The following is a 144,179-nucleotide window of genomic DNA, read 5'->3' as shown; positions in this document are numbered from 1 at the left end:
CAGTCCCGGAAGGCCAAGAACCAGAAGCCACCCTTCAGATGGGAGAAGTTAGAAGAAGAGTCCTTCCGCCAGCTGAAGATGGCCCTCACGGGGGATGAAATCCTGGCGTACCCTGATTACAGCCAGCCCTTTATCCTCTACACCGACGCAAGTAACATCGGGCTAGGAGCAGTGCTGTCCCAGATCCAGCAGGGGAAAGAACGAGTAATCGCTTACGCCAGCCGAAAACTGCGACCCACCGAGAGAAACCCTGAGAATTACAGCTCATTTAAGCTAGAGTTCCTGGCAGTGGTGTGGGCAGTCACCGAACGCTTTAAGCACTACCTCGCTTCCTCCCGGTTCACCGTGTACACGGATAACAACCCGTTGACACACCTGGACACGGCAAGACTCGGTGCCCTAGAGCAGAGATGGATGGCCCGTCTGTCCAACTATGAGTTCACAATCAAATACCGGGCAGGACGCTCCAATACCAACGCGGACGCCCTGCTCAGGATGCCAAACCTACCGGACGTAGGAGAAGATCCAGAGGGACTGGAAGAAGTCGAACTCCCCGCGTTCCACCGTCATGGGACTATCCAGTATTCCCATCGGGTAAGGAGTAAGCAAGCCGCTACGTTTAACCCCTTGCCTCACTACAACTGGGAGGAAACGCAAGACAGTGACCCTGCCGTCCGGCTGGTGAAGGAGATGCTGACTCGGCCAGAGGCTCGCCTTGACCCAGACGCTCCGGAGGAAGCCAAGCAACTGTGGGCTGAGAAGAGTCGACTGTTCCTTTACAAGGGGAAGTTGTGCCGCAGAATGGTTAACTCCCGGACGCATGAACTAATCTGGCAAGTAGTGGTGCCACGGAGAGACGCAGCCATGGTGATGGAAGCATACCACGACGGGGGTGGACAATTCGGATGGAAGAAGCTGGAGTTCCTGCTGCGTGGGCGGTTCCACTGGGTAGGCATGAGGGGAACCATCGAGAGGTGGTGCAGAGACTGTGGCCCGTGCAACCTAAGAAGGAAGGACCGTGCCAGCCAGAAGACTCCCCTGCAGTCCATCGTCACCCGGCAGCCGTTGGAACTGGTAGCCTTGGATCATGTAAAACTGACCCCAAGCAGAAGTGGCTACGTCTACGCGTTAACCATTGTGGATCATTACTCCCGGTTCTTGGTTGTCGTCCCCGTCAAGGACTTAACAGCTCGAACAGCAGCTAGAGCCTTCCAGCAGCATTTCTGCCGTCCACACGGGTACCCGGACCAAGTGTTGACGGATCAGGGACCTGCCTTTGAAGCGGAGGTCTTCCAAGAATTCTGCACTCTGTATGGCTGCCGGAAGATAAGGACGATACCCTATCATCCGCAAACTAATGGACTTTGTGAGAAAATGAACCAGGTGGTAATGGATCTCCTGAAAACGTTGTCCCTGGAAGAACGTAGTCTGTGGCCTGAGAAGCTGCCCGATCTAGTGGACCTATACAACCACATCCCGGTAGGTTCCACCAACTGTACCCTGGCTTACCTAATGAGGGCGAGACCTGGTAAGTTACCTGTTGACCTGGAAATGGGAGTCCTGACACCCGAGGACACTTCACCAGAAGCAGACTGGGACACAGAGAGGCAGCAGCAGTACCGGAAAGTACAGGAGAGCGTGGAGCGAAGTCTCTGTCAGGCTAGGGAAAGACAAGAGAAAACTTACAACCAGTATGCTCCCGCTGTTCCCCTGGTACCCGGAGAGCAGGTCTTGAAGAGGAAAAGACGGCTCCACAAGTTGGACGACCAGTGGGAGAAGGACCCGTACACCGTACTGCCCTCAAGCCACGAGAACCCGAAAGTCTGTACCATCAGTAAAAACGGAGGGGAGACCATAGCCATTGTATCCCGGGATCACCTGAAGAAGTGTCCTGAACAGCTACGGAACCCTGAAGAGGAACAGGAAGACCATCGACCCATAGAGGAAAGGGAAGATATGGTTAGTACTGTGCTCGGAGACTTCCCTCGGTCCTGGACTCAAGTCAATGGTGCAGTTGTGGTACCCGTCCTCACGTTCCTCCAACCAGCATCCCAAGTGCCTACGGAGCAACAGGTAGAGCTGGAAGAGCAGCCGGTCCAGGAGGCAGAAGACTCCACACAAGCAGAACAGGAGGATCAACCCTCTGCTTATAGTGAGCCTGCCGTACCCCTAGTGAGCCAAAGAGCCGGTAGACAGCTGCCCAGTTTACCCTTGACAGCTCCTACACCCTGTAGTTCAGGGCTAGACAGTCAGCTCCGTAGGTCCACTAGGGCCACTAGAGGCCAGTTACCCGCACGTTGGAGGATTTGAAGTGTATAAATTGTTTTATTTGTGGTTACCTGTTTTTCTTGTTGCTTGTGTATAATTATGTGTTTCTAGTTATTTATAGGAGTCCTTGGTGGATTTACCGGGAATCCTTGTACATGGTTGGAGCGTAACCTAGGAATGGACTAAAGACTGTTAAGGACTCGGGGCAGGACAGACCCCTACCTGGTTACGTCTCCCTGTTTTGGTGAAATGGACACCTTGCTTTTCTTCAAAGACTGCACCCGGTTGCGGACACGCCGTAACCATCTTTATGTGTTTTTCTTATTGTATTATTATTGTTTATACCTTGTTATGTTTTTCTAAAAATATGTTTAGTCCCGGAGTACTAAATTTCACTAGGGGGGAATGTGGCACCCCAGGGGTCTGGTTTCCACAGTAACGGCAATGTTATGTCTGAGAGCAGGTGGGAGGTCTCTTGGTCAGGGATCCTGTGCATGCCACACCTCCTGCCCAGTCCTGGGAGGGGAAGAACTTCCCCTATATAAACCTAGGGCTGAGGCAGGGTTAGTGAGTAGAGAAGAAGTAGAGACAGAGAAGAGAAGCAGATCTAGGAAAGAACATCAGGAGCTCTGTGGGAGCAGTACTACAAGGAGTCAGGGGCTGGCAGCTGCAGAGCTCGCCCTGACTGAGAAGTTATCTCCGGACCCGGAGTCCGAGGCTGTGGGGACTAACTCCTATCCAGCAGCAGAAACCGACCGGCAGGGGATTGCAGGTCCTCTGGCCCAGAAACCCGAAGGCACGGTCACACGTGTGGGACCAGCACCGCCATCGTAGAGCGGAAGCTACTAGAAGGCCCCGAGTCACCGGCCATACGGGTGAGCACCACACGGTACACTCAGGGACGTGGGCTACTTATACCCGCTTCTAGCAAGGTAGCCAGAAGAGTATCGTTAGTTTGGGAGGCCTACAACTCCGCCTGGCCAGGGGAAATCCCATCTGCTCAAGGACTGACCAGGCCCCAATCGCTAGCCAGTACTCCGGGAGGGTCTATCGTTGTCACCAGTAAAGACCCTGAACTACACCGTACCGTCTCTGAGTGGTTCCTGCTACCCCCATCATCCACGTCGGCTGCCCTGAGGCCATACCCCTCCCGTTGGGGGTTATACTATCACGCTGCACAATCCTACCACCGGCCTCAGCGGTCTGCCCTGCAGCAGCAGCTCCTTAGCTGTACTCAACGGGTGGCGTAGTCGTCCAACATCTACCGTTAATACAGCGCCACTTAGTCTGACTCCCTGGGCACGGACCGGATCACCGCCACGAGACTACAACCCTCAAGAGATCCGGCTCCGGGTAAGCTCCCGCGTGCGCAACGCAGCGCGACACAGGCCCAGGGGCGCGTCAAATAGATCCCCTAGTTATTTTATTAAGCAATTAAAAAAACATGTTAAATAAATTAAAGTACATTTAATATATGGACAAAAGTATTGGGCCACATGTCTCAATCATTGATTTCAAGTTTTCAGTCAGCCCAGTTGCCACAGGTGTATAAAATCCAGCACCTAGCTTGGTTTTGGATTGCAAATACTGATGTAAAATACTGACCAAATACTGAACGTGTGAACGTGGCCTCACTGTGCTGTTGCGATAAGATGCCACAGCCAACTGTGACTGGTATTATTAAAAAGTGGAAGTGTTATTGAACTACAGCAACTCATCCACAAAGTCGCAGACCATGTAAAATGATAGTGTACAATTGCCCGGTGCTGAGGCACATAATGCATAAAAGTCATCAATGCTCTGCCGACTCAATAACTGCAGAGCTCCAAACCTCACTTGACATTAACATCAGCAGGAAAACTGTGCACCAGGAGCTTCATGACCTTTATTTCTATGGCCGGACAGCTGCATTCAAGCCTTACATCACTAAGTCCATTGCCTTTAATGTAGAGGTATTGTGTTGGTGTTCCAATATTTTTGTCCTTGTAGTGTATAAAGTATTTCAGAAATACTGAACATGAAATAACTATGTGTGAAACATTAGTATGAGCATAAGCAAAACTACTACACTTGTAAATAGTTCTTGAGCTGCATTTGTGTGTCTAGTGCTAAACATCATTTGTATGCTGCAGTCAACTGGAGGTTTGTTAGACTTGTACAGACAAATGCTCAGCTGCGCGTCACATAAATTATATTATTATTATATTATTTTATATATTATAAGTCAGATCTTAGACAAGTATCTAGCGTGCACCTCTGTCCCTACTGGAGTAGGATTTGTTGCCTAGCTTCATGAATTTGACAAGTAACGGTCACCACGCTCACGTCACACCCCAACTCTGCCCACTTTGTCGGAGCTGGGCAAAAATGGAATGAGAATGTCAAAAGTCATAAAGTTTTAGCACCGCTTCGAGTTGCACCAAAATTATGCGACTTTTCAAACTTTTTACACCAGAATACTGGCATAAAAGCTTTGATGATGATGAATCGGTCCGTAGTATATATTCTATTTCTGACAACTTCTTAGTAGAGGACACACAAAAAAAGGAACATGTGCTGCGTGTAAACAAGAAAGCTGACTCACACTTAGGGCTTTGCCTATGTTAGCTAAATACACAAACAGGACTATAATGCAAATAGAAGCCTGGATATGAAAAGGCTAATGAAAATTGGAGGATTGTATGTGTCATTTTCTTTTTTTAAAAAAAGAAGAAAAATGTCTTCAATGAAATACAAAATTGAAAAAAAATTTGCAGAATACAACTGTAATATCAGGGTTGGTTCACTCTACTGCAGTAAAATACATAGTTATTTAAAAGAAGTTCAACATAAAATTTATATAAGACATAACATGTAACCCTACACAGACAAGAGGAAGATTGGATACAAATGCACATGTGCATATCACATGTGTATAGTACGTTTACAATATACTTATACCAAGTGAACCGTAGTAGTAACAGTGTATGACATGCAAACTTGTTCTTTCCCTCCTCATGCTCTAAAGTACACTATATTAGCTATACTGTGTGTGTGTGTAAAGTATAGACCAAAAGTTTGGACACACCTTCTCATTTAAAGATTTTTCTGTATTTTCATGACTATGAAAATTGTACATTCACACTGAAGGCATCAAAACTATGAATTAACACATGTGGAATTATATACTTAACAAAAAAGTATGAAACAACTGAAAATATGTCTTATATTCTAGGTTCTTCAAAGTAGCCACCTTTTGCTTTGATGACTGCTTTGCACACTCTTGGCATTCTCTTGATGAGCTTCAAGAGGTAGTTACTAGAGATGAGCGGTGTTCGACTAGAACTGTTCGCCAATCTCAAATTCGAGCTGTTTTGGGCGGTGTTCGAGTTGTTCGACGAACCCGAACGATTTGCAAAAAATTCGGCTGTTCGAGGTTATGTTCGATAACTGTTCGTGCACCAAAAGCGTGTCCTGCATGTCTGGTGCTATTTAGAGCACCAATCATGCAGGGATTGTCTGCCACTCACTGTAATGCCACAGCCATGGTGGTTGTGGCATTACAGTGATTGCCCAAATCGATGGGAACAGTGCCAACAGTGAAACATGAAAAGCCGGCAATTCAGCAGCGGCATACACCGGTACCCGACAATTTAGAACCGAAAGAATAGAGCTTCACACATAGATTAGATAGATATAAACATGTCAGCCACATATATACGAAGTACAGTGACAGTGTTGCTTACTGTACTTGTCATTTAGCGTAAAGGATTTATCAAAAAAAATAATAGTGTTTTCATGCACCGTCTCTTTAAAAAAGCCGGCCGGCAATTCAGCAGCGGTACCCGACAATTTAGAATAGAAGGAATAGAGAATCACACATAGATTAGATAGATAGAAACATGTCAGTCACATATATATGAAGTACAGTGACAGTGTTGCTTACTGTACTTGTCATTTAGTGTAAAGGATTTATTAAAAAAAATAATAGTGTTTTCATGCACCGTCTCTTTAAGAAAGCCGGCCGGCAATTCAGCATCTGTACCCGACAATTTATAACAGACAGAATAGAGCTTCACACATAGATTAGATAGATAGAAACATGTCAGTCACATATATATGAAGTACAGTGACAGTGCTGCTTACTGTACTTGTCATTTAGTGTAAAGGATTTATTAAAAAAAATAATAGTGTTTTCATGCACCGTCTCTTTAAGAAAGCCGGCCGGCAATTCAGCATCTGTACCCAACAATTTATAACAGACAGAATAGAGCTTCACACATAGATTAGATAGATAGAAACATGTCAGTCACATATATATGAAGTACAATGATAGTGTTGGTTACTGTACTTGTCATTTAGTATTAAAATAAAGGATTTATTATTAAAAAAATTGGCGTGGGGTTCCCCTTAATTTTAGGCTCTAGCGGAGGTTAAGCAGACAGCTGGGGCAGATGTTTGAAGCCTGGGAAGGGGGTAATACCCACGGAGCTTCCCAGGCTACTAATATCAGCCCCCAGCTGAATACATAGCCTTTACTAGCTATTAAAATGGGGGACCCCCCCAAAAAAATGACGTGGGGTCCCCCCTAATTTAATAGCTAGCAAAGGCTAGGCAGACAGCTGGGGGCTGATATTAATAGCCCAGGAAGGGAGCCATGAATATTGGCCCCCTCCCAGGCTAGAAACACCAGCCGTCAGCCGCCCCAGCAATGGCGCATTCATAGGATGCGCCAATTCTGGCACTTAGCCTCGCTCTTCCACGCTGCCCTGGTGCGGTGGCAGGGGGTAATAGGGCTGGGGTTGATGTCAGCTTATAATGCCAGCTGACATCAAGCCCAGGTTAGTAATGGAGAGGCGTCTATAAGACACCCCCATTACTAACCCCATAGTCAAAGTTAAAAAAAACACAAACACCCAGAATAAAGTCCTTTAATTGAAATAAAGACACAATTCTTTATTGTTCTAAATTAAACCATACTTACCATCACGCCCATTCCAGCTGAAGCCAACGATCTCCTGTAATAAAAATAAAATAATAAAGCAACATCATCCTTACCTTTCCATGGTTCCCACGACAGCTTCAGCTCTGCTACATCGAGATGACAGGCTGGACCGCAGCAGAACGCCGCCATCCAGCCTGTCATCCTGCAGACACTGAGAAGAGCAGGCATGCTTGCGCTCCACATTGTCTCTCTGTGACGGCATAAAGATGAGCCGAGGTCATGTCCAATGAACTCGGCTCACCTCATGCACGTCACTTACAGCGTGGGAGAATTCTCACGCTGAAGCGCTGAGTGCAGGAGAATTTTCCCACGCTGTCAGTGAGGTGCATGAGGTGAGCTGAGTTCATTGGACATGAGCTCACCTCATGCACGTCACTGACAGCATGGGAGAATTCTCCTGCACTCAGCACTTCAGCGTGAGAATTTTCCCACGCTGTCAGTGACGTGCATGAGGTGAGCCGAGTTCATTGGACATGACCTCGGCTCATCTGGATGCCGTCACAGCGAGACACTGAGGAGCGCAAGCATGCCTGCTCTTCTCAGTGTCTGCGGCATGACAGGCTGGATGGCAGCGTTCTGCTGCGGTCCAGCCTGTCATCTCGATGTAGCAGAGCTGAAGCTGTCGTGGGAACCATGGAAAGGTAAGGATGAGGTTGGTTTATTATTTTTCTTTTATTGCAGGAGATCGTTGGCTTCAGCTGGAATGGGCGTGATGGTAAGTATAGTTTAATTTAGAACAATAAAGAATTGTGTGTTTATTTCAATTAAAGGACTTTATTCTGGGTGTTGTGTTTTTTTTAAATACTTTACTAGAAATTCATGGCGGTCATGTCTAATACTGGCGTGACCCCATGAATTTTGGGCTTGGGGCCAGCTGATAATACCAAGCTGGCCCTAACCCCTTTATTACCCAGTGAGCCACCGCACCAGGGCCCTGGATGAGTTGGGTACAGCGCCAGAAGATGGCGCTTCTATGAACGCGCCATTTTCCGGGGTGGCTGCGGACTGCAATTTGCAGCGGGGGGGGCCCAGAAAGCTTGGGCCTCCCTGCGCTGCAGATTCCAGCCCCCAGCTGCCTAGTTGTACCTGGCTGGACACAAAAATAGGGCGAAGCCCCACATTTTTTTTTTTAATTATTTCATGAAATTCATGAAATAATTAAGAAAAAAAGGCCTTCCCTATATTGTTGTGTCCGGCCAGGTACAAATAGTCAGCTGGTGGTTGGGGGCAGCCCGTTCCTGCCTGCTGTACCTGGCTGGACACAAATATAGTGCGAAGCCCCACTTCAATTTTTTTTAATTATTTCATGAAATTCATGAAATAATTAAGAAAAAAAGGCCTTCCCTATATTGTTGTGTCCGGCCAGGTACAAATAGGCAGCTGGTGGTTGGGGGCAGCCCATTCCTGCCTGCTGTACCTGGCTGGACACAAATATAGTGCGAAGCCCCACTTCAATTTTTTTAAATTATTTCAGGAAATTCATGAAATAATTAAAAAAAAATTGACGTGGGGCTTCGCACTATATTTGTGTCCAGTCAGGTGCAGCAGGCAGGAACAGGCTGCCCCCAACCACCAGCTGCCTATTTGTACCTGGCCGGACACAACAATATAGGGAAGCCCTTTTTTTCTTAATTATTTCATGAAATAATTTAAAGAAAATTGACGTGGGGCTTCGCCCTGTTTTTGTGTCCAGCCAGGTACAACTAGGCAGCTGGGGGCTGGAATCCGCAGCGCAGGGAGGCCCAAGCTTTCTGGGCCACCCCCGCTGCAAATTGCAGTCCGCAGCCACCCCGGAAAATGGCGCGTTCATAGAAGCGCCATCTTCTGGCGCTGTACCCAACTCATCCAGGGCCCTGATGCGGCGGCTCACTGGGTAATAAAGGGGTTAGGGCCAGCTTGGCAATTATCAGCTGGCCCTAAGCCCAAAATTCATGGGGTCACGCCAATATTAGACATGACCACCATGAATTTCTAGTAAAGTATTTAAAAAAAACACAACACCCAGAAAAAAGTCCTTTAATTGAAATAAACACACAATTCTTTATTGTTCTAAATTAAACCATACTTACCATCACGCCCATTCCAGCTGAAGCCAACGATCTCCTGAAATAAAAGAAAAATAATAAAGCAACATCATCCTTACCTTTCCATGGTTCCCATGACAGCTTCAGCTCTGCTACATCGAGATGACAGGCTGGACCGCAGCAGAACGCTGCCATCCAGCCTGTCATCCCGCAGACACTGAGAAGCGCAGGCTTGCTTGCGCTCCACAGTGTCTCTCTGTGAGGGCATCCAGATGAGCCGAGTTAATGTCCAATGAACTCGGCTCACCTCATGCACGTCACTGACAGCGTGGGAAAATTCTCCTGCACTCAGCGCTTCAGCGTGGGAGAATTCTCACACTGAAGCGCTGAGTGCAGGAGAATTCTCCCACGCTGTCAGTGACGTGCAGGAGGTGAGCTGAGTTCATTGGACATGAGCTCACCTTATGCACGTCACTGACAGCGTGGGAAAATTCTCCTGCACTCAGCGCTTCAGCGTGGGAGAATTCTCACGCTGAAGCGCTGAGTGCAGGAGAATTCTCCCACGCTGTCAGTGACGTGCAGGAGGTGAGCTGAGTTCATTGGACATGAACTCGTCTCATCTTTATGCCGTCACAGCCAGACACTGCAGAGCGCAAGCATGCCTGCGCTTCTCAGTGTCTGCGGGATGACAGGCTGGATGGCGGCGTTCTGCTGCGGTCCAGCCTGTCATCTCGATGTAGCAGAGCTGAAGCTGTCGTGGGAACCATGGAAAGGTAAGGATGATGTTGCTTTATTATTTTTCTTTTATTGCAGGAGATCGTTGGCTTCAGCTGGAATGGGCGTGATGGTAAGTATGGTTTAATTTAGAACAATAAAGGATTGTGTCTTTATTTCAATTAAAGGACTTTATTCTGGGTGTTTGTGTTTTCTTTTAACTTTGACTATGGGGTTAGTAATGGGGGTGTCTTATAGACGCCTCTCCATTACTAACCTGGGCTTGATGTCAGCTGGCATTATAAGCTGACATCAACCCCAGCCCTATTACCCCCTGCCACCGCTACAGGGCAGCGTGGAAGAGCGAGGCTAAGTGCCAGAATTGGCGCATCCTATGAATGCGCCATTTCTGGGGCGGCTGACGGCTGGTGTTTCTAGCCTGGGAGGGGGCCAATATTCATGGCTCCCTTCCTGGGCTATTAATATCAGCCCCCAGCTGTCTGCCTAGCCTTTGCTAGCTATTAAATTAGGGGGGACCCCACGTCATTTTTTTTTTTGGGTCCCCCATTTTAATAGCTAGTAAAGGCTATGTATTCAGCTGGGGGCTGATATTAGTAGCCTGGGAAGCTCCGTGGGTATTACCCCCTTCCCAGGCTTCAAACATCTGCCCCAGCTGTCTGCTTAACCTCCGCTAGAGACTAAAATTAAGGGGAACCCCACGCCAATTTTTTTTAATAATAAATCCTTTATTTTAATACTAAATGACAAGTACAGTAACCAACACTGTCACTGTACTTCATATATATGTGACTGACCTGTTTCTATCTATCTAATCTATGTGTGAAGCTCTATTCTGTCTGTTATAAATTGTCGGGTACAGATGCTGAATTGCCGGCCGGCTTTTTTAAAGAGACAGTGCATGAAAACACTATTATATTTTTTAATAAATCCTTTACACTAAATGACAAGTACAGTAAGCAACACTGTCACTGTACTTCATATATATGTGACTGACATGTTTCTATCTATCTAATCTATGTGTGAGGCTCTATTCCTTCTTGTCTAAATTGTCGGGTACCGGTGTATGCCGCTGCTGAATTGCCGGCCGGCTTTTTTAAAGAAAGCGTCTTCTGAGCAGTTTGTCAGCTTTTGGACACCTTTGAAGGTGTTTTCTATGTGTTTCTATGTGTTTTTGTTTGCCTGCCATTGGTTTTAACGGTGTTCGACGGTGTTCTAAGGTGTTCGACGAACAGTTCGACGAACAGTTCCTCGAACATCCCGGTGTTCGACGAACCGAACCGAACCCGAACACTACGGGGGTGGCTCAACACTAGTAGTTACCGGAAATAGTCTTCCAACAATCTTGAAGGAGTTCCCAGAGATGCTTAGCACTTGTGGGCCCTTTTGCCTTCACTCTGCGGTCCAGCTCACCCCAAACCATCTCGATTGGGTTCAGGTCTGGTGAATGTGGAGGCCAGGTCATCTGGCGTAGCACCCCATCACTCTCCCTCTTGGTCAAATAGCCCTTACACAGCCTGGAGGTGTGTTTGGGGTCATTGTCCTGTTGAAAAATAAATGATGGTCCAATTAAACGCAAACCGGATGGAATAGCATGCCGCTGCAAGATGCTGTGGCAGCCATGCTGGTTCAGTATGCCTTCAATTTTGAATAAATCCCCAACAGTGTCACCAGCAAAGCACCCCCACACCATCACACCTCCTCCTCCATGCTTCACGGTGGGAACTAGGCATGTAAAGTCCATCCGTTCACCTTTTCTGCGTCGCACAAAGACACGGTGGTTGGAACCAAAGATCTCAAATTTGGACTCATCAGACCAAAGTACAGATTTCCACTGGTCTAAAGTCCATTCCTTGTGTTCTTTAGCCCAAACAAGTCTCTTCTGCTTGTTGCCTGTCCTTAGCAGTGGTTTCCTAGCAGCTATTTTACCATGAAGGCCTGCTGCACAAAGTCTCCTCTTAACAGTTGTTGTAGAGAAGTGTCTGCTGCTAGAACTCTGTGTGCCATTGACCTGGTCTCTAATCAGAGCTGCTGTTAACCTGCGATTTCTGAGGCTGGTGACTCGGATAAACTTATCCTCAGAAGCAGAGGTGACTCTTGGTCTTCCTTTCCTGGGGCGGTCCTCATGTGAGCCAGTTTCTTTGTAGCGCTTGATGGTTTTTGCAACTGGGGTGCTACGCCAGATGACCTGGCCTCCACAGTCACCAGACCTGAACCCAATTGAGATGGTTTGGGGTGAGCTGGACTGCAGAGTGACGTCAAAAGGGCCAACAAGTGCTAAGCATCTGTGGGAACTCCTTCAAGATTGTTGGAAGACCATTTCCGGTGATTACCTCTTGAAGCTCATCAAGAGAATGCCAAGAGTGTGCAAAGCAGTCATCAAAGCAAAAGGTGGCTACTTTGAAGATCCTAGAATATAAGACATATTTTCAGTTGTTTCACACTTTTTTGTTAAGTATATAATTCCACATGTGTTAATTCATAGTTTTGATGCCTTCAGTGTGAATGTACAATTTTCATAGTCATGAAAACACAGAAAAATCTTTAAATGAGGAAGGTGTGTCCAAACTTTTGGTCTGTACTGTGTATGTATATATATATATATATATATATATAGATATATAGATATATAGATATAGTATATACATACATTGCTCAAAAAATATAGGGAACACTTAAACAACAGAATATAACTCCCAGTAAATCAAACTTCTGTGAAAAAATAAAACTGTCCACTTAGGAAGCAACACTGATTGACAATCAATTTCACATGCTGTTGTGCAAATGGAATAGACAATAGATGGAAATTATTCGCAATTATTTGGCAACTATCAAGACACCCTCAATAAAGGAGTGCTTCTGCAGGTGGGGACCACAGACCACATCTCAGTACCAATGCTTTCAGGCTGATGTTTTGGTCACTTTTGAATGCTGTTTGTGCTTTCACACTCATGGTAGCATGAGATGGACTCTACAACCCACAGAAGTTGCTCAAGTACTGCAGCTCATCCAGGATGGCACATCAATGAGAGCTGTGGCAAGAAGGTTTGCTGTGTCTGTCAGCGTAGTGTCCAGAGGCTGGAGGCTCTACCAGGAGACAGGCCAGTACACCAGGAGACGTGGATGGAGCAGTAGGAGTGCAACAACCCAGCAGCAGGACCTCTACCTCCGCCTTTGTGAAAGGAGGAACAGGAGGAGCACTGCCAGAGCCCTGCAAAATGACCTCCAGCAGGCCACAAATGTGCATGTGTCTGCACAAACGGTTAGAAACCGACTCTATGAGGGTGGTATGAGGGCCCAACGTCCACAGATGGGGGTTGTGCTCACAGCCCAACACCATGCAGGACACTTGGCATTTGTCACAGAACACCAGGATTGGCAAAGTCGCCACTGGCGCCCTGTGCTCTTCACAGATGACAGCAGGTTCACACTGAGCACATGTGACAGGTGTGACAGAGTCTGGAGACGCCGGGGAGAGCGATCTGCAGCCTGCAACATCCTTCAGCATGACCGGTTGGACAGTGGGTCAGTAATGATGTGGGGTTGCATTTCTTTGCAGAGCCGCACAGCCCTCCATGTGTTCGCCAGAGGTAGCCTGACTGCCATTAGGTACCGAGATGAGATCCTCAGACCCCTTGTGAGACCATATGCTGGTGCGGTTGGCCCTGGGTTCCTCCTAATGCAGGACAATGCCAGACCTCATGTGGCTGGAGTGTGTCAGCAGTTCCTGCAAGATGGAGGGCATTGAAGCTATGGACTGGCCCGCCCGTTCTCCTGACCTGAATCCCACTGAGCACATCTGGGACATCATGTTTCACTCCATCCACCAACATCACTTTGCACCACAGACTGTCCAGGAGTTGGCGGATGCTTTAGTCCAGGTCTGGGAGGAGATCCCACAGGAGACCATCCGCAACCTCATCAGGAGCATGCCCAGGCATTGTAGGGAGGTCATACAGGCATGTGGAGGCCACACGCAATACTGACCCTCATTTTGACTTGTTTTAAGGACATTACATCAAAGTTGGATCAGTCTGTAGTGTGTTTTTCCACTTTAATTTTGGGGGTGACTCCAAATCCAGGCCTCCATTGATTAATAAATTTGATTTCCATTGATGATTTTTGTGTGATTTTGTTGTCAGCACATTCAACTTTGTACAGAACAAAGTATTCATTGAGAATATTTCATTCAATTTCATTCATTCAGATCTAGGATGTGTTATTTAAGTGTTCCCTTTATTTTTTTGAGCAGTGTATGTATATGTATAATATATATATTAGTTAAATGTCTCATCTGGATTTCAAAATGTAAAGTGTCCGGCACAGATGTAGTTAATGACACTCCCTTATCAATTCAGCTGATTAATAGAGATCCCTAGCCAAGTCTATTTCTAGTGGGTGTTTACTTGAATTGTAACGTTTGTTGGCTTGACTTTCTATAGCATTTAATATGGTAGGCGGAATTAGAATCCACCTATATTAGTTCACACATTTCGGTGACAATTATCTTATGTAACAAAACCTCATTTACACCAGCTACACAAGTATCCCAAGTAGCAAACGGCAAACTTTGATATCAGGCCAGCTCTAAAGGGAGTGTACACCTACAGTATATGACTTCTACTAATTAAAACCAGCTAACGAAACAAATTCTGAATAGTCAATTTTCATTTTCTGATTAATATCAGCATGCTTTACAATACAGCAGCCACAATGATCGTTGAATACAATAGTCTGGAGTATAAATACATGTATTCAATGCTGGCAATGGCAATGCTTATTAATTGCAAGGACCTTACAAAGAACCAGGGAGCATTCATTGGAGGAAAGGCGATTCCGGCAGCTAAATAGGAAGAAAAGGATTCTTTACAGTTAGAGCAGTCAGACTGTGGAATGCCTACCACAAGGGGTAGTAATGGCAGATAAAAAGGCTGGATGCTTTCCTCACAACAAATGCCATTATGGGGTTTAAGTAATCTAGCAGTAGAGAATGTATAACTGGTCGAAAAAGGGTAAACTTGATGGACCTTTTTTCAACCTATATAACTATGTAACTAAAACATTGACTTCTATAAGATTCAGTGTGTTTTTAGGCATAGTTTGTAGCTTATGTATAGGTCACTGAAAAATTGAGGGGAAACAGGTGAGCTGTATCCATAGCCTATAGTGAATGCAGTCATACTCTGTTATCTTTATATAGGTATGCAAATTACCTCTTCAGAGAGGAAGAGAACTAGAACTCTAGTGCCACCTATTGGAAGTAGCAATTCTAAAAGTCAATATAGACTCTACAATTTGCATATTTAATTTACAAGAGGAGCATGCATGGCATATAAGTCTCCTCACTCTGACATACCAGGCTTGGATTGTCACTCTCCACAAGGAGAAACATTACCTCTTAGATCCTTTATATAGGTGAAACATTTCGCTGTAATCCTCCATGGGATGACTGCTAAAAAATTATCCCTGCAGAACCGGAAGTGTCAGCCTACCATTAGGTTTATTGACCAAGGTAAAAACTGCAAGATTTCAAGATTGAATGATTTGAAATTTTTAACAGCACCTGGCCAAAAATTATTTAAACATATCTTTTAATTTTATATGATGTTTAGATTGCACATTCCAATTAATAAATTGAAAAGCAATCCTGTGGCTTGTAAGTAGGTGGTGTCTGGAGGCAGCAATGCTAAAATAATTGGTAAATGATACTTCTCAATACAATCAAGGTAGCTTCAGGTTGGAAAAGAACATAGGGCAGATTCATCAAGCAATTTTAGATAACCTTTTGGCAACTTAAAATTGCACAAAAATGTTGCTACTTTTAGTGGTTTTATGCCAGTCCCAGCAAGCTAGAGGGATGAGGCATGGCCAGTCATGCCAGACAAATTCATAATAAATTACACCACAAAAGTGGTGTAAATTAATACATAAAAATGTGTTAGTGCTCAGCTGATGTACATTTCTCGTGATTGTGCAAGGCAGTTGAAAGATGCACCAAATCCATTAACGAGGCCTCTTAATGGTAGTCTTTCAGCAGGTTTTTGCTATATTATCTGAGAGAAGCATAAAATAAGGCAAAGAAGCCTGATTCCAGAGATACAATGATGACCAAAAGTATTGGCACCCCTGCAATTCTGTCAGATAATATTCAGTTTCTTCCTGAAAATGATTGCAATCACAAATTCTTTGGTATTATTATCTTCATTTAATTTGCTTGCAAGGAAAAACACAAAAGAGAATGAAGCAAAAATCAAATCATTGATCATTTCACACAAAACTCCAAAAATGGGCACCCTCAGCCTAATACTTGGTTGCACAACCTTTAGCCAAAATAACTGCGAACAACCGCTTCCGGTAACCATCAATGAGTTTCTTACAATGCTCTGCTGGAATTGTAGACCATTCTTCTTTGGCAAACTGCTCCAGGTCCCTGATATTTGAAGGGTGCCTTCTCCAAACTGCCATTTTGAGATCTCTCCACAGGTGCTCTATGGGATTCAGGTCTGGACTCATTGCTGGCCACCTTAGAAGTCTCCAGTGCTTTCTCTCAAACCATTTTATAGTGCTTTTGGAAGTGTGTTTTGGGTCATTGTCCTGCTGGAAGACCCATGACCTCTGAGGGAGACCCAGCTTTCTCATACTGGGCCCTACATTATGTTGCAAAATTTGTTGGTAGTCTTCAGACTTCATAATGCCATGCACACGGTCAAGCAGTCCAGTGCCAGAGGCAGCAAAGCAACCCCAAAACATCAGGGAACCTCCGCCATGTTTGACTGTAGGGACCGTGTTCTTTTCTTTGAATGCCTCTTTTTTTTTCCTGTACACTCTATGTTGATGCTTTTTCCCAAAAAGCTCTACTTTTGTCTCATCTGACCAGAGAACATTCTTCCAAAACGTTTTAGGCTTTTTCAGGTGAGTTTTGGCAAACTCCAGCCTGGCTTTTTTATGTCTCGGGGCAAGAAGTGGGGTCTTCCTGGGTATCCTACCATACAGTCCCTTTTCATTCAGACGCCGACGGATAGTACGGGTTGACACTGTTGTACCCTCGGACTGCAGGGCAGCTTGAACTTGTTTGGATGTTAGTCGAGGTTCTTTATCCACCATCCGCACAATCTTGCGTTGAAATCTCTCATAAATTTTTCTTTTCCGTCCACATCTAGGGAGGTTAGCCACAGTGCCATGGGCTTTAACCCCTTTCCAACCCTTGCCGTATTAGTACGCACATTTGCGTACCCCCGGTTCAGTGAGGGCTGCTGCGCTTAGCCCTCACTGAACCGAGCACATGTCAGCTGATTCTTACAGCTGACATGTGCCCGCAACAGCCGCGGGTGGAATTGCGATCCACCCGCGGCTGTTAACATGTTAAATGCCGCTGTCAATCTCCGACAGCGGCATTTAACGCGCGCTTCCGGGTTGCGCGTCATAAGCCCCGCCCATCGGCGACCCCGTCACGTGTTCGCGGGTCACCGATGGGTGGGCATGACAACCCAGGGTCTGCAGCAGATGCCTGTGGTTGTCATGATCTGGTCGCTATGAGCGCCACCTAGTGGTCGGCGCTCATAGCACAGGACCATTTCTGCTGCATGCAGGGGATCTGCTCGTCCCCTGTATGTAGCAGAGATGATCAGACAACTGCTGCTTCTAGTCTCCTATGGAGACTATTGAAGCATGCAGTAAGTGAACAAAAAATGTTTTTAAAAATATAAAAAAATAAAAAAAATATAAAAGTTTAAATCACCCCCTTTTGCCCCATTCAAAATAAAATATAAAAAAAAAACCCCACATACACATATTTGGTATCTCCGCGTTCAGAATCGCCCCATCTATCAATATAAAAAAGAATTAATCCAATCGGTAAACGGTGTAACGAGAAAAAAATTCTAAACGCCAGAATTACGTTTTTTGGTCGCCGCAAAATTGCAAAAAAATGCAATAACGGGCGATCAAAACATCGGATCTACCCCAAAATGTTATCAATAGAAATGTCAGCCCGGTGCGCAAAAAATAAGCCCTCATCCAGCCCCGTATCACGAAAAATGGAGACGCTACAGGTCTCGGAAAATGGCGCTATTTTTTTAAAAAAATTTTTACCAAATTTTGGAATTATTTTTCACCACTTAAATATAAAATAACCTATACATGTTTGGTGTCTACGAACTCGTAATCACCTGGAGAATAAGAATGGCAGGTCAGTTTTAGCATTCAGTGAACGTGGTAAAAAAAATAAATAAAAAACAACTGTGGTATTGCACTTTTTTTGCAATTTTACCCCACTTGGAATTTTTTTCCAATTTTCCCGTACACGATATGGTAAAACTAGTAATGGCGTTGAAAAGTACAACTTGTCCCGCAAAAAATAAGCCCTCACATGGCCATATTGTCCAAAAAATAAAAACGCTATGGCTCTGGGAACAAGGGGAGCAAAAAACGAAAAAGCAAAAACGACAAAACCCAAGGTTGCGAAGGGGTTAAACTTCTTGATGACACTGCACACGGAAGACACAGGAACATTCAGGTCTTTGGAGATGGACTTGTAGCCTTGAGATTGCTCATGCTTCCTCACAATTTGGTTTCTCAAGTTCTCAGACAGTTCTTTGGTCTTCTTTCTTTTCTCCATGCTCAATGTGGTACACACAAGGACACAGGACAGAGTTTGAGTCAACTTTAATCCATGTTAACTGGCTGCAAGTGTGATTTAGTTATTGCCAACACCTGTTAGGTGCCACAGGTAAGTTACAGGTGCTGTTAATTACACGAATTAGAGAAGCATCACATGATTTTTCAAACAGTGCCAATACTTTTGTCCACCCCCTTTTTTAGGTTTGGTGTGGAATTGTATCCAATTTGGCTTTAGGACAATTTTTTTTGTGTTTTTTCATTGAAGACAAATTAAATGAAGAGAATAATACCAAATAATTTGTGATTGCAATCATTTTCAGGAAGAAACTGAGTATTATCTGACAGAATTGCAGGGGTGCCAATACTTTTGGCCACCACTGTATATCACTTACTGGACTGTTTGGTGCAGTTTTCATAGAATACCTGTTTTGTCTCATGGAGATTGGCAGAGCTGTCTTTTGCTCTGTGTACAACCCCACGCACACCCCTGACTGGCAGCTTCCTGTGTACACTGTGATTTGTGAGCAAGCTGCTAATCAGTGGTGAGGGTGGGGTTACACAGATTAGCCAGACTTCTGGTCACGTGAGCTGTAGTCCAGCAGTGTTAATCTCTTGCCAATAAACCACTATTTGTATTGAAACTACAACACACAGCCTAATAAGTGAGACATCCCTGGAATTAGGATCTTGTGCTCTATATTATGCTACTTTCAGGTAAAATAGCAAAAACCTGCAAACAGATTCCCTTTAAAGAATTTAGTGTATCTTACTGCAGAGCTCCTTTCATTAATAATGAGGTATAAACGCCAATCGTAAAGAATCAAGGCCATAATGGTTTGCCTAGATGTTAAGAGTAGAGATAGACTATGAATGAAATGTGACATTATTTTACAATAAACTGCAAAAAAAATGTAAGCCGCTTGAAATTTCAGGTGAGCAGATGTTAAAGGTGAGGTGGAATGCAATGTGATTTACGTAAATGGAGCTGTAGAACTTTGGAAAAGTAAAGTAACATAAAACATGTGACCTCAGCTGGAAAAACTTCTGAAGGAGACGAGAAGCGGGTCTCTCTGCAGAGATGAGTACCGCCATTCATTCTTTAAGATTTTGCTGTAAGTAAAACTAAGATCACAGTCTGTATCAAGATCATAGAAGGTTAATGCTCCACTACATCGTTTAACACGTAGATGTAGACTTAAGTCAAATTGTTTTTAGCGTTAGTTGTGACTAAGGTGAACTTGGGACTAGCACATTAATGGCTGACAAAATAGGAGATGTTGTTCTCTCTGTATAACAGCCCTTGACTAGCAGAGATTAAAAGCATCTTCATAAAAGCAACGTTTCATCTGAACTTCTACTGTGCAGCGCAGATAACTGTATATAGCAGACAGCCATCTGCTATTGTAATCAAATTATCCGACTTCCAGACCACTTGTAATTGTTTCTGGATAAGTCTGCAAGAACAATATGATCCTCACCAATACTGCAAAGATGTATTCACTTTTCTTTTAAGATGACATTGATGTATGACATTACTAGTAATCCACTTACACTGATAGAGAGGAAACCTTCCATTAAATAATAGCAATTTCCATCCTTCAAGATGGAAAATATTTCAATTCAAGAAAGCGATGGTTCATTATGCTTCAGCAGAAAAAAAAAGAAAATGATTTTGTGCTATGGTGCAAGTAAATTTACATACACCAAATACAATGTTATGAAAATGATGTTTTTTTTGTATTGTCTTTTAGTATTTTGATAAAATAATTATTCTATAACTTATGTTCTTCTGATATTAAAATGGTCATATTGTTTGATCAGTCTTCAGACAGCAGATTGCAGCTCCCCAGAGACATCATTTGAAACTCCAGGGCTCATGTTAATGCTATCAAGTGTATCTTACAGTACTAGCCCCCTAATATGAGTCGTGGGGCTTTTTGGGCCTTGTTAAGCTACAGGGACCAGATTTGACACCCTAAAATCATACTCATGAATCTCCCCCTTCCATGCTTGACCTTCTGTGATGACTGTGCATAACAAAGCTGCCTTTTGTAACTCATAGATGGCCATGTCCATTCATAATATTGTTAGGCAGGTACCAATTTTAGCTAATAGTAGGTAGGATTTTGAGAGGAAACCCTATTAACCCCTTTAAGGAACCTGGGATTTTCCGTTTTTTGCATTTTCGTTTTTGCTCACCGTGTTCCCAGAGCCATAGCGTTTTTATTTTTTGGTCAATATGGCCGTGTGAGGGCTTATTTTTTGCGGGATGAGTTGTACTTTTGAAGGACATTACTGGCTTTACCATATCGTGTACGGGAAAACAGGAAAAAAATTCCAAGTGCGGTGAAATTGTAAAAAAAAAATGCTATACCACAGATGTTTTTTTAATTTTTTTTTACCACGTTCACTGAATGCTAAAACTGACCTGCCATTCTTATTCGCCAGGTCATTACGAGTTTGTAGATACCAAACATGTATAGGTTCTTTTTTATTTAAGTGGTGAAAAAAAATGCCAAAGTTTGCTAAAAAAAATGGCGCATTTTCCAAGACCCATAGCGTCTCCATTTTTTGGGATCTGGGGCCGGTTGAGGGCTTATTATTTGCGTGCCGAGCTGAAGTTTTTATTTATACCATTTTCGGGTAGATCCGATGTTTTGATCGCCCGTTATTGCATTTCATTGCAATGTTGCGGCGACCAAAAAACGTAATTCTGGGGTTTAGAATTTTTTTCTCGTTACGCCGTTAGCCGATCGGATTAATTCTTTTTTTTAATATTGATAGATCGGGTGATTCTGAACGTGGCGATACCAAATATGTGTATGTGGGTTTTTTTTTTTTTATTTTGAATGGGGCGAAAGGGGGGTGATTTAAACTTTTATATTTTTTTAGTTTTTAAAAATTTTTTAAAAACATTTTTTGTTCACTTTTTGCATGCTTCTATAGTCTCCATAGGAGACTAGAAGCAGCACTTGTCTGATCGCCTCTGCTACATAGAGGTGAAGAGCAGATCACTTCTATGTAGCAGAAATGCTCCTGTGCTATGAGCGCCGACCACTAGGTGGTGCTCATAGCGATCAGCACGTGACAACCACTGGGGTCTGCTGCAGACCCTGGGTTGTCATGCCCACCCATCAGTGACCCGCGATCACGTGACGGGGTCACAGATGGGCGGGGTTTTATGACGCGCTTCCGGTGCGGCACTGTTAAATGCAGCTGTCAGAGATTGACAGCGCCATTTAACTAGTTAACAGAATCAGCTGACATGTGCCCGATTCATTGTGGGCTCACCACTGGAGCCTGCGCTGAACAGGGGGTGATAGCCTGGTGCGTACTAATACGTCCCAGGCTGGAAAGTGGTTGAATAGCCGAGCCCAAATGCAACAAAAGGACACAGCCACTAAGTCAATGGTCAAACAAATGCTTTTATCTGTGATTAAACGCACTATTTTATTTTTTTAGCGAAGACAGACAGGTTATTAGCTTGTTTTCAATGGTAATAATTAGCCAGTGTGAATGAAGAAGAAGACCAATGATAAATGATAAAGCTATAATTTATTATCTCCAAAAGTGCCATAAATGTTATCTCAATCAGTTAATGTAACTGGTATAGAGAAGTATTGCTGCCTAACACATGGGTCTAGACAAATACAATTATAAATAGAGTGCTGTTATTTTAAGCAGAGGCGTGTCTAGGTTCTCCTGCAACTATTCAGTTTGGCACCCTCCTATTCACAGCTTAATGGGGTATTCTCAAGTTGTCTCTTGAGCAGCTCAGAGCAATGTAATCTCCTTACAGTCTCCTTACTTCCTGGTCTCCAGCAGGACGGCTCTCCTCCTTGAGTGACAGCTCTGGTTAATAGAACTGTACACTGAGTAGAACTGTAAAGCCCAGTACAAGTTCTGCTATTACACATTCAGCTATCAGGGGTTTGCTCTGGGGTCTACACTGCTATCACTGTATTTACTCATAGAGATAAGGCATTTGAAAAGGCACACATCTCCAGACAGTGGAAAAGGAGAGCAGAGAGAGTCATGATTATAGCATGCCTGCTGAAAAAGCTGCCAGGCTGCTAATTTTATAACTGTATCTCTCCAGAAGATTAGAGGGAGAGAAGGGAGAGGAAGGAGGTAAACAGATAACTGGTGTGCAGAAATCACTTGGCTGGAGAGAGGTGGCTAGTATGTTAGAAGCAGGGGTGGGACTCAGCCAGTTCGACAAACCAGCTGTAATTTTAACAACCGGTTCAATCGGAGAAACCGGTTGTTAAAATTACAGCTGGTTCGTCAAACTGGCATGAAGCAGTGCTCCGATCTGGTAGTGATGACTGGAGACCTGTTGGATTCAAGTGAATGTGCATCTTCAGATGCACATTCAGTTTAAATGTATTGTGGTGCACAAAGCCACTGTCTTCCTGCACCGCAATAGTTAAAATAGTCACTGGCCTCTGACGACGTATGACGTCACTGTCATGCACCAACCAATCTGCGCCACAAATGGAGCAACAAGAGGATGCCGCATGCCTTGGGAGCTTGGGCAGGTAAGAATAATTTTTAGGTGTGTTATAGACTAGCGGGAATATGTGGGACATAAGGGCCCTGGATGGAAGACATAGGGACCTAGGATGGAGGACATAGGAGCCCAGGATAGAGAATATAGTGGCCCAGGATGAAGGACTAAGCACTCAGGATGAGGGATATAGCATCCCAAGATAAAGGACACAGGGGCCCAGTATGGGGGACATTATTACATAAAGGGCCAGGATGGGGAACATTATTACAGAAAGGGGCTTATAATGGGGACATTGTTAAAGGAAGGAGACCAGAATGGGGACATTCTTACAGAAAGGGACCAGGATGGGGCACATTATTACAGAAAGAGACCAGGACAGAGGGAATTATTACAAGATAAAGGACAATATTAGAGAAAGTGGCCAGGATGGTGACATTATTACAAAAAGGGGCCCACGATGGAGGACATTATTACAGGAAGGGCCCAGGATGGGGCACTTTAATACAGAATGGGGCAGGACAGGGAACATTGTTACAGGATGAGGGACATTATTACAGGAAGAGACCAGGATAGGTGACATAATTACTGTATGGGGGACAAAACGAGGAACATAGATTATTAGTTTATGGTGGCAAGTGGGGGACATAATTACCATAGGCATCAATTAAGTGACATCATAACTGCTATAATATGTTTTAATATATATATGTGGAGATCATCGGACTGCACTCAGATTTCCGTGCACTGACACAATGGAGAAGATGGAGAAATTTTGTTCTCCATTTTCTCCTCACAGTGTGCTCTGATTCTCTCTTCCGAGATAATCGGATTACACTATGCTGACACTCTGATCAATCTCTGATCAGTGATTGATCAGAGTGTTAGTTTCATAATCAGCCCAATTCTTTCGAATGAGAGAATCTATAGCCGTCTGACCCTAGCCTTAAAGGGGTTGGCCGGTCAAAAGTGATAAGTCTGCAGTCACTGTGTGACTGCAGACTTAAGAATCCCCTTTAACACCAGCCATATGCAGCGCATGAATCAGAATTTGTCAGTCATTATATTAGACCATTCTAAAAAGAAACACGCAATGCAAATTTTCTTCATTGCATATAAAATATTTTGGTATATTAAATATCTGATTGCACTAGAGATGAGTGAATACATTTGAGTGGAATTGAATTCTACTCACAAAAATCTGCATTCGCCAAAATATTTTGTAATTGACTTCTTTGTGGATTCAGCAAAATGACGACCGATGGCTGCCATTTTTCTGAACTATATAAGACAATCAAAATATTAAAAAATTAACCCCCCCCCCTTATTTTCACCTCTACGGCCCATCTGCTCCTCACTGCCACCTGCCTGTCTGATCCTTGTTGCATCTTCGAATCGGTGTCAGGAGCGGCTAAATCCACAGGCCCCAGTTGCTAGGTCGAGGGAGGGTTCTACGCATGCGTCCACAAGTGAGGCAGCCCACACTGAAACTCATGTTGTCACCGCATGTACGGCAACCTTTGCAGAAGTATGCGCAGAACCCTCCCTAGTGACCAAGGAGTTTTCAGCTCTGGTGACACCAAATATACGACGAGGACCGAACAGGTGGCAGTCAGAAGGGGTCGGAGAGGTTAATATAAGGATTTTTACAATTTTTTACATATTACGTTCATTATGCTCCGGGGTCTGTAGAGTCCTCAGAACATAATAAGGAACATTACATAAAAATCAAATTTCCCAGAAAAAATTTAGAGATAAGGCGAATTTGAATTCTGCATAATCCGCTCATATCTAGATTGCACATATCAAAGTGTAAACAGCTTCTAGAAGAACACTTTTCACCATATTCACCCAAAGTATAGGCTGAATTTCCATAAGGCAGATTTTTACATTTTGACTGAGCTGTATGAGCTGTCAAAACTATTCGGTGATAATTAGGGGTGATCTATGTGACTACAGACTGCTGAATACGATTCTTTCGTATTAGTGATGTGAGTAGGCGGTCAAGTGACTGCTTGTATGCGATTTGCATAATAGTAGTCACCTGCCAACTAGACTCAACGAACTAAACTCAATTCACTTCTATAGAGAGAAATCAAATTTTTCTAGTTGGCATGTGACCGCAAGTATGCAAGTCGCATACATTCGGTCATGTGACAGCCCGCTTGCACTGGCCATACTGTGTAATCGTGGCACTGTGTGCACCTCACGATTCAGCAGCCTGCGGACTTTTGTCCCAAGCCTGGTAAAACCTTATAATAGAAAAATAAAATGTATTTCTAATAAATAAAAAAAAATGTTTGAAGGTGGGGGGCGCTTTATTTTTTTATTTCACAATTTATATATAAGTCAGTATATATAAAAATATATCCATTTATCCCTCAGATATAGTCTGGTCCTCCTCACGGCTCACACCCTCTAGCATGGTAGGCAGTAGGTTTAACGGTGACCCATAGGACAGGTTAGGAGAATTTTCTGTGGCTACCTCCTCACATGCACTTTGTACTGACACATAGAGATACAAATTGAGATGTGCTGTGTCCCCGTACTGCCTGGTCTTCCGGCAATGATGTGGGCACAGTTATTAGGCAAGTGAGTATGTTGACAATATCATCATTTTTATGCCGATTTTCATGCTGTATAAGCTTTGACTGATCGGTGTGAAGAATATCTGGTGATGTGCATTTGGGTATTGAGTGCAAGTGTGGCCTAAAGATTTCAACACACGTTATCAAAGTGTGCAGAATTATTAGGCCGCTTGTTTTCTTATGTCTGTTATTAAAAACGAGGGGGACATATTGGTCACTGATATTTTCTATGAAATGTCAGAAATGTATTTTTGTACATTTTGAGTTATTTCGTTATTATTCTCACTTTATCATATGAAAATAAACAACTGATGGTAAAATTTACGTTTTTCGTTTAGTCGCGTAATAATTCTGTACAATAATAGTTCCACAATAATTCTGCACATATAGCTATTCTAAGAAAGACAAAACCCCACTTTCACTCTCTTAAATATTCAGGTTTATTAACCTTGTAGATTGACTGACAGCACTGTTGTTCAATAAGAAAATGAATCATCAAAATTATAAATTGCTTAATAATTCTGCACCCAGTGTATGTGGAATGAGCTGTCTTTGACTTCCTATCCTTATGCTGTAAAGTCCTAAAGTGGCACTGTTTGGCTAGCTGTCATCTTTTATACCAGCTGTAGTAGTTCTCCCTGTGTGTTCAGCGCCTATTGCAGCAATCACTTTTTTTGGACTGTCCTTGGGTCCCCGCTGCCACCGACCTAAGCCACATGCCCCACATGCCCTTTCCTTCACCCCCCCCAGTTATGCCTCTGATTTTAAGAACAGGAAATTATTAGAACTCGGTGGTATACATTCATATAATTTTGATTAACTATATGAAGGCCACTGCAAGATTAATGACTGCACCCGATATTTGAATCATCACAAATGACATAAAGAATGACGTTTTCATTGTTGGGGTGGATTCACATGCAACAAATTGTTTTGGCTGAAGATTAGCTCCATTCATTTGAATGAGGTTGTTTTATGCAGTGAGCACATGGTTTTCTGCAAGCCCCATTCAGACAGTGACAGAAATGTCTGCAGCACATCAGCCACATGTGAATTTACCCCTTAGTAATTTGATCGATGCATTGACTGATAGCTTTGTAAAGAGTCTGCATTGTATTTGTATTATGTTGTGATATTATATTAGTTACAGCATTTTCTTTCAGTAAATTTTTGGTTTATGAGCCTAATTTTAAGCACTCGTCTTATTCAGTAACAGTGCAGGGACTATGCCATTATCCAGAAACAACTGCCAATGCTTTGAGCTGCCCTGCAGCAAAACGCTTCTAAAGCTAAAACTATTCCAGAGGTTAATCTTGGCTCTCTGGGACTTTCATTTTCCAAGTCTTACCAGCCCAAGGCGAGGAGTTATCAATACATTTTGTCTTGGCACACCCATGCAGCTTTTGCTAATTGCTACAGCTGACGAAATATTGAAATCTAATTGCCAGATAATTCCAAATATTGATCCCAGGACAATGAAGTCAAAAGAAAAATATAGTTGTACAGCTCTGTACTTATATAGCGTTTGTGGACAGATGGGTGGGTAGAATATCATTAAGCACTTTTTTCTAAAGAATAACATATGTTGAAAATGATGGCCCCCATTCGTCATTTGCCTTTTTGCATTTTTAAGTCACTTTCCTTTTTTGACTTGTGGTATTAGTTGCCGTTTTTAGCCAAATTAATCTAAATGGAATGTGCAATTCATGAATTTTTCAAAAATGGGCTTTCTTTCTGGCTTGTAATGTTTTTGCGACTTTTGTCAGCAAAAGTTGCAAAAATTGCATCAACATTTTGGCATACTCAAAAATACACCAAAGGAGTATTGGGGTAAAGTTGCACCAAATTGTATGAATTTTCAAAAAGTTGCAAGTAATGAATCAGGCTTAAACATCTGGATTTTATATACTCAGCCCACAAAGTGGGAAAAAAATCCAAATTGGCGAGTGGAACTTTTAGGGCAGATTCTAGCTTTTCTGCTTCCTTGGGCAAAAATTATAATGGCATTTGATCCTGCGATCGTTTGCTTAAGCTACTGTATATACTGCAATATCATAGTATTGCAGCATGTAGAACAAATCACTGTCTCCTAGGAAGGAATCCAATATAAGAATCGTAATTTCATGAATTCAGCACCAGCAACAACATCGGTACATGAATACAGCACCAGAACCACCATCAGTATATGAATAGATCACCAGATCATCCATCCATCCATCCATGTATGCATCACTAACATCAGCACATGAATACAGCACTAAGCTTTGTACAGCAATCAATTTCAATATAAGGAAAGCTCCCACAGTATACAGGGTGGGCCATTTATATGGATACACCTAAATAAAATGGGAATGGTTGGTGATATCAACTTCCTGGCACATTAGTATATGGGAGGGGGAAAACTTTTACAGATGGGTGGTGACCATGGCGGCCATTTTGAAGTTGGCCATTTTGGATCCATCTTTATTTTTTTCAATGGGAAGAGGGTCATGTGACACATCAAATTTATTGAGAATTTCAGAAGAAAAACAATGGTATCCTTGGTTTTAATGCAACTTTATTCTTTCATGAGTCATTTATAAGTTTCTCTTTGTTTACAGCCATTGACATGTTGCAGAGGTTAACATGTGAGGAGCGGATAGAAATTGTGTTGATGTTTGGTGAACGCAGTACCCGGGTCATTGCAGCAGATTTCAATGTAAGACACCCTACGAGACCAACCATCTCCCATGCTACAGTTAGCCATTTTATTTAGGTGTATCCATATAAATGGCCCACCCTGGTATCTCATGACATATACCCCTGTTATGATACATAACCTATATATTGTCCCCCTAGTGATGTGTGAATGCCGCGGCTGCATGTCTCATGGCTGTTATACAGCCGCAACTCATGTGGTGCGGCTGTCTAATAGCCTCGAGACATGCAGCCACGGCAACGCGAACATATTTTTCGAGCACACCAAAAATACTTTGCTAGCACCCGAGCGTGCTTGGATAACGCCTTATCCGAGTACGTTCGCGCATCACTAGTCCCCTCCTATAAAATATTCCTACCACACCCTATAAACAGTATATCTCATAGCCCCTATACACAATATAATACCTTATAGCCTCATATACACAGTATGATACTACCACAGCTGAATAAAAAATAATGTATGTATGAATAAAGAATAATAAATCAGTCACAGTCCATTAAAATACTGGTAATGTGTTATATCTAGCTAAATAGTGTAAGGGGGTTGGTACTCACACAGCCGCTTTTGAGGTATTCACAGGAGTCAGTTTCTTTAAAAATGTCCAAGGTGGGTTTATTCGGACTTCATAAACCGCACTCTCCAGGTAAATAAAACATAGCCTTGTCCGGCACAAAGTAACAAAACACAACCTTGCCTGGCACGAAGTAACAAGACAAGAAAAACAGTCCATACAGCGCTGCTGGTCCGTGACCTGTAGCCCAGACACGCTGGAGGTCTCCACACCTCCTGCCACAGACACTGAATGAGACACTCGGTCTCCATTTTTATACACAGGCCTTGGGATGGGGATATGTGAGCAGCCAATCCCGCCCAACTCTTATTACTGCTCATGAAAAACGGCGCTGACACGCACTATTAACTCTCTCAGCACTAAACATGCTGGAGCATGTTTTCCTGGTTTTACATCACCGAAGCTATCAACGTGGGTGATACATATCTCTCGTGAAGGACCTGTCCGGCAGCCATCTTACAATAGGCAATTGGTGAAAAGTGTTTCTGGCCATATTTGTGAGTGTATCTATATTAGGCCCCCTTCACACACCCATTTTTCATGTCCATTTTTTAAGGATCGCACATACGGACACATGCACACCCATTGTATTCAATGGTGGTGCAAACATGTCAGGTTTTTCACCTGAACAGTGTGTCCGTGTGAAAAACCTGCAGGCATGTCTGGGTTTTACCGGCACCATGGACGAAATGTGTGTCGCACACGTGCACACTGAGGACACACGGATGACATCCATGTGTCATCAGTGTGACACATACCGGTGCCTGGAAAAAACGCACAGTTTGTGCTGTTCCCAGGCGCCGGGAAGGCAGCTCTCATCATTGTCGCCTGCTCTCCCTGTGATCAGTAAGACCAAGAGACTCTGATGATAGTTGTAGTCAGCTGCCAGCGTGTGTGTATATCGCTAACTACAACTGTTATCATTGTTGCCTGCGATTATCGAAAGCAGGCAACGTTGATGATAGTTGTAATCAGCGCCTGACGTGTGTGTCTAACGTGTATTAAATAAATAAAAAAAAAAACTAAGTTGGCTCCCACGTAATTTTGATAACCAGCAGAGGGAAAGCCAACCACTGGAGGTTGATGTTAATAATCTGGGAAAGGAGCCATTAGCCCTAAAGGTTAACAGGCTATTAATAATAGCTCACAGCTGTCTGCGTAGCCTTTACTGGTTAGTTTACAGAGAAAAAAAATGATGTCCCCCTATAAATTCTAACCAGCAAAGGCTAAACAGACAGCTGTGGGCTGACATTAATAGCCAGGGAAGGGGCCAGGGATACTGGCCCCCCTCCCAGGCTAATAACATCAGTCCTCATCAATATGTGCCAAATCTGATGCTTAGCCTTGCTCTTCCCACTTGCCCTGATGCAGTGGTATGTGGGTTAATAGGGTTGGGGTTGATGTCAGCTGTTTTATGGCCGCTAACATCAAGCCTAAGCTATTAATATCAGTCCATAGCTGTCTGTTTAGCCTTTGCTGGTTTGGAATTATGGGATGATCCTATGTCATTTCTTTTTTAGGGTCCCCCATAAAATAACCATTAAGGGCTAAGCAAACAGCTGTGAGCTGTTATCAATTGCCTGGGAACCTTTACGGATATTGGCCCCTTTCACAGATTATTAACATCAGCCCCCAGTGGTGGGCTTTCCCTCCGCTGATTATGAAAATTATGCAGAAGCCCATGCCGTTTTTTTTTTTCATTTATTAATTTAAAAAAGCAACAAAAAAAGCACTGATTATATAGCACTGACATCTATCTATCTATCTATCTATCTGTCTATCTACCTACCACATTCCTCATCACCATCTATATCTGTCTTTGAACATCTTTAATACTTAACACTCTTTAATTTCTATTCTGCATTTCATTCCATGGCACATAGACACACAGATACGGACAGCACATGGACATACGGATGTCACACGGACATCACACGGATGGCACACTGAAACAGACCAGGGATCACATCGATATTGGTTTTTCCTGTTCAGGAATCACCAGGAATTGTGAAGGAGGCCTCAATCTGTAATGATTGTAATTAGTATACAGTTCTAGGTGTGAAATGGGACAAACACTACATTTACTAATGCTAGAGCTTAGTGAATACTTGTAAGCAGCTGCACTGAATTCATGGTCATTGTGTAGGGTCGGCGTCTCTGCCTCCGGTCCCAGAGTGGCACCTGGCTCACCTTCCCGGTCTCTCCTTGGTTCATGGAGTCGACTAAGCTGCTGTGTGGCCAGGGTTGGTCCGGATAGGCACTTAGTTATGCACCTCTGGTCCCTCCTTGCATCACAGCACAGAGGTTCCACCATCCGTAACAGTTTGTACAGGCCATGGAATCCGATGGCTCCCAGGCTCCTTCACTCTCAGACCTGTACCAAGAGGTCTTTCACCAGAGATCCCAACAGGATACTATCCGGTCCTATCTGTGGACAGTCAACTATCGCTTGGACGCGCTGTCCACCCCGAGTGTGTCCGCCTCTAACCAAGCGGCACCCGATCCGCCGGCACCTCAACCCTGGGGCGCTGTGGCATCCAGCTTAGGACCCCGGCTTTCTGCTCCTCCACGTTTCGGTGGTGACCCTGCCCTATGTCGGGGCTTCATTAATCAGTGCATGCTGCACTTTGAGCTCCTGGCACACCAGTTCGCCTCTGACCAGGCCAAGGTGGCATTCATCATGTCTCATCTCACCGGAGAGGCGTTGGCGTGGCTTAACCCTCTGTGGGAGAGAGGGGATATTCTGGTGTCCAACCTCCAGGCCTCTCTCGCGGCTTTCCGGAAGGTGTTCGATGAGCCCGGACGAAAATCTTTGATTGCCTCCTCTCTTCTCTGACTCCGCCAAGGGAGTCTCTCTGTGGGACAGTATGCTGTGCATTTTCGCACCCTCGCATCGGAACTTGCCTGAAACAATGAGGCTCTGGTGTCCACCTTTTGGGGGGGCCTTTCCGGACGGATTAAGGATGAGCTAGCCGGTCGTGACATACCTCCCTCTCTGGACGACTTGGTGTCATTAGCTACACAGATCGACATCCGTTTCCAGGAGCGTTCTAAGGAGGCGACCCGTGAGAAAAGGCCAGTCTCGCAACCAGCATCCCTTCCAGTGTCTTCTCCAGAGTCTATGCAAATAGACCAAGTTAACATGGTCAAGTCTCATCAGGAGATCCGCCGTGCCGAGGGGAGTTGCTTCTACTGTGGCAGTATAGAGCATCAAATTCGCTCCTGTCCGTGAGACTGGGAAACTCCAGTGTCTAGGACCACTCGGAGAGGTCGTCCTAGGCAAGAGATCTTCCTCTTCGCCCTTGACTCTGTCCGTTTCAGTTACCAGTGATGAGACCCACTTCTTCGAGACTGCTTATCTGGATTCCGGAGCAGCTGGGAATCTCATTCAACAGGCCGTTGTGGAGCGTAATCTGATTCCTACCATACGTCTGACTGATCCTTTAGCGGTTTCCTCTGTGGATAGAAAGCTTCTCTCTGAGACCATCTTGTTTGTCACTGAGCCTGTAACTCTTCACGTGGGAAAGCTATATTCGGAGAAGATCTCCTTTTACGTGCTGTCCGGTCTCTCTCATCCCCTCTTGCTTGGCCTGCCCTGGTTACAGAGACATGAGCCCGTCCTGAATTGGAGATCGGGTGAGGTGCTCCGTTGGGGGCAGGAATGTTATAAGTCCTGTCTGGTTCCGGTTCGTCCTGCTCGACCTCCGTCTACTCCAGCTAACCTACCCGGCCTGCCAGCACCCTACTGGTCATATGTGGACGTCTTTGATAAAAAAGAGGCAGAGACACTACCACCTCATAGACCGTATGATTGCCCCATCGACCAAATACCTGGTGCTTCACCTCCTCGAGGGCGAATCTACCCCTTGTCGCTGGCTGAGACCCGTGCTCTGTCTGAATACATAGAAGAGAATCTTGCTAGGGGATTTATCCAGAAATCCACCTCTCCGGCTGGAGCAGGATCCTTCTTCGTCAAAAAGAAAAACGGCTCTCTTCGTCCATGTATCGACTAGAGGGGTCTAAACCAGATTACCTTCAAAAATAAGTACCCCCTGCCTCTCATCTCGGAGCTGTTTGACCGCCTAAAAGGCACGAAGATCTTCACTAAGCTCGATCTTCGTGGGTCACTACGAGTACCGCGTGATGCCCTTCGGTCTCTGTAATGCTCCAGAAGTCTTCCAGGAGTTAGTAAACAACATCTTCCCAGATCTCCTGTATTCCTGCGTCGTGGTGTACCTGGACAATATCTTGGTGTTCTCCCCTGATCTGCCCTCTCGCCGGAGGGATGTTCGTCAGGTACTACTGTGGCTCCAGAAGAATCGCCTGTATGCTAAGTACCCTGGGGAAGATCGCGTGGACGACACGTCTAATGTCATGAGCCTGCTCTCTGTCTAATGCAATCTTCTGCAACATGTGAAATGATAGCAGGCATTTTTTTCTGTGATTCTTGAGAATTGAATTGCAAATTATTCAAATTTAATGGGATCAGCCAATTTCAGGAAATTCAACTTGAAGTTGATTTGCAGAGGATTGATCCGCTCAACTCCTGTGTTACTATGTGTGGAGAAAAAAGGGCACAGAATTTCAGGAAAAGAACATCTCGCCAACCATTAAGTGTGGAGGTGTATCAATCATTCTTTGGAGATGTGTTGCAGCCAATGGCACTGGGAACATTTCACAGGTAGAGAGAAGAATAGATTTAATGAAATTTCAACAAAATCTTGATGCAAACATAACACCATTTGTAAAAAAGCTGAAGTTGAAAAGAGGATGGCTTCTACAAATATATAATGATCCTAACCACATGTAAAAATCCACAATAGGCTACCTCAAAAGGCTCAGGCTGAAGGTTTTACAATGGCCCTCACAGTCCCCTGATCTGAACATCCTTGAAAATCTGTAGCTAGACCTCAAAATAGCAGTGCATGCAAGACAACCCAGGAATCTCACAGAACTGGAAGAATTTTTGAAGGAAGAATGGATGAAAATCCCCCAAAATAGACTTGAAACACTCTTGTGAAGGAGGCCTCAATCTGTGATGACTGTAATTAGTAAACAGTTCTAGGTGTGAAATGGGACAAACGCTACATTTACTAATGCTAGAGCTTAGTGAATACTTGTAAGCAGCTGCAGTGAATTCATGGTCATTGCATTACCTTGTTTGGAAAATGATAAGCTAAAATACTTTCAAGGTGGGCTCTTAACTAATAATTAATCACATATTTACTAGATAAAATACCTAAGGTATTGTATGACATTTTGTGATGTGATAACTGCAAATCACCCTGGGGAAGATCGCGTGGCCGACACGTCTAATGTTATGAGCCTGCTCTCTGTCTAATGCAATATTCTGCAACATGTGAAATGATAGCAGGCATTTTTTCTGTGATTCTTGAGAATTGAATTGCAAATTATTCAAATTTAATGGGACCTGCGAATTTCAGGAAATTCAACTTGAAGTTAATTTGCAGAGGATTGATCCGCTCATCTCCAGTGTTACTATATTAAAAATAGAGAACAAACATCTCAATTACATTTTACTTCTAATGAAAAAAAATAAAGCAAGATATAAATAGAAGTGCACCAAGCTGAAATAATATTTGTTATTCATTTTGGTTGACATATCCTTTGCCACTGAGGGATTATTTAGAAGGTTTGATGATAAACCTGTATTATAGCAGGAAAAACATTTTGGCACCCTAAATATTTGTCTAATATCATATCCCTCCACAACTACATGACAAATAATGTTACGTTATCCATTGATTGAACGATTGTCGTTACACGTTTATTTAAGAAGCTGGCTGTTTCTCATGTATACATCGTTGTACAGTATAGATTGGTTTTTATTTTTTCATTAAATGTGAAGTTTTATTGAAAAAATATTTACTTTATTGAATATACTGTATGTTAATACTAATATGTAAAATGAACAGGGAAACATTTGTGTAGAAGTAGCACAAGGTCTTTTGGTTGATCAATTTTTCCTGCAAAGGAGCAAATCAGGCCTGGTTGTACACAGTTCTGAAGCATACAGTGGTATGTAAAAGTTTGGGCACCCTTGGAAATTTGTGCTTAGATAACTTCGACCAAGGTTTCAGACCTTAATTCGCCAATTCGGGTTATGGCTTGTTTACTATCATCATTAAAAAGGCCAGGTGATTCAAATTTCCCAGCTTTATAAAAACCCTGCCTCCTCTAACCTTGTGCCAAAAACAGCAGCTATGGGTTCTTCTAAGCAGCAGCCTAGCACTCTGAAAATGAAAATGATTGTGGCTTACAAAGCAGGAGAAGGCTATAAGAAGATAGCAAAATGTTTTCAAGTAGCCCTTTCTTAAATGTAATTTAGAAATTGCAGTTAACAGGAACAGTGGAGGTTAAGATAAGGTCTAGAAGACCAAGCAAAATTTCAGTGAGAGCTGCTCGTAAGATTGCTACAGAGGCAAAAGGCCTAAGAAAGATTAGCTGACTCTGGAGTTGTGGTACTTTGTTCTACTGTTCAGAGATACCTGCACAAATATGGCCTTTATGGAAGAGTCACCAGAAGAAAACCTCTCCTTCGTCCTCACCATTAAATTCAGCGTCAGAAGTATGCAAAAGAACATCTAAACAAGCCTGATGCATTTTGGAAACAAGTCCTTTGGACCGATGTGGTTAAAATAGAACTTTTTGATCACAATAATCAAAGGTATGTGTGCAGAAAAAAGGGCACAGAATTTCAGGAAAAGAACATCTCGCCAACCATTAAGTGTGGGGGTGTATCAATCATTCTTTGGAGATGTGTTATAGCCAATGGCACGGGGAACATTTCACAGTTAGAGGGAAGAATAGATTCAATGAAATTTCAACAAAATCTTGATGCAAACATAACACCATTTGTAAAAAAGCTGAAGTTGAATAGAGGATGTCTTCTACAAATAGATAATGATCCTAACCACACGTAAAAATCCACAATAGGCTATCTCAACAGGCTCAGGCTGAAGGTTTTACAATGGCCCTCACAGTCCCCTGATCTGAACATCCTTGAAAATCTGTAGCTAGACCTCAAAATAGCAGCGCATGCAAGGCAACCCAGGAATCTCACAGAGCTGGAATAATTTTCGAAGGAAGAATGGATAAAAATCTCCCAAACTAGACTTAAAACACTCTTGGCTGTCTACAATAAGCATTTACAAGCTGTGATACTTTCAAAAGAGAGTGCTACTAGATACTAACCATGTAGGGTGCCCAAACTTTTGCATCTGCCCATTTTACTTTTTTTAATTTTTAAAATGTAAGAGATGTAAGGGTATGTGCACACGATGCAGAAATGAAGCAGAAAATTTCTGCATCATTTCTGCATCTCCCTGGCAGAAAAAACGCATGCGGATTGTACATGCGTTTTTCCTGCGTAATACATGCGTTTCCACATGCGTTTCCGCATGCGGATTGACAAGCGCTTTCCAGGCGATTTTAGCATCACCTGGAAAGTGCTTGACAACTAGGTCACACTATATAAATCCATGCAACCGGCATGGATTTATATAGTTTGACCGTATAAGAATGTTTAAAAATAAAAAAATAAAGCTATACTTTACCTTCTGATGGCCCGGCGTGTGCTGCCGCGTTCGTTCCTGGCTTGTTCCTGGCTGCCGGGATATCGCGAGACACTGCGCTGAAGGGCCTGCGGTCACATGACTGTGACGTTACCATAGGTCCTTCAGTCTTGCACACCAGCAGAGGGAAGGAGACCGGGGGCTGTCGGAAGGTGAATATATCTTTATTTTTTATTTTATTCTTGTTTTACAGCTTTTTAATGGTACCTGGGTGTGGAGGAGAGTCTCATCTTTTCCACACCCGGGTACCATCCGCATATTAGAACGCGCCAATAACGCAAGTACAAATGCAGTCTAGCGGAATTGGCGCGTTCTAATGCAAGTCCATGGCGGCGATTACGCTGCGTGTTCGCAAAATTAATGGACATGCTGCGGATTTTTAAGCTCAGCGTTTACGCTGTGGAAAAATCCGCATCATGGGCACAGCACATGCGGATTTCAATTGGGGAACATTGTTGCCCTTCTACCATGCGTTTTTAATGAGTTTCTGCAGCGTTTCCGCAGCTGCAGAAACGCTGCGGAAACGCATAAAAGACGCATCGTGTGCACTCAGCGTAAATATATATATTTTTTTACCTAAAATACAAAGGAAATGTGTCATATTTAACTTCAGGCCTTTTAGAGATAATTTCATCTTCAACTTGCTTAACTGTTCACAATAACAGTAATTGTGACCAGGGGTGCCCAAACTTTTACATGCCTCGGTAGTGCTGTTCAATTGATTAAAGGTTGTTCTTCTATTTCCTGCACAGATTGTGGAATGAGTACCTTTGGGAAGTAAAAACTCTAAATGGGACATAGCGCTAAAACAGTTCTGCAGCCTTGCCATTCTCAGTATTATTGGTGTTCCAAAATGTCAGACCCCTATTAAAACATATGCCATCGTTTTCTAAGAGTGAAATAACCATTTAAAATATGGTGCTCTAATGGGATCTTTAGTTTGAATACATTTTTTAAAAAATCCCTGCTAAATTCCTACTAATGTATAAGATATGGTGGCAGAACTATGAACCTTTTGCCTCCACTACCACATAGTTCCATAAGGTCTGCAATGTAGGATAGGTCCTACAACCCTTTACACTGTAGCCACAATTATTCTCCCTGGAGAACAATGATCTAGTAACAAGTTCATGTTATTCACCTGCCTAATATGTTGAAATTCTGTAACAAATTACAATTACACGTGCATAATAACAATAAAAGTTTGTAATTTTCCTTTTGTATGGTCCACCAAATAATGGCTTTTATACTCCCTTAGGTTAGCATAATATGAAAGCAAGGTGAATTGGTTGGTAAAACCCTGTTCACACTGTCTTTATGCAGTTAATCTATGACTCTGGTGGGCGTTCCGTCTGAATCCCTGCAAAAGGAGATTTAGAAAGAACTCTCCAGTGGGACCATACAGTGTAATGACAGAAACAATGTTCAAATGTTCTCCATTTGTGCTTTTTTCCAGTAGATTCCTTCTTTTCGCATGGGCACAAAAAAGCATTAGACCAAAAAACTCAGGTGTAGCCCCTTTTCAGAGTCATAGATGCCCTGCATAAACTGCATGAGCAAAGCCTAAGACTGTTGCCTAGTGGCCTTTAAGACAACCACTTTCCACAAAGGACAATCCCTGGCAAGGTGTCCATTGACTATGTATAAATAGGAAGTTCACATGACATTTTGAAATGTAGAGAAGTTCACTACAACAGGCGCACAAGGAAGCTCAGGCCACAGCTCAAGGTTTTTCGGCTAAGCTGACCTGAACCAATTTTATTCACCAATTCTTCATACAATAAAGGGGACAAAAAATAAACCCAAAAACCAGCTATCTAGGTACTAACTACACAACATAATTTCCCTGCATATCAAGGGGAACTCTCACTGTTTCCCTTCTTTTCTCCACTGAGTGTTCATGTTTAGCTGTTTGCCAAATGGACATTTGGCTTAATTGGAAAGGCCAATATAAGAAAGGGGTAGCGTAAATATAGCAATTGAAAATTAAATGTATCTGCTTCGAAAATTAAGGTAATATCTCCAAAGTTTAATACCATACTTATTAGTTTTAGTTTAAAAAAATGTCAGACTTAGAAACTATTCATCGAAGATAAGTGTTGAAGTGATCATCCTAATATTTAAACCATCCATATTCTTCTTAAATAAGTAGATATTGAAGACAATGAATGGCCTATTTAGCTTCTGGGACTAAAATTTCAAGTTGTAGTTTATAACCTGTTTTCAATGTTGCACAAAAGTAATATAAAAGAAAACAAATATAATGGAATAAAGTAAAAGTCTTGCTTTTGATCTGCCTTGAAGAACATCAGAGTATGCAGCTTCAATGTGGTATCAGGGTTACCCTGAACTGCTAGGACGTTTTGAATTATGCATTTAAAGTGCTGCTATTTACATTTTATTTCTATGTCTATATATACAAGGCTATTACTTTCTCATTGAAAGACTTTTATCTTTTTTCTCTTTGATATTGTGTTGATTATTCTTCTTAATCATAGTTATACAAAATTATTTTGGCAGAAGAAACATTTTCCATCAGTGGCTCTAAGCATGAGACTTTTCCCATCTGGAGTTGTTAGGTCCTTAAAGATAATCCCCATTATTTAATTTTCCGTTAGCATGTTGCTGGTTGTTAATTTTAACCTGGTTGCCTTATTATAGAAGTTATACCTATCGATAACAAGCAAGGTAAAAAGTCACAGAAAAAAAAACAAAAAACATTTTTTTTATTTTGATAATAATATGTTTTAGCTATTTTCACCTATACATGTAACATATTTTGTTCTCATAGACAACATGATACAGGTAGAAAAAAATCTTTATTGTTTAAATTATCCATGAAACAGTTAATTTATGATTGCATTTTGTCACAGATGTATAAAATATCATTTTTAACTTGACTTTTAGTTCAACAAAGGGGAACTGATTGATATGATATACAGGTGCATCTCACAAAATTAAAATATCATCAAAAAGTTAATTTATTTCAGTTCTTCAGTACAAAAAGTGAAACTCTTATTATATAGAGTCATTACAAACAGAGTGATCTATTTCAAGTGTTTATTTCTGTTAATGTTGATGATTATGGCTTACAGCCAATGAAAACACAAGTCATTATCTCAGTAAATTAGAATACTTTATAACGCAAGCTTGAAAAATGATTTTAAAATCTGAAATGTTGGCCTACTGAAATGTATGTTCAGTAAATGCACTCAGTACTTGGTCGGGGCTCCTTTTGCATATATTACTGCATCAATGCGACGTGGCATGGAGGCGATCAGCCTGTGGCACTGCTGAGGTGTTATGGAAGCCCAGGTTGCTTTGATAGCAGCCTTCAGCTGTTCTGTAATGTTGGGTCTGGTGTCTCTCATCTTCCTCTTGACAATACTCCATAGATTCTCTATGGGGTTAAGGTCAGGTGAGTTTGCTGGCCAATCAAGCACAGTGATACTGTTGTTTTTAAACCAGGTATTGGTACTTTTGGCAGTGTGGACAGGTGCCAAGTCCTGCTGGAGAATGAAATTTCCTTCTCCAAAAAGCTTGTTGGCAGAGGGAAGCATGAACTGCTCTAAAATTTCCTGGTAGACGGCTGCACTGACTTTGTCTTGATAAAACACAGTAGACCTACACCAGCAGATGACATGGCTCCCCGAACCATCACTGATTGTGGAAACTTCACACTAGACCTCAAGCAGCTTGGATTGTGTGCCTCTCCACTCTTCAGACTCTGGGACCTTGATTTCCAAATGAAAATTGGAACTCTGGGACCTTGTGGAGTGTGTCATTGACTGCCTTCTGGACATCAGTCAAGTCAGCAGTCTTCCCCATGATTGTGGAGCCTACTGAAACAGACTAAGGGACCTTTTTAAACGATTCTGAAGCCTTTGCAGGTGTTTTTTGTTAATTATTCTGATTTACTGAGATAATGACTTTTGTGTTTTCATTGGCTGTAAGCCATAATCATCAACATTAACAGAAATAAACACTTGAAATAGATCACTCTGTTTGTAATGACTCTATATAATATATGAGTTTCACTTTTTGTATTGAAGAACTGAAATAAATTAACTTTTTAATGATATGAATGAATTTTGTGAGATGGACCTGTATAAGAAGCAACAATCATAGTAATACTTTTTAGTACTGCCTAAAACACTTCCATGAAAGAAAATACATTTTTAATTTCTTATCAAATATTTAGTTATTTTCCTCTTTTGTAGAAAGAAAATAGAGAAGAGGTAAATATTTATAAAACAAAAAAGTATCAATGCAACTTATTCTTTAGAAATAGTGCATTATCTATTTCCAAAGTGTGCCGCTCCTGCACAGGCTGGAGGCACAGTGGTGTACAGGCTATTAACTAATGAGCCCCTAAACCACATTGTCTGTGCAACTCATGCAGGAATTTTGCACTTCAGAGCGATGTTTTGACCAGTCGGTAGGAGATTCATTATCCAGACTCCCACCGATTGGGAAAACATAGCCGCCCCTATGATAATTATTTTTATATCAAGTACATTAAAGTCATATTCCAACCATGAAATAGGAGGTGGAGTTCATTTGTTGGAGGTCTGATAATTAGGACACTTAATGATCAGCATCACCATAGTGAAAAGTTGAATGCAGTGGCTAAACAGTAATGCTGTTTGTCCATACACTTCTATATTAGACCAGGATACAGTGGAGCTCTTTCACTGGGAATTCCAGCAGTCATCAGTAGAGATGAGCGAATTTATTCCAGTGGAACTGAAGTCTACGCGCATTTGACAAAAATCTGTATTCCTCACACCGCCGATTTTCTAAATGATAGACAGCTAGGAAAAAGTTTAAAAACAAAAAAAAAGATGCTCACCTCACCACTCACCTGTGCAGCTGCCCCTGTTGATCACTACCCCCATCCAGTTCTCTGCGCCTGTCCTTTCCACCATCGCGCGCTGCATCTCCACTATCTTCACACTAGGCTGGGACTTCTGGCCACGACCTGGTCTTAGATGTCACTGCGTGTCGCGTCCTGGTGAGCAGCAGAGATGGCCAGACAGATGAGCGATTAGGTAATTATTAGTTTTTCCTTTTTATCGCCCTACATTTATTATACTCTGGGGTCTATAAAATCCTCCAGCACATTATACGGAACACTGAATGAGTAGTTATTCGCTGCAAATCGATTTTTCGGTGAAAATCCGCACGATTCGGCAAATTCAAATTTTGTCAGATCCGCTCATCCTTAAGTCACCATTTATCTCCTGTGCCGTGGGATAGCTGGTAGAAGTTAGTGGCTGGAATTTCCCCTTTATATAATAAAAAGGACAAGCATAACATTTATGTGATATGTATTAAAAAGAGTTGAAGAAAATTTTGATTGATCAAAGAAAGCTTCTCAAGTATTTTCTACCCACACACAAACTTGACATTTTTATTTTAATTCATGACATTAGATGAAAGATACAATGTTAAAAGAAAATACAAAGCCTTTCATACTATATTTTAGTTGGATTGGGAGTAGGGTAACATGCTTAAAACAAAAATCATCTGTAATGAAAAGCAAAAAAGAAAACAAAAAAACAAGAAACTTCAAAGGAAGTAAACGTAGAAAATCTATGCATATAACCTCAAAGTGCATGTTATTATTTACTCCATGAAGCATCTAAGCAGAGGGGATGTCAAATTAGAGTCAGCCTCTTCCCTTGTTCTATGATTTCTACTGCTTTTATTTCTGACATCTGTCTGCTGGGAACAGCTTTACATTAATTGTGATTCATTCATATATCAACAAAGTCATTTTTTAAGACATATGTTTTCATTTGACACCCACCCTGCTTCTTCCAAAAGCCTTGGATGTATACGTGGAGTCAGACTGCTCCAGATCTAGCACAAAGCTCTCACTAAGAAAAGTTCTGATAAGAGTAATAAATGCACGAGTCCTATACTCATCGCCGGCAATGAGTGGAATCTAGAAAATCTGTAGAAACAGTTAAATGTCTAGACATTGTTCTTAAGAAATAATCTTTTCTGCATTTTACACATAAAGTATATTTTGTACTTTTTTCTGTTCATATCCTATTTTTATTTATTTTAATGCTCCTGGTAAATGCTTGCCAATAACTGCCTTGATTTATCTTCATTGTTTCTATGTGGATTTTAGTGTTTCAGGCTAAAACAGTAACCGAGTATGTAAGTCCATTGTGATTGCTGTTGATGTTAAAGGGGTTGCCCAATCAAGACAATTCTCGTCCATATACACTATTGGAGAATATGGACATCACAGAGAATTATTTTCTTGTTTGGGATTGGGTGTTAGATTCATTAAAAATACCTGTACTTTTACCCAAATCCTGTAGTAAACCATTATCTTACAGTTCAAAAAACAGTTATAGCAGAATTAAGTGTCCCTTCCAGTCTGTTCAGGAACTGTCCTGGGTCTCATGCTCTATTAGTTGCCATTTATTCCTTTTCAGTAGTTGATTCCTGTAAAATTCATATCCTACCAGCACTATATGAGCTAGAAGCTTCTTTTCTTCTCTTCCCTGCATGTATTACATCTGCCAATCGTTCAAAGACTTGTCTGTTCTGAACTGAAATGCTGCCTTTTTGTTATGCTTGTATGCTGTTTGACAGGAGAGGACCTTAAGAGTGACAAAGATTCACCTTCAGTTTTAGTAATTTCTTTAAGCGCTTGTCAATAGGCAGTGAACAGAAAGTACGTCAGAAGGGAATCAACTAGTGGCTGGCATTTTGGAGTAATACTTCAGGGGTCAGACAACATAACATATGAAGTGATTTGCAGACTGCCTATTTAGCAAATTATCTATTAAATAAGATCACGTTGTCTGAACATACTGTGATCATTTAAGGAAAGGCAGCTCTTACTTTTGGTGTACTATGTTGTGCTAATTGATGACTGCCAGAGGCCAATAGCTTTGCATAACCCCAGTCCATGGTCCAGGTCAGTAGTCTGTGGCCATGGGCAGGAGCTACACAAATTCTCTTACCTTTGAGGATCCCATGCTCGGCTTATGACTAACTAGGCTTGTGAGACATCACCTGTACACCGCAGACTTCACAGATGATGTCTGCCAACCTGGCTAATAATAAGCCGTACCTGAGATCCCAGGGAGTAAGGAAAGTCATGCAGCTCCTGCCCAAGGCCAGAGACCTACTGACCTGAACCATGGACCAGGGTCATGCAAAGTGATCCTCTCATTTCTAGCTAGGGTTCCTGGGGCTGGACTTCGGCAATCAGTTGTCTTCAGAATGGCTGATTTTGAAAGTTTGCAAAACAATTGGATGTACTGGGGAAGTAATTGTGATAGACAAGAAAGATCTCCATGTTTGACATTCTTATCTTCCCTGAGTACACAACCAGAGACATTCAGCGGCCAATATATGTTCAGCAGCATATAATGCAAATATGAGCAATATAGACAATTATATGGTAGGAAAAGAGCAGAGGAAGGCATATGCCATCAACCACCTTAACAATAATCTTTCTGATTTACCACAAGTCCTTAGTTTAGGACTTTCATTTTCACCACCATCTAAGTGTAATTTTTTTTTACAGTAAAAGACCTTCATTCTTTTGCTTGCAAAATTGGTGTAAGAAAAATCTAGGCCTCAGCATACAGTGACCAGGAAACCAGTTCACAAAAACAGAAAATGTGTCTATGCCTATTATTATTGTGGAATTATTGGGAGAATAAGTGGAACCAATAAGTGGCAAGTACCCTAAGCACCTGAAGCCCAAGTTCCAGAAATTTCTACATTTCCTACTGTTCTCTGAAAATAGCTTTATTTGTGAAGACCTTAAAGGGAACCTGTCACCAGTTTTTTCCCCGTATAAAGTAGGGCCAGCACCTGTACGTCCTCATATACAGCATTCTGGAATACTGTATATAAATCCCCAATGCACCCTGCATAACACAAAAAAGAGCTATTATTATAGTTACCTAAGGCACAGCGCTGTGCTGTTCTTGATCCGGGGCCGAATCTTTTCTTGCGATCGCCGTCCTCCTTCCCTGCTTCATGTGGATGATGCGTCCTACCTCATCCTCACAGTGTCCTCCATCACGCTTTTGTGCTGGCGTACTTCTCTCTGCCCTGCTGATGGCAGAGCAAAGTATTCTAATGTGCATGCACCAGCACTTTTTGCCCTTTTTTTCAAGCATGTGCACTATAGTACTTTGCTATGCTCTATGCAGGGCACAGAAAAGTGCACCTGCACAGAAGAGTGATGGAGAACACTGTGTGGATGACATAGGATGCGTCATCCCCATGAAGCAAGAAGGAGGACAGCGGTGATCACAAGAAGTGAGAACGCACCGAATTAAGACTGGCGATGCCATCGGACCAGAACGCCCCATAAGTGAGTATCATAAAATCTATTTTTTGTGTTATTCAGAGCGCATTTGGGACATGTGTACCTCATTCTAGAATGCTATAACAGAGGGCGTACAGGTGCTGGCCTTACTTTATATGAGAAAAACCTGGAGACAGGTTCCCTTTAAGGAAATCTTGGAACCCATGTTCATGAGAAATTGCACAACAAAGTTTGTGGTCCATTATTTCCCGTTACCCTTCTAAAAATAAAAAAATTTGGGTCTAAAGTAAAATATTTGTGAAAAAAATTTAAATGTTCATTGTTTTCTTCCACATTCCAAAAATTTCTGTGAAGCACCTGAAGGGTTAATAAACTTCTTGAATGTGGTTTTGAGCACCTTGAGGGGTGCAGTTTTTAGAATGGTGTCACTTTTCGGTATTTTCTGTCATAAAGGCCCCTCAAAGTCACTTCAGATGCGATGTGGTCCCTAAAAAAATGGTTTTGTAAATTTTGTTGGAAAAATGAGAAATCGCTGGTCAACTTTTAACCCTTATAGCTCCCTAACAAAAAAAATTTGGGTTCCAAAATTGTGCTGATGTAAAGTAGACATGTGGGAAATATGTTATTTATTAACTATTTTGTGTGACATACTGTATCTCTCTGATTTAAGGGCATGAAAATTCAAAGTTTGAAAATTGCAAAATTTTCAAAATTTTTCCCAAATTTGCAATTTTCTCACAAGTAAATGGCAGTCATATCAAATAAATTTTACCACTATCATGAAGCACAGTATGTCACGAAAAAACATTCTCAGAATCAGTGGAATCCGTTGAAGCGTTCCAGAGTTATTACCTCATAAAGTGACAGTGGTCAGAATTGTAAAAATTGTCCTGGTCATTAACGTGCAAACCGTACTTTAAGAAAGTATTACACGTCTGATTGTAACTTTTTTTGGAATTTTTTTTAATAAAAAAAATTAGCAACCTGATTGAAAAAAGTAACACAAGAACATTTCCAAGCACTTGTAAGTGAAGTGTGGGATTTGAACTGTGTGCGTCTTATTTATAATATTAGTAAACAACTAAATTGTGTTTCTTCGCTGTCATGGTTTACATTACTGAAGCAGCTGTATTTCTCAGTTTACTTCAGGGTAAAAGTGCAGATATTAAACATATAGTAATCAAAGAAGAACAAACATTTACAACATAATCCTTTCTACATGGAAACACCCAAAGGATAACTGGATTAGTTCTGGTCGTTTCATAAATAAATGTAACCTTTAAAGGACAAATATTCATTAATTCAATGTGATAAATAAACACTTGGTCTAAAAAAAACAATATAACTTAATCAGCAGCTTTTATAAATCACTAGTGATATGCCAGTAGGTCTTGACATGCAAAACAAAGGGGTGGCGCACATTTAGAATGTTTAATAAAGGCAATAAAGTTAATATATATTTTTAAGTCTGCAGTATTCTTTACTTCTGCCACATGCATGTTCTAACCAGAGGCATAACTTAAAAGTTTGGACATCACAAGTTCCTTTATAAACTAACTACCATAAGTACTTGATTAGTGAGGAGGAGTAAGGGAGTAAGGCATAATCTTTAATTCAAGGGATGCTGTTCTGGTGCTTTGTGTTAGTTCTACACACTGTATCAGTGACTTGCCTGTAGCTGTGTCCTGGACAGGAGATTGTTCTGAGGCTGTGTGAAGCTGGGGAAGGTGTGGGAGGAGTTTTGGCGAATATATGGGAGAAGAGGGGGGTGCTCACAACTGGCTTGCTCCCCAGCACAACGAATGGCAGAAATTGTAGTCAGAAGGGGGCAGAGGATGCTGAGAACAGAGCTGGTGTCACATGACAGGAAGTGAAACAGATAGGCATAAAACTACATGAAATTGACAGAAAAGGTAATCGGACTTATTTATTATCCTTAAGCATTTATGGCGAAAACAGTGTCTGAGTCAGGGTAGCGAACAACCTTTTTAAAGAAGTTCTCCCTTAAAAGAACAAAATAACTAAAGTGAATGTGACTATAAATACATTTCTAAATACATTTTTCTCAAACTTTGATTAAATTCCTGAATACTTTTAATTAGCAAATCACAGTATTTTTTCTAGGAAGATAATCAACTTAGTAAAATGGCCACTTTGTTTCACTGATAGAAACATGTGTCTGTGCCTGAAGTGGAACATGTGAGAATGTGCAGCAGGAACATCAGCTGTTGTGACCTGGAAATAGCTATACCATGTATTCTAATCCAGGAAGACATGTTGGACTACAGTGTGAACAGCTTCTTCTTCCTAAGCACCGCATGGTATCTTCAATATTAGGTCAGAAAGTCAGAGTGTACAGCAGTCTGATTTTAGTGTTCTTAACTTCACATCCATGGCATTATCAGCATTAGACCAGAGAGACATAGTGGACAGCAGTTTTTGCAGCTTCTTCTTACCTCAGCAACACTGGAATTTAAAATATTAGATCAGAAATACTGTACATGGTGGACAACAAAGTGAGCAGCTTCTTCTTACCTCAGCATCCCTGGTATTCTCTAGTATTAGACCAGAAAGACAGAAAGGATAGCAGTGTGAGCAGCCTCTTCTTTCCTCAGCACCCCTGGTATCTCCATTATTAGACCTGAAAGACAGGGTGGACAGCTGTGTGAACAGCTTCTTCTTACCTTTTATACCTCTGGTATCTTTAGTATTAGACCAGAAAGACAGGGTGGAAAGCAGTGTGAGCAGCCACTTCTTACCTCAGCACTCTAGTATCTCCAGTATTCGATCTTAAAGAAATGGTTGACAGCAGTGTGAGCAGCTTCTTCTTACCTCAGCACCCCTGGTATTTTACAGTGTTAGACCAGAAATACAGGGAGGATAGCAGTGTGAGCAGTCTCTTATTACTTTACCAGCCCTGGTATCTATAGTATTAGATCAGAAAGATAGGGTGGGCAGCAGTGTGTTTGGACTATTGCTACCTCACCAACCCTGGTATTTTTAGCATTAGATCAGAAAGACAGGGTAGACAGCAGTGTGATCAACTTCACATGCTCACAGGCACCTTTTCTAATAATAGTCTTAAACAGGTTTCTGTCAGTGTAACAAGATAACAGCCATATTAACTCCATAGTGATTACCTCCTTAAACAAAACGATTGTGATTTGGTAATTAAAAGCATCTCTATTAATGACATTTCTTTTACTAATTTATTGCTTTCTATTGCTAGAAAAATCTTTTTTAAGATCTTGAGCACAGGTACAAACGCTATACAAGGATCCCACTACTTTATACATGACAACTTTCTCTCACATTCTGATGACATTACTGTATAGTTTGCATATACAATTGAAAAGTCCAGTAGTCTTTCTTACACTGGAATAGCTCAGTACAGCATGATTGCAGCATTAAAACTTCACATCATCAATATGCACACTTTCTCATATCTGGTATTAGTGTTAATGCATTTTCTGTCCATAAAGGGTTGCTCCATTAACTTTTATATTGATGACCTACCAACAGGATAGTTCATCAATATCAAATCAGAGAGAGTCTGACACCCAGCACCCCCACCACTCAACTGTACTCAGTGCTGACAGCAGCAGGATGTTAGCAATTGTTATCAGTTGTTGACCTGTACAGCACAGCTATTTCAACAGTTTAGTGGTCATTGGTGGTACTGCACATCGCCCTATATATATTATTATTATTATTTATTATTATAGTGCCATTTATTCCATGGCGCTTTGCATGTGAAAAAGGGGTATACATAGCAAAAACAATTACAATAATCTTGAACAATAATGAGTCACAACTGGTACACGAGGAGAGAGGACCCTTCTGGCCATCTGTTCGTGACCTCAAGCTGAAGCGCACTTGGGTTATGCAGCAGGACAATGGTCCAAAACACACCAGCAAGTCCACCTCTGAATGGCTTAAGAAAAACAAAATTAAGACTTTGGAGTGGCCTAGTCAAAGTCCTGACCTTAATCCGATTGAGATGCTGTGGCATGACCTTAAAAAGGTGGTTCATGCTAGGAAATCTTCCAATGTGGTAGAATTACAACAATTTTGCAAAGATGAGTGGGCCAAAATTCCTAGAGAGAGTTGAAGAAGACTCATTGGCAGTTATCGCAAACGCCTGATAGCAGTTGTTGCTGCTAAGGGTGGCCCAACCAGTTATTAGGTTTAGGGGGCAACAGTTTTTCACACAGGGCCCTGTAGGTTTTGATTCATTTTTCCCTTATTATTAAAGACCTTCATTTAAAAACTGCATTTTGTGTTTACTTGTGTTATCTTTGTCTAATATTTAAATTTGTTTTGTGATCTGAAATATTTAAGTGTGATGAACATGCAAAAGAATAAGAAATCAGGAAGGAGGCAAACACTTTTTCGCACCACTGTATATGCAAAGTGCAATTAAGTAAATACAATAGTGAATACAATAATATAATATATAATTTATAGTCCTGATATTGTGGACGGATACCATTGTTAGAAAAGCATTATGAAAAAATGTTCATGCAGAAACTAAATAAGTTAAGATAGGGGATCATAGAGTGATCCAAGAAATAGAATCCATAAATGGGAAAGGTAAACAAGCCCAGTGGCACGAACTATCTGAACTTTTCAAAAGCATTCGATACAGAGAGCATAAAATGTTGGTACATAAAATGAGAACAATGGGACTAGGGAATGTATGTGTAATTTGGTTAACAAGTGGCTAAGTGATAGAAAACAGAGGGTGTTTATTAATGGGAAACACTGTGGTTGGGTCACAGTTAAAGGGAATCTGTCAGCAGGTTTTTGCTACCTCATCTGAGAGCAGCATAATGTAGGAAAAGAGACCCTGATTCCAATAATGTATCACTTAGTTTACTGGGTGCAGTAATTGTGACACTTTCAGAATTCTTAGATGCAACATGTAGCAGAGCTGAGAAAGCTTACCCTGCCCACACCAGGGTCTCTATATACATTGTCTATAGACAGTGAGCTGCTTATCACAGGAGGGGGTGTGGTTAGACTAGGTCTCAGATGCTGCTGTGGCCTCAGATGCTATCCAGCAATGATAATCATCAGGTGATGAAACCTTCATTGTAAGTAAACAACAACACACAGCCTGATATGTGACACATCATTAAAATCTGTATTTTAAACCCCTACCTCATGCTGTCTTCAGATCACATAGCAAAAACCTGCTGACAGATTCCCTTTAGTAGTGGTGTACCACAGGGGTAAGTAATGGGCCCTCTTCTTTATAATTATTCATTAATGAACTTGGACATAAACCGTAAAATTTCAACATGTGCAGATGATAAAAAACTTTGCAAGGTAATCAACACAGAGTGGGATTATTTAATATTCTAGATGGATTTAGGTAAATTGGAAGCTTGGACTGAGAAATAGCAATTGAAGTTAATGTAGATAAATGTAAGTTTGTTCACTTGAGCTGTGGAAATAAAATGTACATTTACCCTATCTCTGGATTGATTCTACTTTGTGGCAATGCGAGATATTGCAGTTTTGCTCCATTTGAACCGGCAAGAACCAGCTTGCTAGAAGAGCAAACATTAAAGAGGCTGCAGTGCACACATGAGCATCGTTCCCTTTAAGCAGCTGATCAATGGGAGTGCCGAGAGTAAGAGAGTTGTTCTCTGTAACAAGACACACCACTTCTCTTCTGCCTTTAAAATGCAATATGAATTGATGGTTTGTATGCCATAATATTACTCATTAGTGTGTGACTTTAATAGTCTAGGAATAAAACAGGCGTCAGCATTCATAGTTGGCAGAAAGCCATATACCTACTAGTGAAGTTTCCTACCTTCTCCTAGCTAAGTCATTTAATAAAAAATAAAGTATTCCACATTTTCTTCATATTATTCTCCTGTTTGTTCTTAAAATAGATCACATTCTGTACAAAAACAGCTTCTCCGCATGAAAGAATGTGTGCAAGACAACACAACCATCCTTCCTCATTATCCAAACGATTTTCCTGATGAATAGCAGGCACATCTTATTATCTGTGCAACTGAATAATCATTGTTATTGATTCTACATAATATTCTTAAGGGCAAGGTGAACCCAGTCTGGTTGTGCGCTTCCTTTATGTTTAATACTACCAAAGGTCATAAGGTAATGCTCAAAAAAAACAAAAAACATGTCAACTGTACAGACGGGATGTTATTAAAAGTAATAAATGTCATATTTCTTATATATATATAACCATGGGTCAGCAGACACAAGGTGAGGCTTTAATAATAGACATATGACTGTCCTGATTGGGTACACCTTGTCGCCATAGAATGGCTTTTATGCTTTTTTGATCAAAATAGTGTTAACTAAGTACCATATGTTATTTACATGTACTATTACTATTTATTTACTTACTACAGGGTTTATGATCTTTTTGTTGTTATTTTAGGTTTTGTCTATATATTTAACCAGTCATACTGTATCCACTTTTTGTTATATATAAGCTTGTTATTAGCATAAATAAGTTTGTTATTAGCATATATGTTTGTTATTAGCATAATGACCCCAAATACTCCTGATCATAAAAGATTTTATTAAACGTTAGTTTCATATAATGTATTAATATACATTGCATACATATTTTGTCATATAATTTAAACTGCTTAGTTATCTGCTTAATGCTTTTTGTAATATATGGAAATGTGAAGCTTTACATGTGTCTTTACTGTACATTACAACCTTTTTTTCTGATTTAATTTTGTGTGCTGTTTGTCATGCTCAATATGTTATAGGATTTACTTGTGGAAAATAATCCAAAATCCCCAGAGGGCTGAAAGTTAAGTTAATGATGGTGTATACCCAGCGTAGAAAACAAAAAAGATCAGTGCTTGCCCACAGCGTTGGTGCTGAGCCACAAAAGAAATGCTGTATAAGATTAATGTTTGAAACTCACAAAGTGCTCTCAAAAATGTACATCACACTTAATGAAATAAATATACTGCTTGCGCTTTTTACTATATTTTGTTGAATTCGCTATTCATAGCTGACATTTTCATAGTTGCATACAGTATGTAGATATCAGTTATACTTTAATTTTTTCGATTTTCAATATTTTTAACAGCTAGGCCCATAAATGAGTGAATCTGATATACTGTACACATTTGCATCCAGAACTGGTTAACAAGAACATGATGATTTAGAAAACATATACTAAATATAATACATTTTAGCTGCTTGAAATGGTTGTATTGAATTCTGAAAATAAATATTATAAATTATTTTGCAGAGTTGTTTAATTCTCATTCATAGTGATCTGTGAAACAGGCTGCCACGAGAGGTGGTGAGTTCTCCTTCAATGGAAGTTTTCAAACAGAGGCTGGACAGACATCTGTCTGATATGGTTTAGTGAATCCTGCATTGAGCAGGGGGTTGGACACGATGCCCCCGGAGGTCCCCTCCAAATCTACCTATCTATGATTCTATGATTGCAGACAACCTCAATTATACAATACACATACAGGGTAGGCCATTTATATGGATACACCTAAATTAAATGGGAATGGTTGGTGATATCAACTTCCTGTTTTTGGGACATTAGTATATGGGAGGGGGAAAACTTTTCCAGATGGGTGGTGACCATGGCGGCCATTTTGAAGTCGGCCATTTTGGATCCAACTTTATTTTTTTCAATGGGAAGAGGGTCATGTGACACATCAAACGTATTGAGAATTTCATAAGAAAAACAATGGTGTGCTTGGTTTTAACGTAACTTTATTCTTTCATGAGTTTTTTACAAGTTTATGACCACTTATAAAATGTGTTCAAAGTGCTGCCCATTGTGTTGGATTGTCAATGCAACCCTCTTCTCCTACTCTTGACACACTGATAGCAACACCGCAGAAGAAATGTTAGCACAGGCTTCCAGTATCCGTTGTTTCAGATGCTGCACATCTCGTATCTTCACAGCATAAACAATTGCCTTCAGATGACCCCAAAGATAAAATTCTAAGGGGGTCAGATCAGGAGACATTGGTGGCCATTCAACTGGCCCACGACTACCAATCCACTTTCCAGGAAACTGTTCATGTAGGAATGCTCGGACCTGACACCCATAATGTGGTGGTGCACCATCTTGTTGAAAAAACTCAGGGAACGTGCCATCTGCAGTGCATAGAGAGGGCAACACATCATCATGTAGCAATTTCAGATATCCAGTGGCATTGAGGTTTCCATTGATGAAGAATGGCCCCACTATCTTTGTACCCCATATACCACACTATACCATAAAGATACGAGATGTGCAGCATCTGAAACAACGGATACTGGAAGCCTGTGCTAGCATTTCTTCTGCGGTGTTGCTATCAATGTGTCAAGAGTGGGAAAAGAGGGTTGCATTGACAATCCGACACAATGGGCAGCACTTTGAACACATTTTATAAGTGGTCATAAACTTGTAAAAAACTCATGAAAGAATATAGTTACGTTAAAAGCAAGCACACCAAAATGGTCGACTTCAAAATGGCCGCCATGGTCACCACCCATCTGGAAAAGTTTTCTCCCTCCAATATACTAATGTGCCACAAACAGGGAGTTGATATCACCAACTATTCCCATTTTATTTAGGTGTATCCATATAAATGGCCCACCCTGTACATCATTTGATGTGGTCAATTGCATAAACCAGTTATTTCTAAGTTTCTACAACATCACAGTTTGCCAAGAAATTGCTGGTCAGTGATCACATCTTAAAAATACCAAATACAAATCACCTTATAATTCATTATTAAATACATTTGTCATCAGATTTCATAATACAAACTGATGTGGCTGGTAAACTCAATCTCCGCCATCTAGCCTGACCGATAGCTTTTCAGTGTCCCGCCTTATGCAGTCATCTCCCATTACTCAGTACAAGCTATTGGTGTCAGCTAGGCTTGGTGAGCAGAAACTAAATATACTTGGAGTCATGAGATGTAAAACTGGCTGAAGACCTCAGCCTCAAAAGTCTACCTTGAACAGACTTGGCTCAAGTTACTTCATGTAACAGATCCTAGTGGAACCCTGGCCTCAACCCTTTAACACCTATACAGGGATCTGGGCTTACTGCGCAGTCCACTGAGACACATCCACAAAGTGGCTTCTCACTGGAGGAGCAAGCCTGAAGTAAAGAAGGCCAAACTAACTGGGTCAATAACAGGAGAGACAAAACCAGAGACAGAATCAGAAGACAAATCTGTACTAGCTGGTCAGTCAAAGCAAGGTCAGGCTATGAGTGGCAAGAGTATGGAGGGATTCAGAACAAACTAAATAAGTATAACAAGCCGGGTCAGGATCAAGATCAGAACAGCAGGGGAAACACCAGGGCACCAGGAATAAACCAAACTACTGTCAATTCTCAGCAGGGTGCTGAGATTTTAAGTAGGGTGTGGTACTGACACATTGACCACAGAAAGGAGCTGATTACACCTGCTGAGTTGTGGAACCACACATGCATTCTGCCTGACTGTTCGGAACCACAGGCCCAAGCCACATCAGTCTACCTGGCTGGAAGGCCTTTGCCGCCCAGCAATATTGTCCATAACATCTCCTCCATCATCAGCACATCTTGCAATATGAATACGGTGGTGCCTGGGGACAGAGGAAGATGTCGCTGGAGCAGGTGCGGGTAGAAATGTAACATATGCTCTCCCACTTATTAACTTGAATTATGCTAATATTAGGATTACACAGCCATTCTGACAAGGATGTTTCAAGATAGTACACCTGTCTCATCAGGTCAAAGAAATCTATTTAATAATGTATACAGTTTGTATTGTGAAATCTGGTGATAGACTCCAAAGACGTACTGATAGGGAATCTAGATTGTGAGCCCCAATGGGGACAGTGCCCATAATGTCTGTAAAGCGCTGTGGAATTAATGGCACTCTATACCGTATTTTTTGGACTATAAGATGCACCCCAATTTTAGGGTGGAAAATACGAAAAAAATTATTTTTTATAAGATGGGGTCCGTCTTATAGTCTGAATAGGTATGTTACCTGGGGGGGTGGTGGAGCTGGGGTCACAGGAGGCAGGGTCCTTCAGGAAGCCGGCGGAAGTGGAGGCACGGTGGTACTTGGTGGCTGGGGGCCTGACGCGGGGGGCCTGGTGCCCTGGTACCTGGGGTGCTGGGGGCCTGGTACCTGGGGTGCTGGCAGCCAGGTACCTGGGGTGCTGGGGGCCGGGGTGCTGGTGGCCTGGTGCTGGTGGCCTGGGGTGCTGGGGGCAGGGGTGCTTGTACCTGGGGTGCGGGGGACCGGGGTGCTGGGGGCCTGGTACCTGGGGTGCTGTGTACCTTGGGTGCTGGGGGCCTGGGTGCTGATGGCCTGGTGCTGGTGCCTGGGGGCCGGGGTGCTGGTGGCCTGGTACCTCGGGTGCTGGTGCCTGGGGGCCGGGGTGCTGGTAGCATGGTACCTGGGGTACTGGTGGCCTGGTACCTGGAGTGCTGGGGGCTGGGGTGCTGGGGGCCTGGTAACTGGGGTACTGGTGCCTGGTACCTGGGGTGCTGGGGGCCGGTGGCCTGGTACCTGGGGGCCTGGTACCTGGGGTGCTGGTGGTCTGGTGCCCTGGTCCTGGTGGCCTCGTACCTGGGGGACCGGGGTGCTAGGGGCCTGGTGCCAGTGTATTGCTGTGGCGGTGGAGCGGGATCGCAGGGCGGCGGTGGAAGAAAAGGTGAGGCGGGCCGGTATCTGGGTGGGGGCCGGGCCTGGCTGCCGGAGCCGGCGCATGCGCTCTGCTGAGTCAGCGGCCATTTTCCTGTAGAGCACAGCTTCAGGAACAGTAAGCCGCTCACTCTGCTCTGCCACTCCACTCACAGCAATACACCGGCCACGGTACCCGGCCAGGCCCCCCAGTCAGATACCGGCCCGCCTCACCTCTTCTTCCACCGCCGCCCTGCGATCCCGCTCCACCACCACCGGTAAGTTCCGTTCGGACCATAAGACGCAACCCCCATCTTTCTCCCAATTTGGGGGGAAAAAAGTGTGTCTTATGGTCCGAAAAATACGGTAAGTGAGTAAAATAAATAAATAAATAGATCCGCTTTAATCCTTCATGGTAAATGGTTTGAGAAACATATGGGACTAGTATTAATACTGTATTAATGAAACATACAAACTAATATTTATTACTGTAATAATAGATAAACAATTGAATCAACGGGCAGAAGTGACAAACAATACATGGCTTATACTTTTCAGTAAGTATGTTATAAGGTGTATGTGAATCCTTATGTATTGATCAGAACAAAGTACACATAATAGAATATGATGAAAAGTAATTCAATTAACATAACTCTAAATTAAAAATAAACTTTGTCTAAAAACATAAAAACAACAATTAAATATCAAAAATAAAATATAGCATATACAGAAAAATAAAATTGTCTTTCTGAAAGTTGCCTTTAGTAGAGGAATAAACCACAGGATTGGGTTAAGAATGTTGGATAAGGCTAGTAGACACAGAGGAGGGTAATGATATTAACCGAGGACAGACAAGCACAGGACAAGATCAGAAATCACAACAGAGCCTTGGGCATGACTAAAGAGAAACCACTAGACTGGGAAATGAGATTGACAGCCACTGAACATGGCAACTTGATAAGCCTGGGGCTGGATTAGCTATAATAAACCAACAATGACAATGGCATTATATGGAGTAAAAAAAACCTGAAATTAACAAAACATCAAAACGTAGCTGAGATTTTATAAGTAACTATGTGGAAAAAAGTATATTTAAATACTAAATCTGGACTTAGAATTCTACCACTTGAAAGCTAAAAACTGTTGTTCTACATTCAATAAGCATTGAAGGGGTCTCTAACACTTTTGGAATGTTACAGACACTTTTTGGTGTAAACAAGAAGAATTTTTAATTTGTCACTGAGCACAGAGCTTAATGGTTATGGGCACCTCAAGTGCTACAAACGTAATGGATTTTGCGGATTATAAAATGCACCCCAAAGTTTGGGGTGCAAAATAGGAAAAAAAATTCTAAATAAAATGATGTGCCTTATCATTTGTTTTATCTAGGGAGCGGGGGTCACAGGAGCCAGGATCACAGATACAGGAGGTAGGCGGCAGCTGTGGCAGAAGTCGGGCGATGATGCAGGCCCCGTCCTCTCAGAAGGATCGCTGATTCAGGATGATTTGGGTGGCGGTGGCGGCAGGAGTGGGGCGATGCTGCGGGCCCTGTCATCAGATGAAGTCGGCAGTAAGCAGAGGTTCCCTCTTTCATGCATAGCACTGGGGTAGGCTTAGGGAAAATGTCTGCCGGAGAATGCGCAGATCGAGATCTCGAGAGAAAAGATCTCGTCTCCTGAGATCTCAGTCTGAGCATGCTTCGGAGGCCATCTCCTGAAGCACACTGCAGGGCTATGTATGGGAGCGGGAACCTCCGCTCACCGCCAAATTCTTTTGAGAGGATGGGACCCGCAGCATTGCCCTACTCCTGCGCAACAGCCATCAACCTCCTGTATCTGTGGTCCCTCTCCACTGACATTGCCCCACTGGTAAAATACCGTACCTTCGCATTATAAGACGCACCCCCTTTTTTAAAAGATTGAGAGTAATGGTAGTGAATGTTAACAGAACAGATGAACATGTAAATTATAGCATATTTTTTAGAATTTAATGTTCATCAATTCTGTAATATAACATACCCAGAGACTACGCTGTAACTACTAGAGACATGCAAAAGGGAAGGCAGGCACCGCGAGTAGTGTTGAGCCACCCCCGTAGTGTTCGAGTTCGGTTCGGTTCGTCGAACACCCGTGTGTTCGCCGAACTGTTCGTCGAACACCTTCGAACACCGTTAAAACCAATGGCAGGCAAACAAAAACACATAGAAACACATAGAAAACACCTTCAAAGGTGTCCAAAAGCTGACAAACTGCTCAGAAGACATAACTAACACATGGAAAAGTGACAAGTACATATAGTCATGCGAAAATAAAAGAGGTGGAGGAGTAAAAGGAGGGGGAGACACAGATATAGGCATGTCATGCCCTTCTAAAATCCAAAAAGTGAGAAGCCGACACGGCCAGTCCGCTCCTGCCCGTGCCACCTCCGTGTCGCCGGGTTTGTGCCAGAGCCGCGGTGAACCCTGATGGCCAGCCCCCCTCTCCCAATACTGGTGCCTGTCCGCTGGTGGGTCGAGCGAGCCCCCCTGTGGTGGAGGCAGCTCTAAGCTTTTTAATTTAAATTGTCTCTCTAATTTGAATGAATACACTTTAAATCCATTTACAAGGATCTATTGGAGGGCAAGTCTCATGCCAGCAGCCGCGTAATTCCAGCTCCAGTAGCGTCCACTAAAGCTGCTGCAGTTAAAAAGCTTTTATAAGGATCGAGCTCGGCTGTCCACCGCAAGGCATCCTACTGCCAGTCCCAGCCCCTATGCCTTGGGGTGCCTCCTGATGCTCTTCACTGAGTATCCCGTGGTCCCAAAGCATTTCCTTTGAAAAAATGAAGTGTCCAAACTACAGGTGGTGTAGCTTGCTTAACAGCCGGGATAATCCGCTGAATAGCAGACCCTGCTACTAGGCACAAAGTATTTCCTGGGCTAGATGCAGTTAAAAATTTGTAATTAGATACTCTCGTTGGATGCTGAGAAAGCATTCCATAGAGTCTCCTGGCACGCCATATATGATTCTCTTAAAAAGCTTGGGGTAGGGGTCTAGGGGACCCTTTTATAGCCAAAATCACGGCCCTGTATCGCAATACGTCACCTAGGCTGAAGATAAATGGAACTGTAGCACCCTGAGGGCTCGGTTGCTACAGAGGTATTGCACCTCACCCAGAGGTGTGATATCTCACTCTCAGGTAAGGATGTAGTGTGGATCAGGACCCGACACCTGCATGCATTACACCACATTGCCGTGGGGCAGGGCGACCAATATGCCCCTGAGATGGGCACGACAGTCCATGTCCCTGGCTGGAGTGGGGGGAGGGAACACTGAGGAAGGGGAACCCTGTAGTGCAGGAGCAGGGAGGAAGCAGTTCCTGGGTGCATTGAGAAGGGAGTATAAAAGGTGGGCACCATCTTAGTTCAGTGCAGAGAAGTCTGAGCAGAAGTGGCAGGGAGCAGGGGCTCTGCATGAGCTCTGCTCCGGAGGCGGGCCTAGTAACAGAGGCCCAGGCCTGGAAGAGGGAGAAGGAAGGAAGAGGAGCGGAGAAGGCTCCAGGAATGAGGAACGAAGGGATCTCAGGGGTGCGGACGGGCGAGTCGCCACCGCACGCCAGAATCCACCTGCGTGGAGGGGTCAGGCCAAAGGGGGAGACCGGTCCCCGAAACTAGTGGAGGCAGGAAACGACCCTCAGCTAGAAACAGGAGGCTGTGACATTTTATGTGGCGCAGCCCCTCGCTACACCCGCTAGGAAGGCACCACATAGGGTCAGGGAAACTGGCGCCAAGTTTACCAAGAGGAGGCCCGAGGCAGCCGGACAGAAGGGTTGGTAAGAAAGGCCAGACAAAGGACACACAAAGGGGGTCCTGTGAAGCGCTCCAAAGTTATCTGGGAGTTGTCTGAGCCCCTCACCTGGTGAGCACAGTACAACGTGGGCAGCCGTTACCTGCAGACGTGGTCTGGATAATAAGAACTGTGAGTAAAGGCCCTGGACTGCATCACTGACTCCGTGTCATTACTGCTGCTGCCCTGCACCATCACCCCCATCCTCCGCATACACTGCCCTGAGGCTATACTCCTCCCGTGGGGAGTTATGCTACGCTCTGCTGCACCCACAACACCAGCCTCAGCGGTCTGCCCTGGAGCGGCGGTTCACTCTGACCGCAATCCACGGGTGGCGTAGTCGGACATTTAAACATCAAAACCACATAAATAGTTCCGCCACTGGTTTTACCGCCCTGAGCCACGGAACCGGGTTGCCGCCACGGAGACTACAACCACCAGCATCCACCAAAAAGGGTCCGGCTCCGGGTGTCCCAAGGCCCAGGGGGGCGCGTCAGAACATTTTCATCACCTTTCACAATCACCAATGGGACAAGGCAGGGATGTTCTCTGTCCCCTCTCTTATACATCCTAGTGACGGAGCACCTGCTTTCATCAATTCGCCATAACCCCAATATTAGGTGGATTGAGGTGGGAGGCACCGAGTACAAGTGCTCTCTATTTGCTGATGATGTCCTAGTATATATCACTCAATCACATATATCCATCCATGCTGTTATGGCTGAAATAGATCACTTTGTTACACGGTCAAATTTTAAAATCAATGCAGCGAAGTCTGAGGCCCTCGATGTCTCCCTCCCCAAATCCATATAGGATTCCATCCAGTCCAACTTTCCCTTTGCCTGGCCCTCACAGGGTATCAAATACTTAGGAATTCCTATTCATAGAGATCTCTCCCATCTATGTTATCTTAATTTTGGGCCCTTTATTGAACAACTCCATACAGACCACGGTTGGCAAGTTAGAACTGTAAGATTCACTACGTGAACCACTGGTGTTTTGTGGAAAAGCACATGTACACTGTGTTCCAAATTATTATGCAAAAAGTGTTTAGGAGTGATAAGGGAATAATTTGTTTGTTTGTCAGTTAAACTCATTGATGGTGATGTGTGTCAGGGCTCTTTATATCACTGTAAGCAATTGCAGACACCAGTGCTAATTAGTTTGGCAGGTGTGTCCAATGAAAGGCAAGACTACTTAAGAAGGCTCTCTCACATTATTCAGCAGCCTACATTTTCTGCCAAAATGGGAAAGAAAAAGGATGTGTCGGCTGCTGAGAAGCAACAAATTGTGGAGTGTTTAGGTCAAGGCATGACTACAATCAACATTGTGCGATGATCAGGATGAAGTGTCTTGGCAATCAAGAAGTATGTAGCTGATTCACAGTACACACGTGTGCGTGCTGATAAGGGCAAATTGAGGACTCTTTCCTACAGGCAATTACGTCAGGTTGAAAGAGCAGCGGCAAAAAAGCCTTGTCATAGCAGCAGACAAGTTTTTGAAGCTGCTTGTGCCTCCAACGTCCCCCGAACAACAAGATGCAGGGTCCTTCAGAGGTTTGCAGCTGTGCATACGCCATCCTGTCGACCTCCTCTATCCACTTCACACAAGCAGAAACGGCTCCAGTGGGCCAAACATTACATGAAGACTGATTTCAAAACTGTTTTGTTCACGGATGAGTGCCGTGCAGCGCTCGATGGTCCAGATGGATGGAGTGGAGGATGGCTGGTTGATGGACACCCCACGCAAACACGGCTACAGCGCCAACAAGGAGGAGGTGGAGTAATGTTTTGGGCTGGAATCATGGGGAGAGAGATTGTCGGCCCCTTTAGGATCCCTGAAGGCGCTAAAGATGAACTCCATAATGTATGTGGATTTTCTCAAACAGCACTTCCTGCCATGGTTCAAGAAGAAGAACCGTGTATTTCACAGCAAGATCATTTTTCTGCATGATAATGCACCATCTCATGCTGCACATAAAACATCTGCATCTCTGGCTGATATGGGCATAAAAGGGGACAAACTTATGGTGTGACCCCCATGCTCCCCTGACCTCTACCCCATTCAGAACCTTTGGAGCATCATTAAAAGGAGTGTCTATGATGGCGGGAGGCAGTTCACATCTAAGCAACAGCTCTGGGAGGGTATTCTGTCCTCATGCAAAACAATTGAAGCAGAAACCATCCAAAACCTGACAAATTCAATGGACGAGAGAGTTCAGAAGCTCCTTTCGAACAAGGGGTCCTATGTGAAAATGTAACATCACCTAGAATAAAGTTTTGAGTTGAAAACTGTTTGATTTCAGTTTCTAACAAGCTGCTAATGCTTATAATTTCAAAAATGACCATTTTTTTGGTCTTTATTAAAATGAAAAGGTTGATCGAAAAGTTTGGGGGATCTAAGAGTGTGGCAACCCAGTAGTCATGATTACTTCGAATTCTGACAATATGAGGGTCATGCTGCAGGTAGTGCAGCAAGAAGGCACTTATGTGTCTTGCGCATCTCGGAGCCCCAAAATTATTTTCCGGGCTAGATGCAGCTAAAAATTATTTTTAATTTTAAATCTGGTGGAGCTTATTATAGATGGCCTAATACGATCAGTGCTGCACACTGCTACAAAGCCCAAATTATTTTCCAGTCAAGATACAGATAAACATGATTAGTAATTTGAAAGCTTAAAACGGTTGGTAGGGTGATTTTAAACAATCATCAAGCTTTTACTCTCCCCAGGATGACACAGGGGTAGAAAAGTCGTTTCGGATCCATGATTTGTTCATCTTTATGAACGTGAGTCTGTCTACATTATCAGTGGAGAGCCGCGTGCGCTTATCTGTCAGCACACCACCAGCAGCGCTGAACACACGTTCAGACAGAACGCTGGCTGCGGGGCATGACAAGATCTCCAAGGCGTAATTGGCTAGCTCCGGCCATTTATCCAGATTGGAAGCCCAAAAAGAGCAAGGGTCCAGTGACACAGTCGTGGCTTCAATGTTTACTTGGAGATACTCCTGTACCATCGTCTCTAGGCGTTGACTATGTGTCAGACTTCTTGTCTCCTGTGGCCTTGCAAAGGATGGGCTAAAAAAGTGGTGAAATGATTCCGCAAAATTGATGTTACCACCAGATACTGTGGTTCTGTTACGGTTTGAGTGCTGAACACTTGACGGTCCCACGGTTGGCAAGTTGGAACTGTGAGATTCACTACGTGCACCACTGGTATTTTGTGGAAAAGCACATGTAAGATTCTGCAACAGTCTCTGCTGATACTCCTGCATGCGTGCATCCCTTTCTATGGCAGGAATAATTTCTGCAAATTTACTTTTGTACCGGGGATCTAACAGTGTGGCAACCCAGTAGTCAGGATTATTTCTAATTCTCACAATTCGAGGGTCATGTTGCAGGTAGTGCAGCAAGAAGGCACTCATGTGTGTTGCGCATCCAGGAGCACCAAGTCCCTGTTGTGTTGGTGGCGAGGTAACAATCATGCTTCCTTCCTCTGTCCTCTCCCCCCAACCTCGCACAACAGAAATGTGATCAAGGTCTCCCTCATCTGATGAGTCTTCCATCAGTTCGTCCTCCACTTCTTCCTGGGCTCCTGCACCTTCCTCACTAGTTTGGCTGCTACCATGCGCCCTGGTAAAACCATCTCCCCCACCCTCACATGCCTGCCGCCTTGGTGCTGCCGACCGTCTGGACCTTGCAGATGTTAGCCCTTCCGCATACAACTCCTCCTCCTCTACTTCCTCCACCTCCTCTTGTGCCACCACCTGACTCCGAATTCTGTTTAACATGTGCTCCAGCATGTAAATCACCGGAATAGTCATGCTGATAATGGCATCGTCAGCACTAAACATCTTCGTCGCCATTTCAAAACTGTGCAGAAGGGTGCATAGGTCCCTGATCTGAGACCACTCCTCCAGCGTGATTTGCCCCACCTCTGAATCTCGTTGGCCCAGGCTATACGTCAGAACGTATTGCACCAGGGCTTGTCGGTGCTGCCACAGTCGCTGCAACATGTGCAGAGTTGAATTCCACCGGGTAGGCACATCGCATTTTAGCCGGTGAAGTGGCAGGCCCAACGACTTCTGTAGAGATGTAAGTCGCTGAGCTGCGGGATGCGAACGGCGGAAGTGAACACACAGCGACCGTGACCTCTGCAGAAGGCCATCTAGTCTGGGATAGTGGGCTAAAAATTGCTGGACAACCAGGTTCAACACGTGAGCCATACAAGGCACGTGTGTGACATTGCCCCGGCGAAGGGCCGCACCCAGGTTTGCAGCATTGTCGCACACGGCCTTCCCTGGTTTCAGGTCCAGTGGAGACAACCATTCATGAAATTGGTTCTCCAGAGCTGACCACAACTCCTCAGCTGTGTGACTCACATTTCCCAGACATTTCAATGTAAAAACCGCCTGATGACGTTCAGCCCTACTGCCAGCATAGTAAGGAGGTGTGCAGGATCCCTTCTGCGCAGTTAGAAAGCATGTGGCATGACCAGACAGGCTTTGGGTGCAGGTGGAAGACCGAGAGGAGGTTGAGGAGGCAGAAGCAGTGGAGGAACTTTGACATAAAGAGGATTGACGCACAACTCGTGGGGACGGCAAGACTTGGACAGCAGCCCCTTGTCCTGCTGTCACCATAGTTACCCAGTGCCCAGTCAGCGACATGTAACGCCCCTGTCCATGCCTACTCGTCCAAGTGTCTGTGGTGAAATGCACCCTGTCACACACAGAGTTTCTCAAAGAAGCGGTGATGTTGTGTGTGACATGCTGGTGGAGCGCAGGCACACCTTTCTTTGAGAAGTAGTGCCGACTGGGCATCTGGTACTGGGGCACTGCGACGGACATAAGGTCTCGAAAATCCTCTGTGTCCACCAGGCGGAAAGGCAGCATTTCTGTAGCCAAGAGCTTGCAGATGGTGAAATTCAACCTCTTAGCTTTCTCATGGCTAGGAGGAAATGGTCTTTTACTTGTCCACATCTGAGGGACCGAGGGCTGGCTATTGTGCTTAGACGGGGTTGATAAGGGTGTCCCCGGCAAACTGCCGGTCTGTGAGGAAGATGCAGGCGGACATGTTAGGTTGCCTTGATCCAAAGGTGGTGCTATCGATGTCGGACAGCGCTCAACACCAGCTGCTGTTACCACCTCCAAAGAAAATGATGACCTGCCAATCACGCTGGCTGTTGCGGGTAAAGAGGTGGCAGGTCTGCGCCCCAAAACAGGTGTGACTGCTGTCCCCCCAGTCACAGAGGATGAAGAGGCCGCGGATGCACAAGATATGGCAGACGGTGGTTGGCCCGGCCGGCTAGGCCGCATTGTAGCACACTGAGCTTCCCACTGCAACTTATGCTTCATGTCCATGTGCCGGTTCATGCATGAAGTACTCAAACTATGTATTTTTTGGCCTCTACTTAGCTTTTGCTGACAAATGTTACAGATAACACGAGTTGGGTCATCTTTATCGATCTGAAAAAATGCCCAGGCTATGCAAGGCTTAGCACCCATGCGACCTGAAGAGCCACCACGACTTGTGGTGAGAGGCAGAGTTGTGTTTGAGGATGCAGTTGTTGACGTGCTTCCAGTACTACGTCTCTGTCCAGGAAGGCGCAACCTGACCTCGTCGTCACTAGCATCTTCCTCCACCTCCTCTGCTGACCTCATCTCTTGGCTGACTGTGGGTTGACAGTAAGTGGGATCTCCAACCTCATCATCATCACCCTGTGTGTTATCACACCCGTCGTCCTCAGAGCCAACCTGTTCCTGCCCTGACAAAAAACTAAAGTTGTCGCTCCAATCAGGTATTTGAGTCTTATCATCGTCTTCCTCATTGTCTCCACCAACAGGAGTTACAGTTTGGGAATGAGGGTCTACATTATGGTCAGAACCTTCTGCGTCTGGTCCTGGATCCGACTCATAAAGATTCTGGGCATCAGTGCAGATCATTTCCTCGTCTGGATTCACAGAAGCGCTGGAGTCGACCTCTGATTCCCAGGCTATAGTATGAGTAAACAGCTCTGCAGACTCAACCATCTGTTCTACCTCATACTCAGACGGGCAGCTGGAGATTTGGGAGCTGTGAGGAAGCAAGTGCGATTTGGGTGACACCTTTGAGGACTGGAGTATTTGTGATGTTGAAGTTGATGTGGAGGAGAGCCCACTTAAAGGAGCACTTGATATCCGTTGAAGCACCTGCTGTTTTTGTGCCTCATCTGGAATTTGTAGCGATTGGCGTGGCCTTAAGAAAGGGATCTTATCACATTGTCCGCTAAAAGAAGTAGACATTTTAGTTTGGCTGGAAGATGGTCTTTCTTCTGCAGATGTTACTGTTGCTTTAACACCTACCCCACGGACACAACCTTTTTTCCCCTTCCCAACACGCCTATTCCCCTTTCCACCAGCAGCAGGCCTTTTTCCACTCATTTTGGTGGTTAACTAATTCACAACTCTGGAGTTGTTTGCACAAAAAAACAATGGATGGTAACCGAGCAGAGCTGAGTGGCCAAACTGTGGTATTAGGCCAAAACTATTGGCTGGGTTAGATGCAGAAAAAAATATATTCAGTTTGCAACCTGATGGAGGTCAGTATAGATGGACTAATAGAGAAAGTCCGACACACTGCTACAAGGCCAATATTTTTTCAGAGGTAGATGCAGAAAAAAATTATATTCAGTTTGCAACCTGATGGAGGTCTGTATAGATGGATTAATAGAACAAGACCCACACCCAGCTAGAAGCCCAATATTTTTTCAGAGGTAGATGCAGAAAAAAATATATTCAGTTTGCAACCTGATGGAGGTCAGTATAGATGGACTAATACAACAAGTCCCACAAACAGCTAGAAGCCCAATATTTTTTCAGAGGTAGATGCAGAAAAAAATATATTCAGTTTGCAACCTGATGGAGGTCAGTATAGATGGACTAATACAAGAAGTCCCACACACAGCTAGAAGCCCAAATATTTTTTCAGAGGTACTGTAGATGCAGATAAAAATTATTTTTAATTTGCAACCTGATGGAGGTCAGTATAGATGGACTAATACAACAAGTCCCACACACAGCTAGAAGCCCAAATATTTTTTCAGAGGTACTGTAGATGCAGATAAAAATTATTTTTAATTTGCAACCTGATGGAGGTCAGTATAGATGGACTAATAGAGAAAGTCTGACACACTGCTACAAGGCCAAATATTTTTTCAGAGGTAGATGCAGAAAAAAATTATATTCAGTTTGCAACCTGATGGAGGTCTGTATAGATGGATTAATAGAACAAGACCCACACACAGCTAGAAGCCCAATATTTTTTCAGAGGTAGATGCAGAAAAAAATATATTCAGTTTGCAACCTGATGGAGGTCAGTATAGATGGACTAATACAACAAGTCCCACACACAGCTAGAAGCCCAATATTTTTTCAGAGGTAGATGCAGAAAAAAATATATTCAGTTTGCAACCTGATGGAGGTCAGTATAGATGGATTAATAGAACAAGACCCACACACAGCTAGAAGCCCAATATTTTTTCAGAGGTAGATGCAGAAAAAAATATATTCAGTTTGCAACCTGATGGAGGTCAGTATAGATGGACTAATACAACAAGTCCCACACACAGCTAGAAGCCCAAATATTTTTTCAGAGGTACTGTAGATGCAGATACAAATTATTTTTAATTTGCAACCTGATGGAGGTCAGTATAGATGGACTAATACAACAAGTCCCACACACAGCTAGAAGCCCAAATATTTTTTCAGAGGTAGATGCAGAAAAAAATATATTCAGTTTGCAACCTGATGGAGGTCAGTATAGATGGACTAATACAACAAGTCCCACACACAGCTAGAAGCCCAAATATTTTTTCAGAGGTACTGTAGATGCAGATAAAAATTATTTTTAATTTGCAACCTGATGGAGGTCAGTATAGATGGACTAATACAACAAGTCCCACACACAGCTAGAAGCCCAAATATTTTTTCAGAGGTACTGTAGATGCAGATACAAATTATTTTTAATTTGCAACCTGATGGAGGTCAGTATAGATGGAGTAATAGAGAAAGTCCGACACACTGCTAGAAGGCCAAATATTTTTTCAGAGCTAGATGCAGAAAAAAATTATATTCAGTTTGCAACCTGATGGAGGTCAGTATAGATGGATTAATAGAACAAGACCCACACACAGCTAGAAGCCCAAATATTTTTTCAGAGGTAGATGCAGAAAAAAATATATTCAGTTTGCAACCTGATGGAGGTCAGTATAGATGGACTAATACAACAAGTCCCACACACAGCTAGAAGCCCAAATATTTTTTCAGAGGTACTGTAGATGCAGATAAAAATTAGTTTTAATTTGCAACCTGATGGAGGTCAGTATAGATGGACTAATAGAATGATGCTATGCCCAAAAGATTTTACTTCACTAGGTGCAGTAAAAAAATTGGTATTCTATACACAGGTGGTATATCTTGCAGCACAGATAGGCTACTCCACTGACTAACACACTCTGCAATAGGCCAAAAAGGATTAGCTTTGCTAGATTCAGCCAAATGCTGTGAAAAAAACTTGCACAGCACTGGCACAGACCTGCCTGGCAAAAACTGATAGGAACTGATGTAACCTAGTCCTGAAAAGGACTCCAATTACAATTAGTCTTTACTCCCACAACCTATCTATTTAAGAGCACAGACCTCCCTGATAAAAGTCGTAGGAAATGCTGTAACCTAGTCCTTAAAAGGACTGCAATCACAACTATTCCCTACTCCCAAGCTATCTGTATATTTGTGCGAAAATTGGCTTGAAATTAACAAGGTATAGCGCACACAGCAACAGCGGTGCCGTCTAACACGCAGCTGCAGCAGTGAGAAAATGGTGGCGACGGGGAAAATGGCTTGGTCTTATAGGGCAAGGACATGTGACATACACTGCCAATGACACATGCCCTTGCTTGTGTGAAAAAAAGCACTTCGCTCCGTGTGTGCGCTGCTGATAGGCTGACAGATTGCACCTCCCCACTGCAAATGCGGGAAAGAGAAAAAAAAATGGAGATCTTCATTGTTCCTGCAGAGATCCATCCCCTGCCCCTCCCCCCACCCCGCTGTACACTCAAACTGCGTATTAACATTAATTTTCATCATTACTGAGAAAAAATCCAGTTATGATTTTGGTGCACGAACAGTTATCGAACATAACCTCGAACAGCCGAATTTTTATCAAATTGTTCGTGTTCGCCGAACGGCTCGAACACCGCCCAAAACAGCTCGAATTTGAGATTGGCGAACAGTTCGAGTAGAACGCTCATCTCTAACCGCGAGTCATAAAGTCTCATTTGTAGTACAAAACAAACCCCTAGCTACCCGAAGACATGCCCCCCGATGAAGTGAGGGTGAAACGCGCGTAGGGGAGCAGGGATGCACATTCCACATCTGACTCCTGATGTAAGTACCGAGGCCACTTAATAATAGGCTCTGTCTGACTCAGATTATATATATATATGGGTCAAGGATATAAGGGAGCTTGCTAAATATGTAATGTTTACATGTAGGACCTAGATTCGGTTGATATAGGGTCTATCATTTCCCCCAGTCTTCTTTTTAGGTGCGCTATCATGGGGATTAATCAAGTAATGCACATAATCTATTTTTGCACTAAGCACATAGCACTTTAAGCAGAGATTGGGGGTAGTGTTGAGCCACCCCCGTAGTGTTCGAGTTCGGTTCGGTTCGTCGAACACCCGTGTGTTCGCCGAACTGTTCGTCGAACTGTTCGTCGAACACCTTCGAACACCGTTAAAACCAATGGCAGGCAAACAAAAACACATAGAAACACATAGAAAACACCTTCAAAGGTGTCCAAAAGCTGACAAACTGCTCAGAAGACACAACTAACACATGGAAAAGTGACATGTACATATAGTCATGAGAAAAGAAAAGAGGTGGAGGAGTAAAAGGAGGGGGAGACACAGATATAGGCATGTCATGCCCTTCTAAAATCCAAAAAGTGAGAAGCCGACACGTTCAGTCCGCTCCTGCCCGTGCCACCTCCGTGTCACCGAGTTTGTGCCAGAGCCGCGGTGAACCCTGACGGCCAGCCCCCCTCTCCCAATACTGGTGCCTGTCCGCTGGTGGGTCGAGCGAGCCCCCCTGTGGTGGAGGCAGCTCTAAGCTTTTTAATTTAAATTGTCTCTCTAATTTGAATGAATACACTTTAAATCCATTTACAAGGATCTATTGGAGGGCAAGTCTCATGCCAGCAGCTGCGTAATTCCAGCTCCAGTAGCGTCCACTAAAGCTGCTGCAGTTAAAAAGCTTTTATAAGGATCGAGCTCGGCTGTCCACCGCAAGGCATCCTACTGCCAGTCCCAGCCCCTATGCCTTGGGGTGCCTCCTGATGCTCTTCACTGAGTATCCCGTGGTCCCGAAGCATTTCCTTTGAAAAAATTAAGTGTCCAAACTACAGGTGGTGTAGCTTGCTTAACAGCCGGGATAATCCGCTGACTAGCAGACACTGCTACTAGGCACAAAGTATTTCCTGGGCTAGATGCAGTTAAAAATTTGTAATTAGATACTCTCGTTGGATGCTGAGAAAGCATTCCATAGAGTCTCCTGGCACGCCATATATGATTCTCTTAAAAAGCTTGGGGTAGGGGTCTAGGGGACCCTTTTATAGCCAAAATCACGGCCCTGTATCGCAATACGTCACCTAGGCTGAAGATAAATGGAACTGTAGCACCCTGAGGGCTCGGTTGCTACAGAGGTATTGCACCTCACCCAGAGGTGTGATATCTCACTCTCAGGTAAGGATGGAGTGTGGATCAGGACCCGACACCTGCATGCATTACACCACATTGCCGTGGGGCAGGGCGACCAATATGCCCCTGAGATGGGCACGACAGTCCCTGTCCCTGGCTGGAGTGGGGGGAGGGAACACTGAGGAAGGGGAACCCTGTAGTGCAGGAGCAGGGAGGAAGCAGTTCCTGGGTGCACTGAGAAGGGAGTATAAAAGGTGGGCACCATCTTAGTTCAGTGCAGAGAAGTCTGAGCAGAAGTGGCAGGGAGCAGGGGCTCTGCATGAGCTCTGCTCCGGAGGCGGGCCTAGTAACAGAGGCCCAGGCCTGGAAGAGGGAGAAGGAAGGAAGAGGAGCGGAGAAGGCTCGAGGAACGAAGGGATCCCAGGGGTGCGGACGGGCGAGTCGCCACCGCACGCCCGAATCCACCTGCATGGAGGGGTCACTCCAAAGGGGGAGACCGGTCCCCGAAACTAGTGGAGGCAGGAAACGACCCTCAGCTAGAAACCGGAGGCTGTGACATTTTATGTGGCGCAGCCCCTCGCTACACCCGCTAGGAGGGCAGCACATAGGGTCAGGGAAACTGGCGCTAAGTTTACCAAGAGGAGGCCCGAGGCAGCCGGACAGAAGGGTTGGTAAGAAAGGCCAGACAAAGGACACACAAAGGGGGTCCTGTGAAGCGCTCCAAAGTTATCTGGGAGTTGTCTGAGCCACTCACCTGGTGAGCACAGTACGACGTGGGCAGCCGTTACCTGCAGACGTGGTCTGGATAATAAGAACTGTGAGTAAAGGCCCTGGACTGCATCACTGACTCCGTGTCGTTACTGCTGCTGCCCTGCACCATCACCCCCATCCTCCGCATACACTGCCCTGAGGCTATACTCCTCCCGTGGGGAGTTATGCTACGCTCTGCTGCACCCACAACACCAGCCTCAGCGGTCTGCCCTGCAGCGGCGGTTCACTCTGACCGCAATCCACGGGTGGCGTAGTCGGACATTTAAACATCAAAACCACATAAATAGTTCCGCCACTGGTTTGACCACCCTGAGCCACGGAACCGGGTCGCCGCCACGAAGACTACAACCACCAGCATCCACCAAAAAGGGTCCGGCTCCGGGTGTCCCAAGGCCCAGGGGGTGCATCAGAACATTTTCATCACCTTTCACAATCACCAATGGGACAAGGCAGGGATGTCCTCTGTCCCCTCTCTTATACATCCTAGTGACGGAGCACCTGCTCTCATCAATTCGCCATAACCCCAATATTAGGTGGATTGAGGTGGGAGGCACCGAGTACAAGTGCTCTCTATTTGCTGATGATGTACTAGTATATATCACGCAATCACATATATCCATCCATGCTGTTATGGCTGAAATAGATCACTTTGTTACATGGTCAAATTTTAAAATCAATGCAGCGAAGTCTGAAGCCCTCGATGTCTCCCTCCCCAAATCCATATAGGATTCCATCCAGTCCAACTTTCCCTTTGCCTGGCCCTCACAGGGTATCAAATACTTAGGAATTCCTATTCATAGAGACCTCTCCCATCTATGTTATCTTAATTTTGGGCCCTTTATTGAACAACTCCATACAGACCACGGTTGGCAAGTTAGAACTGTAAGATTCACTACGTGAACCACTGGTGTTTTGTGGAAAAGCACATGTACACTGTGTTCCAAATTATTATGCAAAAAGTGTTTAGGAGTGATAAGGGAATAATTTGTTTGTTTGTCAGTTAAACTCATTGATGGTGATGTGTGTCAGAGCTCTTTATATCACTGTAAGCAATTGCAGACACCTGGGCTAATTAGTTTGGCAGGTGTGTCCAATGAAAGGAAAGACTACTTAAGAAGGCTGTCTCACATTATTAAGCAGCCTACATTTTCTGCCAAAATGGGAAAGAAAAAGGATGTGTCGGCTGCTGAGAAGCAACAAATTGTGGAGTGTTTAGGTCAAGGCATGACTACAATCAACATTGTGCGATGATCAGGATGAAGTGTCTTGGCAATCAAAAAGTATGTAGCTGATTCACAGTACACACGTGTGCGTGCTGATAAGGGCAAATTGAGGACTCTTTCCTACAGGCAATTACATCAGGTTAAAAGAGCAGCGGCAAAAAAGCCTTGTCATAGCAGCAGACAAGTTTTTGAAGCTGCTGGTGCCTCCAACGTCCCCCGAACAACAAGATGCAGGGTCCTTCAGAGGTTTGCAGCTGTGCATATGCCATCCTGTCGACCTCCTCTATCCACTTCACACAAGCAGAAACGACTCCAGTGGGCCAAACATTACATGAAGACTGATTTCAAAACTGTTTTGTTCACAGATGAGTGCCGTGCAGCGCTCGATGGTCCAGATGGATGGAGTGGAGGATGGCTGGTTGATGGACACCCCACGCAAACACGGCTACAGCGCCAACAAGGAGGAGGTGGAGTAATGTTTTGGGCTGGAATCATGGGGAGAGAGATTGTCGGCCCCTTTAGGATCCCTGAAGGCGCTAAAGATGAACTCCATAATGTATGTGGATTTTCTCAAACAGCACTTCCTGCCATGGTTCAAGAAGAAGAACCATGTATTTCACAGCAAGATCATTTTTTTGCATGATAATGCACCATCTCATGCTGCACATAAAACATCTGCATCTCTGGCTGATATGGGCATAAAAGGGGACAAACTTATGGTGTGACCCCCATGCTCCCCTGATCTCTACCCCATTCAGAACCTCTGGAGCATCATCAAAAGGAATGTCTATGATGGCGGGAGGCAGTTCACATCTAAGCAACAGCTCTGGGAGGGTATTCTGTCCTCATGCAAAACAATTGAAGCAGAAACCATCCAAAACCTGACAAATTCAATGGACGAGAGAGTTCAGAAGCTCCTTTCGAACAAGGGGTCCTATGTGAAAATGTAACATCACCTAGAATAAAGTTTTGAGTTGAAAACTGTTTGATTTCAGTTTCTAATAACCTGCTAATGCTTATAATTTCAAAAATGACCATTTTTTTGGTCTTTATTAAAATGAAAAGGTTGATCGAAAAGTTTGGGGGATCTAAGAGTGTGGCAACCCAGTAGACATGATTACTTCGAATTCTGACAATATGAGGGTCATGTTGCAGGTAGTGCAGCAAGAAGGCACTTATGTGTCTTGCGCATCTCGTAGCCCCAAAATTATTTTCCGGCTAGATGCAGCTAAAAATTATTATTAATTTTAAATCTGGTGGAGCTTAGTATAGATGGGCTAATAGGATCAGTGCTGCACACTGCTACAAAGCCCAAATTATTTTCCAGTCAAGATACAGATAAACATGATTAGTAATTTGAAAGCTTAAAACGGTTGGTAGGGTGATTTTAACCAATCATCAAGCTTTTACTCTCCCCAGGATGACACAGGGGTAGAAAAGTCGTTTCGGATCCATGATTTGTTCATCTTTATGAACGTGAGTCTGTCTACATTATCAGTGGAGAGCCGCGTGCGCTTATCTGTCAGCACACCACCAGCAGCGCTGAACACACGTTAAGACAGAACGCTGGCTGCGGGGCATGACAAGATCTCCAAGGCGTAAGTGGCTAGCTCCGGCCATTTATCCAGATTGGAAGCCCAAAAAGAGCAAGGGTCCAGTGACACAGTCATGGCTTCAATGTTTACTTGGAGATACTCCTGTACCATCGTCTCTAGGCGTTGACTATGTGTCAGACTTCTTGTCTCCTGTGGCCTTGCAAAGGATGGGCTAAAAAAGTGGTGAAATGATTCCGCAAAATTGATGTTACCAGCAGATACTGTGGTTCTGTTACGGTTTGAGTGCTGAACACTTGACGGTCCCACGGTTGGCAAGTTGGAACTGTGAGATTCACTACGTGCACCACTGGTGTTTTGTGGAAAAGCACATGTAAGATTCTGCAACAGTCTCTGCTGATACTCCTACATGCGTGCATCCCTTTCTATGGCAGGAATAATTTCTGCAAATTTACTTTTGTACCGGGGATCTAACAGTGTGGCAACCCAGTAGTCAGGATTATTTCTAATTCTCACAATTCGAGGGTCATGTTGCAGGTAGTGCAGCAAGAAGGCACTCATGTGTGTTGCGCATCCAGGAGCACCAAGTCCCTGTTGTGTTGGTGGCGAGGTAACAATCATGCTTCCTTCCTCTGTCCTCTCCCCCCAACCTCGCACAACAGAAATGTGATCAAGGTCTCCCTCATCTGATGAGTCTTCCATCAGTTCGTCCTCCACTTCTTCCTGGGCTCCTGCACCTTCCTCACTAGTTTGGCTGCTACCATGCGCCCTGGTAAAACCATCTCCCCCACCCTCACATGCCTGCCGCCTTGGTGCTGCCGACCGTCTGGACCTTGCAGATGTTAGCCCTTCCGCATACAACTCCTCCTCCTCTACTTCCTCCACCTCCTCTTGTGCCACCACCTGACTCCGAATTCTGTTTAACATGTGCTCCAGCATGTAAATCACCGGAATAGTCATGCTGATAATGGCATCGTCAGCACTAAACATCTTCGTCGCCATTTCAAAACTGTGCAGAAGGGTGCATAGGTCCCTGATCTGAGACCACTCCTCCAGCGTGATTTGCCCCACCTCCGGATCTCGTTGGCCCAGGCTATACGTCAGAACGTATTGCACCAGGGCTTGTCGGTGCTGCCACAGTCGCTGCAACATGTGCAGAGTTGAATTCCACCAGGTAGGCACATCGCATTTTAGCCGGTGAAGTGGCAGGCCCAACGACTTCTGTAGAGATGTAAGTCGCTGAGCTGCGGGATGCGAACGGCGGAAGTGAGCACACAGCGACCGTGCCCTCTGCAGAAGGCCATCTAGTCTGGGATAGTGGGCTAAAAATTGCTGGACAACCAGGTTCAACACTTGAGCCATACAAGGCACGTGTGTGACATTGCCCCGGCGAAGGGCCGCACCCAGGTTTGCAGCATTGTCGCACACGGCCTTCCCTGGTTTCAGGTCCAGTGGAGACAACCATTCATGAAATTGGTTCTCCAGAGCTGACCGCAACTCCTCAGCTGTGTGACTCACATTTCCCAGACATTTCAAAGTAAAAACTGCCTGATGACGTTGAGCCCTACTGCCAGCATAGTAAGGAGGTGTGCAGGATCCCTTCTGCGCAGTTAGAAAGCTTGTGGCATGACCAGACAGGCTTTAGGTGCAGGTGGAAGACCGAGAGGAGGTTGAGGAGGCAGAAGCAGTGGAGCAACTTTGACATAAAGAGGATTGACGCACAACTCGTGGGGGCGGCAAGACTTGGACAGCAGCCCCTTGTCCTGCTGTCACCATAGTTACCCAGTGCCCAGTCAGCGACATGTAACGCCCCTGTCCATGCCTACTCGTCCAAGTGTCTGTGGTGAAATGCACCCTGTCACACACAGAGTTTCTCAAAGAAGCGGTGATGTTGTGTGCGACATGCTGGTGGAGCGCAGGCACACCTTTCTTTGAGAAGTAGTGCCGACTGGGCATCTGGTACTGGGGCACTGCGACGGACATAAGGTCTCGAAAATCCTCTGTGTCCACCAGGCGGAAAGGCAGCATTTCTGTAGCCAAGAGCTTGCAGATGGTGAAATTCAACCTCTTAGCTTTCTCATGGCTAGGAGGAAATGGTCTTTTACTTGTCCACATCTGAGGGACCGAGGGCTGGCTATTGTGCTTAGACGGGGTTGATAAGGGTGTCCCCGGCAAACTGCCGGTCTGTGAGGAAGATGCAGGCGGACATGTTAGGTTGCCTTGATCCAAAGGTGGTGCCATCGATGTCGGACAGCGCTCAACACCAGCTGGTGTTACCACCTCCAAAGAAAATGATGACCTGCCAATCACGCTGGCTGTTGCGGGTAAAGAGGTGGCAGGTCAGCGCCCCAAAACAGGTGTGACTGCTGTCCCCCCAGTCACAGAGGATGAAGAGGTCGCGGATGCACAAGATATGGCAGACGGTGGTTGGCCCGGCTGGCTAGGCCGCATTGTAGCACACTGAGCTTCCCACTGCAACTTATGCTTCATGTCCATGTGCCGGTTCATGCATGAAGTACTCAAACTATGTATTTTTTGGCCTCTACTTAGCTTTTGCTGACAAATGTTACAGATAACACGAGTTGGGTCATCTTTATCGATCTGAAAAAATGCCCAGGCTATGCAAGGCTTAGCACCCATGCGACCTGAAGAGCCACCACGACTTGTGGTGAGAGGCAGAGTTGTGTTTGAGGATGCAGTTGTTGACGTGCTTCCAGTACTACGTCTCTGTCCAGGAAGGCGCAACCTGACCTCGTCGTCACTAGCATCTTCCTCCACCTCCTCTGCTGACCTCATCTCTTGGCTGACTGTGGGTTGACAGTAAGTGGGATCTCCAACCTCATCATCATCACCTTGTGCGTTATCACACCCGTCGTCCTCAGAGCCAACCTGTTCCTGCCCTGACAAAAAACTAAAGTTGTCGCTCCAATCAGGTATTTGAGTCTCATCATCGTCTTCCTCATTGTCTCCACCAACAGGAGTTACAGTTTGGGAATGAGGGTCTACATTATGGTCAGAACCTTCTGCGTCGGGTCCTGGATCCGATTCATAAAGATTCTGGGCATCAGTGCAGATCATTTCCTCATATGGATTCACAGAAGCGCTGGAGTCGACCTCTGATTCCCAGGCTATAGTATGGGTAAACAGCCCTGCAGACTCAACCATCTGTTCTACCTCATACTCAGACGGGCAGCTGGAGATTTGGGAGCTTTGAGGAAGCAAGTGCGATTGGGGTGACACCTTTGAGGACTGGAGTATTTGTGATGTTGAAGTTGATGTGGCGGAGAGCCCACTTAAAGGAGCACTTGATATCCGTTGAAGCACCTGCTGTTTTTGTGCCTCATCTGGAATTTGTAGCGATTGGCGTGGCCGTAAGAAAGGGATCTTATCACATTGTCCGCTAAAAGAAGTAGACATTTTAGTTTGGCTGGAAGATGGTCTTTCTTCTGCAGATGTTACTGTTGCTTTAACACCTACCCCACGGACACAACCTTTTCTCCCCTTCCCAACACGCCTATTCCCCTTTCCACCAGCAGCAGGCCTTTTTCCACTCATTTTGGTGGTTATCTAATTCACAACTCTGGAGTTGTTTGCACAAAAAAACAATGGATGGGAACCGAGCAGAGCTGAGTGGCCAAACTGTGGTATTAGGCCAAAACTATTGGCTGGGTTAGATGCAGAAAAAAATTATATTCAATTTGCAACCTGATGGAGGTCAGTATAGATGGACTAATAGAGAAAGTCCCACACACAGCTAGAAGCCCAAATATTTTTTCAGAGGTAGATGCAGAAAAAAAATATATACAGTTTGCAACCTGATGGAGGTCAGTATAGATGGACTAATAGAGAAAGTCCCACCCACTGCTAGAAGGCCAAATATTTTTTCAGAGCTAGATGCAGACAAAAAATTATTTTTAATTTGCAACCTGATGGAGGTCAGTATAGATGGACTAATAGAGAAAGTCCCACACACTGCTAGAAGGCCAAATATTTTTTCAGAGCTGGATGCAGATAAAAATTATTTTTAATTTGCAACCTGATGGAGGTCAGTATAGATGGACTAATAGAGAAAGTCCCACACACTGCTAGAAGGCCAAATATTTTTTCAGAGCTAGATGCAGAAACAAATTATATTCAGTTTGCAACCTGATGGAGGTCAGTATAGATGGACTAATAGAACAAGTCCCACACACAGCTAGAAGCCCAAATATTTTTTCAGAGGTAGATGCAGAAAAAAATTATATTCAGTTTGCAACCTGATGGAGGTCTGTATAGATGGATTAATAGAACAAGTCCCACACACAGCTAGAAGCCCAATATTTTTTCAGAGGTAGATGCAGAAAAAAAATATATTCAGTTTGCAACCTGATGGAGGTCAGTATAGATGGACTAATAGAGAAAGTCCCACACACTGCTAGAAGGCCAAATATTTTTTCAGAGCTAGATGCAGACAAAAAATTATTTTTAATTTGCAACCTGATGGAGGTCAGTATAGATGGACTAATAGAGAAAGTCCCACACACTGCTAGAAGGCCAAATATTTTTTCAGAGCTGGATGCAGATAAAAATTATTTTTAATTTGCAACCTGATGGAGGTCAGTATAGATGGACTAATAGAGAAAGTCCCACACACTGCTAGAAGGCCAAATATTTTTTCAGAGCTGGATGCAGATAAAAATTATTTTTAATTGCAACCTGATGGAGGTCAGTATAGATGGACTAATAGAGAAAGTCCCACACACTGCTAGAAGGCCAAATATTTTTTCAGAGCTAGATGCAGAAAAAAATTATATTCAGTTTGCAACCTGATGGAGGTCAGTATAGATGGACTAATAGACCAAGTCCCACACACAGCTAGAAGCCCAAATATTTTTTCAGAGGTAGATGCAGATAAAAATTATTTTTAATTTGCAACCTGATGGAGGTCAGTATAGATGGACTAATAGAGAAAGTCCCACACACTGCTAGAAGGCCAAATATTTTTTCAGAGCTAGATGCAGACAAAAAATTATTTTCAGTTTGCAACCTGATGGAGGTCAGTATAGGTGGACTAATAGAACAAGTCCCACACACAGCTAGAAGCCCAAATATTTTTCAGAGGTAGATGCAGAAAAAAATTATATTCAGTTTGCAACCTGATGGAGGTCTGTATAGATGGATTAATAGAACAAGTCCCACACACAGCTAGAAGCCCAATATTTTTTCAGAGGTAGATGCAGAAAAAAAATATATTCAGTTTGCAACCTGATGGAGGTCAGTATAGATGGACTAATAGAGAAAGTCCCACACACTGCTAGAAGGCCAAATATTTTTTCAGAGCTAGATGCAGACAAAAAATTATTTCTAATTTGCAACCTGATGGAGGTCAGTATAGATGGACTAATAGAGAAAGTCCCACACACAGCTAGAAGCCCAAATATTTTTTCAGAGGTAGATGCAGAAAAAAATTATATTCAGTTTGCAACCTGATGGAGGTCTGTATAGATGGATTAATAGAACAAGTCCCACACACAGCTAGAAGCCCAATATTTTTTCAGAGGTAGATGCAGAAAAAAAATATATTCAGTTTGCAACCTGATGGAGGTCAGTATAGATGGACTAATAGAACAAGTCCCACACACAGCTAGAAGCCCAAATATTTTTTCAGAGGTAGATGCAGATAAAAATTATTTTTAATTTGCAACCTGATGGAGGTCAGTATAGATGGACTAATAGAACAAGTCCCACACACAGCTAGAAGCCCAAATATTTTTTCAGAGGTAGATGCAGAAAAATATTATATTCAGTTTGCAACCTGATGGAGGTCTGTATAGATGGATTAATAGAACAAGTCCCACACACAGCTAGAAGCCCAATATTTTTTCAGAGGTAGATGCAGAAAAAAAATATATTCAGTTTGCAACCTGATGGAGGTCAGTATAGATGGACTAATAGAGAAAGTCCCACACACTGCTAGAAGGCCAAATATTTTTTCAGAGCTAGATGCAGACAAAAAATTATTTCTAATTTGCAACCTGATGGAGGTCAGTATAGATGGACTAATAGAGAAAGTCCCACACACAGCTAGAAGCCCAAATATTTTTTCAGAGGTAGATGCAGAAAAAAATTATATTCAGTTTGCAACCTGATGGAGGTCTGTATAGATGGATTAATAAAACAAGTCCCACACACAGCTAGAAGCCCAATATTTTTTCAGAGGTAGATGCAGAAAAAAAATATATTCAGTTTGCAACCTGATGGAGGTCAGTATAGATGGACTAATAGAACAAGTCCCACACACAGCTAGAAGTCCAAATATTTTTTCAGAGGTAGATGCAGATAAAAATTATTTTTAATTTGCAACCTGATGGAGGTCAGTATAGATGGACTAATAGAACAAGTCCCACACACAGCTAGAAGCCCAAATATTTTTTCAGAGGTAGATGCAGAAAAAAATTATATTCAGTTTGCAACCTGATGGAGGTCTGTATAGATGGATTAATAGAACAAGTCCCACACACAGCTAGAAGCCCAATATTTTTTCAGAGGTAGATGCTGAAAAAAAATATATTCAGTTTGCAACCTGATGGAGGTCAGTATAGATGGACTAATAGAGCAAGTCCCACACACTGCTAGAAGGCCAAATATTTTTTCAGAGCTAGATGCAGAAAAAAATTATATTCAGTTTGCAACCTGATGGAGGTCAGTATAGATGGACTAATAGAACAAGTCCCACACACTGCTAGAAGCCCAAATATTTTTTCAAAGCTAGATGCAGAAAAAAATTATATTCAATTTGCAACCTGATGGAGGTCAGTATAGATGGACTAATAGAATGATGCTATGCCCAAAAGATTTTACTTCACTAGGTGCAGTAAAAAAATTGGTATTCTATACACAGGTGGTATATCTTGCAACACAGATAGGCTACTCCACTGACTAACACACTCTGCAATAGGCCAAAAAGGATTAGCTTTGCTAGATTCAGCCAAATGCTGTGAAAAAAACTTGCACAGCACTGGCACAGACCTGCCTGGCAAAAACTGATAGGAACTAATGTAACCTAGTCCTGAAAAGGACTGCAATTACAATTAGTCTTTACTCCCACAATCTATCTATTTAAGAGCACAGACCTCCCTGATAAAAGTCGTAGGAAATGCTGTAACCTAGTCCTTAAAAGGACTGCAATCACAACTATTCCCTACTCCCAAGCTATCTGTAGATTTGTGCGAAAATTGGCTTGAAATTAACAAGGTATAGCGCACACAGCAACAGCGGTGCCGTCTAACACGCAGCTGCAGCAGTGAGAAAATGGTGGCGACGGGGAAAATGGCTTGGTCTTATAGGGCAAGGACATGTGACATACACTGCCAATGACACATGCCCTTGCTTGTGTGAAAAAAGCACTTCGCTCCGTGTGTGCGCTGCTGATAGGCTGACAGACTGCACCTCCCCACTGCAAATGCGGGAAAGAGAAAAAAAAATGGAGATCTTCATTATTCCTGCAGAGATCCATCCCCTGCCCCTCCCCCCACCCCGCTGTACACTCAAACTGCATATTAACATTAATTTTCATCATTACTGAGAAAAAATCCAGTTATGATTTTGGTGCACGAACAGTTATCAAACATAACCTCGAACAGCCGAATTTTTCTCAAATCGTTCGTGTTCGCTGAACGGCTCGAACACCGCCCAAAACAGCTCGAATTTGAGATTGGCGAACAGTTCGAGTAGAACAACGCTCATCTCTAATTGGGGGTTGAGTACTGAGGGCCGTTTGGCTTTGCCACCTTAAATAACCTAATAATCTAATATACACATTCACATTCTTGATGTGGACAGTGTTGCCTCCTCAAGCCGCACTGTGTGTTCTTAATGTTTCTACATACGTTTACATAAAGATTTAATGTTTGGTTAAAAAAAACCTCTGGTCTACTGGACTCTCTTTCTGGGCTCAGGTATAGCTATATTGAGAGTTTAAGTCCGATAAATGTTCATAGGATACTTTGTGAGTATAATGTTGTCTAATAAAATATTGTTTAATTCTATTGTTTGTCTTTTGTGTATTTTTGCACCCGGTCTTTTGCCGGTTGTTGTACACTGTCAATAGTAGCTACAGTATAATATTTTCTTATCTAATATGACTAGAGACCCCAGAGAATAACAAGTGACATTCAATTCACAGAGATTAACTTTACTGCAAATCAAATTTCTCAGGAGACTCTGCACAATTTGGTAAATTTGGATGTTGTCAGATCTTCCACAGTCTAAGAATCAGAATGTATTGCATTGCATCCATTTCAAAATCCATGTCACAATCTCAAAAAATATTTTCCATTACTTGTAAACATATCCTAATGTTTAGGTTCTTTGTGTACATTTTATTGTACAAATTCTGTCAAATATTTGTTAGGAAAAGTGGTGGCATTTAATCTCGACACATGGATCAGGATGAACAACAATTAGTGTTATCACCTACACACGGATCTCCTGGGATACAATTCAGTTTATGGTCCTATAGATGTTCCACTATGATGGAATTTAAAGGGGAGCTGTAGACATCTTTGAAGAAAGTCAAAACTGAGTCAAAGGATGTGTGCTAAAGTTTTGGTGCGTCAAATTGTGGGTGTTTTCATGAGGTGTAGAATGGACTAAGAGAGATGCAGCAGCTATGCAATGCTGTAACCTGCTGATAGTGTCCTTAGGAAGAGACAATATGAGAGTCCTGTAGAAACAAGTTATCATCACAAAAGAGCCTTGCTCCAATTAGAGCATTTAACAGTGTTAGAAACTGTGTTTTGGGTATTGTTCAGCAAACCTATCCCACTGAGAGCCCTATAGTATATATCTGATGTGGAGGAATGCAGTTCGAGCAATCCCCATTTCTGTAGGACAGATACCTACAGCCATCCAGCCAGGCAACGAATATTGCAATGGAGACTATCTTCTTTGGTGTTCACAAAAACTGTGCTCCACCCGCGTTTAACCTATAAGCTTTGTACCTCATATTAGCCAAGAAAATAAAGAGTTATTCCTCCTTGTGAGTAAATAAACTAAAGCTTTAAGTATTGAACTTCTATGTTGTTGGTACTTGTATTCGCACAGAAGCCCGCACAGCTATCTCCACATTACTTTCATGACCCATCACAGTTAGGCCACAGAATATGTTCACATGGAGTTTTTCTAAAGGACACCAAGTTGACATAGTTTTTAAGTGAAATCCAGATCATAGAGAACATGCATTATTTTTACAAGGTTTTCAGATATGTTAAACCTCGTCAGAAAAAAACTTGCAAATGACATGGTACATGAAAAACAATGTGGATTTTCTATTGAAATAAATGGGAAGGGTAACTCAGTGTTGCGCGTAATCTTGCGACTTTATACATTTTCACTCCAGTTTATTTTCTTCCAGCTCTGCCAAAATGGGTGATGCTGGGGCGGGACAGGGTGCTGCGGGGGTGGGACACCATTTGTTGTCTATTTCATGACGAGCTGTGGCATTCACCAAATAATAGAAATCTCACTCAGTACCTGAATAGAGTGAGATTTCAGGCGTGGGGCACAGAGGGACACTCCACTCATGAGACGCTCCTGATTCATGAAGTAGTGTGCACCTCTTCATGAATCAGGAGCATCAGACTCCTGCACGTCCTTTCATCATGACCAGGGTGAACAACGCCAACCTTGATGAATCGGACCCAATGACTGAAATTTTGCTCCTACTTTTATTTCTCATGTACTAATATGTAACAGATCATACATTTTAGATGTAAATTCATTTCACACTTATATGCTTGTCAAAGTACATGTCGTCATAGGCATCTTATAATAATTGAGGGTCAAGCCTTTTCCACTTGGAATTAGAAATTGGGACCTTATGCAGTTAGCAGGTACCAGTACTACGCAGGTTCCTGTCCTACTGGTAAGTACCCAGAGGGGGCAATGAGCCATTTTGCCCACAGTTTGCACATGTGATACAGTTTGTCCACCCTTCCCCGCTGTCATTGAGATACATTTTATGATATATTCCAGATATATGCTCTGTAGCAAGTGTTTAATAGAGCATCAGATACTGTTAGCAGGACCACATGGTTGTAAAGTCTGGGCTGTTGTGGATTTAGGGCTGAAAACTAGTTTATCTGCTTATGTTAGCAACATATGTGGATGTCATTCATTACGCACATATGGAAATCTGAAGAGCTTTGCAAACACCATATTCAATGTGTTATTGCTGTTGAAGATTCGTTTCCACATCCAGCACAATGTCAATATAATAATACAGTCTCACTAAAGCACCTCCTTGTTTCTGAAGAAGTGTATTACCTGCAAGGTTAAATGCGTTCAAGTATTGTTTGCATTTCATAGCAGGACCGTTTTTCCAGGATAGAGTTTTTCCTCAAACACTCGTCATGGAACACTGATAGTAGTTGCACGCCTCCTGCAATGCACGACTAATGCTTTTAGTAATAATCTATTGGCTTTGCTACAAAGTGAAGTGAATTAAGAGCTCTTTGAAAATCCTTTTGATACACAAGATTTGACCTTTTCTGTTAGTAACCGGTACCATTTGGCGCTAATAAGCATGCTGCCTGAAAACATCCTCTTCACATTGATAGTTTATTCCTCATTTGTGCCATATGAAGCTTAATAGGTTGCTCTGTCATGTAAACCCAAGTTATATAACTTTGCTAGTAGAGAAGAGCAGATCGATTCACAGAGAATCAAGTTTGAGTTGAATTTCCTGAAATTCACGCTTGCACGCGAATTCGAACACTTTGACATTCGATTCGCCCAATATCAAGAAAGCTTTCCCGGTGCAATCAATAAACGGGCTAATGTCCTTTTGCTGCATTTTCTTCCCCACAATGCCAAGAAATTGTGACAACTACTGTATATGATTATCATAATGTAATGTGACTCTGTCAGTGGTCACCTGGCAACTCTAAAAATGGCTGCCACCGACAGGCTTGGTGCAAACCTATCCATTTACTAGATCAAAGTGTTTGTCCTGGCCTACACACTTTAACCCCTGTACAGGGATCTGGACTCACACAGGGGCCTATGTGCTGGGGCAATGGAGTTAGCAGCTGGCCAGTGGTGCAGGTTGGCAGGAGTGGTCAGGTAGTCTGTAGTGGTCGGGTAGAGGACAGAAATCAGGCCAAGATCAATACAGGAAAAAAATGCACAAGACAAGAGCTAAAAAGACAGTACTGAACCAAAGGAGAACAAGGTTATATCTGACAGCTTCCAGTAATATGCTGGGAGCATTAGTATGGTGTGGTCCTTTCCAATTTGCTGAAGCAAGTGGTTGATTACTCCAGCTGAACAGCACACACCCATACTGCCAGACCGAATGATACTACAGGTCCCAACCACCCTAATCTTAATGGCTGGACAGAGCCTGTGTCATTGAAAGCTTCTATTTCTGGCATCTTATCCATCACCAGCAGTATTAATATGGTGGTGCCTGGTTTCAGAAGCAGACGTTGCAGGGGCGGGTCCCGGAGAAGATGTGACACACACATACCTTGTATATTGGTGGTCAATCAGAGTTCAGCATTTCCATTTGACAGTGATTGCTTCCCCATATTGCCCTACAGACTCTATTTGCATATTTAAGTTGCAGTTTGCATTTTCGGATTCCAAAATTATACAGGTAAGTGGGATATATATATCATATTGAACATCACTGAAAGTCAGTCACTCTTGTCCTACGCGTTTGCTGAGCAGGCTAATATCATTTTGCGTTGCCGCTTCCTCAGAATGCTTGTCTCTCTCTCCTTTTCCTATATGGGACTTTGTGATAATTTCTTCACGGCAAAATTGACTATTTGGGGAAAATTCATTGAACCCCGCAAAACTGAATTTCAAAAGATTTCCTCGTCTATATTTTCTAGGTTAATAATATGACACATTAATAATAAATGTATATAACTAATACAAAAGATTGCAATGTGATTCTTTTATTAAACATTATCTATTTTTTACCAAATGTGTTTGGGACATGATTTTGTAGCACTTAAAGCTTCTTCAGACATATAATATATGTCATCAGTCCTTGTGCTATTCATGTGCGCCATAGACTGCACACAGAGAGCTCAAGGTCCCATTATAGCCAGCATGCCAGTGCACATGGCCAAATTTCCATGCGGACTGATCGGCTGCGTGAAAAAAATGTCAGCATGCACTACTTTGAGCCGCTTTACAGACCAGAATAGTGCATGCAATAAAAGGCTCCTGTAGCATCTGTCTGCTATGCAGAAGAACACACAGAGACACACACAGAGCCAATCACTTCCACAATTTGCATTTGTGACTGGCCCTATTTTTAATACTTTTTGAAGCATCACATGATAATTAATCCAGCTTCCTCGCAAACTGCACAGATCATCTGTTCCGAAACTTGCAATTGATTAAGAAGTATGTGACCAGGATGAGCATGTCACTTCTTTAAACAGTTTCAGGTTAAATCACGTTTTTTCAGAAAACACATTTTATTATTTTTAATCCGTCATGGACTTTTGGATAAATACTTTATCTAATAAGTATTTATTAGAGATGAGCAAATTCATTCAATGTGCCGAATTTTATGAAATTCACAGGTTCGGGTGAATTCTAACAATTTTTTTTACACCTGTTTCATTAGTTACATTATCATATCTATACAAGCCACACCAATACAACACTCTGTTGAAGGTGCTGGCGCTTTGGACATGTACCTATTTTACTTTTCTTATGCCATCATTTTTGGGAAGGGGGTTGAATTGTTTTGAAAAAATAATGAAAAAAATGTAGACATTTATCTGTCCATGGCTATTTTTGCACACCTGTTTTTCTAGTCCAATTTGACAACCGTACATGCCATACCTATACTGCAGCCTGCAGCCATGTTTTTCTTTCTGTATGTGTACCTACCTACCTAGCGTTTCGTGTTGACCTTTTTGGAAAGGTTTGAATAAATGAGGCTGAAAAAATAGTGAAAAGTTAATTATAGTCTCCCACATTCTTAGCCATGGTATGCTTTTTTCATCTTAAACTATTGTTATTGCCACGTTTTCTTTTAATAGAAAAATAGAATCCAGCTCACCGAGGATATTCCCATGAAGTCCTGAGCATGGATAGCGGCTCTGCCTTGGCATAAGGAAACTGTGATGAAAGAAGGATAATCCTGTCCAACTGACATGCAATCTTCTTTATTCAAGTAGGTATCATACAGAGAACGACTGGTGAAACATTCATATTAAAATCAAGGATGACATCTACGCGTTTCAGGTTCTTCAGCACCCATAATCATGATGCTTAACTTGAGTGATCAGTGTGTTTAAATAGGTATCCGTTCCGGTGTACACACCGGTTCCATGATTACTCAACCCTTCTGGGTTCTGTGGCACCAGTGCGCAGCAGGGCGCCACACATGGCACATCACACGTCTCAGTTACAGCAACATTATGTTACCTCTGACAGTGACACCATCAGTTTGAGTGGGTTTCTGCACAGAACAGGGTAATTTTTGAATGTTTCTTAGTTTAAAAAAAACATGAAAAGTCTGTTAGTGCACTGTGTTATTTAATGGGCTGCTGGGGTTACCATTCTTTTTTATAGTGAGGTCACTTTAATATTACTAAGGCTGTGTTTGTGAAAAAGAGTTTGAAAGGGGTTGGATACAATCCTAGGAGAGCTCAGAGTATTACGTCTTTTCAGAGGACTTGAAAGCTTTGCAGTATTGTGTTTCATGGCAAATCAAATTTTTGGGAAAAATTAATCAAACCTAGTGAATTAAAATTTTGAATTTTTTTTACCATCATTATTAATCCTAGTGAAAAGGAAAACTTGGAACAGTTACACATAGTATTGCACCTTTTATTTTTCACAAGGTCCCTGAAAAAAAAAGTTTCTATATGCAACTACTCTACTTTTCACTTGCACTAGTTTTTTTAAATCTCTCCTATATTTTAAATGATTTCATGATTTCCAGTTACATAATGAAACAGATTACAGATACAACAGGAAAAAGACTATTTAGACAGCTGGAGAAAATGATTGCTGACAACATTTCTTAGTTTCTACTAGCGAAATGTACATTTAGGGCACTTGTTTAAGCTTTTGTTGTAACATCTGTTGAATAAATTGCTGGTAAAGTCCTGGAGAATGGCATATGATGATTTTATTGTTCTGAAAGATCACTTCTGAAAATACTTAACTGAATGCATCCAATGATGTATATTTGCGTAACAAATTAACTTCATTTAGATTTGGTAGCCTGAAATGTATGCAATTAGTCAAAGCACTTATGTTGTGTTTCCTTCTAAGCTCCCTGATGAAGAACTCTCATGTATGTTACAGAATACCTTTTATCAAAGTACACATTTCAATAAAGTCTATCTCATATTTTAATATACCTGAGGTAAAATATTAGGAAACTGAAAGGTAGGCATTTTCCTTACATACTGCCATTAGCTGAGTCATTCCTAATGTCAATTTAAATTCACATTGAGTAAAATTACTTCCGTGGATGTAGCCTTAAAGTGTTTGTCCAATCATAACTATAAAAATGATATTTGATGCAATACCTATAAGGGATGTCTAACTACCTATTTATTCATCTTGTTCCTTTATCTCATCTCATTTAGATCAGATCTGTGATCTGTGGTTACAGTTTAGTTACAGCAGGGAGCCTGTAGTAGTCATTGACACACCTCCTGTCAAATCATTGATTCAAGGCCCCTATGTTCTCCTATCCTTGCCTCTTTATTTATTAGTGTCCCCCATCCTGGGCCCCTATGCTCCCCCATTCTAGGTCCCTATGTTCCCCATTCTGGCCCCTTTATTTAATAATGTCCGACCATCCAGAGCCTTTATATTCCCCCTTTTTGGGCCTCTATATCCTCCATCCTGGCCCCTTTATATAATCATGTCCTCCATCCTGGCCCCTTTATTTAATAATTTCCCCCATCCTGGGCACTTTATTTTAAAATGCCCTCCATTCTGTCCCCATTATTTAATAATGTCCTTCATCCTGGGCCCCTCTGTTGCTCCATCCTGGCTGGGCCCCTTCCTGGCTAGGCCCCTCTGTTGCCCCATCCTTGCTGGGCCCCTCTGTTGCTGCATCAACAGAGAGAAAAAAAGATTCTTCTTATCTCCTTGCACTCCGGCGCTGCCCGGCGTCTTTTTGCTGTTTTATATCCAGTGCTGTCATTAACATGGCTACCGGTCTATCAGAGGCCAGCAGCTGACATCAGCGTGCACATCATGGGCAGCGAATGCCGCAACGGGCATGCTGACGACAGAGGCCATTTTAACTATTGTGATGTAGGAAGCTGGTGGCTTTCTGCACCGCAATCCATTTCAAATGAATGTGCATTTGAGGACTCAAATTCAGTTGAAACCAGTGCGGTTACTGGCAGGCCCCCTCTACGCCCTGCTCGGGGGCCCTCCAAGGACCCTCGGCCCACCGACGAATCATCCGGTGTCCCGCTGGACCAATCCAACCCTTTATGTAAGTCTATTTTTCATCAGTATCACATCTGTTTTCAAAGTTGATGTCTTATAATCCAATTTCCTTCATAGAATAGTAGTATAGCATTACTGTGTTATGAATCTGTATAGTAGTATCACAGATCTGTGATACTGCATTTCTGATGCAATATGATCTGTAATATCTCAGCATTGCTGATCCAGATTTACAAATAACCTTGTGTGTGAAACTGGCCTGAAGCTTCATTCAGACACCTGTACTGTGGACATATTTTATTATGATCTGTATCTTAGATCTTTATCTAAATCTACAAACCTGCCAAAAACAGATGTTTTTGCCATTGACGACAATGAACCTGTATTGATTGAAGACTACATATGTTCAATATAGAAGGCTCCAGAACCTGCTCCTGTATCACATATGGCTGTCTCATAGATCACTCTGAAAAGAAGAGCGGAAGAACGATGACAAAATGATCGCAGGGACATTCGCAAGTAGCATGTCATCGTGCCACCTACTCCAAGCTGACTGCAGGGAGAAGGGGCAGAGCTGCATACATCATCGTGGGAGTGGGGTAAGGTGAGTTCTGCTGCTTTTTGTTTTTGCACAAAGAGGGTATTGAAGCACTAGTATATAGGGGTGCAAAGAGGACACTATTAATACATGGAGGCATAACGAGGCATTATTAAAATGATGACACAAGGGGATATTAATAATACATGGTGAAATAAGGGGAGATTAATATTATATATTAGAACCAGGGGGGCATTATGAACATACAACAGCCCAAGGGGCATTCATAATATATGATGCCACTAGGGGACATTATTAATATATGGTGGCACATGGGGGCATTGTTACTGTATGTACATGAGTATAAGCGTACCCGAATATAAGCCGAGGCACCTAATTTTACCGCAAAAAATAGGGAAACTTATTGACTCGAGTATAAGCCTAGGGTGGGAAATGCAGCAGCTACCAGTAAATTTCCCCATCCTGGTAAGTATTGCCCACTCATCATCAATCCTGGTACGCATGGCCCCCTCATCCCCAATCCTGGTGTGCATGGCCACCTCACCCACAATTCTGGTATGCATGGTCCCCTCATCCCCAATCCTGGTATTCAGGACCCACTCATCCCCAATACTGATATGCATGGCCTCCTCATACCCAATCCTGGTATGCATGACCCCCTCATCCCCAATCCTGGTAAGCATGGCCCCCTCATTGCCAATACTGATATGCATGGCCCCCTCATCCCCAATCCTGATATGCATGACCCCCTCATCCCCAATCCTGGTATGCATAGCCCCCTCATCCCCAATCCTGGTATATATGGCCCCCTCATCCCCAATCCTGGTATGCATGGCCCCATCATTGCCAATCCTGGTATGCATTGCCCCCTCATCACCAATCCTGGTGTACATGGCCCCCTCATCCAAAATCCTGGTATGAATGGCCCACTCACCCCCAATCATGGTATACATGGCCCCCTCATCCCCAATTCTGGTATGCATGGCCCCCTCATCCCCAATCCTGGTATGCATGGCCCCCTCATCCCCAATCCTGGTATGCATGACCCCCTCATCCCCAATCCTGGTATGCATGGCCCCCTCATCCCCAATCCTGGCATGCATGGCCCCCTCATCCCCAATCCTGGTATGCATGGCCCCCTCATTGCCAATCCATGGCCCCCCATCACTGCACACATGAAAAAAATAAACACTTCTACTCACCTTCCTTCCCTCTGATCCAGCGTTGCATCCTGTTCTGCCCATAGTCCTGGCATGGAGAGGAGTGAATATTCATACTCTCTAATAGCGGGCACAGAGGATCGCAGAGCCGATGCAGGAGTCGGCGGCTGCGATTGACAGTGTGCACTATTAAGGAAAATTAATATTCACTCCTCTCCACTCCCATGGGCGTGGAGAGGATTGAATATTTATTTTCTTTAATAGAGGGCACATGTGATCGCTGTAGCAGCTGGCTACAGCTACTCCCTGTGCCCCGCTCCTCCGCTGCTGCTTCCCCCCAATCCACAGCTGCCGGAATGTAAGTATAGACACAGGAATAATGGATCAGCACTCCATTAGCGTGGTGCACATGGAATAAAATATGCAGAATGGAAGTAATTCCCGGCACTCACGTGTTCAATGAATAATTGCTCTTTTATTTCATTGCTCCAAAGGACGTTTCAGGTTGAAACGTCCTTTGGAGCAATGAAATAAAAGAGCAATTATTCATTGAACATGTGAGTGCCGGTAATTACTTCCTTTCGGAATGTAAGTATATACTCGAGTATAAGCCGAGGGGGGCATTTTCAGCATAAAAAATGTGCTGAAAAAGTCGGCTTATACACGAGTATATATGGTAATATATGGTGCCACAAGGGAACATTATTAATATATAGTGGCACATGACATTATTAATCTTTTTTTTTCATTCTGTTCTTTTTTATGAGTCAGGGTATTATGGAAGCTATAGCTTTTACAACAGCTGCAGATCCAGAAGTTGGAGACCATTGGACTACATCACTAGACTATCACTAAATGTCAACGAGACAACGATCTATAATAACACCAGAAATCATTTAATCAATGTTACTTCATATCCTGGAAACCCTGGTGATGGTTTTGTTTGGAAGGAAAGGCTCATCTTGCAAGAGGTGATCTTACTTTGTTGCTCTTCGGCTCTGAGACCCAAAAACTGCCTTTTATGATATCCATATGGTGTCCATATTCCTTTCTGATCCCTATTACAATTCACCACTAATGAAATGAAGCATTCACAATATGTAAAATAATGTTGAATTAGTTGTCCATAGAATGAACTAGGCTGAATATGATGACGGTTTCTATTAATAATCATTAGCACTTAGAAGTGATCTGCCTACTAATAGGACACTACAGGGCTTCCGTGTGCAGATAAACCCTCGCTGTTGTAAAGAACAAGTAAACCGGATCCATTTACACTTGAACTTTTGACTTTCCAGCTTACGTTCGTTAGTATTTACTAACATTGTAGTGATGACAACGTAGGCAAATGCTGCTCTGACGCTCACATTCAAATGGTTTGTTTGCAAACAAATAAGAGTTCCACCAGTGGAGAGCCTGCTTACGTCAATGAAACCACCTGAAGGAAACTGGCAATATAGAAAGCTGGAAACTACATATTTAAAAACAGCAATGACCTTTACAGGCTAGCAGTCAATGAAACATCAGTTATGAAACTTTAATGCAGCAGACTGAGTAATACGGGGGCATTGTGACACTTGAGTTTTGTTTTCCTAAATTAAGAAAAGAACCTTTGTATCTTATCTCATTCATGCCAGAAAGAAAAAATTGTTATGGGAATGAGCACCAGTTTCACAATGGCTGAGAGAATGAGACAAAATAGCAGCTATAATCTGTCTGTCACACGTATGGAATATACATGGCAAGATTTCACAAGACCAGCAGGATGATTGATTTTATGCCTAATACAAGGATTCCTATATTCTTTAAATTTAGATTCATTCCCAGTTTAAAAGCCTCTGACAATGTGATATATAGATACTCCAGTACTACATAGACCAGCAGACCAGCACCAGAAACTTCATCTGCAGCTTTATTATACACCAGTCTTTAAAGGGTTATCCAGGACTATATTAATATTTTACTGTTGGCCTAAGAACTATCATACAGATAGTTGTTAACTACCTACCTGTTGTGCCCACGCCGATCTCTGCAGTCCCATAGTGGTCACAGGCCTGAACTGCCAACAATTCAGTGGCCTCAACTGACAGCACGTCGACGGAGCTCTGCTGACAGGGTGGGCCTGCCAATGTCAAGCTGATTGAAGGTCGGCTCCCCACTGCCTAACTGTAGGGAGCAGGCTGTCAATCAACATGACATCAGCACTCACTCTCCATCAATAGAGCAGACCAAAAGAACAAGAGCTGCTTTTTGACATGGAGCAGCTGAAGGCAGGTAGTTGCTGATAAGTTAGTTTTTGGGCTTAAACTTGTAGTAAAAAAATAATTTAGTCCTGGATAACTAATGTAATGTTTTTTCCCACTATTTTTAAAGTTAATAGTAGGAAGCCATACTGTTAAATAAAAAAAACATACTTACTGGTAGAATATACACTGCAATCCAGAGTCATAGCTCCAGCAATCTCTACTGGACCAGAACTGATGATGTCCCAACCACCAGTCACCTGACATAGCAGCCAATCAGCATTCATGTCACCCAGGATGATGATGTCCTCACTTCCGGTCTGGTGGATATCACCTTTAACAATAAAGCCACCTAACTAATATTTGATAGGTCTGCCAGAATTTGTCCAATTACAGCTTGGGCTCCACAGAATCTTTAAAGCGCACCTGTCAGCAGGACTGTGCTCAGTAAACTACATACACTGTCAGATGGGTGACATTACACTGATTAAAATGATACCTTGGTTGATGAAATCCGTCCTGTGGTTCTTGTGTAATTTTTACTTTCAGTTAGGAGATAATGATATGCTCGTGCTCCGGGGCGGCCTGTGGGGGGGCGCACTATCTGGTGCTCTGCTTGCATATTCATCTGTATGCTTTTATGGGTTATAGGAAGTTTCACCCCCAGCAGTTCGCTCCCAGCAATTTGCGCCCAGCAGTTTTCCCCCATCTGTTTGCCCCCAGGTACATTTCACCCCTATCATTTCGCCCCCAGGAAGATTTGCCCCCGCACATTTCGCCCCTGCACATTTCGCCCCCGGACGTTTCGAACTGGGGGCGATATGTGCGGGGGTGAGATGTGCGGGGGCAAAACATCCTGGGGGCCAAATGCTGGGGACGAAATGTGCGGGGGCGAAGTGTACCCGGGGGTGAATTGCTGGGGGCGAAACATCCAATTCCTGCTTTTATGACAGCTCACTGTGCCTTCACTGACCTGCCTTCTATTTTACCTAGCCCCACACTACTAAATGTCTTATGCAAAATAGGAGGCAGGTCGCTGAACAATCAGTGAGCTGTCATAAGCGCATACAGATGAATATGTAAGTAGAGCATACATTCAGCTTAGGGATTCAGCTTAGTCTTACTGTAGGGACAGCTTTCCCCTATCTTTCCTTAGTACTTGTTGCAGATCATAACAGTAAGTCCAGCCCAAAAAACTAAAAGGAAAGAAATTCGGGGATCAGTATGGTTTCCGTCCAGGATTTGGCTCAGCGCCTGCAGGGATTGTCTCTGGAGGTGGCCGAGCTTCAGCAACACGTGAGTAGCTGTTCTGGAGCCAAGGTATGACTGCATGATGTTTTTTTATGGTAAACAGCATAAACAGCAAGATTTTTTTTCCTTTAAAAATACTTGTTTGTTATATTTTCGCTTGAGACCAAGGTCCTCTGGGAATGAATCACAGCGCATTGGTTTTATTATGTCACTTTTGCGCAATGAACCACAGGGGTGGGCCTTTTCTCTCCAGGCTAATGATCTGTTTTTAAGGTCTGTTGAAGATTTTTTTTCTGCTATGGGGCTATTATATGACGATCCTGATCGAGTCTCATCTGCTGAATCAGAACTTAGACGTTTGAATCAGGGGTCAGATGATATTGAAAATTATTGCACACACTTCAGGAGATGGGCTTCAGAAGTTAAGTGGAATGATTCGGTGCTGAGATGTTTATTTCTTGCTGGTCTGAGTGAAAGGGTTAAGGATTTGCTAATTGCATTCCCTGCACCTGAGACTCTGCTGTTAGCTGTTCGTATAGACCGGAGACTGAGATGCAGGCTCAATGAGGTAAAGACTCCTGTAATGTCAGGTCCTAGTCCCCATAAAATCTGCTCTGAAGGCGGGGAACCGATGGAGGTTGGGGCGATGTCACTCCGCTCTCAAGAAAGAGACTGGAGGTTCGCCGAGGGATTGTGTCTTTATTGTGGTAAAGCTGCCCATTTGATTAAGTATTGTGAGCGTCGTTTAAGTAAAGAAAAAAAAAGGTCAGTTACACCCGTATAGCTTGTTTACCTTCTGCAGGATTATTTCTTTCTGGGAATACTACTTTGCAGGGAGATTTGATTGAATTTCAGGTATTTGTGGATTGTGGTTCAACACTTAATGTGATTGATAAAGGATTTTTGGAAAATCTTAAATTGAAATCCAAACCTTTGTCATCACCTATTTCTGTGATTGCAATTGATAACACTCCTTTGAAATGTATTACTCACAAGACTGCGGCATTTCCCCTCACTATCAATGGAGTTCACCAAGAAATTTTGGACTTGGTGGTTTTGGATAAGTACCCTCTCCAGTTGTTCTAGGATTGCCTTGGTTAAAACTGCACAATCCTTTATTGGACTGGTCTACGAATGTGATTAAGTCTTGGAGTCCGAAGTGCTATGATAAATGTTGTAATGGTCGCATTGCAGTTATGGAAAAAGGGGAATTACCGGTACCTATTCAAGATTTTTGGAGGTTTTTTCGGAGGAGGAGTCGCAAGTTTTACCTCCTCATAGGGATTATGATTACGCTAGTTTAATCTGACTATCCCTGAAAGAAAGGCCTTGGAGGAGTACATACAGACTAGCCTGGCTGCTGGTCACATTAGACCTTCTAAGTCACCTGTGGCAGTTGGATTCCTCTTTGTTAAAAAAAAGGACAGTGGTTTACGTCCATGTCTGGATTTTCATGAAATTAATAAGATTACAGTACGCAATTCCTACCCATTGCCGTTAATTCCTGACTTGTTTAACCAGTTAGTGGGAGCCAAGTGGTTCTCCAAAATTGATCTCCGGGGGCATACAATTAGTGTTGAGCCACCCCCGTAGTGTTCGAGTTCGGTTCGGTTCGTCGAACACCCGTGTGTTCGCCGAACTGTTCGTCGAACTGTTCGTCGAACACCTTCGAACACCGTTAAAACCAATGGCAGGCAAACAAAAACACATAGAAACACATAGAAAACACCTTCAAAGGTGTCCAAAAGCTGACAAACTGCTCAGAAGACACAACTAACACATGGAAAAGTGACAAGTACATATAGTCATACGAAAAGAAAAGAGGTGGAGGAGTTAAAGGAGGGGGAGACACAGATATAGGCATGTCATGCCCTTCTAAAATCCAAAAAGTGAGAAGCCGACACGCTCAGTCCGCTCCTGCCCGTGCCACCTCCGTGTCGCCGGGTTTGTGCCAGAGCCGCGGTGAACCCTGACGGCCAGCCCCCCTCTCCCAATACTGGTGCCTGTCCGCTGGTGGGTCGAGCGAGCCCCCCTGTGGTGGAGGCAGCTCTAAGCTTTTTAATTTAAATAGTCTCTCTAATTTGAATAAATACACTTTAAATCCATTTACAAGGATCTATTGGAGGGCAAGTCTCATGCCAGCAGCCGCGTAATTCCAGCTCCAGTAGCGTCCACTAAAGCTGCTGCAGTTAAAAAGCTTTTATAAGGATCGAGCTCGGCTGTCCACCGCAAGGCATCCTACTGCCAGTCCGAGCCCCTATGCCTTGGGGTGCCTCCTGATGCTCTTCACTGAGTATCCCGTGGTCCTGAAACATTTCCTTTGAAAAAATGAAGTGTCCAAACTACAGGTGGTGTAGCTTGCTTAACAGCCGGGATAATCCGCTGACTAGCAGACCCTGCTACTAGGCACAAAGTATTTCCTGGGCTGGATGCAGTTAAAAATTTGTAATTAGATACTCTCGTTGGATGCTGAGAAAGCATTCCATAGAGTCCCCTGGCACGCCATATATGATTCTCTTAAAAAGCTTGGGGTAGGGGTCTAGGGGACCCTTTTATAGCCAAAATCATGGCCCTGTATCGCAATACGTCACCTAGGCTGAAGATAAATGGAACTGTAGCACCCTGAGGGCTCGGTTGCTACAGAGGTATTGCACCTCACCCAGAGGTGTGATATCTCACTCTCAGGTAAGGATGTAGTGTGGATCAGGACCCGACACCTGCATGCATTACACCACATTGCCGTGGGGCAGGGCGACCAATATGCCCCTGAGATGGGCACGACAGTCCCTGTCCCTGGCTGGAGTGGGGGGAGGGAACACTGAGGAAGGGGAACCCTGTAGTGCAGGAGCAGGGAGGAAGCAGTTCCTGGGTGCATTGAGAAGGGAGTATAAAAGGTGGGCACCATCTTAGTTCAGTGCAGAGAAGTCTGAGCAGAAGTGGCAGGGAGCAGGGGCTCTGCATGAGCTCTGCTCCGGAGGCGGGCCTAGTAACAGAGGCCCAGGCCTGGAAGAGAGAGAAGGAAGGAAGAGGAGCGGAGAAGGCTCCAGGAACGAGGAACGAAGAGATCTCAGGGGTGCGGACGGGCGAGTCGCCACTGCACGCCCGAATCCACCTGCGTGGAGGGGTCAGGCCAAAGGGGGAGACCGGTCCCCGAAACTAGTGGAGGCAGGAAACGACCCTCAGCTAGAAACAGGAGGCTGTGACATTTTATGTGGTGCAGCCCCACGCTACACCCGCTAGGAAGGCACCACATAGGGTCAGGGAAACTGGCGCCAAGTTTACCAAGAGGAGGCCCGAGGCAGCCGGACAGAAGGGTTGGTAAGAAAGGCCAGACAAAGGACACACAAAGGGGGTCCTGTGAAGCACTCCAAAGTTATCTGGGAGTTGTCTGAACCCCTCACCTGGTGAGCACAGTACGACGTGGGCAGCCGTTACCTGCAGACGTGGTCTGGATAATAAGAACTGTGAGTAAAGGCCCTGGACTGCATCACTGACTCCGTGTCATTACTGCTGCTGCCCTGCACCATCACCCCCATCCTCCGCATACACTGCCCTGAGGCTATACTCCTCCCGTGGGGAGTTATGCTACGCTCTGCTGCACCCACAACACCAGCCTCAGCGGTCTGCCCTGTAGCGGCGGTTCACTCTGACCGCAATCCACGGGTGGCGTAGTCGGACATTTAAACATCAAAACCACATAAATAGTTCCGCCACTGGTTTGACCGCCCTGAGCCACGGAACCGGGTTGCCGCCACGGAGACTACAACCACCAGCATCCACCAAAAAGGGTCCGGCTCCGGGTGTCCCAAGGCCCAGGGGGCGCGTCAGAACATTTTCATCACCTTTCACAATCACCAATGGGACAAGGCAGTGATGTCCTCTGTCCCCTCTCTTATACATCCTAGTGACGGAGCACCTGCTCTCATCAATTCGCCATAACCCCAATATTAGGTGGATTGAGGTGGGAGGCACCGAGTACAAGTGCTCTCTATTTGCTGATGATGTCCTAGTATATATCACTCAATCACATATATCCATCCATGCTGTTATGGCTGAAATAGATCACTTTGTTACATGGTCAAATTTTAAAATCAATGCAGCGAAGTCTGAGGCCCTTGATGTCTCCCTCCCCAAATCCATATCGGATTCCATCCAGTCCAACTTTCCCTTTGCCTGGCCCTCACAGGGTATCAAATACTTAGGAATTCCTATTCATAGAGACCTCTCCCATCTATGTTATCTTCATTTTGGGCCCTTTATTGAACAACTCCATACAGACAACGGTTGGCAAGTTAGAACTGTAAGATTCACTACGTGAACCACTGGTGTTTTGTGGAAAAGCACATGTACACTGCGTTCCAAATTATTATGCAAAAAGTGTTTAGGAGTGATAAGGGAAGAATTTGTTTGTTTGTCAGTTAAACTCATTGATGGTGATGTGTGTCAGGGCTCTTTATATCACTGCAAGCAATTGCAGACACCTGTGCTAATTAGTTTGGCAGGTGTGTCCAATGAAAGGCAAGACTACTTAAGAAGGTTGTCTCACATTATTAAGCAGCCTACATTTTCTGCCAAAATGGGAAAGAAAAAGGATGTGTCGGCTGCTGAGAAGCAACAAATTGTGGAGTGTTTAGGTCAAGGCATGACTACAATCAACATTGTGCGATGATCAGGATGAAGTGTCTTGGCAATCAAGAAGTTTGTAGCTGATTCACAGTACACACGTGTGCGTGCTGATAAGGGCAAATTGAGGACTCTTTCCTACAGGCAATTACGTCAGGTTGAAAGAGCAGCGGCAAAAAAGCCTTGTCATAGCAGCAGACAAGTTTTTGAAGCTGCTTGTGCCTCCAACGTCCCCCGAACAACAAGATGCAGGGTCCTTCAGAGGTTTGCAGCTGTGCATACGCCATCCTGTCGACCTCCTCTATCCACTTCACACAAGCAGAAACGGCTCCAATGGGCCAAACATTACACGAAGACTGATTTCAAAACTGTTTTGTTCACGGATGAGTGCCGTGCAGCGCTCGATGGTCCAGATGGATGGAGTGGAGGATGGCTGGTTGATGGACACCCCACGCAAACACGGCTACAGCGCCAACAAGGAGGAGGTGGAGTAATGTTTTGGGCTGGAATCATGGGGAGAGAGATTGTCGGCCCCTTTAGGATCCCTGAAGGCGCTAAAGATGAACTCCATAATGTATGTGGATTTTCTCAAACAGCACTTCCTGCCATGGTTCAAGAAGAAGAACCGTGTATTTCACAGCAAGATCATTTTTCTGCATGATAATGCACCATCTCATGCTGCACATAAAACATCTGCATCTCTGGCTGATATGGGCATAAAAGGGGACAAACTTATGGTGTGACCCCCATGCTCCCCTGACCTCTACCCCATTCAGAACCTTTGGAGCATCATTAAAAGGAGTGTCTATGATGGCGGGAGGCAGTTCACATCTAAGCAACAGCTCTGGGAGGGTATTCTGTCCTCATGCAAAACAATTGAAGCAGAAACCATCCAAAACCTGACAAATTCAATGGACGAGAGAGTTCAGAAGCTCCTTTCGAACAAGGGGTCCTATGTGAAAATGTAACATCACCTAGAATAAAGTTTTGAGTTGAAAACTGTTTGATTTCAGTTTCTAACAACCTGCTAATGCTTATAATTTCAAAAATGACCATTTTTTTGGTCTTTATTAAAATGAAAAGGTTGATCGAAAAGTTTGGGGGATCTAAGAGTGTGGCAACCCAGTAGTCATGATTACTTCGAATTCTGACAATATGAGGGTCATGCTGCAGGTAGTGCAGCAAGAAGGCACTTATGTGTCTTGCGCATCTCGGAGCCCCAAAATTATTTTCCGGGCTAGATGCAGCTAAAAATTATTATTAATTTTAAATCTGGTGAAGCTTTAGTATAGATGGCCTAATAGGATCAGTGCTGCACACTGCTACAAAGCCCAAATTATTTTCCAGTCAAGATACAGATAAACATGATTAGTAATTTTAAATCTGGTGGAGCTTATTATAGATGGCCTAATAGAATCAGTGCTGCACACTGCTACAAAGCACAAATTATTTTCCAGCCAAGATACAGATAAACATGATTAGTAATTTGAAAGCTTAAAACGGTTGGTAGGGTGATTTTAACCAATCATCAAGCTTTTACTCTCCCCAGGATGACACAGGGGTAGAAAAGTCGTTTCGGATCCATGATTTGTTCATCTTTATGAACGTGAGTCTGTCTACATTATCAGTGGAGAGCCGCGTGCGCTTATCTGTCAGCACACCACCAGCAGCGCTGAACACACGTTCAGACAGAACGCTGGCTGCGGGGCATGACAAGATCTCCAAGGCGTAAGTGGCTAGCTCCGGCCATTTATCCAGATTGGAAGCCCAAAAAGAGCAAGGGTCCAGTGACACAGTCATGGCTTCAATGTTTACTTGGATATACTCCTGTACCATCGTCTCTAGGCGTTGACTATGTGTCAGACTTCTTGTCTCCTGTGGCCTTGCAAAGGATGGGCTAAAAAAGTGGTGAAATGATTCCGCAAAATTGATGTTACCAGCAGATACTGTGGTTCTGTTACGGTTTGAGTGCTGAACACTTGACGGTCCCACGGTTGGCAAGTTGGAACTGTGAGATTCACTACGTGCACCACTGGTATTTTGTGGAAAAGCACATGTAAGATTCTGCAACAGTCTCTGCTGATACTCCTGCATGCGTGCATCCCTTTCTATGGCAGGAATAATTTCTGCAAATTTACTTTTGTACCGGGGATCTAACAGTGTGGCAACCCAGTAGTCAGGATTATTTCTAATTCTCACAATTCGAGGGTCATGTTGCAGGTAGTGCAGCAAGAAGGCACTCATGTGTGTTGCGCATCCAGGAGCACCAAGTCCCTGTTGTGTTGGTGGCGAGGTAACAATCATGCTTCCTTCCTCTGTCCTCTCCCCCCAACCTCGCACAACAGAAATGTGATCAAGGTCTCCCTCATCTGATGAGTCTTCCATCAGTTCGTCCTCCACTTCTTCCTGGGCTCCTGCACCTTCCTCACTAGTTTGGCTGCTACCATGCGCCCTGGTAAAACCATCTCCCCCACCCTCACATGCCTGCCGCCTTGGTGCTGCCGACCGTCTGGACCTTGCAGATGTTAGCCCTTCCGCATACAACTCCTCCTCCTCTACTTCCTCCACCTCCTCTTGTGCCACCACCTGACTCCGAATTCTGTTTAACATGTGCTCCAGCATGTAAATCACCGGAATAGTCATGCTGATAATGGCATCGTCAGCACTAAACATCTTCGTCGCCATTTCAAAACTGTGCAGAAGGGTGCATAGGTCCCTGATCTGAGACCACTCCTCCAGCGTGATTTGCCCCACCTCTGGATCTCGTTGGCCCAGGCTATACGTCAGAACGTATTGCACCAGGGCTTGTCGGTGCTGCCACAGTCGCTGCAACATGTGCAGAGTTGAATTCCACCGGGTAGGCACATCGCATTTTAGCCGGTGAAGTGGCAGGCCCAACGACTTCTGTAGAGATGTAAGTCGCTGAGCTGCGGGATGCGAACGGCGAAAGTGAGCACACAGCGACCGTGCCCTCTGCAGAAGGCCATCTAGTCTGGGATAGTGGGCTAAAAATTGCTGGAGCCATACAAGGCACGTGTGTGACATTGCCCCGGCGAAGGGCCGCACCCAGGTTTGTAGCATTGTCACACACGGCCTTCCCTGGTTTCAGGTCCAGTGGAGACAACCATTCATGAAATTGGTTCTCCAGAGCTGACCACAACTCCTCAGCTGTGTGACAAACATTTCCCAGACATTTCAATGTAAAAACCGCCTGACGACGTTGAGCCCTACTGCCAGCATAGTAAGGAGGTGTGCAGGATCCCTTCTGCGCAGTTAGAAAGCTCGTGGTATGACCAGACAGGCTTTGGGTGCAGGTGGAAGACCGAGAGGAGGTTGAGGAGGCAGAAGCAGTGGAGGAACTTTGACATAAAGAGGATTGACGCACAACTCGTGGGGACGGCAAGACTTGGACAGCAGCCCCTTGTCCTGCTGTCACCATAGTTACCCAGTGCCCAGTCAGCGACATGTAACGCCCCTGTCCATGCCTACTCATCCAAGTGTCTGTGGTGAAATGCACCCTGTCACACACAGAGTTTCTCAAAGAAGCGGTGATGTTGTGTGCGACATGCTGGTGGAGCGCAGGCACACCTTTCTTTGAGAAGTAGTGCCGACTGGGCATCTGGTACTGGGGCACTGCGACGGACATAAGGTCTCGAAAATCCTCTGTGTCCACCAGGCGGAAAGGCAGCATTTCTGTAGCCAAGAACTTGCAGATGGTGAAATTCAACCTCTTAGCTTTCTCATGGCTAGGAGGAAATGGTCTTTTACTTGTCCACATCTGAGGGACCGAGGGCTGGCTATTGTGCTTAGACGGGGTTGATAAGGGTGTCCCCGGCAAACTGCCGGTCTGTGAGGAAGATGCAGGCGGACATGTTAGGTTGCCTTGATCCAAAGGTGGTGCTATCGATGTCGGACAGCGCTCAACACCAGCTGGTGTTACCACCTCCAAAGAAAATGATGACCTGCCAATCACGCTGGCTGTTGCGGGTAAAGAGGTGGCAGGTCTGCGCCCCAAAACAGGTGTGACTGCTGTCCCCCCAGTCACAGAGGATGAAGAGGCCGCGGATGCACAAGATATGGCAGACGGTGGTTGGCCCGGCCGGCTAGGCCGCATTGTAGCACACTGAGCTTCCCACTGCAACTTATGCTTCATGTCCATGTGCCGTTTCATGCATGAAGTACTCAAACTATGTATTTTTTGGCCTCTACTTAGCTTTTGCTGACAAATGTTACAGATAACACGAGTTGGGTCATCTTTATCGATCTGAAAAAATGCCCAGGCTATGCAAGGCTTAGCACCCATGCGACCTGAAGAGCCACCACGACTTGTGGTGAGAGGCAGAGTTGTGTTTGAGGATGCAGTTGTTGACGTGCTTCCAGTACTACGTCTCTGTCCAGGAAGGCGCAACCTGACCTCGTCGTCACTAGCATCTTCCTCCACCTCCTCTGCTGACCTCATCTCTTGGCTGACTGTGGGTTGACAGTAAGTGGGATCTCCAACCTCATCATCATCACCCTGTGCGTTATCACACCCGTCGTCCTCAGAGCCAACCTGTTCCTGCCCTGACAAAAAACTAAAGTTGTCGCTCCAATCAGGTATTTGAGTCTTATCATCGTCTTCCTCATTGTCTCCACCAACAGGAGTTACAGTTTGGGAATGAGGGTCTACATTATGGTCAGAACCTTCTGCGTCTGGTCCTGGATCCGACTCATAAAGATTCTGGGCATCAGTGCAGATCATTTCCTCGTCTGGATTCACAGAAGCGCTGGAGTCGACCTCTGATTCCCAGGCTATAGTATGAGTAAACAGCTCTGCAGACTCAACCATCTGTTCTACCTCATACTCAGACGGGCAGCTGGAGATTTGGGAGCTGTGAGGAAGCAAGAGCAATTGGGGTGACCCCTTTGAGGACTGGAGTATTTGTGATGTTGAAGTTGATGTGGAGGAGAGCCCACTTAAAGGAGCACTTGATATCCGTTGAAGCACCTGCTGTTTTTGTGCCTCATCTGGAATTTGTAGCGATTGGCGTGGCCGTAAGAAAGGGATCTTATCACATTGTCCGCTAAAAGAAGTAGACATTTTAGTTTGGCTGGAAGATGGTCTTTCTTCTGCAGATTTTACTGTTGCTTTAACACCTACCCCACGGACACAACCTTTTTTCCCCTTCCCAACACGCCTATTCCCCTTTCCACCAGCATCAGGCCTTTTTCCACTCATTTTGGTGGTTAACTAATTAACAACTCTGGAGTTGTTTGCACAAAAAAACAATGGATGGGAACCGAGCAGAGCTGAGTGGCCAAACTGTGGTATTAGGCCAAAACTATTGGCTGGGTTAGATGCAGAAAAAAATTATATTCAATTTGCAACCTGATGGAGATCAGTATAGATGGACTAATAGAGAAAGTCCCACACACTGCTAGAAGGCCAAATATTTTTTCAGAGCTAGATGCAGATAAAAATTATTTTTAATTTGCAACCTGATGGAGGTCAGTATAGATGGACTAATAGAGAAAGTCCCACACACTGCTAGAAGGCCAAATATTTTTTCAGAGGTAGATGCAGAAAAAAATATATTCAGTTTGCAACCTGATGGAGGTCTGTATAGATGGATTAATAGAACAAGTCCCACACACAGCTAGAAGCCCAATATTTTTTCAGAGGTAGATGCAGAAAAAAATATATTCAGTTTGCAACCTGATGGAGGTCAGTATAGATGGACTAATACAACAAGTCCCACACACAGCTAGAAGCCCAATATTTTTTCAGAGGTAGATGCAGAAAAAAATATATTCAGTTTGCAACCTGATGGAGGTCTGTATAGATGGATTAATAGAACAAGTCCCACACACAGCTAGAAGCCCAATATTTTTTCAGAGCTAGATGCAGAAAAAAATATATTCAGTTTGCAACCTGATGGAGGTCAGTATAGATGGACTAATACAACAAGTCCCACACACAGCTAGAAGCCCAATATTTTTTCAGAGGTAGATGCAGAAAAAAATATATTCAATTTGCAACCTGATGGAGGTCTGTATAGATGGATTAATAGAACAAGTCCCACACACAGCTAGAAGCCCAATATTTTTTCAGAGGTAGATGCAGAAAAAAATATATTCAGTTTGCAACCTGATGGAGGTCAGTATAGATGGACTAATACAACAAGTCCCACACACAGCTAGAAGCCCAATATTTTTTCAGAGGTAGATGCAGAAAAAAATATATTCAGTTTGCAACCTGATGGAGGTCTGTATAGATGGATTAATAGAACAAGTCCCACACACAGCTAGAAGCCCAATATTTTTTCAGAGGTAGATGCAGAAAAAATATATTCAGTTTGCAACCTGATGGAGGTCAGTATAGATGGACTAATACAACAAGTCCCACACACAGCTAGAAGCCCAATATTTTTTCAGAGGTAGATGCAGAAAAAAATATATTCAGTTTGCAACCTGATGGAGGTCTGTATAGATGGATTAATAGAACAAGTCCCACACACAGCTAGAAGCCCAATATTTTTTCAGAGGTAGATGCAGAAAAAAATATATTCAGTTTGCAACCTGATGGAGGTCAGTATAGATGGACTAATACAACAAGTCCCACACACAGCTAGAAGCCCAATATTTTTTCAGAGGTAGATGCAGAAAAAAATATATTCAGTTTGTAACCTGATGGAGGTCTGTATAGATGGATTAATAGAACAAGTCCCACACACAGCTAGAAGCCCAATATTTTTTCAGAGGTAGATGTAGAAAAAAATATATTCAGTTTGCAACCTGATGGAGGTCAGTATAGATGGACTAATACAAGTCCCACACACAGCTAGAAGCCCAATATTTTTTCAGAGGTAGATGCAGAAAAAAACATATTCAGTTTGCAACCTGATGGAGGTCTGTATAGATGGACTAATACAACAAGTCCCACACACAGCTAGAAGCCCAATATTTTTTCAGAGGTAGATGCAGAAAAAAATATATTCAGTTTGCAACCTGATGGAGGTCAGTATAGATGGACTAATACAAGTCCCACACACAGCTAGAAGCCCAATATTTTTTCAGAGGTAGATGCAGAAAAAAAATATATTCAGTTTGCAACCTGATGGAGGTCTGTATAGATGGACTAATACAACAAGTCCCACACACAGCTAGAAGCCCAATATTTTTTCAGAGGTAGATGCAGATAAAAATATATTCAGTTTGCAACCTGATGGAGGTCAGTATAGATGGACTAATACAACAAGTCCCACGCACAGCTAGAAGCCCAATATTTTTTCAGAGGTAGATGCAGAAAAAAATATATTCAGTTTGTAACCTGATGGAGGTCTGTATAGATGGATTAATAGAACAAGTCCCACACACAGCTAGAAGCCCAATATTTTTTCAGAGGTAGATGCAGAAAAAAATATATTCAGTTTGCAACCTGATGGAGGTCAGTATAGATGGACTAATACAAGTCCCACACACAGCTAGAAGCCCAATATTTTTTCAGAGGTAGATGCAGAAAAAAATATATTCAGTTTGCAACCTGATGGAGGTCTGTATAGATGGACTAATACAACAAGTCCCACACACAGCTAGAAGCCCAATATTTTTTCAGAGGTAGATGCAGAAAAAAATATATTCAGTTTGCAACCTGATGGAGGTCAGTATAGATGGACTAATACAAGTCCCACACACAGCTAGAAGCCCAATATTTTTTCAGAGGTAGATGCAGAAAAAAATATATTCAGTTTGCAACCTGATGGAGGTCTGTATAGATGGACTAATACAACAAGTCCCACACACAGCTAGAAGCCCAATATTTTTTCAGAGGTAGATGCAGAAAAAAATATATTCAGTTTGCAACCTGATGGAGGTCAGTATAGATGGACTAATACAACAAGTCCCACACACAGCTAGAAGCCCAATATTTTTTCAGAGGTAGATGCAGAAAAAAATATATTCAGTTTGCAACCTGATGGAGGTCTGTATAGATGGATTAATAGAACAAGTCCCACACACAGCTAGAAGCCCAATATTTTTTCAGAGGTAGATGAAGAAAAAAATATATGCAGTTTGCAACCTGATGGAGGTCAGTATAGATGGACTAATACAACAAGTCCCACACACAGCTAGAAGCCCAATATTTTTTCAGAGCTAGATGCAGAAAAAAATTATATTCAATTTGCAACCTGATGGAGGTCAGTATAGGTGGACTAATAGAATAATGCTATGCCCAAAAGATTTTACTTCACTAGGTGCAGTAAAAAAATTGGTATTCTATACACAGGTGGTATATCTTGCAACACAGATAGGCTACTCCACTGACTAACACACTCTGCAATAGGCCAAAAAGGATTTGCTTTGCTAGATTCAGCCAAATGCTGTGGAAAAAACTTGCACAGCACTGGCACAGACCTGCCTGGCAAAAACTGATAGGAACTGATGTAACCTAGTCCTGAAAAGGACTCCAATTACAATTAGTCTTTACTCCCACAATCTATCTATTTAAGAGCACAGACCTGCCTGATAAAAGTCGTAGGAAATGCTGTAACCTAGTCCTTAAAAGGACTGCAATCACAACTATTCCCTACTCCCAAGCTATCTGTAGATTTGTGCGAAAATTGGCTTGAAATTAACAAGGTATAGCGCACACAGCAACAGCGGTGCCGTCTAACACGCAGCTGCAGCAGTGAGAAAATGGTGGCGACGGGGAAAATGGCTTGGTCTTATAGGGCAAGGACATGTGACATACACTGCCAATGACACATGCCCTTGCTTGTGTGAAAAAAAGCACTTCGCTCCGTGTGTGCGCTGCTGATAGGCTGACAGATTGCACCTCCCCACTGTAAATGCGGGAAAGAGAAAAAAAAAATGGAGATCTTCATTGTTCCTGCAGAGATCCATCCCCTGCCCCTCCCCCCGCCCCGCTGTACACTCAAACTGCGTATTAACATTAATTTTCATCATTACTGTGAAAAAATCCAGTTATGATTTTGGTGCACGAACAGTTATCGAACATAACCTCGAACAGCCGAATTTTTCTCAAATTGTTCGCGTTCGCCGAACGGCTCGAACACCGCCCAAAACAGCTCGAATTTGAGATTGGCGAACAGTTCGAGTAGAACAACGCTCACCTCTACATACAATTTGTTACGTGTGAAAGACGGTGATGAATGGAAAACTGCTTTTAACACTCCGGTAGATCATTTTGAGAATCTGGTGATGCCTTTTGGTCTTACCAATGCACCTGCATTTTTTCAGAACCTTATTAATGACATCCTGAGACCTTTGATTGGTAAGATTGCTTTTGTGTATTTGGATGACATTTTGATTTATTCACCAGATCTAGAGTCCCATTGGCAGAGTGTACGTGAAGTTTTGCAGTTATTGAGTGATAATTCACTCTTTGCTAAGCTGGAGAAATGTGAGTTCGCTGTGCAGAAAATTAGTTTTTTGGGCTACATTGTCTCCAGTGAGGGCTTTGAGATGAACCCTGTGAAGGTTCAGGCTGTGCAGGAATGGCCTAGGCCTATTGGTTTGAAATCTATACAGAGATTTTTGGGTTTTGCCAATTATCACAGGAAATTCATTAAGAATTTTTCTGTAATTGTTAAACCTCTAACTGATCTCACCAGGAAAGGTGCGAATTCGGCCCAGTGGACTACTGAGGCCATTGAAGCGTTTGAGTATCTCAAAGAGAGGTTCAGTTCTGCCCCTATCCTTTTGCAGCCTGATGAGACCAAGCCTTTTTTGGTCGAGGTTGATACTTCATCGGTGGGGGTCGGAGCAGTTTTGTCTTAGGAGAACAAGGGTGGAGTACATCCTTGTGCCTTCTTTTCGAAAAAATTTTTGGAAACCGAACTGAATTATGATGTTGGAAATCGGGAGTTGCTGGCTATTAAACTCGCGTTTGAACATTAGCGTCATTTTTTGGATGCTGCCAAGCGCTTGAATGCCCGTCAAGTTAGGTGGGCACTTTTTTTTTCTCGGTTTCATTTTTCTGTTGCCTATATCCCTGGTACTAAGAATGTTAAAGCCGATGCTTTATCTCGCAGCTTCTCTCCTACGGTCGGTGCCGAGGAGGAGGAGAGCATTTTACAGGAAGGAGTTGTGGTGGCGGCATTGGACTCCGTTTTGGAGAATGGGATTCTGAATGCTCAAGATGATGCTCCATCTAACACTCCCCATGGGAGGTTGTTCGTGCCTAGAGCCTTTAGGAGAGATTTGTTTGTGGAGTGTCATGAGTCTCGGTTGGCAGGTCATCCAGGAGTTTCGGAGACTAAGTGACTTATCAGTCGCAGTTTTTGGTGGCCTGGATGGCAGAAGGAAGTTATCAAGTGGGTGCTTCAGTGTACTGTGTGTGCTAGGTCAAAGTTTTCACATACTCCTGTTGCGGGGTTGCTTTGCCCTTTGGAGGTTCCTAGTGCGCCTTGAACGCATCTCACTATAGATTTTATTACTGATCTTCCTGTGTCCGAGGGTTTTACTGTCATCTGGGTGGTCGTGGACCGTTTTAGTAAGATGTGTCATTTGGTTCCATTCATTCAGTTGCCCTGCGCCAAGACACTCGCTAAGGCGTTTGTTAAGGAGATTGTCAAGCTCCATGGCGTTCCCACGGATATTGTTTCTGATAGAGGACCTCAGTTTGTGGCTCACTTTTGGCGTGCTTTTTTTGACAGGTTGGGAGTCCATTTGTCATTTTCGTCTGGTTATCATCCTGAGTCGAATGGACAGACTGAAAGAAAGAACCAGGATGTTGAACAGTTTTTGCATTGTTTTGTGGTGGACAATCAAGAGGTATGTGATCTGAGTTTCTGTCTCTCGCAGAATTTGCTCTTAACAATCATACATACTCCTCTGCTGGGTGTTCTCCATTTTTTTGTTGTACAGGGAGACGTCTGTCTTTTGGTTCGTTCTCCAAATTGGGGTCTGCGGTGCCGGAGGAGGAGAATTTTTCCTGTGATTTGGAGAGAGTTTGGACTAATGTACGTTGTAACCTTCAAAAGGCTAACAAGAAGTCCAAGAAGTATTTTGACTGGAAACGTAAAGAGGTTTTGTTTACTGTGGGTTACATGGTTTGGTTGTCCTCGAAGAACCTGCGGTTGAGGATTCTCTCTAAAAAACTGGGTCCTAAGTTTGTGGGTCCATTTAAAGGGCTTCAGGTTGTTAACCCGTCTGCTGTTAGGTTGGATGTCCCTACTTCCTGGAAGATTAATCCTGTGTTTCATGTTTCCTTGTTGAAAAAGGCTGACGTATCTGATAGGGACGCCACTGTCACAGTTCCTCCTGTAGTGGAAGACGGTGAATATGAAATTTCTCGTATCTTGAATTCTAGATGGCATACAGGGAGATTACAATATCTTGTCTCCTGGAAGGGTTTCAGTCCCGAAGACAACTCCTGGGTAAGGGCGGATGATGTCTCTGCTCCTAGGCTTGTTAAAGCTTTCCACAAGAGGTTTCCGGATAGACCTGGGCCTGGAGGATCCGGAGGATCCTCATAAAAGAGGGGGTGCTGTTAGAACCCTCCTGTTTGTTTTTTCTATCTTGTGGTTTGCGGTCTTGTGACCATCTGCCTTTATATTCCAGCTCCGCCCTTCTGGCTGTGCTGGACTTCAGTGTTCTACTGTCTCTCTAGCCAGGTGCTTCTGTGCCTTTCTCTGTCAAGTTCGCTTGGTCCACTGGGACCTCTAGTACTTTTTGTCAGTTTGTCTTTTTGTGTTCTGCAACAACTTCTGTTTAGGAGGTGTCCCTTTTTGTCCCAGTCCTTAGTTCTTTTAGGGACCCCTCCGCTTATTTCTATAGGTCTTCGTTCAGACTAGCCGAGGACTAAGACGAGTCTGTTCACTAGGAACAGGCAGCCCGCTACATCGTAGAGATTCAGCTTAGTCTTACTGTAGGGACAGCTTTCCCCTATCTTTCCTTAGCACTTGTTGCAGATCATAACACTGACAGTGTATGTGGTTTACTGAGAACAATCCTGCTGACAGGTGCGCTTTAAAGGTGTCTTGTCATACTTGGCACTGAATTGTGAGTTGGTGTCGCCATGAATCCGACTTATTTTTCCAGCACATCCCAGAGATGCTCGATTGGATTGCCATCTGAGGAATCTGGAGGTTGAGTCAGCATCTCAAACAATTTTCTGAACAATTTTTGCAAGGAAACAGTGTGAATTTCCGTGCTGAAAAACACCAAAATCATGGGGTATTTCACTACTTTGAAGGGCTACACTTGATCTCAGCAGCTTTTATTTGGGTAGTACACGTCAAAGTAACATCTACATGAATACTAGTTTTTCCTGTAGAACTTTGCTTAGAGCAGCACATTGATTCTGTCGGCTTGCCCTGTTCCCATAGTGTGTCCTCGTGCCATCTCTTGTGGATAAGAAATGTATACACATCATATTTTTCACATTGCTTAGAAAAATATGATTTATCAGAGCAGAAAATGTTCTTTAATTTCTCCATTATCTGGTTCTGATGCTCATTGTAGGCACCTCCAGCAGTATAGAGTGGTCAGATTGAGCACTCTCAACTTGCCGGCAGGGGGGCTGGAGCGTTGTTGGGTTGCCATGAGAGCCATGGATCTGCTGAAGAACCCTGTGCCTATCACTATGATTCACCTGTGAAAGCTAACTGATGCACTGCTATGTATAGCACAAGCGATTGGATGATTACAGTTTCAAGTACCTTAAGGGGACTTATAAATAAAGTATAAAGTGAAAAAAAATGTTTTTAAAAATATGAAAAAAATATATAAAATTTCAAATCACCCCCTTTTGCCCCATTAAAAATAAAGAAATTAAAAAAAAATAAAAAATGAACATGTTTGGTATTGCTACATTCATAAAAGTCTGATCTATTAAAATATAAGGCAGTGTAACGAGAAAAAGAATCAAAACGCCAGGATTACGTTTTTTCGGCTGATGCAACATTGTAATAAAATGTAACAAGAGGTGATCAAAACATCGTATCTACTCCAAAATAGTATCAGTAAAAACGTCAGCTCAGGGCGCCTAAAATAAGCCCTCACACAGCCCCATATCCTGAAAAAATAAATACGTTGCCGGACTTGGAAAATGGTGACAAAAGCAAAATTTAGTTGGTTTTTTAACAAATTTCTGAATTATTTCTACCACTTACATAACAAAGAAAGAGCTATACATGTTTGGTATCTGCGTACTCATACTAATTTGGAGAGTTATATTGGCAGGCCAGTTTTATTATATAGCTAAATTAAAAAAAATTGTGGAATTGCACTTTTTTGAAATTTCAGCGCACTTGGAATTTTTTCCCTTTTTCCAGTGCACTGTGTAGTAGAATGAATGGTGTCATTCAAAAGTACAACTTGTCCAGCAGAACAAAAACCTTGTACAGTTATGTGGATGTAAAAATAAAAAAGTTATGGCTCTTGGAAGAATGGGAGGAAAAAAAGAAAATGAAAATAAATAAATAAATAAAACGGAAAATCGCCGTGTCATGAAGAGGTTAAGGTACTAACTACTGCATAGTAGGGACGTATAAAAAAAATTGCTTTTCAGGAGATTCTTTTAGCATTCTGTAGCCATCATAAATTTGACCTTTGTCAAAGTCTGTCAGGTTCTTACACTTGTCCATTTTTCATGATTCCAACACATCAAGAATGGACTGCTCCTGCCCAATATATCTCATGTTTTGACAGATGCCTTTGTAATAAAATATTGATCAAATTTTTTCCCTTTACCTGTCATTGGTGTAATGTTATGGCTAATGAGTGTATTTGCCTTTATCGATCATCATGGTCTGTTATAACATATTTATTCTCGCAGCCATTAATGGCTCAACACACATACAATGTACAATTACTATACAGAATTGTTTAGACACTTTTGTTAAAATATAAAAAATTCATTAATTTCAGGTAGCATGCTTTCTAATCTCTGAGGTATTGCAAAGTTTACTGACCATGGATTATACCTTGTTGAGATTAGCAATATTCTTCTGACCCAATAACTCATATGCCTGATTACTGAGCTGCGTCGTCATAAACCACCTGGAAATCCACATAAGAAATGTCACTTCTTTATGTGCATGTTTGATTGCTCATGACAATGACACCTGGTAGTCCTAACAGAAACAGAAATTTAGTGGAGCTAATACAAAATCTAACATCTGCTCAGCCATAACTAACAAGAGCCTTCAAAAAGGTAGTAACTTGTCACATCAAGACAAAATAAGAGAAAATCAAGGTAAATATATAGGTTGGGGTCAAATGATCAGTGAGTGCAAGCGTGTATGTGATGCATTTTTATGATTTCCTGGGGTCATTCATTTCATTTCAAAGATCTATTACAGATGAGTAATTAGATAAGCACCAATGTCAGAAAATATCTTAGCTTGCTATCAGAACAAATTGAATTATGCTTTTGCTTTACCTGTGATTAAAGGGTTATTGCTTTCTTCATAGATGGATATTGTCAGATAGTACTTGTAAAAACAAGTACTTTTGAAAATGTACTGCTTATTAAAATTTGCAGCTGTTCTTTAGATATTAACACTTTTTATAGAATCGTACAATGTTCGAGTTGGAGGGGACCTCCAGGGTCATCATGTCCAACCCCCTGCTCAATGCAGGATTCACTAAACTATTGTGACACCCCAGGGGTCTGGTTGCCACAGTGATAGAGATATTACGTCTGAGAGCAGGTGGGAGGTCCTTTGGTCAGGGATCCTGTGCATGCCACACCTCCTGCCCAGTCTTGGGAGGGGAAGGACTTCCCCTATATAAACCCGGGGCTGAGGCAGAGTTAGTGAGAAAGAAGACAGAACAAGAGTAGAGAAGAGAAGCAGCATAGCAAGAAACATCAGGAGCTCTGTGGGGAGCAGTGTTACAACGAGTCAGGGGCTGGCAGCTACATAGCTCGCCCTGACTGAGAAGATTTCTTACCGGACCCGGAGTCCGAGGCTGTGGGGACTAACTCCAACCCAGCAGCAGAAACCGTCCGGCAGAGGATTTCAGGTCCTCTGGCCCAGAAGCCCGAAGGCACGGTCACACGCGTGGGACCAGCACCGCCATCGTGGAGCGGAAGCCATTAGAAGGCCCCGAGTCACCGGCCATACGGGTGAGCACCACACGGTACACTCAGGGACGTGGGCTACTTATTCCCGCCTCTAGCAAGGTAGCCAGAAGAGTACAGTTAGTTGGGAAGGCCTACAACTCCGCCTGGCCAGGGGAGATCCCATCTGCTCAAGGACTGACCAGGCCCCGTTCGCTAGCAAGTACTCCGGGAGGGTCTATCGTTGTTACCAGTAAAGACCCTGAATTACACCGCACCGTCTCTGAGTGGTTCCTGCTACCCCCATCATCCACGTCGGCTGCCCTGAGGCCATACCCCTCCCGTTGGGGGTTATACCATCCCCGCTGCACCATCCGTCCACCAGCCTCAGCGGACTGTCCTGCAGCGGCAGCTCCATAAGCTGCATTCAACGGGTGGCGTAGTCGTACTACATCTACTGCCGTCCAGTTTGACTCCCTGGGCACGGACCGGGTCACCGCCACGAGACTACAACCCTCAAGAGATCCGGCTCCGGGTAAGCTCCCGCGTGCGCAACGCAGCGCGACACAGGCCCAGGGGCGCGTCAACTTTGGCGTAGTCGGCAGGATTTCGTGCCCGCAACCACCGGGTACTGCGTGCCTGAAAAGCAAAGACTGTTCAAACTTACCAGTGGTGAAGATTCCCGCTATCCGTGGAGGTTTCCCGCCATCCGGCGCCATCTTCTACCTTCTTCCCGCCATCCGCGAAGTTTTCCCGCCATCCGGCGCCATCTTCGATCTTCTTCTCGCTATCCGTGGAGTTTTCCCGCCATTGGACGCCATCTTGAGGACGCCGCGCGGGAAGAAGAGGGGCGTGGACTCCGAAAGCGCGCGAGAACTGAAGCCCCGCCTCACGTCCGGACGTTGCGTAAGGTCCTGGAAGGAGCCCAGCAGACGCCGACGTCACCGGAGCGCGACGGAAGGTCCTCAACCCTGACGATCCACTGCGGAGCCGCGGCCTACGGAACAGGATCATCGCAAGGTAGGCCACGGTCCACTAGGGGGGAGGAAGATGTCGGATACGGAGGAGAGCTTCACTGCCTCAACCCCCGCCAGCGCCACCGCTGCTGCAGTTATGCCCTTCACCATGCCCTATATCCCGGGAGCAGCTTGGCTACCCCAGTACTCAGGGGAGTCACATACCCTGCATGACTTTAGAGAAAAGCTGGATAGCCTCTTCCAGGTGTACCCCCTCACAGAAGAGCAAAAAGTGAGCATCCTGGTGGCCCAACTAACCGGGGCAGCCAAAAGGGAAGTAAAATCCTGGCCACCTGGGAGGAAGACTGTCGCAGGGATACTAACCCGGCTGAAGGACACCTTTTATACCCGCACCTCCGCCGAGATTAAGCTTAGATTCTACGGGTGCAAGCAGCGAGCGCATGAGAGTATAAGGGACTATGCACTAAACCTACAAGAGGCCCTGAGGGCCATAAAGCAGACCGACCCTGATGGGGTGGGAAACGAGGACAGGCTGTTGACTGAACAATTTATAGAGGGTTTATATTGCAATGCCCACCGAACCCAGTTGCGGGCAATGGCCTTACAGGATCCCCATCTGGACTTTGCACAGTTCAAGGACAGAGCCATCCGGGTGCTCCGAGAACCGGCACCGGGTGGCGTTGTGACCCACAGGCGCCCAGCTATCACTTACCACCAGGAGGCGGCGCCCTTGTCGACAGGGCCTGTGGGAGCTGATGCGCAGGCTTTGGACAATGACCCGGCTCCAGACCTACGCCATCAGGTCCAAGAGCTAGCTAAGAGCGTTGCTACGCTAACCCGAACTGTGCAGTCTTTACAGGTTTCCACCCCAGGGAAGATCCAGCTGGCATCCGGACCGGAGGACATCCCGTGGCGTCGACCAAGGAGGACCCCACCGGCCAGTGACCGATACAGCGAGGACGGACGACCCATCTGCCGCCGCTGCAATCAACCTGGACATATGGAAAGGTACTGTTCTTTAAACGGGCACAACCTGGGGTAGAGGGCCAACCCCCAGGAAAAAGATCACCAGGCCCATCGAACTGGCGCGACAGATATGTGGGAGGACGTCCAGTCTTGCCTGTGGTACTGGATGGCATTCCCATGAGTGCCCTACTGGACACCGGGTCACAGGTCACCACCATCCCGTACGTGCTCTTTAAGCAGTACTGGAATGACTCGGATATTACCCGCTACCCTGACGACGACTTGAGTATCATCGCCAGCAATGGCCAGCCCGTGCCACAGATCGGATTTAAAGAGGTGACCATCAAAATCGGTAGAGTCGAACTGGCAGCACAGGGACTGATCATTGTAGACATTGACAAACATGAGAGCCACCCAAAAATAACTCTAGGAACTAATGTAATTGAGAATTGTCTTGCAGAGGTGATTTTCCTTCTACAGCAGGTTGCCAAGAACGCCAGCTCCGGCGAGCAGCGAGTGCTCCAGAAAGAGATCCGGGCACTGATGCGACGGCAACAGGTGGAACTCTCCGGCGGTGAGATTGGTAGCGTAAGAATGTGTGACCCTTTCCCTATTGCCATGCCCCCAAAAAGCGAAATGATGATTTGGTGCCGGGCAGCTATTGGTCTGAGAGGTAGAGATTACCAGGCAATGGTAGAACCAGTTTACTCAGACAGTAGGCCCACCATTTTGACAGCACGGGGGGTGGTCAATGTACGCCATGGGAGGGTGCCCGTTCGCATAATCAATATCGGGGAGAGGGAAGTGTACCTGCCCCGGTATGCCACGCTAGCAAAATTATATACCATCAACCAAAACTCTATACAGTCTGTGGAACCCTTGCCTCCATCTCACCCGGAGGAAGGTAACGGCTCTAAGAAAGTAATGGAGGATTGGTGTCAGCAACTACACTTGGGAACTGACTCCACTCCCTCCCACCAGAAACAGGGAGTCTACCGGGTGGTTCAAGAGTATGAGAGAGTGTTTAGTAAACACCCGTTAGACTTCGGGCGAGTCAAGGGGGTAGAACACCGCATCCCCACGGGAGATCATCCTCCCATAAAAGAGAGGTATCGACCCGTACCCCCTGCACACTACCAACACGCCAAGGGGATGCTTAGAGACATGAAGGAGGCTGGGGTAATCCGGGATAGCTGTAGCCCCTGGGCAGCCCCGCTAGTTTTAGTCAAAAAGAAAGACAACACCATGAGAATGTGTGTAGATTACCGGAAAATCAACCGTATCACACACAAGGATGCGTACCCCTTACCAAGGATAGAGGAGTCATTGGCTGCTTTAAGATCTGCTAACTTCTTCTCTACCTTGGATCTCACTAGCGGGTACTGGCAGGTTCCTGTAGCAGAGGCGGACCGGGAGAAGACCGCATTCACCACCCCGATGGGACTTAGTGAGTTCACCTGCATGCCGTTCGGACTCTGCAACGCCCCAGGAACCTTCCAACGATTAATGGAGTGCTGTCTGGGCCACAGAAACTTCGAGACGGTCCTGATGTACCTGGACGATGTCATCGTATACTCCAAAACTTATGAGGACCACCTGAAACACCTGGCGGAGGTGTTCGAAGCTCTGGCGAGTTACGGCCTAAAGGTGAAACCCTCCAAGTGTCACCTCCTGAAACCAAAGGTGCAGTACCTGGGACACGTGGTGAGCGCTGACGGAGTGGCTCCCGACCCCGATAAGATCACCGCAATTAAGGGATGGCCAAGCCCCTCCAGCGTAAAAGAAGTGCGGCAGTTCCTCTGGTTGGTAGGCTACTACCGAAGGTTTATTCCCGGTTTCACCAAAAAGGCAGCGCCTATGCAGGACCTCCTGATAGGCCAGTCCCGGAAGGCCAAGAACCAGAAGCCGCCCTTCAAATGGGAAGAGCTAGAAGAAGAGTCCTTCCGCCAGCTGAAGATGGCCCTCACGGGGGATGAAATCTTGGCGTACCCGGATTATAGCCAGCCCTTCATCCTCTACACCGACGCCAGTAACATCGGGCTAGGAGCCGTACTGTCCCAGATCCAGCAGGGGAAAGAACGAGTAATCGCCTACGCCAGCCGAAAACTGCGACCCACCGAAAGGAACCCCGAGAATTATAGCTCATTTAAGCTAGAGTTCCTGGCCGTGGTATGGGCAGTCACTGAGCGCTTTAAGCATTACCTTGCTTCTTCCCGGTTCACCGTGTACACGGATAACAACCCGTTGACACACCTGGACACGGCAAGACTCGGTGCCCTGGAGCAGAGGTGGATGGCCCGTCTGTCCAACTACGAGTTCATAATCAAATACCGGGCAGGGCGCTCCAATACTAACGCGGACGCCCTGTCCAGGATGCCCAACCTGCCGGACGAAGGAGAAGATCCGGAGGGACTGGAAGAAATTGAACTCCCTGCGTTCCACCGTCATGGGACTATTCAGTATTCCCACCGGGTAAGGAGTAAGCAGGCTGCTACGTTGAACCCCTTACCTCACTACAACTGGGCGGAAACGCAAGACAGCGACCCTGCCGTCCGACTGGTGAAGGAGATGCTGACTCGGCCGGAGGCTCGCCTTGAACCAGACGCTCCGGAGGAAGCCAAACAACTATGGGCAGAGAAGAGTCGACTGTTCCTTTACAAAGGGAAGTTGTGCCGCAGAATGGTTAACTCCCGGACGCATGAATTACTCTGGCAAGTAGTGGTGCCACGAAGAGACGCAGCCATGGTGATGGAGGCATACCACGACGGAGCTGGACACTTCGGGTGGAAGAAGCTGGAGTTCCTGCTGCGCGAGCGATTCCACTGGGCAGGCATGAGGGGAACCATTGAGAAGTGGTGCAGAGACTGTGGCCCGTGCAACCTGAGAAGGAAGGACCGCGCCAGCCAGAAGACTCCCCTGCAGTCCATCGTCACCCGGCAACCGTTGGAACTGGTAGCCTTGGATCATGTAAAACTGACCCCAAGCAGAAGTGGCTACGTCTACGCGTTAACCATCGTGGATCATTACTCCCGGTTTCTGGTTGTCGTCCCCGTCAAGGACTTAACGGCTCAAACAGCAGCTAGAGCCTTCCAGCAGCACTTTTGCCGTCCACACGGGTACCCGGACCAAGTGCTGACGGACCAGGGACCTGCCTTTGAAGCGGAGGTCTTCCAGGAATTCTGCAATCTGTATGGCTGCCGGAAGATAAGGACGACACCCTACCATCCGCAGACTAATGGACTTTGTGAAAAAATGAACCAGGTGGTAATGGATCTTCTAAAAACATTGCCCCTGGAAGAACGCAGTCTGTGGCCTGAAAAGTTGCCCGATCTGGTGGACCTATACAACCACATCCCGGTAGGTTCCACAAACTGTACCCCGGCTTACCTAATGAGGGCAAGACCTGGTAAGTTACCTGTTGACCTGGAAATGGGAGTCCTGACACCCGAGGACACTTCACCAGAAACAGACTGGGACACAGAGAGGCAGCAGCAGTACCGGAGAGTACAGGAGAGCGTGGAGCGAAGTCTCTGTCAGGCTAGGGAAAGACAAGAGAAAACTTACAACCAGTATGCTCCCGCTGTTCCCCTGGTACCCGGAGAGCAGGTCTTGAAGAGGAAGAGACGGCTCCACAAGTTGGACGACCAGTGGGAGAAGGACCCGTACACCGTACTGCCCTCAAGCCACGAAAACCCGAAGGTCTGTACCATCAGTAAAGACGGAGGGGAAACCACAGCCATTGTATCCCGGGACCACCTGAAGAAGTGTCCCGAACAACTGAGGAACCCTGAAGAGGAACAAGAAGACCATCGACCCGTAGAGGAAAGGGAAGATATGGTTAGTACCGTGCTCGGGGACTTCCCTCGGTCTTGGACTCAAGTCAATGGTGCAGTTGTGGTACCCGTACTCACCTTCCTCCAACCATCATCCCAAGAACCTACGGAGCAACCGGTAGAGCTGGAAGAACAGCCGGTCCAGGAGGCAGAAGACTCTACACAAGCAGACCCGGAAAATCAACCCTCTGCTTATAGTGAGCCTGCCATACCCCTAGTGAGCCAGAGGGCCCATGGACAGCTGCCCAGTTTACCCTTGGCAGCTCCTACACCCTGTAGTTCAGGGCCAGACAGTCAGCTCCGTAGGTCCACTAGGGCCACTAGAGGCCAGCTACCCGCACGTTGGAGGATCTAAATGTTTAAGCTATCTTATAATGTTTACTTGTTTATAGTTGCTTGTGTATAATTTTGTGTTTCTAGTTCTTTTTAGGAGTCCTTGGTGGATTTACCGGGAATCCTTGTACATAGTTGGAGCGTAACCCAGGATGGACTAAAGACTGTTAAGGACTCGGGGCAGGACAGGCCCCTACCTGGTTACGTCTCCCTGTTTTGGTGAAATGGACACCTTGCTTTTCAAAACTGCACCCGGTTGCGGACACGCCGTAACCATCTTATGTGTTTTTCTTATTGTATTGTTATTGTTATACCTTGTTATGTTTTTCAAAAGAAAAAAAAAAAAAAAATATGTTTAGTCCCGGAGTACTAAATTTCACTAGGGGGGAATGTGACACCCCAGGGGTCTGGTTGCCACAGTGATAGAGATATTACGTCTGAGAGCAGGTGGGAGGTCCTTTGGTCAGGGATCCTGTGCATGCCACACCTCCTGCCCAGTCTTGGGAGGGGAAGGACTTCCCCTATATAAACCCGGGGCTGAGGCAGAGTTAGTGAGAAAGAAGACAGAACAAGAGTAGAGAAGAGAAGCAGCATAGCAAGAAACATCAGGAGCTCTGTGGGGAGCAGTGTTACAACAAGTCAGGGGCTGGCAGCTACAGAGCTCGCCCTGACTGAGAAGATTTCTTACTGGACCCGGAGTCCGAGGCTGTGGGGACTAACTCCAACCCAGCAGCAGAAACCGTCCGGCAGAGGATTTCAGGTCCTCTGGCCCAGAAGCCCGAAGGCACGGTCACACGCGTGGGACCAGCACCGCCATCGTGGAGCGGAAGCCATTAGAAGGCCCCGAGTCACCGGCCATACGGGTGAGCACCACACGGTACACTCAGGGACGTGGGCTACTTATTCCCGCCTCTAGCAAGGTAGCCAGAAGAGTACAGTTAGTTGGGAAGGCCTACAACTCCGCCTGGCCAGGGGAGATCCCATCTGCTCAAGGACTGACCAGGCCCCGTTCGCTAGCAAGTACTCCGGGAGGGTCTATCGTTGTTACCAGTAAAGACCCTGAATTACACCGCACCGTCTCTGAGTGGTTCCTGCTACCCCCATCATCCACGTCGGCTGCCCTGAGGCCATACCCCTCCCGTTGGGGGTTATACCATCCCCGCTGCACCATCCGTCCACCGGCCTCAGTGGACTGTCCTGCAGCGGCAGCTCCATAAGCTGCATTCAACGGGTGGCGTAGTCGTACTACATCTACTGCCGTCCAGTTTGACTCCCTGGGCACGGACCGGGTCACCGCCACGAGACTACAACCCTCAAGAGATCCGGCTCCGGGTAAGCTCCCGCGTGCGCAACGCAGCGCGACACAGGCCCAGGGGCGCGTCACTATCTCAGACAGATGTCTGCCCAGCCTCTGTGTGAAGACTTCCATTGAAGGAGAACTCACCACCTCTCGTGGCAGCCTGTTCCACTCACTGATCACCTTCACTGTCAAAAAGTTTTTTCTAATATCTAATCTGTATCTTCTCCCTTTCAGTTTCATTCCATTGCTTCTCGTGTTTCTGTGTGCAAATGAGAATAAGGATGATCCCTCTACGGCAGCTATTAAGTCTCCTCTTACCCTTCTTTTTTGAAGCTAAATGTGACACCCCAGGGGTCTGGTTGCCACAGTGATAGAGATATTACGTCTGAGAGCAGGTGGGAGGTCTCTTGGTCAGGAATCCTATGCATGCCACACCTCCTGCCCAGTCCTGGGAGGGGAAGAACTTCCCCTATATAAACCTAGGGCTGAGGCAGGGTTAGTGAGTAGAGAAGAAGTAGAGACAGAGAAAAGAAGCAAATATAGGAACAGAACATCAGGAGCTCTGTGGGAGCAGTGTTACAAGGAGTCAGGGGCTGGCAGCTGCAGAGCTCGCCCTGACTGAGAAGATTTCTTACCGGACCCGGAGTCCGAGGCTGTGGGGACTAACTCCTACCCAGCAGCAGAATCCGTCAGGCAGGGGATTCCAGGTCCTCTGGCCAAGAAACCCGAAGGCACGGTCACACGCGTGGGACCAGCACCGCCGTCGTGGAGCGGAAGCTACTAGAAGGCCCCGAGTCACCGGCCATACGGGTGAGCACCACACGGTACACTCAGGGACGTGGGCTACTTATACCCGCCTCTAGCAAGGTAGCCAGAAGAGTACAGTTAGTTTGGGAGGCCTACAACTCCGCCTGGCCAGGGGAGATCCCATCTGCTCAAGGACTGACCAGGCCCCAATCGCTAGCCAGTACTCCGGGAGGGTCTATCTTTGTCACCAGTAAAGACCCTGAACTACACCGTACCGTCTCCGAGTGGTTCCTGCTACCCCCATCATCCACGTCGGCTGCCCTGAGGCCATACCCCTCCCGTTGGGGGTTATACTATCACGCTGCACAATCCTACCACCGGCCTCAGCGGTCTGCCCTGCAGCAGCAGCTCCTTAGCTGTACTCAACGGGTGGCGTAGTCGTCCAACATCTACCGCTGATACATCGCCGCTCAGTTTGACTCCCTGGGCACGGACCGGGTCACCGCCACGAGACTACAACCCTCAACAGATCCGGCTCCGGGTAAGCTCCCGCGTGCGCAACGCAGCGCGACACAGGCCCAGGGGCGCGTCACTAAACATTCCCAGATCCTTTAACCGTTACTCGTAGGGCATAGTTTGCAGTCCGCTCCCCATCTTGTTAGCTCTTTTCTGAACTTTCTCCAGTTTTTTTATGTCTTTTGTAAAATGTGCCGTCCAGAACTGAACACAGTATTCCAGATGAGGCCTGATCAAGGAGTAGAGGGGGATAATTACTTCACTTATTTACTTTTTCTTTCTTTTGCTTACAGCTCGTTTCCTAGGAGATCGACCATCTCTGCTATTTAGATTTTATGCACTGCGGTAAAGCTCACTGGGATTTAGAGGTAACATCGCACTCCAAACATTCCAGACAACTTCAAAACAGTGCTGACCAGCTAAATAGAAAGGATATTGTAAGCGCTATGTATGTTCTGCTGTATACCAGTGGTGGTCAGTCTGCAAGGCAAAGAGTTGCAAGCAAAACACAATGATAAATAGTGTGAATAGCTCAAGACTAACTGAGCATTTATAAGCAGCAAATTGCAAAATTAAATTGTGTTTGCAAACATTATCAGAGAACACCCGTTTATGAACAAAATGAAAAACCTTTACAAGGTAATCACCAGGTTTTTGCTCTCCCATCTGAGAGTAGCATAATGTTTGGGCAGAGACCCTGATTCTAGCGATGTATCACTTACTAATCTGCATACTGTCATTTTGATAAAATCACAGTTTTCTCTGCTCCAGATCTAGCAGTTCTCTGAATGTTGAACTCTGCTTAACCCCGCCCTCAGCACTGATTGCCAGTATTCTGTATACCCTGTAGGTGGGCAGAAAGCTGCCAATCAGGGCTGGGGTCAGGGTTATGCAGAGTTCAACATTCAAAGAACTGCTAGATCTGGAGCAGAGAAAACTGTGATTTTATCTAAATGACAGTATGCAGACCAGTAAGTGATACATCACTAGAATCAGGGGCTCTGCCCCTAAACTTTTCATCACTGTTTTCATGTTGAACTGAACACAGAGCAGAGTGGAAAATAATATTTTTCTTTAAATGTTCAAAGTATTTGACACATAATGACTTAATTTCCTTTAAGTCAAAGTGGGTGTTATCAGATAGTTTTCATTTGGGGCATGTACTTCTCTTTGTATAATGCTGACCAATCATAACCAGCCAGCAACACTGAAAGGAAAGAAGAAGATGACCCCACCATAGTTTGGAGCAGATTTCTTAGTATATGAGATATATTGATACAGCCCTAATCTCCTGGTCTAACCTCCTGCATGAGTCATTGTGGGGGGAGGGGCAGTGCTGCTGAGTTTAGCTGTGTCACCTTACAATCCCTTCTATCAGGTCTCTGATTTTTGAGAGTGTTGAGAATCACACTTATGTCTGCTGAGCTGAGGCAACTTGTAATGGCTCTGCAGTGAGATCAGGCTGTCATTTACATCTCACACATTTCTAGTCTGCCTGATCTGAGCTACTCCTGTGAGATGTTGCTAGATCCTGCTCTGATATCACTGCAGGGTGAGTACAAGTTGAGCACAACAGATATAAGTATGATACTGTCTCATCGAGGTCTCATCTCCAGACAGGAAGTGTGGGGGAAGGGCAATACAACAGAGCTTACAGTGCTAGGGGAGGAAGACAGCTGATTGAAGGGTTTGTAATGTGACATAGCTAAACTTAGCTGTACTGCCCCTCTCTCCCGTCCAGGAGATTAGGGCTGTCTGTCATACATGTCACGCACTAAGAAATCTGCCATAAGCTATGGTTGGGCGTGTTCTTCTTTACTCTTTTGAGTGTTGGTGCCTGCTTATGACTGATCCACATTATAAAGGGAGAAGAAGTACACGTCCATAGTATTGCCAAATACTTTGATTGCTAATATCTCTGCAATGAAGATGTGAAATGAAAAAAAAAAAGATTTATTTTGCTCCACGGCCACTATTACTTCCTGTATCCAGTTCAACATGAAAAATTTGGTGAAAGGTCCTCTTTCCACCATGAATAACATTTCAAGGTATTGTAGTCTTATGTACCTGGTGGGCCACTATTCAGAAGTTGTGTCTTATATTTTCCTTGCCTGCTTCATCAACTGTCCCAACAGGATCCATATTGTTATCTTGATGTATTTTTTTTATTTCAAATGTTATATGGAGTCATACAAGCCTGGGGCAACAAAGAGAATTGAAATATACTGGTACATCTAATATGTTTATGGAAAACGCAAAAGCCATGGTTATAGTCCAAGTTTTAATGTTTAGTGCTATTTTATCACCAACAAAAAAATGTCCTATACTTTAGATGTGTACAGTTACAGTGAAGAGTCTCGCCTTGAAGCATTATTCTTCCCTGTAATTATCAGCTTGAATTTCCAAGCAGAAAGTAAAATACACATAGAAAGAATTATAAGTGGCTGTTTACGGCATTGAAGTGGTGCGAGGCACTGCTTATTTGATTCTGTTTTTAAAACATAATGTTTACTTTTATTTTCAGTAAATACCAGTGAACGTGGTTTGGCACAAACAGTTGTATAGATTTATAGAGATGCACAAAAAATTGCAATTTATGTCCACTAACAAAAGGCAGCAACTTGGTAGAAAACCTACCGGAACGTCTAAGATTTAAGCATAACTTTGATAATGGTTTCTCTAAAAAAGTCCATCTCTTTTCTTGTTTGTTATACTGTAGCACTATTTTGTTCCAAATGAGCAACATTTAACATGATCTATGATTGATGGATGAAAGTCACATTCTATTAGACAATGGAGGAGACACATATTAAACACAGGGGAAACAAGAAAAAAAGACATTGTAGACAATTGCAGAAAAGTGAAATTTGTAATGCTTCAATTATAAAATGGCTGTAATAAAAAGTGATCAAAACCGTAGTTCAAGTAGTAGATGCACATACAGACTACTTAAATTGCCACTAATGAATGAATTCATATATGCCTTCAATATTGCTAATGTGGACGTTATATATTGGCTTTTGCATAACTTAAAGGGAATTGCCCAACAAGGTTTTTACTACGCCACCTGAGAGCAGCATGATTTAGGGGCAGAGACCTTAATTCTAGTGATTTATCATTTACTGGGTTTTGTGTTATATTTTACATAAAGCACTGTTTTACCAGTTCTCTGAATGATGAGCACTGAATAACCCCACACGCACCCTAGATTTCGGCATACACTGTGCAAAGTGTTAGAGTACATGGCAGCAATTTACTAATCCTCTGGTGATAATCTCCTGCTGATAAAATAATGATTTTATCAAAACTGCAGCAATAAGCCCAGTAAGTGACACATCACTGGAATCAGGGTCTCTGTCTCTTCATAATAGCGCTCTCAGATTAGGTGGCAAAAACCTGGCAGCAGATTTCGTTTAAGGATATTTTGGTGAGCCACACCTCTTGGTGTCATGACAACTGATATATGAACTATTTGCTTTGTATTTTATAGTGATTATTTTAATTTATTTATAAGGTATGTATGAAAATGATTTTTTTGCTCTGGCAAGGTCTTATTTAAACTAAAACACTATGAATTTAAATTGAACCCTGTAACCCCTTAGTAAAATGGAAAAAAATACTTCTGTTGCATTTCTATATGTAGATAGAGCAGGGCTGAATTTGTAATTTAACCCCTTTCCGACCTGGTCAGTAACAGTACGCACCAGGTCGGGAAGGCCGGTTCAGCGGGGGCTCCGGCGCTGATCCCGCACTGATTCGGGCACATGTCAGCTGATTCTTCAATCTCTGACAGCGGCATTTAACTCGCGCTTCCGGGAAGCGCGTCCTAAGCCCCGCCCATCGGTGACCCCATCACGTGATCGCGGATCACCAATGGGTGGGCATGACAACCCAGGGTCTGCAGCAGACGCCTGTGGTTGTCATGTCTCAATTGCTATGAGCACCACCTAGTGGTCAGCGCTCATAACAAGTGAGCATTTCTCCTGCATACAAGTGATCTATCTGCTCATCGCTTGTATGCAGTAGAAGCAATCAGACAACTGCTGCTTCTAGTCTCCTATGGAGACTATTGAAGCATTCAGAAAGTGTAAAAAAAAAGTTTTAAAAAATATTAAAAAAATAAAAAATATATAAAAGTTTAAATCACCCCCCTTCCACCCCATTCAAAATAAAATATATATATATAAAAAAAAACCACATGCACATATTTGGTATCACCGCGTTCATAATCGCCCGATCTATCATTATAAAAGAAGAATTAATCCGATCAGTAAACGGCGTAACGAGAAAAAAATTCTAAACGCCAGAATCACGGTTTTTTTTGGTCGCTGCAACATTGCAATAAAATGCAATAACGGGCGATCAAAACTTTGGATCTACCCCAAAATGGTATAAATAAAAACGTCAGCCTTGTGTGAAAAAAAAATAAGCCCTCACCCAGCCCCAGATCCGGAAAAATGGAGACGCTACGGGTCTCAGAAAATGGCGTCATTTTTTTTTTTAGCAAACTTTGGATTTTTTTTTCACCGCTTAAATAAAAAAGAACCTATACATGTTTGGTGTCTACGAACTCGTAATGACCTGTAGAATAATGGTGGCAGGTCAGTTTTAGCAATCAGTGAACGTGGTTAAAAAAGGACTCAAAAAACAACTGTGGAATTGCATTTTTTTTCGCAGTTTCACCGCACTTGGAATTTCTTTCCCGTTTTCCAGCACACGATATGGTAAAACCAGTGATGGCATTTAAAAGTACAACACGTCCCGCAAAAAATAAGCCTTCACATGGCCATATTGAACAAAAATTAAAAAAGTTCTGGCTCTGGGAAGAAGGGGAGCAAAAAATGAAAACACAAAAACAGAAAGACCCAAGGTCGTTAAGGGGTTAAATACTTAGTCCAATTAGGATAAACCCTGTCCCTGCTCAGGACACCCCTCTATTAGCCAAAGTGAGAACTGATAAAGCTTTACTCATCCATATGTTACATGGTACGAGATACATCAGAATTTTTTGGTGGCTAAATTTCTCTATGAAAAATCATCTAAGGATCTTAGGAATTAGACTCTTGGCAATTAGCTGTCATATTGAAGACAATCTCTTTAATGGTGATGTCCACTACTATGATAACCCCTTCTCACTCCTAATGTTTGCCCCCGTTGAAATAAAAACACTTATACTGACCTCCGGTGCCATTCCTGAGGCTCACGTGAGGTTGTAATGTCACATGAGACCTGCCCCCAATCAGCGCTGGCATCACTGTCCCCACCTTCAGACGTATGAGTAATCAACAGGAGGTAAGTGGCCAACAAACCTCACATGAGCCCCGGGAACGCAAGTGCTGACACCACTGGAATAGCACCGACACTGCTGGAGGGTCGCTGGCACTAGAGGTCAATATAAGTATTTTTATTTTAATGGGGGCAAACATTCAGAGTGAGAAGGGGTTGTCCTAGTAGTGGACAAACCCTTAAACATTGTTTTCCAGAACATTAATGGCTATCAATATCAGTTTGCTGAGGGTTTGACTTCTGCTGACTTTATAGGCTAAGAGTTGCCTTAGAGTTTGTAGCTATTGTGCCTTGTTCACCAGAATGAGACTTTGCTGCGGTACCAGGTAGAGCTGCTACAAAATGTACAAAGCTATGACCAAATACTTGCCAGAAATCCTCTTTATTGAGATAATCTTTGGGGATGCTGTGAATCAGATCAGAGTAATCTGACTTTCATAGTCTATTATAAGAAAAGGCCATCAGTATCACAGTCCAGAAAACCTTTGTACATGATGAACCATGATGCACTCCATTCTTTGGCATCAGAAGCATCAGTGTTATATGTATAGTTCTGAGCAGGTACTAAATAAAATACCAGGCATCTCCCTGACATATCCTAACACTATACACTCCAAACAAAGTCAATGAAGCTTACTACCAGGTCCTGAATATTTATGTTAGGCCACAGCCAAAACCAGGAGTGGGTGATACATGCAGAATTGGTGACTTGTTTCTATTATACCTTTTCTCTGATTGTTCCTCACCTGGTTTTGGCTCCCACTCCTGAGAAAAAATACTGACCGAATACTGACCAAATACTGATAGTGGGGCTGTGGCCTTAGGGTGTGTGTGAACTGAGTCTCGCAGTCACTTGCAGCATGCTGCGCGTGTTTTCTCAGGCCAAATCGGCATAAGAAAAAAATTGCGGATCTGAGCTGCCGCATAGTATACCAAAGGGCTGAGTGCTTTTTGATAAAACATCACATGGCATGACCATGTTATACCGAGGGTGAGCGAGCCCTTAGGGCTGTCTTGCAAGACAGGGCTGAGCTGAGGGTTTCATACATCACTAAGGGATTTCACTTCTTTGAATTCATCAGGAAACCAGACAGCATAGTTACTGTTACCATATAAAATATGACTAGTATGAAAAAAGTAATTTTCATGTAATATTTGTATTTTTAAGCTCAAACTGAATGTTATCAGCAGCATTGACTATATCTCCTCCAGAAAGTGGTAACTTCATTCCAATATTGCATGTAATTAGAACTGTGTGAACTCTCTTCTAGTGAGCTGCTTAACATTTATTGGCTTCTCTTTGATGGTTTTAATTCTTCTGAGACATACAAGTAAGACCCAGTGCCTAACTGCTACTGACTCATACAGCCTCAGCAGCTACAAGAATGTCTTTAGCAGACACAGATGGATTTCTCCTCTTGATGACGTGGCACATGTTCAGCAATGTAATGACTAAAAGAAGCCTTTTCTGAAAGCATCCTGAGCCACTTGTGCATGTATACCTTGCCTATGCATGAATCATTTATTTTGACTAATAATGGTATATGTTTAAATGTTAAGCACAATATTTCAGCTTGCAGAGAGCGACAGAAAATTAGCACTGATGTCTAGCTACCTAGCTACTGCTTAGCAAACTGCCAGCATTACATTGCTGCTGATCATGGCACCAGGGAGGCAAGAATCAATAATGCAGCCAATTGCACTCAGCGATTTCACACGCTTTGACCCAACAGGCGTTCCTTATCACCAGGGTCGGCGTTAGGGGTAGAAAACGGGGCAATTTCCCAGGGCCTCCATCATTGAGAGGGTCCCCAGCAGTAGCAGGGCAGAGAGGGTAGGGGTGCCTTGGAGCCACGCACATGGAGAAGACTACTTGGAGTGTCCGCCACTTACAATTATATCGGTGTGTACACCACTTAATGAACTTGGCGCATCTTCTCAGTAATGTGCACTTCCATGCGCTTCTCCAGAAATGCTACTTCAGTCAAAATGTTGCGGACTCAAACAATAAAATAACAGAATTAGCTAAAGCACATAAACTGGCAATTAGCAATCATAAGCTGCTTGAAAAGGCAGAATATTTGGATAAAAAAATGGTAGACTGACACCTCCAAAACATGCACAAATTCCTAAACTTTGTTTTAGAGTTTGCTCACACTTGCGTATAAAAATCGGTCCCATTCTCATCCAGGAAAGTGGGATGATTTTTTTCTCACTTATCATCAATGTGCTGTCCATGTGCAATCTGTTTTTTTACTTGGCTGCTATTAATCTTTTGCAGGACCATTTACAATTTCTTATGCTACAGAATTGCAATGTATCCATAAAAACAGGTGCCATACTGATGGTCCGTATGGCTTGTGATTTTTTTTGTCACACCCGTCAGATTTGAAGTGAAATTGCAGCATGCTGCGATTTTTTTTCTCATGCCGAATACATCTGAGAACAAATACGTAGATCTGCGCGGCCTCATTGAATAACATTAGTCTGAGTGCAATCCGATTTTTTTATCGTCTGATTTATACTCTAGTGTTGTCATTTATAGAAACTGATTGTTGCAATTAGGAAAAGACAGGTCCCCAGAAGATTATCAAACTATTCAAATCGACTCTGTCCTATCAAGTCACACATTATCTAAAAGACGTAAGTTCTCACCAGTAGAGAACAAAATGGCATCCCACATAAATGCTATATTCCACTAAAATTACTGTAATTAAAGACTGAGAAATAATGGTTCTTTAGTTCCCCAGAGGGCACCATGAAGAGCTATCTGAGTGAAATATTGATAATATACCAGAGGTCTTGCCAACTAGAAACTAGGATGCAACAACTATTGGTGCAGAAGAATGACATGGTGTATTAAGGCCCACACAGAAATGTAGAAGAGACAATTTAGGAATATGGGGACAAAAGTGCTGTGTGTTATTTAGCCAATGTTCCATTTATGTGTGTTCTTCTTACTCTTTTCTATCTTTGTTCTTCAAAAGGGTTTTTCACTCTATCTATACTGATGACCTGTACTTGGATAAGTCATCAATATCAGATCTGACACCCAGCACCCCCACTTCTCAGCTGTTATCACCTCCATCAGCAGTCGGATGTAAAAAGTGTACAATGTGGAATGCCACAGATCCGTCACACTGTTTAAGGGCCACTGAAAATACTGCAGATCAGCTACTATCTAAATAATGATAGGTCATCACTATCAATGTAGTGGGGACCATAGGAAGAGACATGTGGCTAGTCTTGTGACATGTGTGAAGCCTCCTTTGCTTATCCCGGCATCACTATAGCAAGAGACTCTAAATCACCTGGATTGACGCTGGGAAAAGCCAGACGTTGGCGGCACAGGACTAGTCTCATCTCTGGCTATGTTCCTGACATGATCTTCTAACTATATTTTTCCTGAAATGCCTGAGCGTCTCAGAGAAAAATATACAGTGGGGAAAATAAGTATTTGATACACTGCCGATTTTGCAAGTTTTCCCACCAAAAAAGAATGGAGATGTCTGTAATTTTTATTGTAGGTACACTTCACCTGTGAGAGACAGAATCTAAAAAAAAATCCAGAAAATCACATTGTATGATTTTTGCATAATTAATTAGCATTTTATTGCATGAAATAGGTATTTGATACAATAGAAAAACAGAACTTAATATTTGGTATAGAAACCTTTATTTGCAATTACAGAGACGTTTCCTGTAGTTCTTGACCAAGGTTGCACACACTGCACATAGGCAGATTATAATGAGGGCAATCTGGGCTACCGCCCGGGGCCCTGGGCTCTTGTGGATCCCATTGTCATATTGCCCTCATTATAATGTTTTGTGTGCCGCCATCTGCGGTGCACATATCCCGGCAGGGAGCTCCCCTGGAGCTCTGCTGCCAATGATACATAATGGCAACGCAGCACCAAGAGAGCTCTCTTCCCCTCTGTAGTGACGTGTCAGCGTGATAATCCCTGCCCTGTGCACTGTGCGATGTGCACAATGACAGCGCACTCTCTATAGTTAGATCAGATCAGCAGTAATGAGCTGACAATAAAGCGGAGTCAAAATTTCCAGTGTGCAAAGATGATTGATGTCACTTGTGGGGGCGGCGCTGGTCACTACAGGCTGGGTATTCTGACACCACTCTGTTGCCGGCTCGTTACTGCTGATCTGAGTCATCAATAGAGCACGTGCTGTCATTGTGCACATCGCGCTGGGACTAGCCCAGCCCTCTGAAACGAGCATGACTGATAATGCTTTGTTTCAGGGGGGGCAGGGGCTGTGGCAATAACCGCAGCCACTGACCGTGGATGATGCTTTATTTGAGTATCCCAGCATGCAGTTGGATTCTCAAATGAAGCATCATCATCAAAAAAAAAAGTAGGGAGAAAAACTGAGAAAATCAGTTAAATAGTGTAGTTAGGGAAGGAGATGGAACTTTTAATTCAAGTATATTAGAAAATAATGTAGATTATGGCACTAAATAAATAGAGATTTAGAATGAAAATTAATTTGCCTTCGGACCACCCCTTTAAATCCAACTGAGGACATTTGTTTCTTATTAATATGAATCTTAATGTCTATTTTTAAGGGAAAAAAACCTTGTAAAGCAGATATGACGGAATATCTGTTTTTGAGCTCCCTCTGTGTATTTCATTCAAAAAAGGAATAGATCGTGGTTAAGAAATAAGGAAAACATTCCAAAGAATTATAACAAATCCTTTACCCCTCTGATAAGATCTATTTCCTTATGAAGCAACGATGGAGCCTAAAATTCACATAGGAAATCATCACTATTAGCTATAAGCTGAAGGTAATATGGGAGTCAGAACAGAAAACACCCAAGGGTGACAGAATTATGACCTCTACTGGCCAAACCTGAAACTGATATTGCTAGAAGACTACGGGACAATGCTGCATGTTCACGGATGCTAAGCATTAGCAGGTGACAAGGGCAGTTGTTTCTTTTCTGTCAGAGACTATACCCATAATTGCTCTCATCACTGTTTTTTGTCATTGTATGGACTAATGTGGAATCTGTGTCACAGCGGTTAAAGGCAGAGGTAGATATACCATTGGTGCAACCTTGTGCAGCCACACAGGGGCCAAAGAGGTAAGGGGGCCACTCCTACCTCTAAAGCAGGTGGAATTGTGCACGGTGGTTCAGTAGTGGCTCAGTGGTTAGCACTGTTGCTTTGCAGCGCTGGGGCCCTGGATACAAATCCCACCAAGGACAACATCTGCAAGGAGTTTGTATGTTCTCCCCGTGTTTGCAGGGGTTTCCACCAGGTTCTCCTGTTTCCTCCCACACTCCAAAGACATACTGATAGGGAATGTAGATTGTGAGCCCCAATGGGGACAGTGCCCATAATGTCTGTAAAGTGCTGTGGAATTTATTGCATTATATAAGTAAGTAAAATAAATAAATAAATTATGATGAGCTATTGGACTGCATAGGAGCCACATATTATTCTTACACAGTGGCTGACTTCTAACTGTGTCCATCTCTGGTTAAACAGAATGATAGATAGAAAAAATGTCAACAATGGAAACATATATCACTTGTAGGTGTACTTATATTACAGATTTTATTAGACGTTCTAATACTATATAATCTTAAATTCATGAATAAAATAACCAGATGTAAAGACATGTTTTTATAAATTATATATACGTAAAAAATTATAAAGTATTTATATGAACCAAATATGACATGCAGAGGCTTAGATACCAGCCAAAAAGTAAAGTATAAATGTTATTAGCAATGGTATGACTATATTTGAATGGCTTTTCAAGAATGGTTTGTACTTTTCTGCAGGATATATGTTAAAATGCAGAGTGGATTGTAAAAAAGCAGAGAAGCAAGTGGCACCTAATAAGTCCTATTCTGCTCGCATCCCTCCATATCAGAGTTCCAAAAGACCCCTGGAAATAACATCAGCTTGAGAACTATGTGTCAGGAGCTCTATGGAGAGGGTTTTCATGGCTAAGCAGCTGCACCATGCAGATTGACTAAAGTGGTGTAAAGCGCGTCGTCACTGTACTTTGGTACAGGCAAAATTGAATTTCAAGTGTGATGAATAACATTTCACTATCTGGCAGTCTGATGGACAAATCTGTTTTTGGCAGATGCTAGGAGAATATTAGCAGAATGTATAGTACCTACTGTAAAATTCAGCAACACAAGCATACCGTCATCCCGAGGCCACCATAAACAGTGACACAGTGACATCCTGCTGGTGCTGCTAATATTGTGCCGTCTGCTGTTAACTGTGCCTGCTCCAATACTATGCTCGCCTCCATCAGTGTGCCTGCTGTGCAGCCCAAATACTGTACTTCAGAAAAGTAAATGCTGTAAATGGTTACTGCTGTTATATATGATCATCAAAGCAATGAAAAACAGAACTGCAAAATTCTTTATTAGACGATGTTTTGAGCTCCCCCCTTACCTCCCAAAATAACACTCAAAAGTCCAGGCCACTAGGTCTCTCACGTCTGTACCCACTACCTGTTGTCAAGTGTAATCCATCGAGACGCTGAAACAGATTACAGGAAGAGGAGGTGAATTTTTAATTTAAAGAAAAAATAGTCTTCAGAAGAATTACCGCGTCACTGAATATAGTCCATATGGACAATCCCTCATGGTCATGGGTGGTAGTTCTGTGGCAGACCATCAACACTGAGCATAATCCCGAAAAAATAAACAACACCTCCACTTTAAATAAAAACGTGCTTCCTCTTCATTAGAAATCTATTAAAAGGTTATAACAAGTATATTCACCATTGGTGACAGATTGACATGTTTCTGGTGTACATTACGACTAAGAGTGCTGCCAGAAACGTGTCAGTATATGCCCAATCTTTGTCTCAGCTCCGCTATTAAACTGCATTCAGGCATACCATAGAGGTAGACGTTCCGTTCGTGGCAGGCAAGCCATGAAACAATGCCGATGTGCAATGCATGCTGCAAAGCGATGAAAATGGAAGTTCCTTCAACTATAGTGCTGGCACAATGCTGAGGAAAAGGAATTACCACAGAAAAAGAGTAAATGGCAACTGGAATAGTTCAAAGACAAATTAGGTTTTCAATTATGTCACTGCTACATCAACCAATCCAATAGAAGGAAGACTCATGAGAGGCATGTCTCCACGTAATACCATTGATAGACAGAAAGCATTGACTACCATTAACACCTATCAGAGGCCTAAACTTATTATACTGGTAAGTTCACCGAAAGAGGTTCTAACTTTAGTTTTACGTGACATAATAATAATGCACCACCAAAGATGATAGTGCCATTCAGACTGTTTTGTTCACTCTTTATTGCCAGTCACTTTTTTGCCAAAATGCCCACATTAATGTTATTTATAAATATTTTCCTCCTAATTCTCCTTAGAAACCCTGCACCACCATTGCCTTTGCAGCAGCATAGTTATGACTTTAATGAAATACAGTCAATCACTGTGCTGCAATCTATTAGATGAGCCGCCCATGCACTTACTCCCAAAGCTCAGGCATTTTGCCAACTGGACCATCAGAATACTACCTTTATTAAAATAACACACATCTAATTTCACTCCATTCACATTCATGGTATAATTACAGCTATAAGTATTCATATTAGTGCTACCATTAATTCCTCAAATAATAGTGACTGACTGTGCCTAGTACAGTTTATATAACAATAGCAGCGGTGCTTGCATAATTGTCCCAACCATGGTAAGAGATTGTGAGTTATAGTGAATAAAGATTGGCAGCCATAGTGCACATTTAATGCTAGCCACAATTTCCGTATATCAACCATTACACTTACTGTATATAATTCTACTTGTAGATAAAGAACAGCTATTCTCCATGAAGCCACCTGCAATAAGCCAATCTATATCCACTATCATGTCATTTTTTTTTGTGGCCACATTGTGTCTCAGTAAGTGCATTGTATCAGTGGACACAAAGTGCACATTGGTCATTTTTACTGGATGTTTTAACTTTCATTTAACAGGAGATTAATGTCCTGCAATGTAGACTTGTTCCTTGGTGTGCAGATTGGCTTACAATGAAGTCAGATGCACTGACATTGGAAGGGGAAAGGACAGCACAAAGTACTAGCATACAGTTATTTTTAAAGGGAACCTATATGTCATGCTCCTGGGTTCAAACCCATGAGCTTGTGTTTTGTGGTCAGCTTCTCTGACCGCCGAGCCACACATTTTCTCCTGGTGTTTAGGTTCTGTTATTCTGGCAACAGCATGACACAGGTTTTTGATTTACTCATTTGTCTGCACTGTCACTCTTTGGGTGTGGCTTTACATTCCTGCTAGCATTCCCTGCTGGTGACAGTCTCTTTTGGAGACTCTTTTCACCATTCTGTTATAGTTTAAAGCCAGTCAGCTAAATTCCAGCTAGGGTTTACCTCTTTGCTGTTTCTGTTTTGTATTCTGTACCTGCGCTTCTTTTTCTTTTTAGGAATAGGGGGCATAGATCTAACAGTACGTACTTTATACTTTATTTTGTATTTCATGGTTTATTTTACTCACTCTGGGATCTTTCCTTTTTCAGCTCACTTTCCCATTTGTAGGTAATTCACACTCTGCCCTGCCCTCCGGTTCTTTAGGAGGAACGTGAAATGCTCGGTGGCCTTTCAGGCAGCATAGATTCGAGTTGCCATCTTCTACTTTATGGTTAGGGCTATGTTAGCTCATGCAGGAACCACTTGAGACTGCGGGGTCAGAATTTCTATTCTGTACAGGAATCGGCAGGGTCATTTGCAGTTTTTTAGCTTTAGCTATTCTCCTAAGTGAGTTACTACTGTAGCATAACACTATAATGCAATTCATGCCGCCCAAACCATGAATCAGAGCCTGACTGCATGATTGCAGCTAGGTATATATTTTACTGAAACATTTTGGCGTATCAAAGATAATATAGTTAGAAGATCGAGACTACATACAGACTTACAAATCCATCTGCGCTTAGTGATCCATTAAAGGAGTTGTCAACTACTTTATATTCCTCCCCCCCATGTATCTCCCCCGGGGCCCCTAAGACTTCTAGCGCTATCGCTGGTCACTCACAGGCATCACGCGACCCCCGGCTGCAGCCGGCTCTGACATTCGTTGATGTCACGACAAGTGCTGGCAGCAGCCGGGGGTCACAATCTTCCTGGTTCCACGGTGGATGCCAGGCTGTGGGCGGGGTTACCCCCCGCGTCACACCCGGTGTCCACCGCACACGCTGCCTTTCCCCATTCATTGGGAAAGCGCGCGGTGGATGCTGGGTATGACGAGGGGGGTAACCCCGCCCGCAACCCAGCAGCCACCGCAGGGACCCCAGTGCTGAGTCATGCCTCACTTGTCGTGACATCAGCGCGGGGTCACATGATGCCTGTGAGCAGCCACCGATAGTGCTGCTCACAGGCATTATCAGCAACAGAAGGTGTTTACAAGAAGTCTTAGGGGCCCCAGGGGGATACATTGGGGGGGGGATAAAGTAGTGGACAACGTCTTTAAATTACAGTAATACATATATAAAGTCAGTTCCTCAGGGCCCGATCATGCACAGAACTGAATATGAAATAGGATCCCTGATGAAGGAGAGCATGCATCTCAGAAACACGTTGGACCTTACTGTATGTGGACCTTACTGCCTACCATTTAGGATTGTGGCGTCATAAATAAATTCTTGCAGATTCACTCTGAACGCCAGTAGTCTGGTTGAAATATTACTGGACCTATATGAAAGCCATTTGGACCTTAAATATAGCCCTTAATATACATTAGTCGCATCAGACTACTAATATTGGAACATTTGATATTCAGGTCAGTGCATCATTGGGTTCTAAGTGCCTGACTTTATATATGCATTAATGGGTCCCTATGCGCAAATAGATTTGTACGTTTTTAAGTGCTTTTAAATCTCTGGTGGAGAAGGATTTTTATCTACTGCAGGTTGACTAATACTAGGATATTGATAGTAGCGTCATTCGTGGAATTAAGTTTATTGTTTAGAAGATTGAGACTAGTCCGGCACCACTCTCGGCTGGGCTTTTCCCAGCGTCACTCGAAATGATTGACAGGTCTTTCTCCTAACTACATTTTCTCAGAAACTATGTAGCATTTCAAAGAAGGATATACCTGACAGCAATTATGCAACCAGGCTTTGTATGATCTTTGGGCAGCATGAATCATGTGACAGGTTACCTTTAAAGGCCTAAAATATACCTTGGGACATATATACTATATCTGGCATCTGTCCAGTAATATCCAGGATTATTTAGACTAAGCGTAAATACATGTTTTTTTAATTGAATGACAATCTTTGCAACATTGGTTCCTTGAGTTTCTAACTAGTAATGATTTAGCAGCTAATAACAATAAAAAAAATCATCTGGTATTGGTTTGAACTTGTCCCTTTACTACTAAACTAACAAGATTAAAGGTTTAATCTCTCCAAATCACCTGCGTCATACACGAGCTAGCTTATATGGGAGTAACTTAGGAACACCCTTGTTGGCTTTCTGCTCTTTATTGTGGATAAGAAGAGATATCACAGGGCAATTCCAACTTTTTTTTACCGTATACAACCTCTGCCACAGTCATTGTAGCCAATACGTAGTGATTGGCAGCTCCTATGTTTTCTGTGTGCAGTGTTCACCACAGGAGTAATGGTTACATACTTTTTCCTGTTGTAATTTTCACTGTTCTGCTTTAAATTATACGTAATATTTTACAAGACAAATGCTTCTATACAGTATCTCTAATACATGCTACAGGAAAGAATATTAAGTACAGTTTGAAGGAATCTGAGCATGTTCAATGGTAGATAGATACCAGTAAGTGTTAGGGCATGTGCAGACAACCGTATTTTTGGTCCCAGTGCGATCTGACAAAACATCGGATAACATGCAGACCAATGTTATGCTATGGGGCCATGCACATGTCCGATTTTCTCCTCGGACTGAGCCAAGTCAGTGAGTGCGTGGAAACCATTGGACCAGGGGTGTACATAGAAATCATGGGGCCCATAGCAGAAGTTCTAATTGGGCCTCCCCCCCAAAAAAATGAAACAATTGTCAGGGTCACAGAAGAGCATATGTCACAACTTTCCATCCTTTACATAGTAATTGTTCTCCTGCTGAAGTCCTAGATTCCTCTTTCATTGCCTCCATAAAGTGTCCCCCAAACATAGTATGATACCCCCATGGTGAATGCACAGTATAATGACCCTATACAAATATAATGCACACCCCATGGTCCTCATAACAGTATAATTCACTCACATGGGCCTCCATACAATATAATGCATCCCCATGGTCCTCCATACAGTATAATGCACCCTCATGGTCCTCCATACAGCATAATGCACCCCAATAATCCTCCATACAGCATAATGCACCCCATGGTCCTCCATACAGTGTAATGCACCCCCAATGGTCCTCCATAGAGTATAGTGCACCCCCATGGTCCTCCATAGAACATAATGCACCTCCATGGTCCTCTATACAGTATAATGCACCCCCCATGGTCCTCCATACAGTACAATGCACCCCCATGGTTCTCCATAGAGCATAATGCACCCCCATGGTCCTCCAAACAGCATAATGCACCCCATTGTCTTCCAAACAGCATAATGCACCCCATGATCCTCCACACAGTATAATGCACCCCCATGGTCCTCCAAACAGCATAATGCACCCCCATTGTCTTCCAAACAGCATAATGCACCTCCATGGTCCTCCATACAGTACAATGCTCCCTCATGGTCCTCCATACAGTAAAATGCACTCCCATGGTTCTCCATACAGTACAATGCACCCCCATGGTTCTCCATACACGATAATGCACCCCCATGGTCCTCCAAACAGCATAATGCACCCCCATTGTCTTCCAAACAGCATAATGCACCGCATGGTCTTCCATACAGTATAATGCACCCCCATGGTCCTCCTTACAGCATAATGCACCCTCATGGTCCTCCATAGAACATAATGCTCCCCCATGGTCCTCTATACAGCATAATGCACCCCCATGGTCCTTCATACAGTGTAATGCACCCTGTGGTCCTCCATATAGTATAATGCACCCCATTGTCCTCCATACAGTATAATGCACCCCCATGGTCCTCCATACAGTATAATGCACTGACATGGTCCTCCATACAGTGTAATGCACCACCATGGTCCCCCATACAGTATAATATACCCCTATGGTCCTCCATATAGTATAATGCACCCCCATGATCCTCTGTACAGTGTAAGTCACCTCCATGGTCCTCCATAAAATATCAAGCACTGCTATGGTCCTCCATAGAGCATAATTCACCACCAGGGTTCTCCATATAGTGTAATGCACCCTCATGGTCCTCCATACAGTGTCATGTACCACCAAAGTCCTCCATAGAATGTAATGCACCCCCATGGTCCTCCATACAGCATAATGCACTCCCATGGTCCTCCATACAGTATAATGCACACCAATGGTCCTCCATACAGTATTATGTCCCCTCATGGTCCTCCATACAGCATAATGCACCCCAATGGTCCTCCATATGCACCCCTATTGTCTTCCATATAGTATAATGCACACCAATGGTCCTCCATACAATTTACTGCTCCTCCTGGGTCCTCCATAGAGTATAATGCACCCCATGGTCCTCCATACAGTATAATGTACCCCTATGGTGCTCCATACAGTGTAATGCATCACCAAGGTCCTCCATACAATGTAATGCACTGTCATGGTCCTCCATACAGTGTAATGCACCCCCCATGGTTCTCCATACACTATAATGCACCCCCATGGTCCTCCAAACAGCATAATACACCCCATGGTCCTCCATACAGTATAATGCACCACCATGGTTCCATACAGTGTAATGCACCCCCATGGTCCTCCATACAGCATAATGCACCCCCATGGTACTCCATACAGCATAATGCACTCCCATGGTCCTCCATACAGTATAATGCACACCAATGGTCCTCCATACAGTATTATGTCCCCTCATGGTCCTCTATACAGCATAATGCACCCCAATGGTCTGCCATATGCACCTCTATTGTCTTCCATGCAGTATAATGCACGCCTATGGTCCTCCATACAATTTACTGCTCCTCCTGGGTCCTCCATAGAGTATAATGCACCCCATGGTCCTCCATACAGTATAATGTACCCCCATGGTCCTTCATACAGTGTAATGCACCCTGTGGTCCTCCAAACAGCATAATACACCCCATGGTCCTCCATACAGTATACTGCACTACCATGGTTCCATACAGTATAATGCACCCCCATGGTCCTCCATACAGCATAATGCACCTCCATGGTACTCCATACAGCATAATGCACCCCCATGGTCCTCCATACAGCATAATGCAGCCCCATAGTCCTCCATACAGCATAATGCACCCCATGGTCCTCCATACAGTGTAATGCACCCCCATAGTCCTCCCTATAACATAATGCACCTCCATGGTCCTCCATGCAGTATAATGCACCCACCATGGTCCTCCATACAGTTCAATGCACCCCCATGGCTCCCCATACAGCGTAATGCACACCCATGGTCCTCCTCACTGTATAATGCACCACCATGGTCCTCCATACAGTACAATGCACCGCCATGGTACTCCTCACAGCATAATTCACCCTCATGGTCCTCCATACAGTATAATGCACCCCCTATGGTCTTCCATACAGTACAATGCACCTCCATGGTTCTCCATACATGATAATGAATCCTCATGGTCCTCCAAACAGCATAATGCACCCCCATTGTCCTCCTCACAGCATAATGCACCCTCATGGTCCTCCATATAGCATAATGCACCCCCATGGTTCTCCATACAGCATAAGGCACCCCCATAGTCCTCCATGCAGTGTAATGCACCTCATGGTCCTCCATACAGTATAATGGACCCCATTGTCCTCCATACAGTAAAATGCACCCCCATGGTCCTCCATACAGTATAATGCACTGACTTGGTCCTCCATACAGTGTAATGCACCACCATGGTCCCCCATACAGTATAATATACCCCTATGGTCCTCCACCCAATATAATGCACTCAATTGTCCTCCATACCGTATAATGCACCCCAATGGTTCTCCATACAGTATAATGCACCCTCATGATCCTCCATACAGTGTCATGTACCACCAAAGTCCTCCATAGAATGTAATGCACCCCCATGGTCCTCCATACAGCATAATGCACTCCCATGGTCCTCCATACAGCATAATGCACTCCCATTGTCCTCCATACAGTATAATGCACACCAATGGTCCTCCATACAGAATTATGTCCCCTCATGGTCCTCCATACAGCATAATGCACCCCAATGGTCCTCCATATGCACCCCTATTGTCTTCCATGCAGTATAATGCACGCCTATGGTCCTCCATACAATTTACTGCTCCTCCTGGGTCCTCCATAGGGTATAATGCACCCCATGGTCCTCCATACGGTATAATGTACCCCTATGGTCCTCCATACAGTGTAATGCATCACCAAGGTCCTCCATACAATGTAATGCACTGTCATGGTCCTCCATACAGTGTAATGCACCCCCCATGGTTCTCCAAACACTATAATGCACCCCCATGGTCCTCCAAACAGCATAATACACCCCATGGTCCTCCATACAGTATAATGCACTACCATGGTTCCATACAGTATAATGCACCCCCATGGTCCTCCATACAGCATAATGCACCACCATGGTACTCCATACAGCATAATGCACCCCCATGGTCCTCCATACAGCATAATGCAGCCCCATAGTCCTCCATACAGCATAATGCACCCCATGGTCCTCCATACAGTGTAATGCACCCCCATAGTCCTCCATATAACATAATGCACCTCCATGGTCCTCCATGCAGTATAATGCACCCACCATGGTCCTCCATACAGTTCAATGCACCCCCATGGCTCTCCATACAGCGTAATGCACACCCATGGTCCTCCTCACTGTATAATGCACCACCATGGTCCTCCATACAGTACAATGCACCGCCATGGTACTCCTCACAGCATAATTCACCCTCATGGTCCTCCATACAGTATAATGCACCCCCTATGGTCTTCATAGTTACATATACATAGTTACATAGTTAGTAAAGCCGAATAAAGACTTGCGTCCATCAAGTTCGACCTGTTAGTTCTGTAATTGCTAAAGTTGATCCAGAGGAGGGCAAAAACCCCAAATGACTTAGCCAATCTTCACCTGAGGAAAAATTCCCTCCCGACTCTGAAACCAGCAGTCAGAATAAATCCCTGTATCAACCTACTATTTTATTCTATTTTTAAGTATATGCAGAAATCTGCCTGGTATCTAGAAAAGCATCCAGTCCCCGCTTGAACTGGTTTAGTGAATCCGACATTACCATCTCCTCACTCAGTGAATTCCATATTCTCACTGCTCTTACCGTAAAGAACCCCTTCCTATGCTGGTGCTGAAACCTTTTCTCTTCCAGTCTTAGTGAATGCCCTCTTGTTACCGTAATATCCCTCCTTTTGAACAAATCCCGGGCAAGGTCTCTATACTGTCCCCTAACATATTTGTACACATTTATTATGTCCCCCCTCAACCTTCTCTTTTCCAGGCTGAATAGTCCTAGTTTTGCCAACCTCTCTGGGTATTGCAGTCCCTCCATTCCCCTTATTAATTTTGTTGCCCTCCTTTGTACCTTTTCAAGCTCATTTATATCCTTTCTATATATTGGAGCCCATAACTGAGCACAGTATTCCAAGTGTGGTCTGACCAGTGCTTTGTACAGTGGAAGAACAATGTTCTCATCCTTTGCAGCTATACCTCTTCTGATACATCCCATTACCCTGTTTGCCCTTACAGCAGCGGCCTGACTTTGGGCACTCCAATTTAGTTTGCTATCAATCAAGATGCCCAAGTCCTTCTCCATCTCTGAATTCCCCAATGGTTTCCCATTCAGTGAGTACTGGTGACTTCCATTTTTCCTTCCCATATGTATGACCTTACATTTCTCCTCGTTAAACCTCATTTGCCATTTAATGCTCCACGTACCCAGCTTATCCAAATCCCTCTGTAGGTCTGCACTGTCCTCTTTTGTATTAATTGTTTTACATAACTTTGTGTCATCTGCAAATATTGATATTTTACTATTTATCCCGTTGACTATGTCGTTAATAAAGATATTAAATAACATTGGGCCTAGTACCGACCCCTGTGGTACCCCACTAGTGACGCTTACCCAATCTGAGAAAATTCCATTTATAACCACCCTCTGCCTTCTATCCTTTTGCCAG

This window comes from Phyllobates terribilis, unplaced genomic scaffold (genome assembly GCF_046119375.1).
Source record: "Phyllobates terribilis strain yellow unplaced genomic scaffold, ASM4611937v1 Scaffold_11__3_contigs__length_659146591, whole genome shotgun sequence".
Lineage (NCBI taxonomy): Eukaryota > Metazoa > Chordata > Amphibia > Anura > Dendrobatidae > Phyllobates > Phyllobates terribilis.
Note: the sequence above shows the minus strand (reverse complement) of the source record.